Genomic DNA, 121896 nt, shown 5'->3' with positions numbered 1-121896 from the left:
TTCTTTTCTAAAAGGAGAGACTGAAATGGACACATGTGAACAGTTCATCTTTCATATTCTTTTTATATGTTGGTATGTGACACAGTTCATACTGAGGTAAATATGTAAAGTTTTGGCACTCAAGGATAGGTAATACACAATAGGAAGTACAATTTTCATATTTTATTGATGAATAAGAAGGAAGAAGAAATATCTCTTATTATCTCTCAAAATAAATAAAATAAAACTCAACAGAATAACAAGAAGAATAGTGGAGTTTAATAGACTCCTATAAGAAACTGATAATCAAGCAGACAAAAATTAGGAAGAATTTTAAAAACCTGAATAAGTAAATTAAAAAGCCGGATATAAGAGAATTCTGCACCGAATAATTGGGAATATTTAAGAAGACGTTTTCAAAGCACAAAACACATTTATTTCAATTTTTTTTTCAACGTTTATTTATTTTGGGGACAGAGAGAGACAGAGCATGAACGGGGGAGGGGCAGAGCGAGAGGGAGACACAGAATCTGAAACAGGCTCCAGGCTCTGAGCCATCAGCCCAGAGCCCGACGTGGGGCTCGAACTCCCGGACCGCGAGATCGTGACCTGGCTGAAGTCGGACATTTAACCGACTGCGCCACCCAGGCGCCCCAGCACAAAACACATTTATAAGAAACAAATGAATGCAACATATTTTAAAGGGAGTCTACAGACACTATACATTCTTTTCAAATTCACATGAAACATAAGCATTCTTAACAATTCTCAAATCTCATCACACAGATAAAATCCACTAAGAACAATGTAATTAAATGAGAAATCAACAGTAAAAGATGGCAAAAACCAACATATGTGAAAAAAAAAAAACACTCCCAAATAACCCATGAGCTAAGAAAGTAATAATAAGAGAAATTACAAAATCTTTTAGAACTGAATGACTATCAGAATACATAAATATCAAGAGGTTGGTAAACCAGTTCAAACAGCACTTTAGGGGTAAGTTTATAGTTTTAAATGCACTTATTTAAAAGACAAGAAGATATTGTGGCACTGCCAGACCCAGGCTTAAATTGTGCTTTCTTTAGATGTCCTAACAAAATGGATAAGAACATATACCAATTTACACAGAACCTATCCATGACAAGTTTCTGAACTATTAGCTATTTATTAAGATTATGTGATAGAATAACTACGTCAACAAAATTCATTTCTTAATTTTCAAAAACTTCCCTGCCTTTACTATTTTTTTAATTAAATTATAATAGTAAGGGTACAAACATCATAAATAAACACTGTAATTTTCCTTGACATAAGAGGGAGCTTAACACTTTCAAGCCTACAAGTGTGTTAATTTCTGAATTCTCTTCTATACGATTATGCATTTTCATTATTATAATTTCTGAAAGATGCCATGAGAAATCAGGCTTATTTGAGGTTCCAATGTATTACAGAATTTTTCTTGTTATGCTTATTATCTTCATATTTTCTGAAATAAAAACAAGAAATGTATAATATCTAGAAAATTAAATAGAAATTAATTAATTCACAAGGATATAATTATTTTTATGAAATATTTTGATAACATTCTTTATCCTTTTGACCACTCTTTTACCTTATAAGTAGAGAAGAATATTTAAATTGGCAAAGACATGATTCTTAAGATGTATTAGACAATATCAATTTTAATACCATCATGGTGTTAAAATTATTGAAAGTAGATTTCCATCACTGGGATACCTGGGATTATCACTAAAGCCAACCGTTATAGATAAGGTACAAATATTTTTAAATAAACTCTACACCTAACATGGGGCTCGAATTCACAACCCCGAGATTAAGAGTTGCATGCTCTACTGAGCCAGCCAGATGTCCCTAATATGACAATATCCAGATATCTTTAAACATTCACTTTATTTTTATAATTTAAAATATAAATAAATATAGGAAAGATTTAAGATTGAAACATAAACATAAAATTGAAACATAATAATCTTTTAACACTAATATATGAAAGAAAATCAGAGACTAAATATAAAATTAGAACTGGAGAAATTTTGCTGTGAATGCAAGAAAATATGAGTACTACATTTCATATTAAATTAGTTTTGAATTTCTTGTTAGTCAAAGGGAACAAAAATACCCACAATGGGCCAAAGAAATCATGACTACTCCTTGGGAAAGAATATCCTTTTTCTAATTAAGTTGTCACATGTATCTTTACATTAAAAAAAAAAAACTTTAAATAATAGTCTTGAAAAACATGCAAATATGCCATATATTGTTATTCAGTAAAAGTCAAAGGCATAAACTCAAATAATTCAATTAAAGCATTTTGATGGGAGATATCTATCTACTTCCTTTCCCTCCATCACCTCCAACGAGGCTTAGTAGATTTAGCAACAGCAATAAAACAAATGGGTCACGCATACAAAAAAAAAAGTGATTGTTGAACTAAATTCAAAGTTAATTAAGTATCCTGTATCTTATTTGGTAACCCTACTTCAACACATTGAAACACTTTGCCCTATGCCCAGTGAGCCGCAGTAAAACAAAAATAACTTTTCATGTAGGATGCAGCGCTGGCAAATTATAAAAACACACTATTCTCTTGCTTACCAACTAATAGAAAAACTAAGTATCTTATTTGAGTTTTCAGAAATTATTCATACAGAAATATTTTAGTTGTTTCTAAACCTCTTTTATGTTTATTATAGACGTAGAACATGAAATGATAAAGAACATTTAAATTGATGGCAGGCAAAATTTTTAAAAATTTAAAACTTAGAATATTCATCACCAAGATAAATTTTTTTATTAAATTATTGTTTTTGAACTACTAGCTAGATGAATAGAAATAAACCAAACTATTTTTCTCCTTAATGAACTCTGGAAAATTTATCTTACATTTTAAAAAGTTTTGTGAGAAGTGTAATATATAATTTAACTGGTTAAGGAACAAATTTTACATAAAAGTTTTTTTAAAAGACTTAAAGAAATGAATATTAAAGTGTTGCTATGTTAGACCTGGTTAAAGAAAAGAGGGTGACATTTATCTTGCTGGGGTCATGAATGTAAATTTTATTTTACTTAATAAAATTAAAAGTTGACAAAAGTTGAAATGTAGTATCTAAACTCTTGGTTCTAGGTAGTGGACAGCTAGACCCCACTGAAATGATAGTAAATGAATGAAAAACATAAAATTCCAAATGACATAAAGAATAGAGGAGGCTCACAGCTAAGGAGACATTTAATCAAATTAACGAGAGACATAAATCTGATGGAAGAGTGGGGCCTGACAATGGAGCCGAGGAGTCTGTGACTTCAGCATGTGGAACATAGGGCTAGAATGGAGATGGCAAATTTGATGAAAGATGGAAGCCAAAGCGGAGCTAACCCTGAAGAAGGAAGGGGGAGTGTTGTCAGGGGCATGGGAGAGCTGCAAGGCCTTTTCGCCCCAGGCAACTGATACACATAGTCTTCTCTAAGGAAAGCTGAATGAGCCACCCAGATGTAACTAGCAACTAGGGCAGGCACTGGGTGAACCTATGTCCCAGAACAAAGCTCTTTGGGACATAGGTTGCGATGTTGGTGCCCCTTCACTCAAACCACTGGGAAAACAAAAAATGGAAAAAAACCACTCCAACACAAAACAATCACAGCCTAGTCACCCACATACTCTACAACAGAGTTTGTAAGCCAACAAATTCTTTTTTTCTTTAAATGTTTATTCATTGTGCGAGAGTGCACGCACACACGTGTGAAAGGGGTGGGGGCTGGGGACAGAGGATCTGAAGTGGGCTCTGTGCTGACAGCAGAGGGGCTCGAATTCATGAACCATAAGGTCATGACCTCAGCCGGAGTCGGAGCTTAACCGACTTATGGTGGCCATAAGCCAACAAATTCTATCCATGTACCAAAAACTCTCAGGAAGCCTCATTCCTTTCAATTTTATAAAGGAATATGAAGATAAATGCAGTGTGGGGAAAGGAGTGGGGAGGGAGAGGAATTAAAATTACCCATATTTGCCACCAGACAACCAAGAATCACTAAATATTTGAGGAAAGTGTGTAACCTAACAGACAGATCAAAATAGACAAGCAGATAGATTTATCTGGTCACAGAAAAAACAGCGCATTCAGAATGCAGAAGAGAACTTTAAAAATGTTTCATGAGGGGCACTTGGATGGCTCAGTAGGTTAAGCATCTGACTTCGGGTCAGGGTATGATCTCATGGTTCGTGAGTTCAAGAACCACATCAGGCTCACTGCTGTCAGCACAGAGCCTGCTTTGGCTTCTCTGTCCCACTCTCTCTCTGCCTGTCTCCTTCCTGCACTCTCTCTGTCTCTCTCAAAATAAATAAATAAACTTAAAAAAAATAAAAATGTTTCATAAAGAGATCTAATAGTATTCTGAGATTTGAGAATAATTGTATCCACAACACAAGTAGATGCTAGGGAAAAAGGAATAAAATAAAAATAAAGTAAACATTCATTAGAAAAGCTAGTCAAGGAATCCACCTAGTGCATAGAAAAACCAATGATAGGACATAGTAAATAAAAGCTATGACACATAGAAGATCAATTCAGTAAACTTAATATTTGATTATTCTTTCAGAAAAGAAAACTCAGAAAAGGGGCAAAATAATCAATGTCATAATATCCCATCAACTGAATATTTGCATCTCCTTCCTCAAATTCGTATGTTGAAGCCTAAATCCTCAGTGTATTTGGAAATATAGCCTTTGGCCTTTGGGAGATAATTAGGTCATAAAGGTGGAATGTTCATGAATGACTTTAGTGCCTTTATAATGGGATAAAGAGACCAGACCTTTCTCTACTCTTGGCCATGTGAGGATATAGTCAGAAGACAGCTGTCTACAAACCAGGAAGTGGGCTCTCACCAAAAGCCCCCATGCTGGCATCCTAATCTTGGACTTCCCAGCTTCTACAGATGTGATAAATAAATTTCTGTTGTTTAAGCCACCCAGTTTGTGTTTTTTTTTTTGTGTGCGTGTGTTTTGTTTTTTGTTATGGCAGCCCAAACTGACTAAAACATAATAAAAATGAATAAGTATCTAAATTTTCATCTATAGTGCAGGAAAAATAATGTGGACACATAAAAATTAGCAGCATAAGTGTATTATTTAGCAATATAAAGAAAACTACCAAGCATTTAAGCCAGAATGATTAAATGTCCTTGCCTCTGGTGAGTCAGATAAGGATGGGGAAAATGCAGAGGATTGTTGCTCTTTTTGTTAATGTTCAGCCGGATATACATATATTGCTTAATAAATATAAACAAAGCTAAAAATCTGATACGATTGAATTTTATTCCATTTTGAAACGCACCCTTTGGAAAATGGAAGGGGTAACCCATTCAGCAGCTCTTTCATCAGTTTGGAAACACCTAATTTTAAATATCTAAAAATGTTAGCAAAAGGACAGTTCCCGATTTCCCTGAAATTGTTTTTGATAGGGAAATCTGGTTGCAGTGGGGGGTGCTGAAGGCATTTCAAATTCCTAATGTGGGAGGGAAAAAATGAGGTGGCGGTGGTCTCTTGCTGTTCTTGCAGGAAAGAAGGGAGACCTTCCGAAAGGAGCTTGTTAGAAAGACAGGTGACTGACAGGGTAACAGATAAAGAAGTTGCCTGGGAAATTCGTTACCTGCGCTACCTTCTTCAAATTTTGCTGACCTCAGTCCCACTAAAAAAATAAATAAAACAAACAAACAAACAAACAACATGATGCAGGTCTAATTGAACTCACAGAATGCAGGATTATCTTCATGGAAATGCACCCACATTTTCATGGTGAAGTGGTATGTATATAAATAATACATACTTTTGGTTATATACTATGTACCTTTTTAATTTATTTTTATTTTTTTAAGATTTTGATGATTTTTATTAGTAGTTTTATTTATTTTTTAATTTACATCCAAGTTAGTTAGCATATGGTGCAATAATGATTTCAGGAGTACATTCCTTAATGCCCCTTACCCACTCAGCCCATCCTCCCTCCCACAACCCCTCCAGCAACCCTCTGTTCTCTATATTTAAGAGTCTCTTATGTTTTGTCCCCCTCCTTGTTTTTATATTATTTTTGCTTCCCTTCCCTTATGTTCATCTGTTTTGTATCTTAAAGTCCTCATATGAATGAAGTCATATGATATTTGTCTTTCTCCAACTGACTAATTTCGCTTAGCCTAATACCCTCTAGTTCCATTCACATAGTTGCAGATTGTGCCCCTTTTACTGTTGAAGTATCAAATGTTAATTCTGCATGAACACCCTTCCATCCATAGAAATCATTCTGAGGGAGTGTCAGATGGAAAGCATATGAGACCAGATGAGAAGGGGAGGATTTCAAATTCCAAAACACACTGGCACCAGCTACTAAAAAGGTGAGAGTAGCTCTAAGGATGACCCAAACTCAAGAGACAGTGGATATAGGGGAACAGGCAAGGGCCCTGGGGTTAACTGCAGAGTCACAGTTGGAATATACATGCTTATGCAGAGCAGCAGACATCAGAAACGACCATTCCCCAGCAGAGGCACTTGGTGTGGGTGTTTCCAGTGGAGAAGCAAGAAGGGTCTTCCCTACTCAGAAAAAAAGCTTGTGTGCACAGGGAGCAGCAGTAGATTGCCCCATTCCTCCCACCAATAGTGGAGGAAGGCGACAGAAAACAGAGTCAGCATTCACAGACGAAACAAATAGAGAGTCTCAACAAGCAGGAAACAAAATCTCAATTCAGCGGAAAACTGAGATCAGTCAAGGAAACAGATGCCACTGGAGGTATTCTGAATAAAGAAGTAGACTTAATGTAGATGGAGCAAACTGGAAGTGAACCCAATTGTTGGAAGGATTGGGGGAGCAAAGGTCAAGAAGGCACGTTCAGGAAATCTGGAAGTACGAGGGTCATATGGAAACCACGGCAGATGATCTCAGCTGCCTGGCAGCAAGTGTGATCTCAATCTCCTGTCCACAGTAGGCAACTGTTACCTTCTCTGCTGTTTTCCACATCTACTGGGACTATCTCTCACTGACAGGATCTAACATGGCACTTTGTGGGGAAAGATATTCTGAACTGCATGAGTTTTCCCCTGAGAAACAGGGGAGATGGAGAGAAGGATGGCAATGATGCAGAACTAACAATAAGCATAGAAAGTGGTTAAAATAACGAATTACACATATACTAATGTGCTAATGTTTAAGTGTAACTAATTGTCTCTGAGAGATAGGAAGGGTATTGTGTACATAAAAAGAATCAGCTGAAAGTCCTGGAAATTAAAATTTTGTTTTTGGAAGTTAAAAAACAAATAGGCCAAAAGAGTCAAAGTTCAAGAATGAACTAGTAGGCTGCCTAATAAAGACGGTGAATCAGGCACAAGTATTTACTTCCACTCTTTCTAGAAGTCACACTTAACCTTCAGGGTCAGTTAAAAATACAGGATCTTACAAACAGAATGGGAGGGGAAACAATGGCAACAGAATGGAGGCCTGTGAAAGCTGTATGGAAACAGAAGTACCATCTGCAGCAGAGAAACCCCCCTACTGCTAAAAATGGAGGTGAAGCTGGGGCAAAACTGTGAGACTGGCTTGCAAGTCTGAGGTAGTTGAAGCTCTAAATACCCTCTTCGGCCCCATGGAGCGAAGTGATGATCTTCTCTTCACTCTTGAAGGGTAATTCTCTGAAAAGGCAAACATAGGGTATCTAGACTCAAAGCAGGGTAAGGATAACAATGATAAACAAGACAAGTAAGTGAATATTGACAAAGTGAACACCGAAATCCCTACTATCTTTGCCTACTGGGCTCCCAGATTCTCTAGCAATTTAATTAGCCCATGAGGCAAAACTTAGAGACACGAACAGATGATTCCTTAGGGAAAGAGCCTAGCCACTCCTCCCCAGACAGTGAAACTGACAGGTTCAGCCATGTGCTCAGGGCCTCCAACCACCTTTCTCCTTCTGAACATACAATCTATGATCACTACATACCTGAGGAAATCCTTCAACTTGAAGAACAGAGACCAAAAACAACAATAACAACAACAACAAACCAAGTTGGAGGAAATAGAAACTATGCAGGAATAAGAAGCTTAAGAAAATATTTTAAAAATATTAAAATCCTCAGAGGGTTAAGTAGAAGTATTTCAATCATAAAATAAGAACGAAGGGTTATAAAAGAGGACAATGACATTAGGAGAACAAAAGGAGTTCTTCAGACATTAAAGCTACAATAGCAAAAATAAACAAACAACCAAACCAACCAATCAATGAAAACTGCCCTCCTTCCCAAAAAACAAAACAAAACAAAAAAGCACTCATAAAAAGGATATAAGGCAAAATTCAGAAAAACTTTCAGAGAGTGAAGCAAATAGAAAGAAAATAGGAAGGAGAAAGTAAGAGACAGAGAGAACATCAATCTAAGGAATCTTACATTTGAAATCAGGTTCCTTAAAAAGAGCATAGAAAACAGAGGGAGAAATTTATTAACAAAATAATTTCTGAATATTTTCCAGAATTGAAACACCAGTTTTCATATTAAAAAGCCCTACCAGGGGCGCCTGGGTGGCGCAGTCGGTTAAGCCTCCGACTTCAGCCAGGTCACGATCTCAAGGTCCGTGAGTTCGAGCCCCGCGTCAGGCTCTGGGCTGATGGCTCAGAGCCTGGAGCCTGTTTCCGATTCTGTGTCTCCCTCTCTCTCTGCCCCTCCCCCATTCATGCTCTGTCTCTGTCCCAAAAATAAATAAATGTTGAAAAAAAAAAAAGCCCTACCAAATATTAAGCACAATAGATAAAAATAGACCTATCCTATCATCATGAAATTGTAGAATCTCAAATAGAAGAAAAGTTTTAAAGGTCTACAGACGGGAAGATTGGTCTGATACCAAGAAACAGGAATTAGAATGACTTTAACTACTTTTCATCAGTTACAGTCTTGAATACCTTAAAAAATCAGAATTCAGAATCCTTTGCCTACCCAACCTAACAATTAAGTTTGATAGACTGCAGTCATTTTAAGATGTTTTAGTTTTCCAAGAATTTACCTCCTATGCAATCTTTCTCAAGAAATTACCAGGGAGAGGGCAGTGTGCTTTACTAAAACAAATGAGTTGACCAAGAATGATACAGATTTGAGACATAGAAAACAGGAAAATCAACTGCCTGGTTCCTAAGATACATGCTAGAACTGGTCAGAAGGCTGCAGGAGAGAGATTTTTCAAGGTTAGGAAGTGGTAGAAATGCAGAAAAGCATTCAACAATATTCAACATTCAGCCATGATTTTTAAAATGTTTGAATACATCAGGAACAGATTTAGATAATTCGCAGGGAATCTGAGGATGAATTAGTGATAAGCACATTGAAATGAAGCAAATTTAAAACAAAAAAAAGCTGCATAATAAAGGAAAAATGGAGCATACTACGCAGTTTAAGTATAAACAGGTTTTATATTCTCGTTATGAAATCATTGAATACTGAACTAAGCAATGACATAACTATATGGACAGAGTGGAGGTTTGGGTGGAGTGACCTGTATCAAGGTGAAAGTCTTTCATTCATTGAAAGGCACTGTTAAGAAAATGAAAGAGCAAGTCATAAGCAGAGACCATGTATGTACAAACAAAAGTAAACAGGTGAACAACCCACTTTTTTAAATGGGCAAATACTCAGACATTTCAAAAACTATATACTACATTTCATTAAAATCCATATTTGGTAAAAATCTATATTTCATTATATATATGCACACACACACACACACACATATATACACACACATACATATATACATACATATAGCTAGTACATGAAAAAATGCTCAACATCATTTGCCATCAAAGAAATGCAAATTAAAATCATAATAAGATGTCAGGATCTGCCTTTTCTAGAATTCCACATTGAATCATAGAGTATATAGTCTTTTGCATCTGGCTTTTTTCATTTAACACAGTGTTTTAGAGATTCATCCATAGTGTTGCATCTATTGATAAGAATGAGGCTTCAAACTGAGATCTATTGTCTCCAAATTCATTGTATGTGTACAGTATATGATAAAAAGGAAAAGAAAATACTCATTATTCTCAAACAAAAATTAGAGAGTATATCAGAAAGTTATATGTATAAAGTTTTAAAAATACACAAAATATGATTATAAAATAAGGCTAATAAATATCTGATAATTTTCTATATATTTATATCAATTTTTATACTTACCACTATATTATCAAAGGCTTAATTTTTTATATGAGATAGTCTCTTAGCCACTATGAAGAAAGTTGAGAACTAAGACTAATCCTCATTATGTCATTTTTTCCAAAGAATGATGCTGATCATTTTTAAAGAAGGTACTCGAATTATGAAACTCCTAATAATAAATATCCTGTTAGAAAATTTTAAAATAATATGATTAAATAATTATAATAATTAAAGTAATATATATTTTAAAAATATACAATCCACATTAGACATGTCACTAAATTGTTATTTATTTCTATTTTACATGGTGTGAGGTATAAAAAGGTAAAAAGCTAGGTTATAACATTAAAATATGAGTGATTAGATAAATAATTCTACTTAATCGGTTGTAAATTTACAAAGGTAAGGTTAAAACAGCTCATCAAGCAAAAAAATACAATGGAAGAAAAGAGTTCCATTATGACAGCACCAACAAATAGAATGGTATAGACCAATTTCTTTCTGCATCACCTGCAGCTATGTTTTATGTATTTTTATGGTGTTATTTTTGCATGCAGATTCGTAAATTTTCAATATACCAGACACTTGTCTGTTTTGCTTAATGAATACTTTCAATCTAGAATTTCACCTTGCATAATAGCTAATGGCTAACATCTACTAAATTCACACTATGTTTCAGGCAGTGTTCCAAAGAACTCAGTACAATAAATATATAGAGATAAGGAGTAGAAAAGGTGGAAGGAGGGCTGATCATAAATAATGAATGAAATGATGAGGGTATGTGCACGTGCATTTCTCTCATTTCAACTGCCAAAGATTAAAGCAATCATTTGCTTTGTTGTGTGAAGAAATGAAGGGAGAGATGTCAATAGTATTTCATTTTTTTTTTTTTTTTTTAATTTTTTTTTTTTCAACGTTTATTTATTTTTGGGACAGAGAGAGACAGAGCATGAACGGGGGAGGGGCAGAGAGAGAGGGAGACACAGAATCGGAAACAGGCTCCAGGCTCTGAGCCATCAGCCCAGAGCCCGACGCGGGGCTCGAACTCACGGACCGCGAGATCGTGACCTGGCTGAAGTCGGACGCTTAACCGACTGCGCCACCCAGGCGCCCCGTCAATAGTATTTCAAAGGTGGGAAACATCTTAAGGATCATTTAATTTAAACTTCTCCCTCTTACAGACTGAAGAGAGCACAGAGGACATAGGTCACCGTAACTAAAAACTAGGTGTTTTGACTCCGAAGTCTTTGCTTCTTCTACCCTACCAAGATGCTAATTCAATTATAAATAACATTGTTTCCAAAAATGATGGAAAATTTAAGAATGATAAAAACCAAACAATACCAAAAAATCAAATTTTTGTTGATACAATAAATAGTGATCTGAAATAAGAATGTTGATACATCTAAATTAAATAATAGGGACATTTTATTTGGAAATATTCTTGTCTAATTTTAAATATTAGACTAAAATAGTGAGTATATTATGATTTTTAAAACATGTTTTTAGTCATTACTTGAATTGCACAGCTGTTACATAATAGTAAGGCAAAGAAGTTAACATAGGCTAGATTTGTCTAACCATGACAGACAACTTGGGTCTTGAAAAGATGATGGCTCTTCACAACATACAGCTATCGTAAGATGAACTATGTTTAAACAACCATATTTCACAGTCTCTCTCATGTTTCCATCTCTCCTTTCCTAAACAATATTTTATAAGTTCACAAGACATTATATATTACTCAAGTAACATTTCAAAATCTTACTTTGGAATATTGTTCTCTTCCAGAGAATGACGACTGTATACCCACATGCTGGAAAAGAGAAGGTTTATATCGAATACGAATTTGCTTATTTCGTTCTGCACATTTTTCCTGGGGAAAAAGAGAAACAATAATCTTCTGTAACAACCCAAATACTCCTTTTTATTGCTTTTATGGATGGAAGAATTCTGTATTATATTAGTTTTTGCCAGAGTTCTATTTTAATACTTAAACATTAAATAAAACTTTATTACTTAGATTTTTCTTCATAAGAATAATAAAAGTTGAGGTACAAAAAGGTGTTAGTTAAAGCATGCTTTTTCTTGAACTCTGTCATAGAAAATCAGGCTACTGCTGTACCAACTATAATTTTCCACTCCCTTCTTGTTATTTCAACAACATAAATGAAATTTTTTGTATTTTTCTATCCATTCTCTCAGACTATATTATTACTTGTCTTTTCATATTAATTAATTCCTACACTGTTACACCCCCCTCAATGTATTAAGTAGAAAAAAAAAAACATGATTAAAACAACCAATATTATGCTTTATAGAAAAAAGATTTGGTTAATCTCATTAAAAATAAAAATAAGAAAGATGACCTGTGAAACCACCCCTTAATATTACAAGCAAACATTTGAAATTATTATGATCACTGAGAATTACTTTACATACTGTATACTTAAAAATTCATAAAAATCCATCTCAAATTTATATACTCAATATATTCAAGTATAATTAACGTAGTGTTGTATCAATTTCAGGTACACAATATAATGATTCAACAATTCTATATATTTCTTAGTGCTCATCAAGATAAGTGTTCTCTTAATCCCCTTCACCTATTTCTCCTATCTCCCCACCCACCTTCCTGCTCTGGCAACCACCAGTTTGTTCTCTATATTTAAGGTTCTGTTTGTCAATCTCTTCGTTTGTTTGGTTTCTGAAATTCCCCATGAGTAAAATATTATGGTATTTGTATTTCTCTGATTTATTTTACTTAGTATTATACCCTCTAGGTCCACCCATGTTGTTGCAAATGGCAAGATTTCATTCTTTTTTATGGCTGAGTAATTTTCCATTGTATATATACCACACCTTTATCCACTCCTCTATTGATGGATACTTGGGTTGCTTCCATAGCTTGACTATTGTAAATAATGCTGCAATAAACACAGGGGTGCATATATCTTTTCCAATTAGTATTTTGTTTTCTCTGGGTAGATATCCAATGTTGGAATTACTAAGTCATATGGTAATTCTATTTTTAATTTTTTGAGGAGACTCCATACTGTTTTCCACAGTGGCTTCACCAATTTGCATTCCCACCAATAGTGCACAAGGGTTCCTTTTTCTCCACATCCTTGTCAACACATGTTATTTCTTGTGTTTTCTATTTTAGCCATTCGAACAGGTGTGAGGTGCTATTTCATTGTGGTTCTGATTTGCATTTCCCTAATAATGAGTGATGTTGAGCATCTTTTCATGTGTCTGTTGGTCATCTGTATGGCTTCTTTGGAAAGTATTCAGGTTATCTGCCCATTCTTTAATCGGATTAGTTGGGAGTTTTTTGGTGCTGAGTTGTATAAGTTATTTATATATTTTGGATATTAACCCTTTATCTGATATATTATTTGCAAATATCTTCTCCCACTTGGTAGATTGCATTTTTGCAATCTTTAAACAGCAGGCTCACTTAAATGTATTTCTATGCAGTACAAACATGTAGGAAAGTATTATATTAAAGGATTGTTTTTATAACTGTAAAGTATTTAAATAATCTAGAGTTAATTTAATTTGAAACTAAGGTCAGATAAAATTAGTTGAGGAGTTAAAAACCAGCAAATATGATAATATTTGCTAAGCTATTAATAGAAGTTCCAATGAGATGGCATTATCAAATGTTGGCTTCCCACAAAATGCCCCTTTAGCTCTGCTAAAGGAAAGCTGAGTTAATTGCTTATTGCAGTAAGGGAGAAACTACCTTAGCAGTGTCTACTCAAGTGTTGTGCTTATTTTTTAATTGGGTTATTTTCCTGTTATTGAGTTTTGGGAACTTTATATATATTGTGAATACTAGTCCTTGTTGTATATGGAATTTACAAATATTTCTTCATAGTCTGTGGTATGTTATCCTCTAACAGTAAAATTTACAGTACAAAAGATTTGAATTTGATGAAATCTAATTTAGTAATTTAAAAAAATGGATCATAGTTTTAGTATCATGTCTAAGAACTCTTCTCCTGGATCCTGAAGATATTTTTTTTACACTTCTAAAGGTTTTAAAGTTTGTTTTATATTTAGATAGGTGATCTACTTTGAAATAATGTTTTTATCAAGCAAGATGTTTAGGTTGATATGTAGGTAGGTATGTATATACATACCAACATCTACATATCAACCTAAACATCTTGCTTACATACATACCTATCTGCATATCACATTTACACACATCCAATCCATGATCATGGTATGTCTATTTCTTTCATCAGCATTTTTAGGTTTTCAGCATATAATCTACATATCTTGTTAGTACACACACACACTCATACATATGCATCATGATAGTCTCTATTATTGATAATTTGTTTTTGAGTCTTCTTTGTCAATCTTCTTGTTGGTTTTCTTGCTCTTTTCAAAGAACTACTTTTATGTTTTCAATTTTGTTGCTTTCTGACTTCATAGCTAATATTTTCTTACTTCTGCTTGATTTGGGTTGATTTTATTCTCTATTTCTAGTTTCTTAAAGTGGAAGCTGAGATTATTAATGCAAAATCTTTCTTCTCTTCCAAGGTAAAGATTTCTTCTAGGATAAATTTCTCCTTAAGCAGTGCTTTAGCTGAATCTCACAAATTTTGATAGGTTGTATGTCCATTTCATTCTATTCAAAGTATTTTCTAATTTCCTTTGAGACTTCCTCTTTCATTCATGGTTTATTCAGGAGTGTATTGTATAAATTCCAAGTGCTTGCAGATTTTCAGTTATCTTTCTGTTATTAATTTCTTCTTTTTAAATGTTTATTTATTTTGAGAGAGAGAGCGAGCAGGGGAGGGACAGAGAGAAAGGGAGACAGAGAATCCCAAGTAGGCTCTGCACTTCAGCACAGAGCCTGATGCAGGGCTCAAACTCACGAATCACAAGATCATGACCTGAGCTGAGGTCAGATGCTTAACCAATTGAGCCGCCCAGGAGTCCCCATGTGTATTTTATTTTTATTTAAAAAAATTTTTTTTTAACGTTTATTTATTTTTGAGACAGAGAGAGACAGAGCATGAGTGGGGGAGGGTCAGAGAGAGGGAGACACAGAATCTGAAACAGGTTCCAGGCTCTGAGCTGTCAGCACAGAGCCCGACGCGGGGCTCGAACTCCCGGACTGTGAGATCATGACCTGAGCTGAAGTCGGCCGCTTAACCGACTGAGCCACCCAGGCGCCCCCCCATGTGTATTTTAAAATAATGTGTTTTGTATTGCTGTTGGACGTAGTGCTTTTTAAATATCAATTAAATCCAGATGGTAGATGGTGTTGTTCAATTCTTTTATCTCATTGCTGATTTTCTATGCACCAGTTCTGTTCTTGAGAGAGGAGTGTTGAAGTCTCCAACTATACTTGTAGACTAATCTATTTCTCTCTTTAATTCTGTCATCTTTTGCTGCATGTATTTGAGTCTCTCTTATTAGATGCATACACTTTTAGGATTGTTATATCTTCTTGGTGATTTGACTCTTTTAGTATCTTTCTTGATCCCTGGTCAAATTTTTTGGGTTTTGGCACCAAAGTCTACTTTGATATTAATATAGCTAGTACAAATTTCTTTTTGTTATTGTCTGCAAGGTATTTATTTTTCCATCTTTTACTTTTAACCTATGTATTTCATTATATTTTAACTGAGTACAGACAGCAATAATTGCATAGTGTTTTTTAATCCATTCTGATGAACTATCTCTTAGCAGGTATATTTTGACATATTTAATTTGCATCTATCATTTTATTATTGTTTGTCACTTTTCTTCCACTTTTCACTAAATTTGTGGCCTCTCATTGTTTGATGTAGTAGGTATAAGTGTCAGTAAAAATTCTGGATACCAGAACTTAAAAACTAGTGCACTCATCAGGTTTAGTTCTGTAAACAAATTTCAGGGAATTACATTAGACAGATAGTATTTTCCTAAAATAGTTTGTATTTACAAAGTAAAGAAATACTCACAGGAGTCTCTCCTGGGTTACACATCTTTACCTGAAAAATGTCCCCCAAAAGCAAATCTATGGGTTTATCTTTGTAGAACATTAAAAAAAAACGCACAAAGTCAGTTAAGTCCTCAGATTTAAATAGCTTTCCTACGAAGAAAAAGTAAACAAATCCAAATAACTCTCGAGTGTTTATACCATATATTATAAAATAACCCTTATATATAGTTGTTCATTCTATTAACAAGAGAAAGGACCAAAAAATCATTAAAAATTAAATATATCCTTATATAAGTATATCCTTAAAGCATTCATGAAGTTAAGGATAATAAAATAATATATCTGCTTAAGTATTACAGATTACCACTTCTGGGAGAGAGAAGTGTGAAGCAGGTTTAGAATAGTGAATACCCTCAGGAAACCAATTTTGATAACCAATGAGGATCAATTTCTAAGTCTTGTGAAAGATACAAATACATAAAATGAAATGTACAGAAGCTATAATTTTTACTTAATTTTGTAGAAGCGGATCTATAACCTGACTTTTGTAGAACTTTATCTACCACAATTTTTATGTTTAGTATTTAATTTTGATTAAAATATAGCATTATTTCAATATTTGAGCATCATTTTATAAGAATTAAAACAAAATTTTTTTTAACATTCATTCATTTTTGAAAGGCAGAGAGAGACAGAGCGCGAATGAGGGAGGGGCAGGAGAGAGGGAGACACAGAAACAGAAACAGGCCCCAGGCTCTGAGCTGTCAGCACAGAGCCCAACGAGGGCTTGAACTCACGGACCGCGAGATCATGACCTGAGACAAAGTCGGCTGCTTAACCGACTGAGCCACCCAGGCACCCCTCATTTTATAAGAATTTTATTTCTATCTTATATTTGTGATACTTAAAGATTTGCTATACTTTAAAGTAGGATATTTCCTTAGGTCCAATTGCTTTGTTCTAATATACTGCATCTTTGATTTTAAAATGAAGTTGAAGGTATAAGATTCAGGTAAATGTTAAAGTAAATAGTGTAAAATACACCTATTTAATAAATATGATAGTAGGAAGTAATCATGCTTCCTTTTCTTTATTAGGAGTTGAATCTGTATGAGTTATTTAATCAAATGTATAGTTATATTTTAATTTTTTGGTTTTTATATAGTAACCAAAGTAAGTGATTTAATGATGGAAATAGTTGAATCAATATTTGTCTCTTCCTTATCTGCTGTCAGCATGCTGTAAAATTCTATTTAGCAAACTCATGTTTTTGGTAATATTGAGTAAGAAAATTGTTAGTTTTATAACAACACTAACAACAAAAAACAAAGCTGTTGTAAACTTAAGCTTAAATAAGACTTCAGGATTACATATACAATGCTCCTTGTTCAGTGTGCTCTTGGTCAGAATGTGAATACTCTCCAGCCTTCTCACACCGGGCTTTGGTGAGAAAGATACAAAAAATTTAAAATTTTCGCAGTAATATATCAACAAAATTACTTCCTCTTCAAGCTTATCAGGTATTGCTGTTACCTATAATTTTTCCTCATATTTAAATCAAAGCTGAGCATAAACCTTTGGGGTTTCAAAATTGGATTCTGCAATACTTGACAGAAAGTATGGAAAAGAGAGTTATCAAGTAAGTACATGAATAACAGATTTCACTAGCAATCAGAGAAATTCTTAACACTCCTCCCAATGGCAAAAATAAATAAAAAATGATGTAATAGAATCACATGTTGTCAAGCATATGGGGAGGTGGGAACTCATACGCACTGCTTAGGGGACTATAAACTGTACAGCCAATCTGCAAAGTAATCTGGCATGACTTAGAGACACAGTCATATTCACCCTCAGTGGTCCTGATCCAGGGGACAAAATATGTCACTTCATTTCTTTGTGGCAGCAGAGAGTTGGGAGCAAAGTTGACCACTTTGAGGATGGAGAAGTCAAATGGATTATTATGTGGGGCGTATGCAACAGCAGTAAGAAACAATAAACTAAATTGACACAAATCAACATGTTGACAGTTTCAAAATCTAGTTTTGAGGACAAAAATGTTAAGGGGCATGACGAGGGTTATCACATCACCATTTATGTAAATTTTAAACAGATAAAAACATGATAAACACCAATATAAGCATATTTATATGTATACTTTGTTTTAAACATTTTAACATGTCTATTATTTATTTTCGAGAGCGAGAGACAAAGCACAAGCAGGGGAGGGGAAAAGAGAGGGGAGTCACAGAATCTGAAGCAGGTTCCAGGCTCTGAGCTGTCAGCATAGAGCCCGATGCGGGGCTTGAACTCACAAACTGTGAGATCGTGACCTGAGCAGAGGTCTGACGGTTAACCGACTGAGCCACCTAGGTGCCCCTATATGTACTCTTTGAACATATTAGAATGGAAGCCTATTGCGGGGTGGGAGGAAGTGGGAGTAGGGACTAGGCATAAAATGAAAGAACAAAGTAAAAGAGGGCTCCTGTATGAAAGCAAGGATGATATGCACCATGAAATGAATGTGGTAATTCAACTTGCCACCTCAAGGTTCAAACAAAAGAAAAAGTATAGGAGGGAGGGTAGAAAGAGTGGAAGGAAGAAGAAAGACAGTCTATAAAAGAATTTTTTTTTAAATCCCACGATTGGCCCAATTTTAGGCATTCTTCCATGGTGGGTATGATTCACATATTTTTATACTTTTCTAAGTATGTCACATTTGGCATACTGGAAATTACCAGGAATTTAGAGTACGGTAGTCCTAAATCAGAATTCCTTTCTTACAACTTTAACTCTTTGAGTTTTCATGTAAAATAGAGCAGTGCCCCTTAGTCACTGAGTTAACATGTGGGCCAGACTTGCAGCAAGCATTTAGCAAGTAGTAGCTTTCTTACATTTTCATCACATGTATAGGCTGCTTATTTATATTGTCTATCTCGGAAAGATTGGTTTAAAAATACATTTACTGAAACTCAAGATACTTGAATTTGATCTTACTGTTAAATTAACAGTATCTTTACAGAAATCATGCCATTCCTTTCCATTAAGTAACAAACTAGTTTTTAAGAAAGTTTAGGATTATTGTGTGCTAGAAAATACAGGGCTTACCTATGAATCCAAGAATTGAAAATTCAATATAAAACCAATTATTTGAAGTGATATTATGCACAAAATCTGTGATTTTTGTGAAGTACCTCTTTTTAGCTATGATATCATCTTCTAGCTGGAAAAAAACAAAAGTCATTAGTTCCTTTGATGCTTCCATTGAATAAATTGCATTTGCTTGAGAACTGAAAATACTTTCTCAATAGAATACACTGAAAAACCAGTTTTTATGAGGTTATCTTATTTTTAGTTCAATTCACTGAGGGTATTTACTATTAGTTTTCACTTTGAGATTCTGAGACCAGAGATGAGGTTTCTTTCCTAAGTAGTAATATGCAACACTCAGTCTAAATCCTCATTGAAAAATATCTATTTATCCGAATCTATTTACATCCTTACAAATACTTCCGTTCCCAGTTTAAGCCTAACTAGCTTTATGTTTGAGATGATAGGCACCAGGTCCTGTCACCAGAGAACCAGGGACCGTGCTTGGCAATGAGATGACGAAAGGGAACTGGCACTCTCATCCACAACTAGCTGGGTAGATGAATGTTGGTACACATAAGCCTAAGAATAGCTCTCCATAAGAGAGGGGGAAAGAGAAACTAGAATTTTCTCCTAAAAAAATATTTATTTATTTATTTTGAGAGAGAGAGAGAGGGAGAGGAAGAGCACGAGCGGTGGGGGGGGGGGGGGGGGGCGCGAAAGAGAGAGGGAGACAAGACAATCCCAGGCAGGCTCTGTGCTGGCAGCACGGAGACCAACTTGAAACTCCATCTCATGAACTGTGACATCATGACCTAAGCCGAAATCAAGAGTCAGACGCTTAACATACTGAGGCACCCAGGCTCCCCTATAATTTTCTTTTTTTAATTTCATACATATTATGGGTAATCTATACAATAAGAGGGCCTCCTAAATGATTCAGAAAAATGTGGAAATCCATAAGCGAGTTACCAGAGCACAAACTAGAATCACATTGTTTCAAACTGGGAAGAATACATTGGGTGGATCTCATGTTTCTGTTAACCAGAAATCAAAAGGCTCTTTTTTTTTTCTTCCGGTAAAAGAGAAACACCTTGCTTCAGGCTTTTTTCTAACGTTTCTCTCATCTCCAGTGGTATCTTGCAAACTCTTCTTACAACTGCACATTGTCACATATAGTGAAGTATATACTCACGGCTGAAACATAAAACTCTTTATTTAACAATATGCCAGAATTCAGGGGATCCAAACTATATACAGTTTATTTATTTAAGAAATACAGTAAGGCACTGTAGAAGTGGGTAGAACATAAAATACAAGAGGAGACAATGTAGGGTACCAATGGCGTATATTAAGTGTTCAAAATGTTTGTTTAATGTAATAAATTTGCGGGGAGAGAAATGTAGGGAGCATAATTTCTATTTTTTTCTAATTTGAGAAGTTCTTTTCAGTTTGCTTCAGGTAACTATGATTTCCTCTGTTAATAGTAAACCCCGCTAGAAGACTTAGTTCAAATCAACTTTCAACTTCCTTTTGGCATTTTCTTTGGCATTTTCTTATTTTCTGAATACAAAGTAAGGTGGAGGAATACAAGCAGGAAGGAAGGAGAACATAATACTTCCACTTTAAATTATACATATATATATACCAAGGTCTTACCTGTAAATAATACATGGCCTTTGGTTGGGCATAAAGCATCAAAAAACAAAAATCCAGTACTTGTTTGATGCGCCAACTAAAGATAAATAATAAAATCTGTTAATATTTGTCATTATTACATAATTATTTATAAGCACACCAGTAATTAAACACAAACTTTGTTTAGCCCTTTGCTAACATGGAGTACTGTCTACAGCAAGTGAAATTGAGTGTTACACTGAAAAGTTACATCAAAAAGGTTCCCATCTTCATTTAGTGGCCGATACCTGCCATTGCTAAACTAGAATAAGCATAATCTATTAATTTTACGTTTTGGTCAGTTAATTTTTGATCTGTACAAGAAAGTTAATATACTTTCTCATCTTAGGTCTCGTTCAAATAAAAGTAAGAAGAAACCTGATTCTAATTTAACACTAAGCTAGATGCAAGGCCAGTTCCTTAAGATACAAAGAACAATACACAATGCACCTCTCGCCCTTCTGGGTTTCATAATCTTCTATGAAAATATGGAAAAATAATAAGATCAGAATGATTAGATAAGTGATATACAAAGACGTTGGCAATGATGATGTAACATAAGACAGGGCAGGTGGAGCAGGGAGCAGGGCATTCAGTGAGAGGACCAGTATCGCAAAGACATGAAGCATGTGAGAGAGCCTGCCACCTTAGATCTACAGCACTAAGAATGGATGGAAAAGAAGCTGACGATGGTAAGGTGGGAAGAGACCAGATCATGAAGGAAACTTTGCACCTGATCTCCTATGATTCTTCTGTCTACACTATGGAGAATAAATTGGAAGACAGGCTAAGTGAGGCTTAGGGAAAGCAAATAGATCATTAATTGCCTGAAGCAGAGGAATGGTCCAGAGCAGAGGAATGGGAAGGAGAGGGATGATGCAGAGAAAGATTTTTTTTTAAATAAATGTTTATTCATTTTTGAAAGACAGAGTGTGAGCAGGAGAGGGGCAGAGAGAGAGAGGGAAACAGAATATCTAAAGCAGGCTCCACGCTGACAACAGCGAGACAGATGCAGGGCTCGAACTCACCAACTGTGAGATCATGACCTTAGCTGAAGTCAGGACACTCAACTGACTGAGCCACCCAGGCGCTCCAAGAGAGATTTTTTTTTTAAAGAAGAAATGATAGAGACATAAAGGGCAGAAGGAAAAACAGGATCTAGAATGCCTCCCAGCTTTATGACTCTAAAAACTGACTACTTAATTAAAACAAAATCCTTAAGAGATTTCCAGATTCTGACATACCATTTATTATTGTAAAACAAAACAGAGCTAAATGAGTTTCCTGGGATAAGATGTTTTTTCTGAATTCTGGCATTTCTTTTACTCTATTAAGTTTTGAGGCACCGAATTACTACATTTCTTATAATACCTTCCACATTTATACTCAAACAGTAGTGTTCCTTTGTACACATACAAACCTTCAATTGTTCAAAATTCTTTCATAAATACTATCATATTTTATTCTCGCCATGATTTTTCCAAATATACAATGTAGATTTTATTATACACACCAGAAAGTGGAAGTAGCTAAGAAAACAAAGGCTAAATTGCCAGGATGACCAACAAACAGAAAAGGTGGAATTAGAAGGCACGTGTAATAATTTATAACCCCAGGCTTTTTTCCCCCATCATTATGCTCTTGCTAATTATCAGCTGAACATGTGAACACTGATAATCCAGTGCTGGTGGTAAATGTTTTCTGGGGAGTGGGGTGGGGAGGAACCACGATTTGTAGCTTCTGCCCATTTCCATAGTGTAGTTGCTCCTACCATCGCTGATTTCATGCTACCAACCTGACGTCGCTGGACGCAGACTGGGAAGGCACACACATAGTCATTCTTGCAAGAACTGACTGTGAAATGGGATCTATTAGATGCTGGTTCCAACAGTACATCTGATGAAGTTTGTTATTTGAGAATACTGTCTTCTAATACATCACACCTAATTTTTTTTAATGTTTACTTATTTTTGAGAGAAAGACCGAGTGTGAATGGAAGAGGGACAGAGAGAGAGAGGGAGACACAGAATCCGAAGCAGGCTCCAGGCTCTGAGCTGTCAGCACAGAGCCCAGGGCGGGGCTTGATCTCACAGACTGTTAGATCATGACCTGAGCTGAAGTCAGACACTTAACCGACTGAGCCACCCGTGTGCCCTGATACCTCTCTAATTTTCCTGAGTCCTCAGTTGACTGCTTGACATGTAACATGTTTGGATAAAAAAAGGCAGGTATTGAAATGACTTCCAAGGATCCAGACTTCAGCTGCCTTTTGAATCTGTAAACAGAAGTGGACGTTTGTAATTGAATATTTGATTTACCAAATGAACAAATACTTAAAAAGAATGTCTTCATGCACGTCCATGTAATATTTTTATTCAAATTATTTCACAGGTTGATACATGATATCCACATTAGGAAACTAATACTTTTTAGCTAAAGTATTTCTTTTATAAATTAGTGCACAATATAACAAAAAGTTAAAATATACAATATAAAATTAATTTATTTTCATAAAAATTATAGGCACTTTAAATTTTTGCAAGTTCACAACCATATATATACACTAAAAGATTCAAAATAATGAAACTAGTGAGTTAGCCTAGAACATTAGGTGATTTTTAAAAATGCATAGTTTTGGGGCACCTGGGTGGCTCATTCAGTAAAGCGTTTGACTCTTAGTTTGGGCTCAGGTCACGATCTCACAGTTTGTGAGTTTGAGCCCTGCGTCAGGTTCTGCGCTGACAGCACAAGGCCTGCTTAGGATTCTCTCTCTCCATCTTTCTCTGTCCCTTCCCCCATCTCTTCTCTCTCTCTCTTTCAGTAAATAAATAAACTTAAAAAATAAAAAAATGCATACTTTTGAGTTTAATAAGATTCCTACTGGATAACAGCACTGTGGCTCCTGAAACTATAGACTCATCACAGCAAGCAAAGATTAAGGGTGACTCTTGTCCACATTCATTGGATGACTATGTATGCTTTTTATAATCTTTATTTTGTTGAGTGGAGGGATGAGATAAATGGATGATGGGTTTTGGGGAAGGCCCTTGTTGGGATGAGCACTGAGTGTTAAAAGTTAAGCGCCGAATCATTAAATTCTACTCCTGAAACTATCATCACACCATATGTTAACTAACATACAATGTATGTTGGATTTAAATAAAATAAAAATATATATTAAAATTGAAGAAAATTGAAAATAAAAAAAAATTCTAAGTTAATATTTATAGACCATCATTAAAATGCACAACACACGGCTCACAAAAGCTGTTATACAAATCTTCCACCATCAGGGTAAAGGGTGGGACACCAGGTAGAGCATTTTGAATGATTTTCCTTTAGAGAGAATACGACTTTAAGTGGGATTTATGTTTAGGCATTACATTATTTATTAAAATGTTAAAGTCTCAAGAAAATGTTTGTTTTTCACTAATAGGTGAAAAAGCAGGGCAGAGTTTTACATGCACAATCTCAATTATGTGCAAAATAGGCAGTTCTCACTTTGCACAATTCCAATACGAATGAATCTCAGTTACCATGTATTAGATAACACGTCTCCCTCAACAACACTGTTGGAATTTGAGTCATCATGCTATATTCACCGCGAATAATTCTATAAAGTACAAACTTGCTTCGGGCTCTTCAGCCCACATGCCATTACACAAATAACAAATGCACATCATCATCTCACCCCTTCTTCCAAAGTCTGTTGGCGCCTGATCACAGTGCTTGTGTCGCCTTCTTGTGACATTAGAATGCAGACAATTTTATTCCTTTTGTTTGCTTTCAAAATGGTTTCCAAATTTTTGAAATTGGTATCATGAGCATGGGGTGGCAGCAGCAGCATGTGCTACCGAGAATGTGGGGTTTGAACCCAGAAAAGGGTCTCTGCTAATTTTGCTTCCATCACTTACAAACTTTAACCAGACATTTACTTGCTCTAACCTTCAGTTTCCTCATCTAGGAACCTAGATAAAACCTATCATAGCGATACACTCCCCTCCACGGAAAGAACTGTTCTACAGGTAACTCGATTCTAACGAGGCTCTATGCATCAGTGGAAGAGTTTCTGGTTATTTGTTTGTTGACTTATTATTTATTTAGGTGGGAGTGTAAATGGGGAAGTGCAGGAGATGAAAGTCTTCCTGAATCCTCTGATTTTATGGTGTATCAACTGGAAAGATTTTTAAACACTAATTTTAGTATGTTCCTTGGAGAGTAGAAAATGCTGGATCAAAGAAAAGAATGAGGAATTCTGCTTGCTTTGGGGTAAAAATTAGTAACACAATACCTACATTTTAAAAAATTAAAATTGCATAACTTTGTACAACAATTTAGAATAGCAGAGGTACGTGAAAATAACATTAAGTTGCAGCATATACAATCATCAAAAAATAGGATTACAGAGGCTTATTTTGTCCTCTAGAAAATTTCACGCAAAGTCTCAAAACAACAAAGGCCCAGTTACAAATAATTTCTATCTTGGCGGTATAATTTCCCATTACTGATAAAGAGAAAGATTCCAGGCTCATTTTTTTTTTCCAGTCTGTCTTAAGCAAGACCCTTGAATCTTGTGTGGTGACATCTTTCTAGGATTCTTTAAACCTTTTCTAGCTTATGAGGTTATGGATAGCATCAAAAGTCCTGGAGATAATGATACCAGAATTGCGAATTGCCAATGACTAGAGAAAATAATACAATTGTATGTTGTTGCCATTATAAATGAATAATTTTACCTTACAGTCATAAAAGTATGGAAACCATACAGCTTTACATTTTTATATAAAGCACATAGCTACATACAGTTTCATATAAAGTTATATATAACCTTAGTTGGGTCCTTTAACAATTACTATATAGTCTCAAATTTAGGGTCAATAACATATAGAGCAATCTCTCATTAACCCCAATGAGAAGACCTAGAAAAAGGGTTTTGAGCTAAATTAAATACAGAAAAATGTAGGCATATAAATGAGAAGTTATGAGTCTACATTAAAATTTTAAATTATAGTTTTATTCTAGTCTCACAAAAAATTAAATTGTATCCCAACCCTTTATGCTGTATTGTTAACATTAATATCCTTATCATCATGAGAATCTTTTTGAATCATCTAATACAGTTCTCTGATACACATGATCTTCAAGCCTAGCTAAAATACCAGTTAGTGACATTCTCTTTGTACATTTTATAGCAAAACGTAAGTATCCTTATACATCAAGTAATATTTTTGTGATCTCCACAAGTAACCATATACTAGAATTCTTTTTTAAAGTCATCTTCAAAAGTTTTGCAATTATGCAAAGACATTCCCAGGAATTGTTTATAAACCTCTACCTTCTTTGTAACGCATCCTATTAAGACTCCCTTATAAGGACACCAACCTAGTACAGACTGAAGTCATTTCAGGCTAATGTGTATTCTCCAAATAGTGGATTATTATGCAGAGTAAAGCAACCAAGAGAGCATATCCTGGATTAGGAGAACATTTCAAGTATGAGGCAACTTTTCTCCTGGGCAATCTTTTTTGGGAAAAAAACAGACATATATGGGTGTTTTCATTAATCTTGCCCAGCTCTATCTCCCTCCACACACAACATCTACTTCGAGGCTTCACTACCATTCTCCAGTTCAAGCTCAAGGATGGAATTCTTTAGTTTCACCCTCCTTTCTCAAACTAATTATTTTTTTCTGCTCCTTCACCTATTCTTATTGCTTTCCCCCTTATCGTAGCTTAGTCCTGCCTAAAACTCCTTCCACACGTGCCTGGTATCCACTGCCCCTAGACCTTGTCCATCAGCTTCCTCCCATGGATGAGATCACATATAAAACCACTCCCGGAGCCCCCATCTCCAGACCTCCCCTAACACAAGTTTTCCCTCAGGCTGCTGTGTTTAACTTTACTCCCCATCCATCGAGCTTGTTGAAAATAGGCTAATTCAATTCTTTAAACTTTTATTATGAAAATTACCACACACACACAAAAGTGGGAATACAACGAATCCCAAATCATCTGATTTCAACAACCATTATTTTTTTTTACCACACTTGCTTCATCTATACAGCCCACTTTTTGTTGTTGAAGTTTTTTTAAACAAATCCTGGATATCATTTCTTACCCTTAAATTCTTCAGTGTCAAAATCAAAAAAGGGCATTTATTCACATAACTGCATGCCATTATCACACCTTACAAGACTAAGAATAGTTATGTAATATCACATAATATTCAGCTGATAACTCACATGTCCCCAGGAGCCTGACAAGTATTCAGTGGGGGATGTGGAGTGTTCAAATAAGCAACCACATAAGATCCCCTCGTTGTAATCTGTTACCTCTTACTTCTTTTCTAAATTTACTACCCAGACCGATCATTTCAGTTTCTCTTTTCTTCTTGTTCTCAAACAAGTCTTGTTGAAAGAACAGGGTCACCTGTCTTACAGAATGTCCTCCGTCCTCATTCTGGTGGCTACTCCAGACTGCTTCCTTTGTTCACTGTGTAGACGCCAAACTTGGATTTAAAGTAGATGTTGTATTTTGTGTTTGTGTTGTGTTATACTTTGGAGAGTGGTGGGCAATAATTCCCTAGAGTTGTTTCATGGTGTATTTCATTTACATCACAACAGAAGGCACAAACTGTCTCGCTGTCTCACTTCCAGGGGTGCTGTGACTGATCACAGGTTCAGGTGGGGGCACTTGACCCCCTCCTGCGGATTGCCCATGTGCCCTCAGCCCCGATTCTCACACTTCTGTTCTCCCTGGTATTATAGGGGGAGGGTTCCTGCACGCCACAATCCCAGGCCTCCTTGCTAGACACCTTCCACATAGGTTCTGCCCATGGGAGGCAGTATCAAGAGACTGGAAGGCAGTCAACAAGGAGGATATTCTTCCTACTTTCAGGTTCTGGTGAAGGCCACAGCAGCAACAGGATAGAGTAGCAGGAAGCAACGGAGAACTGGAAGGCGGCACAGCTCAAAGCTGCGATCATGGCTCTTTCAACAACACAGCAGCAGATGCAGCCCAACATCAGATCCTGCGGTATATATACTCCTGTCTCCCTTCATGCTTCTCCCATTTCCTTTCTTCTCTCTTTGGTTCTCTCAGCCCCTGTAAACACTTTTTGACCAGTTCTTTGTATCAAATTCTATATGAATTACCAAAGGCTTTCCTGTTTGGATGCTGGCTAGTACACCTTCCTTGTAAAGCTCCCCATCACTTAATGACATGCCTGACTCAGTTGTTTTCAAAATGGTGATTTTCTAATTCTATTCATTCTACACTTATTAGCTGGAATTCTTTTGACTAAAATAACTTTGCCTCATCCCCTTGAGCTATTGGGTGAGGAAACAAACAAACAAAAAACCACAGAACACTTTGCTGTCTAAGCCAAACACGTCTAGTAGCCAGATTCAGCTGGAAGGCATTGTTTTGCAACTCTGGGCTGTGGAATCAAGTGCATATTCCTTAGCATGGTATCCAAGACTCCTCATGATCTTATTACAGCCAGCCTTAACTCCCACTGATACTTCTTCCTCAAGCCCAAATATCCACACCTCAGGATATACTTATATTTCCAAAACTCTAGCATACTCCTGTTTGGCCTTGCTGCCTTCTCAAGCAATTCTCTTTGCCAGGCATTCCCTTTCTCTTTGGATCTACCTGAAGAAGATCTACTCACACCTTTAGACTCAGCCTGTTACTTACTTCTCAGGAAGGACCTTCCTGATATCTTGCAGGCAGAATAAAATACTTCCTCCTCTACATGTTCTCATATTGCTCTCCCCATACCAATGCGAAACACCAGCTTCCTTGTTGTGATTTGTTTTCTACCAGTTGTATCACCCACGTGAACATAAACATCTAACAGGCTGGGACCAATTCCATAGGGTCTTGCTGGATGAATCACCTCATGTACATTCGTCAGCATGTGCTTGCTTCTCCTGGACTGCGTCCAGTAGGAGATCATAAGCAGAGGCGGAGAATGTAACTTCATACGGTAAGGAACACAAGATCGCTTAAAAAAATAATCTAGTAGGCTTCTCTCAGAAGAAGTGGATTTCAGGGAGAATAGATACAACAATCATAACATGAAAAAGATGGATTTTATGAGGCAGATAACCTACAAAATTGGGGAAAGTTGTAAGCTATACTTCATCACAGCTTAGAACTCCCCTTAGTTCTAAGTAGTTCCATCTACACAGCTACACTCATCAAGAAGAATATGATCACTAATAAAATAATTGGGCAGAAAAAATAAAAGAAAAAAATGAAAGAACAGCTATTTTTAAGCTTATCAGACAGTACTCACCTTTTTGTAATCATGTCAACAACAGATTTTAAATAATCTTCATTTCTCTGAAAATGAGAAAAATATTTTACTGAAATTAAGCATGCCTCACAGTTTTCCTGATACGTTTGCTACATGTAAATCTAGTTTATGTGTGGAATGTCATTGTGTCCTAAGAATTTTTTTATTTTTTCACTTTCTATAAAAGAATTTAAAATTTTTTTTTTCAACGTTTATTTATTTTTGGGACAGAGAGAGACAGAGCTTGAACGAGGGAGGGCCAGAGAGAGGGAGACACAGAATCGGAAACAGGCTCCAGGCTCCGAGCCATCAGCCCAGAGCCCGACGCGGGGCTCGAACTCACGGACCGCGAGATCGTGACCTGGCTGAAGTCGGACGCTTAACCGACTGCGCCACCCAGGCGCCCCTCACTTTCTATAAAAGAATTTAAAATATCCTTGTGTCTAAAAGACCTGACTGGAATACTTAAAATATTTCATTCTTCCTTTGTCACAATACAAAATATCACTATACATTATTTGCACTTAAAAATTTGTATGCAAAAACCTATGTATCTAAAACAGTTTTGTGCTAAAAATGGGATGGCTTATTTCTAAGAACTGCTCTTTTTAAAAAAAATTTTTTAGAGGCACATCGGGTGGCTCAGTTGGTTAAGCATCCAACTTCAGTTCAGGTCATGATCTTGTGGTTCGTGAGTTTGAGCCCCATGTCGGGTTCTGTGCTGACAGCTCAGAGCCTGGAGCCTGCTTCACATTCTGTGTCTCCTTCTCTCTCTGGGTCTCCCCCACCACCTGAAATTTAAACATTAAAAAGAAGTTTAAAAAAAATTTTTAAGTTTATTTATTTTGAGAGAGAGAGAGAGAGAGAGAGAGAACACACACGCATGTGTGAGCAACGGTAGAGAAAGGAGAGAGAGATTCCCAAGCAAACTCTGTGCTGTCAGAGGCCGATGTGGGGCTCATTCTAAAGAACCCATGAGATCATGACCTAAGCTGAGATCAAGAATTGGACGCTTAACCAAGTGAGCCACCCAGGTGCCCCTAAGAACTGCTCTTTTTGAAGATGTCTTCATTTTGTGAGTATTATATGGTACTAAATGTACCTCAATACTATACCAGTTTTCCAGATAGTATTACTCAGCCTAATTCCCAAATTTTTGCCCATTAACAAACCTTATTTGCCTACTCTTCATCAAATGCTGCGCTAGATTAGATGGCAGACTCATTTGCAAATATCTTTTGGTAGTTTATTCTCAGATGGCATTTTTTTTTTTTTTTTTTTACAAAAGTGATGGCATTTAAATGATATTGCTTCAGGGCCACAAGCACTCTCAATATAAAGTTCTGAAAAATGTCTGAATGATGACAATTGTATTGTCAAATCTGAGGACCCTGAAAGGTATATAGTCAGATTGTTTACTTAAAAATATCTGTCATAAGGAACACATGGGTGGCTCAGTCAGTTGAGCATGACTCTTGATTTCCATCCAGGTCATGAACTCGGGGTGCCTGAGATCAAGCCCTGCAGGGCGTGACGCCTGCTTCGGATTCTCTTTCTCCCTCTCTTTCTGCCCTTCCCAGCACGCACTCTTCCTCTCCCTCTCTCAAAATACATAAACATTAAAAAATATATATCTGTCATGGTACAGATAACTCTATGACAGTACTTAAGGTTCTTAAGATAACCATACACTGAATCACCAGCTATTTGTTACATACTGAAACATATTACTTATTTTTTTTAAGTAGGCTCCATGCCCAGCGTGGAGCCCAACAAGGGGCTTGAACCCATGACCCCGAGATCAAGACCTGAACTGAGATCAAAAGTTAGATGCTAAACTGACTGAGCCACCCAGGTTCCCTGAAACATATTACATTTTAAACATAGTACTAAAGTTATACTTCTTAAGCATTCTACATTCCATTTTAAAATCTGTCCCTAATATTTTATCATTGGTCTAAACATTTTAGCCATATGTGCATGTGTCAGCAGCAAAGAAATGAAGATTGTAATATGTAATATACAGAAATGTGGCAAAACATTTTGGAGATTATGTATATTCTTCCAATATTAAGAAACTAAACTTGGACAGAATGACTATTTAATCTTTTACTTATATTTTCCTATTAGTTCTTCTATTGCTTATTTTGAGTTTTTTTCTGCATTCAAAGACATGTTTATTATAGAAAATTCAAAAGAAAGGACAAAGGATCCCTACATCTCCTATTATCCAGAGATAACCATTATTTATATTTTGGAGACCATTATTCCAAGGTTTGCTCATTTTTTTTCTTTATACATTTCATCTATCTGTATATCTTTTTTTACTTCTTTCCTTCCTTCTATCTCATTTTACATAGATAACATTATGTTAAATGAGATGCTTAACAACTTTTTTCCCACTCAACAGTATGATAGGGACATAATTTCATGTCAGCGAATATAGATATTCATTCTCTTTTCAATGGTTACAATTGCACTGCAGATTATCACAATGTAGACAAGTATTTAGCCAGCCTCTTATTGATAGACATTTTAGTGGTTTCCAATATTATGCTTTTAAAAAGCAATTGTGCACTGAAAATCCTTGAAACAATTACTTATTGAACACTTACTATGTGTCATGTGTCATTCCAAATACTTTAAATACAGTAGCTAATTTAATTGACAAAACAACACTATGACATAGGTAATATTATGATGCCTGTTTTCAGAGAAAGAAAGTGAAGCATAGAGAAGTGAAGGAACTTATTCAAGTTCACAAGCCAGGAAGCAGAGAAATCTAGATCCAGAGTCTGTGTTCTCAACGACTATAGATACTGTCACATATTGTCATATTTTTATTATTTTGGAATTCTTGCCTGATTATCTCCTTAGGATAACTTCTCAGAATTGAGATTTCTGAGACAAAGGATATAGACATCTTAAATCTAACACAAACTCCCAAATTCCCCTCCAAAAGGTTTTATGGTATTAATATTTACGCAGTGCTTTATAGTTTTACATGGCATTAGAGGCAAGATAGAGAATCTATTAGACATAGACTTGAATCTGCTGTATTAATTACTGGGCAAGTTACTTACTTTCTATAAAGCTCCGGATTTTTCACCTGTAAAATCAGGAGAGCTATACCTATTTTACAAGGATGTAATGCAGGCTACAAATAAGGTATATAAAAATGGTCCACAATCCTTGAGATACAGAAAGGAGTGCTTCAATATTCATGGGAGTTATTGTTACTTAATTTAACAGAAATTACCTCTTGATTCATATGCCAACCTTTTATTGGGCTGGGCAGGGTTTTTGTTCTTGTTTTTGTTTTTTTACTGTAGCTTCAATTTTGATGTTCTGTTTATAAATATAATTTCTGTACCATATAGTACACAGGGTTCCTAGTAACATATTTAACAATGCAATCTTATTTCTCTGCATGTAACCATTATCTTTTCTTTTTAGGTTGACATATTTAATTCTTTCTCAGTGGTGTCAAACAAGTTTCAAATACATCGCCTGCTATCCAAAACTGGCATCTATGAATTGCTTTTTTAAATTTGAGAAAAACATCTGAAACTATACAGTGATTACCGTGGAGGAAGGGTATTTGGAGAGCTACTTATTTTTCATACGTACATCTGCGACCGAGACAATCACCACAGAGTCCTTCTCTTCTGAGAGAGTCATCCTGGAGACAACAGAATTCATGGTTTGCTTCAGGTAACTTTGATTTCCTCTGCTAACAGTGGAAATACCCACCGCAAAAGAGACTGCAGACACAGGTGCATGGAATCATCATTTTGAACCACAGAGAAAAAACATAATTTATCATTAATGTCTATGCTTATCACTATGCTTGGGTTAGTTGTATGGTCAAAAAAGAGTGTCTGAAACTGTATTACAAAAATAATCCAAACTACTATGAATTTTTATTACAAAGTTCATTTTGTGCTTAAGCAAATTCCAATTTGCAATGGATTCTTAGTAAATGCATTAAGTAGTCTCCAAGATTTTCTCATGTTGGAGGATTTCAGTGTAGTGAAAAATAAAAGTAACCACTCTCTGTTTATTATAGCTTTTATCTAACTGGATACAAAATGTGACACACTGGCCGATTGTCTACTCTTCCTAAGAACACACTGGAACCCAAAACAGGAAAAATACTATGAAATATTTTCATCTGTGGAAAAAAAAATGTACGAAGTAATTTCCAAGTGACTTGATGGAATGAATCCATGCCCCTGAGTTACTTTTATTGCCCAATATTGACTGGAACACTGGTGAAACAGACCTCATGCCATCCTAAATAGCTACCAAGATTGTTATCACTGAAGTCTGCGCAAACTCAACACCAGTGCCTGGCTGTATGAACTTGGGCAAGATACACAGCCTCTCCAGCCTCAGTTTCCCCTCCGTTAAGACAGGGATAAGGACTTCTAGAATGGCTAAGTGAGGAACTTAGCAATAATAGAACTTGGCAATAATAGAACCAGGGGGAAAACATGTTGAAACAATCAGGGCTCTGGTATACAACAAACTGAGAAGCATTTATGTAACAAAAAATTATTGAACTTTGGTGAGAACAGTAAGAATCAGTATTTCCCTGACTACTATTGAGTTGAACATATTTTCATATGTTTATAGGTCTTTGGATATTCTTTTGTAAAATCTCTGTTTAAGCTCTTACCTGTTTCCCTATTAGAATTGTCTGGATTTCTCTTATCTATTGATGCACTTTATAGATTCTGAATATAAATGCTCTGTCAGTTATGCGTATTACAAATATCAATTCCTATTCTGGGTTCCCTTTTCAACTTTTTACCTCTTGATGAACAGAAATTTTTAATTTTAATATAGTATAATTTATCCGCCTATTATTTCATAGTTAGTGTTTTGATTCCTGTTGAGAAATCTTCATTTATCTTCAAGTCATAACAGATATTCTCCTAAATAACTGTTTGCCTTTTATATATAGGCTTACAGCGCGTCTGGAATTGATTTTTATGGGTGGTGTGAGGCAGGAATCAAGTTTCAAATTTGGGATCCACTCTAAAATGCAATTGCTGAAAGGGCGCCTGGGTGGCTCAGTCTGTTGGACATCCGACTTTGGCTCAGGTCATGATGTTGTGGTTCGTGAGTCTGAGCCCCACATCGGGCCCTGTGCTGACAGCTCAGAGCCTGGAGCCTGCTTCGGATTCAGTGTCTCCCTCTCTCTCTGCCCCTTGCCCATCTCTCTCTTGCTCGCTCTCTCTCTCTCTCTCTCTCTCTCAAAAATAAATAAACATAACAAAAAAATTAAAAAATAAAATGCAATTGCTGGAATGACTTCCAGTGCCTTAGGATAAGGAATGTGTTTACAAACATTTACAAGGCCTTTAGTGACCTGGTCCCAACCTACGTCTTCTATTTCAACTGTCTACAAATCATCTTTCAGCTTCATAAATTGACCAAAGAGGACTCTCTCACCTCCAAATCGTTGCACATACACCATTCCTTCTCTGCCTAGAACATTCTTCTTCAGGCTCCTTGTGCCAATTCTACTCATTCTTTCTAAATGAGGCTGAGTGTCCCAGCTATATATTTGTCTTACATAGTACTTATCATCCTTTTTGTTATTAGAATACATCATAACAGCAATATATTTGGAGTGAATAAGTGAATGACCAATCCCCTTTATTATTTGGCCTCTGCTTCATGTCTCACTGCCCCAAACTTCCAGCTCCAATTGGGCACATATGTCACACTTTTTCTCTAGGCCCTCTTGCTGTTACTGTTAGACCTCTCCTTTCCTTTTCTTTTACCTGGATGAACATCCTCTACGTTTCCACTGTTCATCACATGCTTTTTCCCCATTCAGCCTATTCCAATTCTTTCCACCCTTCATGTCTCAGTTTAGATGCCACTTCGTCCAGAAAGTCTGCCCTAATTCCCCAAGTATGGATTACCTGCCCCACCTTGCATTTCCCTTGTCATAGCACTGGTCACTTTATACTGTAATTGTTTTCTCACACATCTCTAGGAGGATGAGGGTCACGTCTTGCCCACCACTATTTCCCAGGGCTTAGTAGAGACCTGGTAGAGGCTGGTCCCTTGAGGACGTGGAGGACTGCACAAAGAAGTTGCTAGCTAAGCTGAAAAGTCATATTGGATAAAGACTTCCATGACAAATGAGTTGTGGTTGACAGGACGTGGTATGTTCATTACAGGCAGTGATTAGCATGTGCTAATCACTTGGCCTATCTGTGGGGACTATAAGTGGTTTGGGGTTGCTGGAAAGGAAGGGAAGTGGCAAAATTTGAGATGTGAAAGATATGGTCTATTGTGGATATACCGTGTCAAGCAGCTAACATCCTAAATATACTGACGATCCAGCAAAGGACTTTAAGCAAGAGTTGAGCATGGTATACATTTTAGTACATAGCTCTGAGGAGGATATGAAGAATGGATTGACTTTAGTAACACTAAAACCATGAGAAAAATTACAAGTTTATTACACTGGGCAAGAAATGAAAGCTCAAGGAGAATAGTTATAGAGGGTAGAGAGCAGAAATTATTTGAGATACATTCACAATACAGAATAAATAAGCCTGATGACAGATTCCCCAGTAGACCTGGCTATAGTCTTCAGTGCTTTTACAAATGTCTTATGTGTTAAGGTCTGTTAGTTACTGGGCTTCTGCTTATCTTTGCTGATGTTTATTCAAGGGTGTGCTTATTCTTGGTATCCAATATTTTATATGTAATGGGTTTCTATGTAATGGATTTTTGTTCTATGACTTTCACCTCATCCTCCTGTTACCTATAGCTTTTGTGTAGCACACACTTTCTCATATGTACACACAGATACACATGCACGTATATGTACACATTTACATGCCACACTCAAAATACTCCTAAAAGGGAACCTGACACTCAAGTGTGACCTCAGGAAGTACCTTAATATCTCTAAACCTCAACTTTCTTAGGCGTAAAAGAGAGATAATCGTATTGGGTTGTGAGGATCAAATGAGATAATGAAAGAAAACATACTCAGTATATGGAACACTGTGAGAATTCAGATGTTAAACACCGCCGTCTGGCATCCCCATCCCAACACAACAGGCTTGGCAGAGGCATGTGATATCAAACAATCCTACATATTCCCAAGGAACTACCTAGATCAAACAGAGATCAATGAGCTTTTTCTGTAAAGGACCAGATAGTAAACATTTTTGTCTCTCAGGCCATACTGTCACTGTCGCAACTCTGCCACTGTGGTGGGAGAACAACCATAGACAAGTAACAATGAACACTGACCAGGTCCACCAAAACCTTATTTTAAAATAGCAGATTTGGCCCAAGGGCTGTAATTTCCTGCCGCTGGCCTAGAGTGACTCACTCATTAGAATGACTGAGGTTTGTGAGAATGGCTAGCACTCAGACTCGCCCTAATATCCCTGCTTCCAACTTAAATGTTTTTTCTCTTCTTTAATACCTGCTGAGGTTAAATTCATTATTTCAGGCTTAGCTCAAACATCACCTCTTCTGTAAAGACTTTGCTGACCTTGGTCCCCAGAAAGATGGGGAATAGGAAGACAACTGAATAAGAATGCACTTATCAAAACCAAGGGAGATAAGGGTTGCCAGATGCTTCATATAAGTCACATCTGCATGTGACTTATAATGACTTGTTTTTAAAACATCTGTATTAAAATTGAATTTGAGTTCAAGTCTCTAAATATCTACTGAACTAGTTTCTTCTTCCAGATAATGTACTGATTTCTGGCAGTCCAAATTAATGCCACATAGGCTGGTGGTCTATGTATCAGAGTATTGTATCAGTGGATTACATTTTAAAACATAAAAGCATGCATAATAATAGAGAAGTGTTCAAAAAAACTTAAAAGCTTGTCCCCCAAGATCAAAATATCTATATTTGATTTTCTAAATCTAAGTTTGCTTACCACCTGTTTTCTCTTTGCCAATGATTACATCAGGATAAATTCTGCCCACTTTCCTTAGATGAGGGAAAAAGAACTTTAGGACTTCAAATGTATTATTAGACACTGTTTCATCCTTACCCAATGTATTCATTTTCTTCTCAACTGAAAAAGAGAAAAAATAGGGTTTCTAAGTTCATGACTATAGAGATTTTTCTCTCTTTGGTACAATTTTCATAATGTAATTATCAGATTAATTCAGTATTCAGTATATAAGAGAAATACTATTAAATGTGAATTAATAAAATCATTTGGTTATAATTTATAGCTCAAACGTTATTGATTCCTATTTCTTTAAACTTATAAGAACAGATAATACATGTTATCTTAGCCAAAAGGCCTAGAAGTGATGATTCATATTTATTTAAAAAGTAATATTTAAGTCTAGCACTCCAAGCTACATAACCAGAGACTAACAGAACTGTCAGTTCCAAATGAAGTATAACGGAAACATGCTATAATTGATCTGATCTGCTATTCAGATTAATATCACATTAAAGTTTGTATTTGCAGCTTTGTTTTGCAAAACTTTGTTTTGCAGCTCAACATTTAATTACTCTATATGTACCATTCATTTGAATATACCTCTACAAATTTGAAATAGAAGAACAAAATTAAAAGACTCACATTATCTAATTTAATTCATAATACATAATACAGTAATCAAGACAGCATAATATTGGGGTGGCTGGGTGGCTCAGTCAGTTAAGCATCCGACTCTTGATTTAGGTTCAGGTCACGATCTCACGGTTTGTGGGATCGAGCCCCATATCAGGTTCTGCACTGACAATGTGGAGCCGGCTTAGGATTCTCTCTGCCTCTCTCTCTGCCCCTCCTCTGGTGTCTCTCTCTCTCTCTCTCTCTCAAAATAAATAAATAAGACAAAAAAAAAAAGACAGCATGGTATTACATTAAAAAGAGATACACAGACCAATGGAATACAATAGAGAATCCAGAAATATACCCATATAAATATTGTCAGTTGATTAAAAAAAAAGTACAAAGGTAATTCAATGCAGAAAGGACAATCTTTTTGACAAACGGTGCTAGAATACTTGGACACTCACATGAAAAAGACTGAATCCTGACCTATACTTCATACCATTTATAAAAACCAACTCAAAGACTTCATAGACCTAAATGTAAAGCCAAGACTATAAAATTAAAAACAAACATATAAAAGAAAATCTTCATGACCATGATGTAGGTAGAGTTCTTAAAGATAACACCAAAAACACAATAAAAAAGAAGAAAAATTGACAAATTAGACTTCATCACAATTAAAAATGTTTGCTTTCTGAAGGACATCACAAGGAGAAGGAAAAGACTAGCTACAGATTGGGAGAAAACATTTCCAAATCACATATCCATCCGATACGTATTCAGGAGATATATATATATATATATATATATATATATATATATATATATGCTAAAGAAAATTCTTGTCAAACAAAAAAACTTATATATGAATGTTTATATACTTGTAATCACCAAAAAATGAAAACCCAAATGTCCTTCAATTGGCAAAAGGATAAACAAACTGTATCCAATCTACAACCATATAATGAAATGCTACTCAGCAATATAAAGGCAACAATTGGTCACATAACAACTAAGTGATTACCTGCAAAGAAAGCATATGTGTACACGCTTATATATGTATCAATAGTATCATACAATTTTCTATAATACGTAACAAAAAAGTAAAATACATGCTTTGATGTAGCTATATATAACATTCAGTGTGTGCCTGTGTGTGCGTGCATGCACATGTGTGCGTGTATATGGTTTATATATAAATTGGTCACGTAACAACTAAGTGAAAGAAGTCAGTCTCCAGGGATTACACACTGTATGATTCCATTTGTATGGCATCCTGGAAAAGGGAAAACTATAAGAACAGAGAACTGATTAGTGGTTGCAAGGAATTAAGAGCAGGGAGTACCTGGCTACAAAAGGAGAAACAGAGGCAGGACTTTTTATCCTGGAGAAATGGGAGCCACTGCAGGATGATATACAGTACAGGGAGCATTCACTGTCTATGGTGGAAATAGACAGGTGGGAACAAGTCTGGAGAGGGAAAAATAGAAGTGTTAGCAGTCATTCAGATGAAATATGAAGATGCCCTCACTAGAGCAGCAGAGATGGTGATAGGAAAATGTGGACAGATTTGTGAAGTACATAGGATTGCCAACCTACAGGATTGCTTGCTGACTGAAATGGAAATAAGCAAGAGGGAGAGGGGAGGGGTCAGAGTGACCCTCAGGGCAGTGGCTGTGTCTTTTGGATGGAACACGAAGGCGGTGCATTTCACACAGAAAACACAGGAAGACCATTTCTGGGCTACAGAGAAGAGGTGCATCAGTGCTATCTCTTACCTGATTTTTGTATGTCTCACAATAAAAGAGCAAGTACTAATTTAGTTCTAGTGGTTGGGGAGAAATGTCCTAAAATCAGAAAGCAGAAAATCTAAATTTCCAAACACAAAACACAAAACACAAAACCAACAAACAAACCACGACACACAAAAACAAAAGTAACACAAACCTAAGTCTGTGGACGTATTTTCTCTCTGTGTCATTTCATACTTCATTTTACTCAAGGCATTGATCAGCTCTTGGCGATTTCTTTCAGTTTTATTTTTTAAATGTAGAATTTTCTCCTTAAATTCCAAAATATGGTTTCTACAATTAATTAATTGATTACCTGCAAAGAAAGCATATGTGTATATGATCATATATGTATCAGTACTATCATACAATTTTCTGTAATACATAACAAAAAAGTAAAATATATGCTTTGATGTAGCTATATATAAAACACTCTCTGTGTGCCTGTGTGTGTGTGTGTGTGTGCATGCACATATGTGCATGTATATAGTTTATATATAAATATGTACATATGATACACAAAAAAGGTTGGAGAAAGAGTAAAACGTTAAAATAGTACTATCTGGAAGGTGGAATTATTATAAATAGTTTCTGCTTTATAACTCTGTGCTATTTAATATTTTCCAAATTTTTCATTTTGTGCACATATTAGATTTGTAATTAAAGGAAAAAACCAATTGAGCCAAAATACTGGCTTTTAAGAATTTATCTGAAGAAAACGACCAGAAATATATACACAGATTTGGCTCAAAGGATGTTTAATATAGGCAGCATTACTTATTATTGTAAGAAAATAAGAAACAACCTTAATGCCCAACAATGGAAATATGTTAAATAAATTACAGAATATCCTTTTTTTTAAGTTTATTTATTTCGAGAAAGAGAGACAGAGAATGAGGCAGAGAGAAAGAGAGAGAACGAGTGAGGGAGGGGCAGAGAGAGAGAGTGGGAGAGAGAATGAATCCCAAGCAGGTTCCACACTGTTGGTGCAGAGCTTGACATGGGCTTAATGTCACAAATCATGAGATCATGACCCGAGCCGAAATCAAGAGTTCAATACTTAACCTACTGAGCCACCCCGGCACCCCCAGAATATCCTTTTAAAAGTTATATTGGCTCTGGTATTAAATCATATATAACTGAATCCTAGTTTTGCCACTTAACACCCAAGTGACCTTGGACAAGCTATTTAATGCTTGTTAGCCTATGTTCCTTCCTATGCAAATGGATAAAAATCCCTGCCCCACGCCTGGGTAGCAAAGTTGGTTAACCATCCAATTTCTTGATTTCAGCACAGGTCATGATCTCACAGTTTATGGGATCGAGCCCTGAGTTGGGCTCTGTGCTAATAGTGCAGGGCCTGCTTGGGATTCTCTCTCTCTCTCCCTCTGTCTCTCTCCTCCTCCCCCCTTCACACATACGTTCTCTCTCAAAATAAATAAATAAACTTAAAAAAAAAATTCTTGCCCCAGAGTTGGGAAGAAGAAATGCAATAATGCATGTAAACCATGTGGGAAAGCACATGAAAAAAATGCTTTGATAAATGTGTGAGAAATATTACTTATCAATGGGCTACTTTTTATTCATTTATCAATGCAATACTATGCAGCTATGAAAATCATCTTATATAAGAACATTATATTTAATGTTGCACAAACAACTGATTTTTGTTATTTTCTTTTCTTTAATGTTTATTTATTTATTTTGAAAGAGTGAGAGAGCATGAACAGAGGAGGGCAGAGAGAGGGAGACAGAGAATCCCAAGCAGGCTCCTTGCTGTCAGTGCAGAGCCTGATGTGGGACTTGAATTCACGAACCGTGAGATCATGACCTGAGCTGAAATCAAGAGTCAGACGCTTAACCGACAGAACCACCCAGGTGCCCCCAAACAACTGTTTTTTAAAAACAAAACTGTACATAAAATCATTTCTTTTCAAAAAAAATATACAGATAGTAAAAAAGAAAAAGTATACAAGTTTACATGCTGTTAATATATAATCTTTAGTTTGTTGAATCACTTTTTGTTTCCTATTTTTATAAAATTCTTTTGTTCTATCATGCTGCATTGCTTCTATAATCAGAAAAAAAGTTAACAAATAAAATAAACACCTTTTATGTGCCACCTACTGTGTGTCAAGGGACATACAGCAATAAAAAAAGATATGGTAGTTCTTGCCTTCAGGAAGTTTATAGGCTAATTGGTACAACTAAATTAATTGATAATTTAAATCATTGTGAGATTTCGGATGTTACAAATTTCCTTCTCCTTATTAGGGTTTTAACTTATTGGGTACACATAGATAACACCAGCCCCAAACACTGGCTGTCAGTTTTATTTGGGGCTGCCTGACAATGGGTACATTGCAGTGTGTGCTGGGATGTCCTATTTCCCTATCCAAGTTAACTTACCCCCACCCCATTATCAAAAGAGCTGCTGGACAACAGTGGGGCCACACCCACAAAGGGGGTGACTTGTCATATGTGCTCACTACTTCGGGGGAAAAAGCAGGGAGAACTGTCCCTTCTTTCATAGAGTACATAAGAGATGTTATAAGAGAAAGAGTCCGGAGATGGCCCGAGTTGCCTTTTTAAGGAAGCCATTCTGCCCCCCTGTCAGTGTGGTCTATAGAAGTCGAGTCTGACCAATTTCCCCATTCAGATGAATCTCTCTGTCTTCTGAGAGAGGTAATGAGCTTCCGAGAGAAGACCCAAGTGGTCACTTTAAAATGGTCTTTCTAGAACGAAATGAAAGATGTCCCCATGAAAGAAAATATGAGCACAGCTGAATAAGGTTTCAGCCCCTAACTTGTAGTGATAATAGTATGCATAGAGGACAGAGCCCAGAAAGCTGGGTGGGGGGGGGTGGCAGGGGGCAGGGGGAGAAGACAGAGAAGCATTCTGGAGGATGTGCTGCCTGAGGGGACTCTGGAAGGAGTGTGAGTTATGCAGTCAAGGGAAGCAAGGGGAAGTGTTCTATTTGGAACACTGTGTGCAAAATGCAAGGAGGCATTCAAAACATGGTCTCTATACCCCTAGAAGCTATTCAGTATCTCAAGGATAATAGTGGGAAAATTCAGAGGTGAAAACAGGAATCTGGTTCTGCTGATCGTTTTGATAAGCCATGATAAAGACCTTGAAGTTTTCCCTATACACCAGTGTTTCTCAAACATTTCTTCTAAAAACCCTCTAATGGCAGTAAATTTGAATAAAAGGGATGTGGGTGGAGGCGTAACCTGAAATAGCCCACCACAGTCATGAAATGTCTGTGAAGTTCTTTTAAAATGTGTGCAGTTTTGCAGCCCATTCTACGGTATGTATTTGTTTTGTTTTGTTTTTCGGTTAAGTAATTTTCAGGGGTGCCTGGGTAGCTCAAGCAGTTACACGTCAGACTCTCAATTCCGGGCCAGGTCATGATCTCGCAGTTCGTGAGTTCAAACCTCCTTGTCCAGTTCTGCAATGACATTATGGAGCCTGACTGGGATTCTCTCTCTCTTTTGCCCCTCCCCTGCTCTCACGCACGCATGCTCTCTCTCTCAAAATAAACTTTATACAAAAATTTTTAAAAATGGTTTAATATTTGCCTATATTGTGAAATGGTCACAATAAATCTAGTTAAAATGTATTTGTTTTAATATAAAGATAATGGATGGAGTCATGTTCTGCCCTCCTCCCAACCTTTTTTTCCGATGACTTTACATACCTTGGAACATCACTACAGGCTACCACTTCAGTTGAGAAACACGGCTGAAGACTATCATGTGCAACATGTGTTTTAGAAAGATCATTCTGGGGGTGCCTGGGTGGCTCAACTGGTTAAGTGTCTGACCCGCTCAGGTCGTGATCTCACAGTTCCTGGGTTCAAGCCCTGCATCAGGCTCTGTACTGATGGCTCGGAGCCTGGAGCCTGCTTTGGATTCTGTGTCTCCCTCTCTCTCTGCCCCTCCCCTGCTTGTGTTCTGTCTTGCTCTTTCTCAAAAGTAAATAAAAAAACATTAAAATTTTTTTTTCAGAAAGATCATTCTCGTAGCCATATATTGTTTCAGGAAGGCAAAACTGAGGCCAGAGAAACCACCATTTAGGAAACTATAGTGATAGCAGTTTCATGTGAGAGATGACCAAAGAATAAGCCATAGCAGAAAGGACTAGGAAGTAGGGGTTAAGATGAGAAATATCTGAGAACTTTCATTGGAAAGACTTTGCACTGACTGAAAGAGGGAGACTGGAATCCCTGCTAGGCTTCAGACATGACCACTAGATTTCTTCAGTCTGAATTGGGGAAACAGGAAAAGAGCAATTGTGATGCTTATGAGGTTTCCAAATATGTGGCACACATTTGAAGTTCAAGGGAGAGATTAGGGCTGGCATTATAGTGAGAGCAAAAGTAAGATTCACTTACAAAATGGAGTAAGAAAATGTAGTGATAAAAATACTGTCCCAGTCTTATCTCCTGCATGTTTCCTTTATCCCTGCCTTGGCGCACATCAGCCTTAGCCTAGGGCAGAGGGTTCAGTCTTTGAAATCCAGCAGGGTGCCTAAGTGTCTGGTTCCCAGAAGTCTTGGATCCCCGGCCATGGGCAAAAGTGGCCCCTCTTGACAGCACTGTATATCCATCTTGCTGGTTCCATTTACCTTTCAGACATGACAGCTTGGAACAAAACTTGTGTCTTGCCTGAATTCTACCTAACTGAAGATAGGAAGCAACTAGTAAACTGTGATATTCTAACACTTCCCTGCCAAGGCTCAATGGACCATCCACCCCAAGATACAACAGAGGGAAGTGAACCTGCTGCTTCGCTGCTCTCTAATAGGATGTTTTGTTTCTCCCTTTTGGGTTGGAGGGAGCCCCATCGCTCCTGTGCTCAATTGGCAGCCAGCTCCATCTCTAGGGTCTGTCACAACACCTCTCCGTCTCCAGTTACCTGTCACTGAATCTCTCAAATGCAACAGTTTCATGTTATATGGATTATCCTGCCAACAGGGACACCCATCAATAGAATAACACAAACAAGTTGATTTGGGTTTTATGGATGGTTGGGCTGGCTGAAACAGGGCTGTGGAGGTTTAGGGAAAGACCCAACTGGCTGGCTAATCATCGCAGAGAATTGTGTAATTATGAGGAGTTCTGGCAGTCCTCGGCAATGTGTTGTACCCCACCCATGCACAAGTCCCTGGCCTTTTATGGTACAACCAGCAGAACTCCAGGCTCTCTACACCTGCAATCTTCACTAGTGACTGGCTGGTGGCACAAGATATATGGTGCCTTCCCTCCATCCACCTTCAAGGGAAGGCCAGACAAAAGTGAAAGACAAATGACAAGGGTGAAAAGGCACTGTTAGATCCAAGCCACAGTTTCACCTGCACATATCAATCACTCAGTCACGATTAGATGGAGGACTTGCTGCTCTGAACTAATTTTTTCTCAGCAGCCTTGTGAAGGCCTCCTAATTTGGGCCCCCGAATCGATCCAGCTGACCCAGTGAATAGGCAGATGTCTGGGATCGGTCAGTTTACTGGTTGGCAATTTGTGTGGGTTGTCACTGCCCTCACAGTGCAATACTAGGAATTTTGCATATTCTCTACAGATGGAAAGATGGGGCTATAGCTGAGAGATCACAAACCATTTGGTTTCAGTAGACAGTGGGGTGTGAAGAATAGAAGCAACTTGCTGTTTCTTCCTGCAACACGGTGACGAAGTGTTCAGAATTCATTTACGATTCCAAGGAAAGCCTGAGTTTTTCTTTGGGCAGGACTGCTCTTGTCAGGGGCTTCTACAGCTCACTAGCCAGAACAGTCACCTGGCCACTCAATTCATTCACATGTTCAACAAATATTTATTAAACTAAATAATGTTACATGTCCTGTGGGTATGACAATGCACAGAACAGACAGAACTCCTGGTCCCCTTGGAACTTACATCCTACTGGAAGGAAAAAAAAGAATAAGTGAATTATACATTTTATTAGAAAGATGGTAAGTACAAGAAAAATATAAAGCAGGGAAAAAGGATACAGAGTGTTGATGACAGCTGGGTTGGGGAGGTTTTAACTGTCAGCAGGGTGATCAGAGAAGGCTTTTCTAAGGAGGTAACATGTGAGCACAGACAGGAACAAAGTAAAGGAAGGAATGCTGCAAGTAACTCTGGTGCAGCGAGAAGAGCATGTGCAAAAGCCCCGAGGCAGGAGTGCACCCATTATTTCCAGAAATAGCATGCAGCCCAGTGTGGTTGAAGCAAAATGAATGACAGGAAGAGTAGCAGGTGATAAAATCACAAAGCCACCGTTGTAAGGACTTTGGCTTTTACTTGAAGCAAAGTGGAGACCCAACAGAAGTCCATAAGCACAGACTCAAATAATCTGACTTATATCAGGACAGGTTCCTTCTATCTGCTGTGTGAAAAACAGAATTAGAGAAACTGAGACTGAAGAAGGGAGATCAGGGGAGAGATGTCTGTGGCTTAGAAAATATTGTTAGGATAAGTGGTGAGGAATGGTTTAATTTTGGACATATTTTGAAGGGAAAGAAAATAGAATTTGCTGACATTGAATGTAGGACATGAAAAAAGAGACAATGATATTCTGAGCAACTAGAAGAAGGGAACAGCCATTTACTATGACGGAGAAGGTGAAGGGAGCAAGCTTTGGTGCGAATTCTAGGAGTCTGGCTGGAGATGTATGAGATTTGAGGTGCTTCTCACATATCTCAGTAGGTAGCTCCACATGTGAGTCTGGCAGGAGGACTGGCCTGACCTGGACATATACATTTAGAGAGCCCTGTTTAGGTTCAGGAGATCACTAGGGGAATGAGGATGAGTAGAGAAGAGATGAGGTCCAAGGGCTACATCCTGGGGCACCCCAAGTTACAGGGTGAATAAATGAGAGAAGACAGTAACAAAGCTAAGATGGATTAGCTGGTGAGGCAAGAGGAAACTCGCGTGTGTGTGAAATCCTGGAAACCAAGTGAGGAAAGTGTTTCAAGGAGATGAAAGGCATCAACTGTCAACTGCTGCTGAACAGGACGAGGGGGATGAGGACGGGGTGGACGGTGACTCAGCAGTGTGCAGTCGCCAGTGGCTGTGCAGCAGTGAAGTGAAAGCCTAGAGCTGGATGGGTTCAGGAGAAAGCAGGAGGAGAGGGCTTAGAGACAGGGCATCTAGACAACTCTTTGGAGGAGTTTTGCCATGAGAGGGGGTAGGATGATGGGCAGTAACTAGGGTGGGAGTGGAAGCGAGAGAGAGAGAGAGAGAGAGAGAGTTCTTCATTTTCCTTCATAGGATGGGAAAGAAACACAATGTTTGCATACAGATGGATGTGATCTGGAAAAAGGGAGAAAACTGGAGATACGTGTGAAAGTAGACAAGAGGGAATGGCATCCGGTATGCGAGGGGAAGGTGGGCTTCAGCCAGAAGCACAGATAGTTGCAGCCATAATGGGACAGAACTCAGGGTGCCTGGCCCTTAGCTACCCCAACGATGGTGGGATTTCCATTGACTATGGAACTTCTGGAAGCTCTCTTCCCATTGCTTCTAGTTGTCAGTGAAACAGGAAGTACGGTCATCAGCTGAGAGTGAGGGGAGGAGAAGGTACTGGGGCCTGAAGAGAAAGAAGTATGGAATAGTTTCCTGGGAGAGCAGGAGGGCAGACAGGACAGGGAAATGTAGCATGGTTCTGATGCAGCCTCCGGGGCCTGCCGGAGTTCAGGGGGTCAGGAATTCGAAGTGAGACCGTCACTGTGGCTGTTTATTTCACTCCAGCCACATTCAGTCATCAGGAGGCAGATGCAGAGTAAAAGGAGGACAGGATTTCACCAGGGTGTGATGTAGCCAAGTGGATATAGCTGACAAAGAACCAAGGGACTTGAGGGTGTACACTAGGGAGCTGTTATAATGATTGTCCACGGAATCGAAACCTGATGAGGAAGAACACAGTGAGGGGGAGGCATGTGAAAAGGTAGATGAATCAACAGATTGTAGGTCTCGGTGTGTCAAAAGATTACAGTAGTTGGGGTACTAAAGACAACGGCCTGGAAATTTGGGAGGTGGTGGTCAGAGATTTGGTTGCATGAAATGGAGATTACGGAAACATGGCAATTATTGCTAATGAGGGAGAGTGACCCGAGAGTTTAAAGATGATTGCAGAAGGAGAGAAAGTGGGGTATCACTTGATATCGTCAGGGTAAATAATGAGGCATCTTGGGAAGAAAGGTGAGAGAAAGATTTGGAAGCAACAATGAGAGGGAAGGCGGGCATCTACCCTACCTTGAGTACAAATGGTGTGGGAGAGAAAACACCACTCTTTGAGAACAGTGTCCTCAGGCAAGTGTCCTCAGTGTCTCAGAAGCAGTGTCCTCAGGCAAGAGCTAATTTCAGTGAAAGAAAGAGGGCAAAAGAAACTTTAAGGGATGAAGACATAGACAATCCTCATAATGGCCGGAGCTCTAGTGAGCAGTCAAGGCTTTTGGGCACTGGGAAGGCTGGGGAGTAGAACCGGAAAGGCGGGGGGGCACAATGCGTAGAACCATGTGTGGATTAGAGTCCAGAAGAGGATTAACGTGGGAGTCAGGGGCTGGGATAAAGGGCTTAATGAGATCAACCTTGATGGTCTCAACGTAGAATGTGGGGACAACATTGTGAGCATTGGGAAGACAGACGGATGTGTATCTATCTTGTCAGGGGCTCCAGGAACACCGCTGTTCTTTCTTGAGCTTTATTGATGGAAGTGTGAGGGCGAGGGGTGGGTGTCTTACTCTGACCATTAGGGTCTCTGGGACTCTCTTTTGACCCTGATGACAGAGGCATTGAGACTGGGAGGAGAGGTCTTAACTCTGAGCACATGCAGCTCCCTATTGAATTAGCTGCAGTCTTGGAAGTCAAGTAATTTTAGGTGATGCATTGCAGGCCCAAACAATATCACAGCTCTGTAAGTGAAAAAGAGGCCGAGTTTGCACATGGATGAGCAATCCGTGGTGTTTGCCATAGTCAGGGAGATAAGAGATAGCCCAAAGAAGTTGGGAGCCTATAATGGGCGTGTGTGTGTGTGTGTGTGTGTGTGTGTGTGTGTGTGTGTGTGTGTGTCTGGCTGTCTGTCTCATCTCCTCTTCCCTCTTTCTCTCACTTTCCTTCATTCCTTCTCCATGAAGTTGCTACAGTAACACAGGACTCAGGAGCCAATTCTGCCTAATGAATAATGAAGAGCAATGAGTTGGAAGGAACCCAAAGCCTCGAATGAAGTTAGGGAGAAGAGTCTCCCTACCAGCCTATTATTTAAATGTTAAACCACTGCTGTTTTGGATACCTGTTAACACATTGGAACTTGCATTCTAATGGATACAAAGCAACTAGAATATGGCCCAGAGAAAATAAGGGAACAGGGGCCCCAACTGGCTCAGTCAGAAGAGTACCATCTTGGGGTCATGAGTTCCTGCTTCATGTGGAGAGTAGAGATTACTTAAATAAATAAAACTTTTGAAAAAAGACAAGAAGAAAAGAAGGGAACAGAGCAGCTTCCAATCTTGGCTGCTTTGTTAAAATATTTAAACACTTAATTAGATAAGCAATTCATAGGTTGAAACACACACACACACACACACACACACACACGATAATCACCTCTAATGTTTTGTTTTACATGGTTCTAGACTTTAACCTACTTTTTTTTCTGTCATATAAAAATCAGATAGAATAATGCAGGGGAAAGGGCATTAAGTTAAAGTGATTCCCTTTATGCTGAAAAAGGTATAATCTATGATGAAAACAACATAGTTATTTTTTAAGTAGTCAAATACCAAAATACATAAAGAAAAAACTATTAGAGACAAGAATATAGGATATTGTATTTCAATTAGGAAAAGCATAGGAAATGGCTAACAGTTTGGATAGAAAAAAGGTAAATCCACAGTTTGGAAAATAAATTTCAGATGTTTTTTTTTTTTTAATTAGGGTAAAATATGAAACTGTAAAAGTGATGGTGGTATTTTTGGGTAGAAACACGTAATACTTTTTTCATTCATCTGCCTCGTATGAACCAAGGGCACACACTGTCCAGCCAGTGTCAAAACTGGATAATGCCACTCGCCTGCTCAAAATCCTCCAGAGATTTCTCCTCACACTTAGTAAAATCAGCAAAGCCCTCACCATGACAGGATCAGTCCTCTGACCCTCCCTGGCTTCATCTCCTACCTGTTCTGCCCCACTCAGAGGGAGCTCAGCTCCAGCCACACTGGTGGCTGTTCCTCACAGGAATCACCCTCCTACCTTGGGGCTTTGACTTTTGCAATTTTCTGAGCAGGCAATGTTTGTCCCCCAGATATTGATATGGCTAGAGTTTTCCAATTTCATTCAGTTTTCTGTTAAAATGTTACCTCCTCTGAGAAGCCTACCCTGCCACCCTATATGAAACAGTACCCCTTTCTCACTCCTCTTACCCTTCCCCATCCCCAAATTTCTCATCACTACCAGACTTTCTATTATGTATATGCTGTTGGGGTTTTTTGTTTGTTTGTTTGTTTTGTTTTTTGTATTTACTGTTTTTATGTGTCTCTCCAGAGCTCTTTAGAATGCAAGCTTGAGAATAGCAAGAATTTGGGGGGTTTTGGTACTAAATTCCCAATGTCCGAAACAGTAATAGGCATATAGCCCCTCACAAATATATGCTGAAATGAATGAACAAATTAATGCATGGACTTGCCAACATAGTAACTGAGTGATTTTTTAAAAAATTTTTTTAACGTTTGTTTATTTTTGACAGAGAGAGAGAGACACAGAGAGAGAGAGAGACAGAGCATGAGTGGGGGAGGGGCAGAGAGAGAAAGGGAGACACAGAATCTGAAGCAGGCTCCAGGCTCTGAGCTGTCAGCACAGAGCCCGATGCGGGGCTCGAACTCACGGACCGTGAGATCATGACCTGAGCCGAAGTCGGACACTCAACTGACTGAGCCACCCAGGTGCCCCTTTTTAAATTTTTTAAATGTTTATTTATTTGAGTGATTTTTAAACTGAATTGTGCTTTAGTCAAAAGAACTGCAGCTATCCCAGATAAATCTTGAATATTCATAAGGTAGATACTGCTTGAAGATTTTTACAAACTTTAGAAGTACACATAGTTTAACCAGTATAACACTACTCCTGGGGCTCCTGGAGTGATATGCTCTTTGCAAATTGGATCATGTGTTTGAAATTGATACATCATGGGTGATGCAACATGTCTAAGCTTCCCCAATGTAAGTCAGTCCCTGAGGGATCAATTTGGTAAACATGAAAAGAAAGAGTTTTCTCTAGAGGAAACAGTATTTGCAGAAACATCCATGCAAAAAAGGTAAAAGAGATATTCCCTAGTCTTACATCTGCTTCTTATATATTTTTACTTGATAATTCAACAAGAAAAATATTTATATTATTTGTGTATTCATTCAGGTATTTTGTGAGGATGAAATGTTATAAAAATATGTTGCAAAGGTTTGAAATTAATAATAATACGATGTTTTGAGTCAATTGTGGTGAAATTATAAAAACAGACACCAGTCCATGTGTGCAATGGGCCAATGTGACTTCCACCCATCAGAAAGGAGCCAGGTGAGGTCCTAAGTACCACTGACTTTTGCAAGAGTCTGAGGCACAGCCCCCCAGTAGAAATAAAACGTAAGACTCTTTTGTAATTTTAAATTTTCTGTAGCCACATTTAAAAAAGTAAGAAGAGGGGCGCCTGGGTGGCGCAGTCGGTTAAGCGTCCGACTTCAGCCAGGTCACGATCTCGCGGTCCGGGAGTTCGAGCCCCGCGTCCGGCTCTGTGCTGACCGCTCAGAGCCTGGAGCCTGTTTCCGATTCTATGTCTCCCTCTCTCTCTGCCCCTCCCCCGTTCATGCTCTGTCTCTCTCTGTCCCAAAAATAAATAAACGTTGAAAAAAAAAATTTTTTTTTAAATTAAAAAAATAAAATAAAATAAAGAAGTAAGAAGAAGCAAGGTAATTGTAAAGAATATATTTAATGTAATCCAATATACCTGAAACATATAATCACCATAAAAAATAATTAATGGAATAGTTTACATTCTATTTGTACTAAGTAGACTAAATCCTGTGTATATTTTATACTTGTAGTACATCTTCATTTGCATGCTAAATTTTAATGGTAACTGACCTGCAGTCTTATCAAAACAATAAAACTTTGCTTAGTGGAGAAATATTTTGCACTGCTTCAATCCTTACATTTAAATTAGTTAAAATAAAACAAAATTTAAAATTCAGTGCCTTAGTTGCACTAACCATATTCCAAGTGCTCAACAGCCACCTAGTTAGGGGTCACCATACTGGACAGCAGGTCTATGGCACCAGCTGTGAGGTTATTACAAATGCAGTATCTCATGGGGCACCTGGGTGGCTCAGTCAGTTAAGCATCTGAATCTTGGTTTTGGCTCAGGTCACGATCTCACAGTTTTGTGAGTTCAAGCAGGCTGTTAGTGCAGAGCCTGCTTGGGATTCTCTCTCTCTCCTCTCTCTGCCCCTCCCCTGCTCGTGTTCTCTCTTTCTCTCTCCCTCTCTTTCTCAAAATAAATAAAAAATAAACTTGAAAAAAAAAAAGAGAAATGCAGTATTTCAAACTGCACCCCAGACTTACTGAGTCAGAGTCTGAACTTTAATAAGATTCACAGGTGACTGGTATGCACGTTCAAATTTGAGAAGCACTGTTATCAGTCTCTTTAATTGTTTTATCTTTCTCATCATTGGCTTTACCATAGTGTAGATCATTATTGCTTCTAGCTGCGCTATTATAACTGCCTCTTAATTAGTCTCTCACCGCCAATCCACACTTAATCTTCTGGAAATACTTCCTAAAGACTTTAAATGGTTCTCTGAATGTTTACTGAATAAAGTCCAAACTGCTTGCCTTAGTATACAAGGTCCTATCCATATGGCCATGACCTGACTTTTCCACTCTGTTTCATTCACTAAATACCTCCAGCAATGAGAAGCATCCCAGGGTCTGCATTCTTTCTGCCATGTAATACTTACCACGTGTCATTCACTGAGCTATGTGAAAGGTATACAAACATGGATAAGTCAGGTTCCTGCTCTAAATTACCTGACAAGACATGGGGGAAGGAGCATATATTTAAACAACCAGTCAATGTAATTGTGAAAACAGAGTTATGCTCAAATACAGAGGCACAGGGAGGCAGAAATGCTTAACTAGTAAGGAAGACTGAGGAGTGGGGGAGGGAGGGAAAAAGGTCTCAGAGCAGAGGAAATATTTGAGAATTTGAAGAATGCATAGAATTTTGCAACACAGCAAAGGGCAGGGAAGGCCATTTCAAACTAAGAAAATAACAACATAAATGCTTAAGTATGAAATGGCAGGACGTTCTGAGGGGAAAGCAAGTAATTCACTCGGGGTAGAAAGAAAGGAGAAAGAACGGCATGAAGTGAAAGTATTGGCAGACCACTTCAAATTTATTATTCATTTATTTGTACCGAACATGGTTCCAAAGAAAGACTATCTGAGGCAGCTGGTAGGAGATGAAGTTAAAAAGGTACAATACATTTTGGATTATTCCAGTCCACATAGACTGCAATAATCAAATTACACTACGAACCATGCGCTTTGAACTCTCTCTGAGTGGTCCCTCTGTGCATGAGATTTTTATGATGAACTATTTCAGACATTGCAAAGAGTATGTAAAACAGTCTGAGACAAGAATGAACATCCATGAAGTCACTACCTTAGACTTAAAAATATTCCATCTGTTTCCTTCCAAGATCATGTTCCCCTTCCTCCCCACTCCCAGATCAGCAGAATTTTGAATTTTGTATTAATCATCCATTGCTTTTAAGTTTTACCACTTTTGCAAGCTGATTCACATTTGTTTTTAGGCATTAGTCAAAAAATAATACTTATATGTATTCTTCTATACTTGTTCCTTTTGCTTAATTTATGTTTTTGAAATCAATCCAGGGGCGCCTGGGTGGCTCAGTCGGTTGAGCGTCCGACTTCGGCTCAGGTCATGATCTCACGGTCCGTGAGTTCGAGCCCCGCGTCAGGCTCTGTGCTGACAGCTCAGAGCCTGGAGCCTGTTTCAGATTCTGTGTCTCCCTCTCTCTCTGACCCTCCCCTGTTCATGCTCTGTCTCTCTCTGTCTCAAGAGTAAATAAACATTAAAAAAAAAAAATTAAAAAAAAAAGAAAAAAAAGAAATCAATCCATACTGGTAAGTCAAGCTCTAGTTCATTCATTTTTACTACGTTAAATGTTCCATTGTTTTGAACATACAACAACATATTTACCTCTTCTACCCTTGCTGAACACTTACAAAAAATGCAACCAAGAATACACCACATATGTATGTTCAAGAATTTCCCTTGGATATATCTGGTGGTAGGGATGTTATTTTAAACACTGAACAACCTGTATGGCCTGGGTACCGATCACCAAGAAGAGGACTTGGCCATAAACCACTGAGTAAAGCTGTGCACCAGTGCCAGCCCTGACTAGCAGAAAAATTGCTAGGACAGAGGAAAATGCACATCACAGAATGAAAGTGATTGAATGTATATGCCCCACTCCCAAGGGGAGTGTGTGTAAATTCCTGCACTTCCATATCCTCACCAAATGTCTGATTTCCTAAATTTAAAAATCTGAAAGGTATGAAAGGGTATCTTGTGTTTTTAATTTGCATTTCCTTAATTGCTAATGAAGTCCTCCATGTTTATTCAACATTTATGTTACACTTGCCCTTAGAGCCTACTTTGCTGATAACAATATAGCTATACCAACCTTCTTTTGGTTCAGGTTGCTGATATAAATTTTTCCACCCCTCTTCCAACATTTCCAGGTCTTTGAAGTTCAAATGTATCCCTTGTAAACAACATTAAGTTTGGTTTTGTTTTTATATCCAGTCAGAAAATACTGTAATTTCCTCTTTGGAGCATTTACTATAATGAGTGATATTGTTATGCATTATTTTGCTATTAGTTTAGTAGTCAGACTAGATTTCAACCTGAGTCCTTGACTTATTGCAGTCTCATACAAATTCTTATATTCTCACTTTTCAACAGTGCTGCTAGTCTGTACCATTTAACTCCACTGACCCCTCTCCTATCTTGTGATTGTTGTCATGCATTGTTGTTCTAGATATACTTTAAATTCCACAAGACATTCCAATTATTGTCTTTTTTTTTAATTTTTTTTAACGTTTATTCATTTTTGAGACAGAGAGAGACAGAGCATGAACAGGGGAGGGGCAGAGAGAGAGGGAAACACAGAATCTGAAACAGGCTTCAGGCTCTGAGCTGTCAGCACAGAGCCCGACGCGGGGCTCGAACTCACGGACCGTGAGATCATGACCTGAGCCGAAGTCAGATGCTTAACCGACCAAGCCACCCAGGCGCCCCTCCAATTATTGTCTTGAATGGACCCCATTTGCATCCTGGACTCTGCTGATGTAGAGCTACAGCTGGGACCACTCTCCTCACCACTTCTCCATGGCATTTTGTACGCATATCCTCACAAGGTCATACACTTTGGTATTTATGTACATACTACAACACATATAGTTACAACAGTATATACTATGTACTTATCCCGCTTGGATGGGATGGAGGCTGCTTTCCCTCTACCAACGGTAGAAAGTGAGACCCCAAGAAATTCATTTATAAAGTTTGGGTGCTCCAGAATGAGCCCTCTTTCCACCAAGTCAATGGCTGGAGAGCCTTTCTACCCTGAAAATTGCTGAACTGCCAAACTAACAAAATGTCTCATGCTGACAGATGAAAAGGGGCAGGAGAGTGGGAGAGAAATTGCTAAGCTAAGAGAAAACGTCTGTGAAGTACCCTGCATGCAGCTAGAAATGGCAAAGATGCATGAGTCAGCTATGGCTCAAGTGCATACTGCAGGTCCTGAAGAGGGCCACCTGCTAGGCAACAAAGTCCTAGCAACAAGGGGCTGTGGCAAGGGCAGCACGAGGAAGGGGGCCCTCAGGCAGATGGATACCCCACACCAGGGAATGGGAAGTGAGGAGGCCCCAGCAGATCTCAGAAGTAGTCACAAACTACTGCGTAAGAGTCAGCACTGGATTTCTGTCACACATAAGCACTCTCCAGAGAGACTGAAACCATCAGGCTGCCATCACGCAAGGAAACCTCTGTCCCTGCACCCCTTCCCACCCCAATACCACAGGGGTACAGAGCAAGGGTGGAGGAAGGGTGCAGCAGATTATATTTTCCAAAGATGGCTACAACAGTATCTCCCACAGCAAATGCTCTTCTGCAGTCACCCGTCAAGAGTTATTCAGTTTCTCTGTTCCCTCGATTCTGGGCGAACCCGTGATGGTTTTAAACAGACCAGCAGACTACGGCAGAAGTAAGGCAGTACTAATTTGGGGGGCAGTTTCCTAACTGGCTTGGAAACTAACACTTCCTGCCTTTTGAAGGGTAGTTGCCTTATAAAAAGTAAAACTCTGCTGAGACCACAATGCTATGAGGAGCCCAGGCCAAGGGGAGAGGCCATGGAGGATAAGCCACCATGTGGGGAGACAAGAGAAATGCCAGAGTGAGAAAGCCTCTTAGGAGATCCTCCAGCCCCAAGGACCCCAGCGATACCACTGCAGATCACAAATCACTCAGCAGAGCCCATCCTAAATTTCTGATTTAAATTTCTTTGTAAACCAAGAGTTAAACAAAATTATTGTTTTTAAGCCACTAAGATTTGGGGAAGTTTTACACCAATCCCAGGACAAGTGTCTCAGAACACATCACTTTCTTCTCTTGCCATGGAGTTTTCCTAGAACCACAAGACTGGTCTGTCCCATAGGAAAAGGAAAAGAAAGCCCTTAATTAACTATGAGGTTAAAGTTCTAAAAAGAATGGGATAGGGTCTCTAGTAACAGGAATGAGACTGTTTGAATAACCAAAAATAAACAAAAGAGATACAGAATATGTCTTAAATATCACTATGAATCTCTGTGCCAACAGAATAGGGTGTTTGATGGAACATGCATGGGCAATTATTGGAAAAACAAAAGTCACTCATATTTATAACCCTCACAAGTTGAACTGCTTTTAAAAATCAGTTACAAAGGGTATGGGGTGGCACCTGGATGATTCAGTTGGTTAAGGGTCTGACTCTTGATTTCAGCTCAGGTCATGACCTCATGGTTCGTGGGATCAAGTCCCACATCGGGCTCTGTGCTATTAGCTTGGGATCCTCTCTCCTCTCTATGACCCTCCCCTGCTTGTACTCTCTTTCTTTCTCTCTCTCGAAATAAATGAATATTTTTAAAAAGTCAATTACAGGGGTGCCTGGGTGGCTCAGTTGGTTGAGCATCCAGCTCTTGGTTTCAGCTCAGGTCATGGTCTCACAGTTTCGTGAGTTCAAGCTCTGCATCTGGCTCTGTGCTGGCAGCACGGAGCTGCTTGGGATTCTCTCTCCCTCCCTCTCTTTCTGCCCCTTCCCTGCTCACACGGTCTCTGTCTCTCTCAAAATAAGTAAACTTAAAGTAAATCAATTACATATGTCTGTAAGAGTACTGGCATTTATTTTAAAATGTCTTAAAAATGCATTCTGATTGTTTCTATATTCTCAAGTGAACTGAGTACCATATGCTTCCTATCATTTCAGTGTTCTTGCTTTCATATTTACACTGTACAAATTCTTTTGATTTTTAATAACTTTATATATACAAAAGAAAAATGTGGAATACATAGGTAAGCTCTGTAGCATAATGTGAAATGAACCCAGGTAACCTATCACCCAAGCTACTAACTAGAACACCGCCCAGTGCCTTTGCTTCCAAGAGTGGATCCCTGTCCCATCCCATGTCACTAATGTCACTACTCTCCTGAGCTATCTGTTTATTGTTCCTTTGCTTTTTAGAGTACAGTTTTTATCAACTTATATACGTCCCTTCACTATGTGCTATTTAGTTTGGCTTGTTCCTGGACTCTGTGTGCTGACATCCGGTCTTCATGTGCCCCTTCTAGATCCTCTTTTGGTTTGATTAAAACCAGAAGTCTGCTACTTGTCCCAAACTTCCTTACCAGCCATGCTCTCATCACATTTTGCCAAGGGGAGGCAGTTGTGCCAGACTGGAGGCTGCAAAAAGGTGGAGTCCTCCTGCTTCTGGTGGTTCCTCCACCGAACTGCTAGCTCCTGCTGGAGTGTCAGATGTTCAGGCAGCAGCAGGCCAACTGCAGCCCCACTATTGCCAAGGGGAGTGGCAGGCCAGTGCTGGCTTTTCCAGGGAGGTAGCTTTTCCATGGGCAGTGGCACTAAATGCTGCATTACCCAGAAACACACTCAGGAGAGGATCTGGAATTGGTTATCTGCCCTACATGGGCTTATGTGCCCTACTTGGGCTTAAATGCAGGGATAGCCTACCACCTACCAGAGAAGATGCGATACTGGAAGTCTGGGACAGGCACTGGCAAAACACTTACCTAACTGGTCTTCTGTGCTTGACTGGGAAGTGCCTTCTCAGACTGTAGCCTGCAGAGGAAGTGGCTGCGGCATTCACCAATAATATAGGAATGAGGACTTTAAGGATTACAAGTGGATGGGTGTTTCTTCCTGTACTAAAGAACTTCATCAGCATTTCTGACACTGTGAAACTCTCCTCCTTGAAATATTTTCTTGGCTCTCTCAGTTTCCTAGTTTTTCCTTGACTTTGAAATGTTAGTATTCCCCAGGGCTCAGTCTTTGGAATCTTTCCTTATCTATGTCAACTCCCTATATGATCTCATCCAATCTCGTAGCTTTAAATACTGTATGCTGACAGCTCTCCAATTTTTGTCCCCAGTCCTGACCCAGAATGACATAGCCAATCTCCTATTAATACTTTCATTGGGATGTCTAATAGGCGCCATGGAAATACTCATTTCACCCCGATCTGCCCTTGTCCCGGCCTTCACCATTCCAGTACATGGCACCTCCACTTCTCCAGTTGTCTGAAGTCCACAGTTTCATTTTAATAATATTAACTGTATTAAAATGCCCTCTGAGGTTACGAAAGTGAATTGCCTTCCAAGATTACTAGAAAAAGTAGTTTATGTTTTGCTTTCTCATTATGAGTTATGATTTATTTATTTTTGTTATAAAAAAAGTGCAAATTGTTTATTGTCCTAAAATACATAAAAACACATTTGGATAACGTTCTTTATAGAAAATGAAACAGCGAGAAAGTGTACAAAATGATCAAATATTAGTAGCATGAATCAGATCAATTAATACACATGTCTAATCTCTGAAACAAACGGAAGAGAACGTCGATATTGTGTGTACATGACAAAATTAAGTATTAATTAGAGGAATAAAGCCACTTCCACACTTGATCCTTGACACGACCACCAAGGTTACGTTGTGTGAACCTGAGTCATAAGTGTGTTTAGTAAGAATGAAAATTCGGTGTGCCTGGGTGGCTCAGTCCAGTAGGCCTCCCACTCTTGATTCTGGCTCAGGTCATGATCTCACAGTGTGTAAGTTTGAGCCCCAGGTCAGGCTCTGTGCTGACAGCATGGAGCCTGCTTGGGATTCTCTCTCTCCCTCTCTCTCTCCCTGCCCCTCCTCCTGCTTGTGTGCTCTCTAAACAAACAAACAAACAAACAAACAAACAAACATTAAAAAAATGAATGAAAATTTAACCTGAAACAACCTAAGAGCAATCTTGGAAGACTTAATATATTTACAGGATTCTTGAGCTTAAATTCAAAATCCAATTATATGGACGCTAAAATGTTACACTAGACATTGGATAAGAAGAGCTGGAAGATAAAATACAGGAAATCTAGTTAAAACTTATTTTTAAATTGTTTTTAAAACTTAATTTTTAAATTATAATAATTTTAATAATTAATTTAACTAATTAATTAATTTAATTAATTTAATTTAATAATTTTTAAAACTTATTTTTAAAAAGAGAGCGAGCGAGTGGGAGAGAGGGGCAGAGGGAGAGAGAATCCTAAGCAGGTTCCAAGCTCGGCGCCAAGCAGGTGGGGGTGGGAGGGCTTGATCCCAGAACCCTGGGATCACGACCTGAGCCAAAATCAAGGGTCAGACGGATGCTCAACTGACTGACTACGCCACCCAGGAGCCCTACCTCCCACCTCAACCCCCGTGCAATGTTCATTCTAAAAACTTACTCATTGTTTATCTAAAGTTCAAATTTCACTGGGCAAATTTCAAATTGAGAACCCCATAAACAAAATGAATTAAAATCTTGGTGTTTCGAAGTTGCAACGCAAGGCACATGGCCCACTTGAGAATGTTTCGGCTGCTATACCAGTGCTCTAAGTTGTCTCTCTCCATCATCTCACCCCTTTTCGGCTTCGCAAAAAAATACTCTCGGGAGCCTTCAAAGGTGGCTCCATAATTTAACGGTGTAACACGAAAGTGGAAAGGGTTCTTAAGTCGGACATTCACCCATTTCTGGAAACGGTGGGAAAGAGGAAGACGCTGGTGGCGGCAGGGAAGCAGGGAACACCCTGGGCCGTTGAACCTTGGGAGGGAAACCGAGTGCGCAGGCAGGAGGGCGTCGGGAGGTCCCCGCAGGCCAATCGGTTAGAGCGCGCGCGCCTGGCGGGGGTCGCGGCCGCCGGGGTAAACTAGGGGCGTCCGTTACAGCTTAACCGCCGGTGGGACAGGAGCCTGGGGGCGGGGGTAGGGCTACAATTGTAAAACACCTTATACGGGAGCAGGCGACAGTGTCAGTCTCTCACGTCGCCCCCCTTCTCTTCCACCCGGCCGCCCCGGCAATCCCGGAGCCCCGAAGTCGGAGGGGCGGCAAAGGGGGCGGAGAAGCCACCCTCAGCTTACTAGTTTGAGTCATCCTGGAGATGCAGAAGCAGGAGAAGCTGAAAAGCACGACGGCGGCCAGCGCGATCAGCACGTTCACGTGCTTCGTCCTCATGGAGCCGGCCTGACGCGGGCGACCGCGGCGCGGCGAGTGGAAGCAACAAGCAGCGCCCCCAGCAGCGGAGGATGAGCGCGCGCCGCCGCGCCTGCGCCTCCGGACGCGCGCTCCCGCGCCCCCTTGCCCTCCCTGTGTCGGTGAGGACCTCAGCACGCCTGTCCTTTGGCTCAGCACTTAGCATCCCGAACCCCTCGCTAGGACTAAAGGTAGTTAAATGCCATCAACTATGGGAAAGCTCTGCACTGCGTGGCACAGTGGTGGGTGCTCAGTAACTGTTAATTTATTTTCCTGTAGCAGTGACTTTTGTGCCAGACCCTAGGCTAAGCAGTTTGCATGTATTAGCTGGGTAAATCCTCACAACATCCCAATTTTTTTTAAGGTAATAAAGATAATAGTATCTAATATGCTATTGGTATCTTTTACCTTGAAAGAAAGGAGCCGTTGTGAATTTGAGCTACAGGATACACAGCTGGAAGTAGTTCTGCTACAAACCTTGTACATAGATAAGAAGTTTATAAATAAAAGTTCCTAAATAAAATATGTACCTTTAGCTTTAAATGAAAGCCATCAAATGCCCAAATAACTTAGGGGGCTTAGATTTTTGTGTGGGAAATGGCCAACGCCAGACTTTCAGCTTTATCCCTTTATCTTTTATATTTTGGTAACCGCCCCCCTCCCCCAAAAAAAGGATGAAGGAGTCAACTATTGTAAAAAAAAAAAAAAAGTTATATATACAATGAGCACTGCAAGGGAGGTTTGCTAACCTTTGCGAAGTTCAAGATATCAATTTCTCAGCCCTTTACAAACCAAGGCTGGGAGACACTAGGAGAAAATCAGTAGGGTGAGACTCTTTGGGCTCCATGAACTGTGGTTTGCTATTGGGTTCTCCACACTGAGCAATCTTCTTATTGTCAGTGTCTGGTTATAAGCGTTTTACTTCGAACCAGCACTATACCACTGGATGGGCTAGTTTCTGGCTCCTTGAAAGAAGAAACATTTGAACACATATCAGCGTAAGGATGCCATTGTAAGCTGTGTTTTCTCATGTGATGATGGCCAGGAGTTGTGACCTTCAGTTGAGCAGTGACCCAGCCAGATCCCAGGAATGGCAGCTGGGAGAGACACCTCAACTTCATTCTCCTTCATCCCTTTGGTCCCTTGCCAGTTCCTCCCATTAGCTAACCTCTACTGGAAGCCAGAAGGCAAGGAAGTTCTGTGCATTGTATTAGATCTAAAGAACTGCCTCCTGTAGAGTAGACTGACATGTGGGAAGAAGCTATCCAGCGCAAGATATCTCCAAATTCAATAGCTCATAGTCCTCTTACTTGGTCTCCAGTTTCACACCTTTCAGCTTTTTGTTGGAAAGCAAACGATGTCACAATCCACTAGCAGTATCCAGGGAAAGTTTTTAATCCTCTCTGAGCTAGTGTTCTCAACAGAAAGATGGGATGAATAATATCTGTCCAAGGTTGCTGAATTAAATAACATTCAAAACCAGTTAGCATATTTCTTGTCATTATGTAATGCTCAATACATTTTGGTTTTCTGTTGTTGCTCATCAGAGCAATATTCATTTTCTCACTAATTCTATTATTTTTTCTATGGCAGACTCCCTGCTCAAAAATCCTTCAGCAACTCTGTGTTAAAAGTGAAAAGTCCTGGAATCCAGGACCTTACACAATCTGGTTCCACCTACCTTTCCAGCTATTGTATCTATCCCAGCTATTGATATGCCTCCCATTTAGTACTCAAAAGTTCTGCTGCACTCAAACTCACCAAATACCATGTTCTCAAGATTCAAAAAAGCATTTTGCTCTCACATCTTAATGCTTTTGAAATCAGCATGTGTCTTCTGATTTTTATATTTTAGTTATTTCTTTTTGTCTTTTTTTCCAAAGAAAGGAAAATCCAAAACCCTGATAATCAGGCAATGGTTTGTCTATGAATCAGACCATGTGATAGTTATTGAACATCTACACTGTGCCAATCACTGAACTAGGTCCTGGAGCTACAAGTAGTCAATCGCTGGCTCTTGACTCCACCTTCTTCATGCACAAACACGGACTACACCACACACACACACACATACGCCTACCTTTCAAAAGTATTCAAGACTCAGCTGAAATGTCACTTCACGAAGCTTCATTGATCACCCACGTATAAAGAAGTTTCTATGCTCTTTGAAAGCTTGTAGCCCTTGGGCTCTCTCTCAGGACACTCAGTCTGCATCACTTACCTGTTACATACGTATTTTATTCCCTTTACCATGTTAGAAGTCCCTGAAAGAAAAAGATGATGCCTTACATATCTCCATATCATATTCCCCACTGTGTGCTCCAGGGTGTTTTACAGATGAAAGGTGTTGATTGAAACACAAGCCTATAGTACAACTGGGCTATGTTCACAACTAACCACTATAGTCACTACCTGCTACCATTCAAGCCAACAATAAGTATCACTCCAGGAAATCCAGTAAAGAATGCACTAGCATTTTCAAAGACCTTCACACCTCCCTTTTGTGATTTGTTTTCTAAGGGTATTGGCACAGGGGCGCCTGAATGGCTCAGCCGGTTAAGCATCCGACTTCAGCTCAGGTCATGATCTCACTCTCGTGGGTTCGAGCCCCGTGTCGGGCTCTGTGCTGACAGCTCAGAGCCTGGAGCTTGCTTCAGATTCTGCGTCTCCCTCTCTCTCTGACCCTCCCCTGCTCATGCTCTGTCTCTGTCTCAAAAATAAATAAAAAACATTTAAAAACTTTAAAAGTAGATAAATACAAGTAGTGGCACATTCAGAGCACAGGGAAGTAGAGAATTGCCAGGCTAAATAATTGCTAAATACTTATAGGAATAATAACAGGGATGAGAAGAGTATCCTATGGGGGTATTACCAGCATTATAGCCCTCAGGGCTTCTAGAGTTAACTTCAGTCTAAATGGTGGTCTCGCGACTGTTATTAGTACAGCAGAATAAACTTATTAGTGGAGACAGATTTTTCTAGTCTTGTATAAATATAGGATCCTGAAGGTGAAAACAGTCTGAAAGATAATAACTTGATAAAATGCCAGTTGTCTTGGTCCTATTTTCTGTTTCAAGTGATTTAGAAATAAGTCATCTGTGCCCAGGGCGAGTGCCATCTGTTCAGCACAATTCGGGTAAATGACAGTACTGAAAGGAACTTTTATGGATCATCTAGGACAGCCGTTCTTCTTAAACAAGAATCACCTAGACACCTTGTTAGGCAGATTTCTGGGCCCATACTCAGTTTCTGATTCAGCAGGGTAAGGTTGGGACTCCAAAATTTGCATTACTCACAAGTCCCAGATGATACTTATGCCTCTGGTCCAAGGGATCACACTTTGAGAACCACTTCATAATAATAACACTGCATGGAATCAAAGGTTGGACTTAGAAAAAGGTATAGATTGCCTAATTTATTCTCTTTGCTCAAACCATCCCAAAATACCCATTTATTTTTTTAAATTATTTTTTTAATGTTTATTTACTTTTGAGAGACAGACAGACAGACAGACAATGTGTGAGTGGGCGAGGGACAGACACAGAATCTGAAGCAGGCTTCAGGCTCCGAGCCATCAGCACAGAGCCCAAGATAGGGCTAGAACCCACGAACCACGAGATCATGACCTGAGCTGAAGTCAGATGCTTCACTGACTGAACCACCCAGGCACCCCAAAAATACCCATTTAAAAGACACCACATTCTCTGCCACCAGCGAGGGGGATTCCATTATGTGACCTGGTAATTATATTCTAGAAGTTAACAATATTTATACAAATTTATTTCCTACCCCTGAATGTACCAAGATGGGGCTGGTTAGGTAAACAAAAACAAAAACAAAACAAAAAAATAAAAATAAAATAAAACCAAAAAAAAAAAAAAAAGCTTTCAGTTTCTAGGATTGCCTCCTGAATTGAAAGGCTGTAATCCCACCAAAGGGGCCTTGCCTAGGTGAGGGCTGAAATCAGCCCTTGTACCACCTGCATTCTGCTGCCGGGTTGGTTCTGTTGAGAGCAAGGAGTGCATCTTGTACTAACGCACACAAAAGCATCAGGTAGGCGGCGGAAGCCTCACCATCCTTGGAAGGAGTGAACAAGGACAAGACATTGTCTTGTCACTAACACTAGGAAGCTGTGTAGGTACCACATCGGGTACTAGAAAAGCAGTAGAAAAACAAGCATGGCTCATAAATCACAACCCGAATGATAGTGCCACTCTGTTACTGTTGGGGCAGGGGTTCAGTGGTCCTGTGTCACAGTTTTTCTCCAGATTACCCTGGCAGAGTTTTCAAGCCAGACATCGAAATCGGCTTCAATCTAATTTTCAGGGGAGAACAGCTCTTAGGGCTTCTCCCGTCATCAGCCATGATGTAGCTTTACATCTGAGAGAAACCACTGTAGTAAGTATCATTCTCTTACTCTCAGACATTCTCGAGGACTAAGAATGACAGTCTCTTTTCCCAGCATCGCCAGTTACTTGTTATCCTTCTTGTAAAATGTCGTCTCTTTTCCATGTATCACCTGTCAGAATACAAACCTGGTCTCCCCTTTGGTTCAGCCATACTCTCAACCCACAAAAAGAGCAGCTGTCGGAAACTTGCTGGGGCCTCCCTTTTGTCCATTCCCGGGAGGAAGTGGGAGGCTTGCCTCAGTCGAGGAGGACGTAGCTATCTTCCCACCCTATGGGGTGACTGGGAGTGAGACCTATAGCCAATCCTTGTTTGGCCACAAGATGTGAAGTTGAGTAGGGAATGGGTTAACATTAGGCAGGGAGAGATAAGGGAGTGTCAGGGAGGCAGGCAGGAGCTGTAATCTAGAGGCTGAAGAAGTGGGGATTTTGGGTCGGGGGTGTGGGTGGATAAATGTATTCCAGATCTGCCTAGGCTAGATGTCATGAGTGGAGTCTTACCAACTTTCTGATAAAGTGCCAATAAAAATTCAGGGACAGAAATCCTCTGTGGCTACCCAGTCAGGACCCCTCTCACTCTTGAGAGAGCTTTATACTTTCCCCTCAATTAACTCCATTGCTTTGCTCACTCTCTGTGGTCCTCGAGATTCATTCTTCGAATCCTTGAGACAAGGACCAGTGTCTCTCCCACCCTCCTGTGACAAAGTCACTATCCAACACAGGGGATTCCTTAAAAAGATGCACAGGGGCGCCTGGGTGGCGCAGTCGGTTAAGCGTCCGACTTCAGCCAGGTCACGATCTCGCGGTCCGTGGGTTCGAGCCCCGCGTCAGGCTCTGGGCTGATGGCTCAGAGCCTGGAGCCTGTTTCCCATTCTGTGTCTCCCTGTCTCTCTGCCCCTCCCCCGTTCATGCTCCGTCTCTCTCTGTCCCAAAAATAAATAAACGTTGGAAAAAAAAAAAAAGATGCACATTTAGGGTGCCTGGGTGGCTCAGTCGGTGAAGTGTCCAATTTGAACTCTGGTCATGATTTTATGCTTCATGGGTTCAAACCCCACATCAGGCTCTCTGCTGTCAGCACTGAGCCTGCTTCAGGTCCTCTGTCTCCCTCTCTCTCTGGCCCTCCCCAGCTCACACTCTCTCTCTCCTCTCAAATAAATAAACATTAAAAAAAATGCACATTTATGTCAAAAGGAATGGAAATTGTGTCTTGGGCAGCAAGTCTTCCTTCCACTGGGTCTTCCAAGGGTAGTGCTGGTCCCTTACCCATGGGATCCACTAAAATAAATTTGTAAAGTGGGAGAGAGAGAGTCAGAGCACCATCCTCCATCTCTTCACTCCCATTGCAATATTGTGATTTATAATAAGAAATATATATTGTGTCTTTAGCTGGTCGTGGCACAGAGCTCCTAAAACCTGTGGAATTTCCTAAGATGAAGAGTGATAAGAGTGGTTTTTGTTATGTTAATGAAGTCACTTTCAGAAAGCACCTAAGTAAGGTGGGATGTGGGGGGTGTTAGAACATTCAGTTCCCATCTCCCTGACCTCTGAGGATGGGAAAGGGGCAGGAGATTGAGTAAAAATCACCAAGGGGGCCAAAGTAATAAAGGCTCCATAAAAAAAAAACAAAAACCAAAATATGGGGGGAGGGGAGCCTAGGTGGCTCAGTTGGTTAAGCTTCCAACTCGTGGTTTCGGCTCAGGTCAAGATCTCACAGTTTATGAGTTTGAGCCCGGAATGGGGCTCTGCACTGACAGCACAGAGCCTGCCTGGGATTCTCTTTGTCCCTCTCTCTCTGCCCGTCCCCTGCTTGCATACTCTGTCTCTAAAAATAAATAAACTTAAGAAATGAAACAAAACAAAAGGACGGGATTTGGAGAGCTTCTGGATTGGGGAACACACGGAGATTAGGGGGAAGTGGAGCTCTCAGAGGGCGTGGAAGCTTCATGCCTCTTTCTCCATATACTGCCCTATGTTCCATATGACTGTTCCTGAGTTATATTCCCTTATAATAAACCAGTAAGTAAAATGTTTCTCTGAGTGCTGTGAGCTGCTCAAGCAAATTAACCCAACCTATGGAGGGGGTCTTTGGAACCTCTGATCTATGAGAGTAAGTCAGAAGCACAGGTGACAAGTTTCAAGCGGTATCTGCAGTAGTGGATGGATGAGAAGTATTGTAGGACTGAGCCCTGTAGGATCTGACACTATCTCCAGGTAGATAGTGTCCGAATTGAACGGAAGGAACTGTGGGTTACCCAGCTGGTGCCCGAGCATTACTCGGAGGTGTGGGGGAAAAAAAAAAAAGAAAAACCTATACACTGGAACTGATGGCCAGAATTGTACCCATCTCCAGCACTCAAAAAAGCCATTCCTCCTTTACTACCCCTCTATTTGGACAAAACACATTTCACCTAACTGATCCAGCCAGCCCTCCATATCTTTACATCGTATTTTCAATAATGTTTCAATGACCAGTTCTAGCATCGATTTAACAATTACTTTACAGGTAGCAAAGAATTTGATGTGTCCGTATCATGTTGGGATTTGGGGGGGCCTACTTCTGCACACCGGAATGTAGAATGCATTCTTTGGTCCAGAGTTTAGAGCAAGGCAAAAGGGCCCACAGCAACCACACAGCTGGATGCAAATAGGCTCATTAAGCGACCCACCTCGAAATAGCCAAAGGCCCTAACTGTCCACTTACAACCAGGCACCCTTCTTATGATTAGCAAAAAAGGGACAATTCCATATGTCCCCATACTCTCTCACTCTGCCCTAGAACTGTGGGCCCTCACCACCACCTGGTCACAAACAGTCTCTCCTTTGCTGTCCTGCCCACTGCTCCCTGGCAGTGTATTCAATAAACTTTTATCTCTTTTATTCGGCCTTAGGTGAATTGTTTCACCACCCGTGCCACCAGCCTTCACCGGATCAGAGTGCCCCACATTTGGTGCTCCCTGCGTCATCCTATTGACACAGCCCACACAGAGAAAGGTATTATAGGGAACCAAATAGCACTTGACAGTGTTTGTTTGGGCTTTAGTCCAAGATAGAATAAATGTCAAACTCATTTGGATCCTGTAGGGACTGCAAATAGTAATCTTCTATAGTTCATTTGGTTTTATGCTTGGATTCTTTTGCCCAGGAGATTTTTCTGAATGCCATCTTTAAATGGCTAATTTGGTTGCTGTTATTAGCATTCAATAGTCTCTTACCACATTAGTGGCACAGGTAAAACACAAGTGGAATACATCATTATTCCACGCACTATTGCATGGCTTTGGTTCACTGTACCCACTTAAATTACGTGGCTACTTCTAGAAAATGGCAGGGCATCAGCTTGACATTTCATCCTCCTCCTGAACAACTCCATTCTCTCTCTTTTTTTTAATGTTTATTTATTTTTGAGTCAGAGAAAGCACGAGCAGGGGGACAGGTAGAGAGAGAGGGAGACAGAGGGTCCGAAGCCAGCTCTGTGCTGAGAGCAGCAAGCCCGATGTGGGGCTTGAACTCACAAACCAAGACCATAATCTGAGCCAAAGTTGGACGCTCAACTGAAGGAGCCACCCAGGCGCCCTTCACTAACTCCATTCTTATGATCCACTATAATTGAGGCCCCATAGGGTCTTCCACAATTGCATCACCTACAATAGGAGTATTCTTCATGTTCATGCACCAAGATTCTCATTTGGTTACTGGCTTATGACCATTTAAATGTGCACACATTGCCCTGAGGTTAAAAACCTAAGTTCTTCCTGCACTGCCATATATACTGCCCTCAACTTGGCCCCTTGCATGAACTTACCTTGGCATTATTTCACTGGGTTTTTACTCCATAGAGCAAATAGTAGCTGACTTTTATATGGCAGTTTCTATGCCACAGGACTTCTCATGGATAAACCAAGAAATTTATCTTTGTTTTTGTTTGTTTGTTCATTTTTAAGAAACTTGTTTTATTTTGTTGAAAGGGAAGTCATGAGATTCAGACGCTTCAGCAAGAGAAGTGAACTGTGAATTAGTCCTAATGCCAGATGCTACTGGGTCATGGGTGTGTTGTAACTTCTCAGACGTCCCTCTGAGGACACGAAGTCCATTTTATTTGAGAACTTTGTTGTGCAGCCTCGTATTTATCACAACCTCCTTTTTTTCCCTGTTATTACCCATGCAATATCATAGGTAGTTCAGATTTTCATTTGCTCAAGTTGGGGGGTTTGTTTTCATTAGATCCCAACATTATGCTGGCAAAATGGCTCTCTAGCGCCATCATTAGGAACTTTTTGAGTAAAAATATCCCAGTGGTCGCCACAAGGCGGCAGTATTATCTACATCTTATTCAAAGCTTCCAATTTGCTTGTTTTCTGGCATCAGAAACTTCTAAAATTACCCGTGAATGTATTATAATCGTAGGGTCTCAAAGCATACTTAGGCCACTGCCCATTATATATTTTTCATAGCTTGCCAAAAAGTTCATAAAGGTATTGTGCCTTTTTTAATTGGCAGAGTCCTGGAGGGAGAGTTATTTATTTACTGTTCATGGAATACCTCTGGTAACCAAAAGTTATGTTGATAAATTTAACTGATTGTGGTAAGTGCTGAATTTTACCTGAGCTAATGAACCATTTGGGTAGTCATATCTGCCTCTACTTATCTCAAATCTTCTGAGTTCCTTCCTCCAAGGGGGGGATGATCATAATATCATTTACTGCAATAAATTAACTTCATTTTGATGGTGATCGTGTCTCCATCCAATCTCATCAATTGTGGCAGTGAATTGGAGAGGTCAGATGTCTTGGGGAAGGACTCTCAACAGATGCTACATTCCTTTTCATGGACAAGCAAACTGTGCTTGATTTCTGAGAGTGGGATCAAGAAGACAGAACCAGCTGAAATGATCACAAAAACTCTCAGTCCCAGTTAGCCTGTTGAACCTCTTACAGTTTTTACAATGTCTGGCACAACAGACGTTTGTTTTTGTTATTTATTTATTTATTTATTTATTTATTTAGAGAGGGAGGGGCAGAAAGAGAAGAAGAGAGATTATACTCTGTGCAGTCAGCATCGAGCTCAACATGGGTCTCCATCCCACAATCATAAATAAGATCCTGACTGGAGCCAAAATCAAGAATCAGATGCTTAACCAACTGAGCCACTCAGGCACCCCCAGATGCTTGTTTAAATCATGGAGACTACCTTGTTGAAATCGTAATAGTTAACATGTTGTTTTCCAGAGCCTTCTTTTTTGGTCCTGGGTCGCAGAAGATTAATACAAAGCATTAGTGGAGATTAGCTCTTCTGCTCTCCTTTAGTTACTGAAAGGTGAGATTTTCTGTGTCGTTCAGAATCTGACACTGCCCAATATTTACTACAAAGGAAGGTTTCACAATTCTCAGGGCTTTCATTTTGCGTGTCCAATTAAAATTACATGGAGGCAGACTTCTCTGGCTCTTAAAACCTTTTGGCTTTAAGCTGGTAGTGACAAGGACCATCATCACGTCGATTCTAAGTATATATTCAGGTAAAGTCAAGAACTGGATAGTTCTTCCTTTCTTATTTCTTCATCTTTGGCTTCATGGTGATTCTGGTGTTACCTACCCCAACATTTTCATATGCTCCACTTGTCTTTCCAATGCCCTGTAGGCACTATGCTACATATCACACCATCATTCAATAATCCCCCAAAGGTATTCCAGTATCCTCTGCCACTCGACATTAACAATATCAAGCAATCTCAGACCTGCTACCAGGGCCCAAATGAAGATTTCTTGACCCTCAAGTTAATTGTCATTTTCTCCCACAACCTTAATAGATGAATTAAAATCACCATCCTGTGTTAAACACACCTCTCTTCCCTATTTCTCTTTAGCATCATTGGCTTTAAACTCTTCCAGGCTGGGATCATTGGAGCTGATCTGATAGGTTAACTTAGGTGAGGTGGATGCAGGGCTGGAGTAGATTTCCCTCATCTCAACTATTACTACCGAACGTGCTAACGAACCCCTTGTACATCGTTTCCTGCTTCTCTATTCCCTCTCACCCTCTCTTCTTTTTAAAAACAATCATACAAATCATTTGACCTGATTACATGTTTATTTCCTTTGTTCCGGTTACCATTTTCACTCCAGTGCATTAGCTTACTTGTGAATAGTTTAAACTTTCTTTTCATTGGTGAAGCTCATTACCGGTAGCTAGGGGAAACAATCTGCTTTGGCATTCTGTGTATTTCCTTGTTCTCCCACTAAAAGAATCCGATGGTAAACCATATACGTGTGAGGTGTTTCCCCTCATTACAGTGTCTAAAATAGCATTTAAAATAGTTTTAGAAAAAAATAGTTTTAGGGAAGTACAGCACAAATCATAAAACCTTAACATTTTTAACGCTTCCACGGAGATAATCCATCTCACTGTTAGTGAAAGGAATAATTTTCCTTCTCACTATAAATTTGCTGTATTACAGACCTCACATACTCCAAAAGGGGGTATTTAATTTGATATTAAATACCAAAAGGGGATATTTGAGTCCTTTATGAATCAAACACTGAACACTGCAACAAGTTGTTGATTAACAGTCATGCCAAACAACATGTCCATCAAACAATTTGTAAAATTTTTTTATGTTTATTTACTTTTGAGAAGAGAGAGAGAGACTGAGATGGAGCATGAGCTGGGGGGGGGGGGGGGTAAAGAGATGGAGAGACAGAATCCGAAGCAGGCTCCAGGCTCTGAGCTGCCAGCACAGAGCCCTACGCGGTGCTGGAACTCATGAGCCGTGAGTTCATGACCTGAGCTGAAGTCAGCCACTCAACTGACTGAGCCACCCAGGTGCCCCATGCAATTTCTAAAATTAATAGTGCTTGATTGTTTAGTCTGAGAATCCAAGAAAACAGGGATTCCTCAGTACTACTCAAAAATATAACCAAACATCATTACACTGAGGCCTTTGTTTTCTATGTAGGTGATTTGATAGGGCCAGCTAGAGCACACAGGTTAGTTCAGAGACCTAGGTAGGTTCCACCTTCTCCTTAAAGCCAGAATTCTAATCTCAGGACTTAAATACCATTTAGCCAGAAAACCAAAGAGAATAAGAGAGAGAGAAGGCCAATCTTCCCTGAGAGACAAGAAGGGCTTCATATATCTGCCAGTTATATGCAAATGAATTAGTGGAAAAGAGGAGAGGCAATCATATGCACATGACATTTTAACATAAAATGACCTTGCTTCCAATAAATGCAGTTCGATCAACTTTTCAGGTTCTAACCAAACAGGTTACCATTACTTTCTCTTAGAGAAAAACATGGACAGAAGTGGGCCATGGGCAGCGTGGAGACAAGGCGAGAGTTCCTCTGTACTCCCGACTCTCAGCATAGCAAATTTAAAAGGTAAAAAGAGTATAAATAATTGCACCACAGGATTATTTCACTTTAAATCATATAAAGGTCTTGTGTAATAATTGGAAGACCCTTGAAATAGAAATTTGTTTCTATTTCTTAACTTGCCAAATTGGCTGTGTACTTTGCCTTTCTGAATCTTTTTTACGTACAATAAGAAGTGTTCACTGAGATGATCTCTAAGTTCCCTTCAAGATCAAAGATTCTAGGGGCACCTGGGTGGCTCAGTTGGTTAAGCGACCGACTTTGGCTCAGGTCATGATCTCGTGGTTCGTGAGTTCAAGCCCCGCGTCAGGCTCTGTGCTGATAGCTCAGAGCCTGGAGCCTGTTTCAGATTCTGTGTCTTCCTCTCTCTCTGACCCTCCCCCGTTCATGCTCTGTCTCTCTCTGTCTCAAAAATAAATAAACGTTAAAAAAAAAAAACTCATTAAAAAAAAGATCAAAGATTCTATGATTTTATTATTATAGTAAGATGGTCAAATTTCATTACCAAATTGATTGTTGGTTGTTTTTACGGAGCAGGGATGATGGCTCAACCTTCACATGTCTAATTTTCTACAATTTAGTACTTTTTAAAAAATATGTTGATTTAAGTGTGGAAAAGTGTGTATTGCTGCTTCAATTTGTGTTAACAAGGGGCTGCAGGGACTATACAAATATCACTTGAGTGAAACATTCCTGGAGGTATAAACAAAAAAAAACTGGCTGCTTTTGAGAAAAGGGGTTGAGGGATTAGGAGTTGTGGGTAGGTCGGGGTAAGTCATTTCTTAATGCAAGTTGTCCTTTGAATTTATATTCTACTCTCCCCTTGTCCTTTCTCCTCCGGCCACACTGGCCTTCTTGCTATTCCTCAAATGTATGAAGTATGCTCCTGGCTCAGGGCCTTTGCACTTGCATTTCTAGTGCCTGGAATATTCCTCCTACAGAAACTCAGGTTTAGGACAAAGTTCAAACTCCTTTTCTCAACATACAGAGCTCTCCTTTTTTGCCATGCATTAGCCATGGGCAAGTCATTAAACGTAAATCCTGTTTCCTCTTCCATAAAGTAGGACTATTAATAATCACTTCGCAAGATTAAGATTACACGTAGGTGAAAGCGCTTTTGTAACCTTGGTGCTCTGAAAGTTACCAAAAGTACGCTGTTTCCTCCGTGCTTGGAGTCTAGGGGTAGTACAGTTTCAATCAGCGGAAATGACCTAGGTTTAAGGCGAGAAAAACCTCCAGAGCTGCACTTTGAGACCAACCTTTGGCGCCGGGTTAGCCTCCAGGTAGCCGTTGCCAGGGAAACCGTTGGGAGTCCGGAGAACAGGAGCACGCGCGCCGGCTATTCAGCGCTACCTCCTTTTAGCGTTAGCAATTGGTGGAGCTCGGGCCAATCGTAGTGGCCGGAGGGGCGGGGGCGGGCAGGGTCCCGGGAAAGGCGTTCTCGCGGCCTCGCTCCCCCACTTCCGGGTCGCGGTGCTTGCAGGGAGCGCTCCGCGGGTAGCGTCGTTTCCGTTGCCGGCTGTTTGCAGTTGGGGAAACCGAGGCAACTCCAGCTTTCCCCCTAGTTCTTCCGCTCCTGTGAGGTGGCTGCTGTTTCTTTTCCTCTCGCCCCGTGCTGCTTCGGTGCGGCTGCGCTGAGGGCGCGCGGGCTAGTTGAGACCCTCGGTGTCCTAATGAAAACCGTGGGGCGTCCAGGCCGGCGGGGCTTTGTGCGAGCCGTACCTTCCCACTCGCGGCCAGCGCGCGACCTGGGCTCGGCCAGGCTCCGGAAGGGGGGGCTCCGCGCAGCCACTCCCCGAGGTCTGGGGAGCTCAGGCGCCTAGAAGCTTGTGTTCCCTGCGCTTGGCAGTTTTTGTTTCTTTTGTCCTATTGAGCGCGGACTAGATAGAGTCATTTTAGAGTAACAGTTCAGCTGATCTCTGATGATGGGCGCTGCTTCTGCACTGGCCTGCGGGGATTTCAAATTTGACAGCCCCCTCAGACCGTAGTCTAGAGATGATGTATCTAGGGAATGCTGAAGACAGGAAGGAGATAAACGTTTTTATTTTAAAGTAACTCCTCACTTGTATTCCCCCCACCCCCGCTTCATTTAGAAGCTCAAGATTTTTCTAATGGCATAAAGATTCATTTGTGTTGAGGATGTAGTTTGTTACTTTTCTTAGTGTTTCTCCCCTTCTCCTGTTGAATGGAAAATCAACAATTATTAGCCAGGGTGCGATCTACTTTGTGTTCAACTTATATACTTCAATTTGTAAGCCATATGTAGTGGGTTTTTTTTTTTTTTTTTTTTTTTTTTTGCCGGAATCTCCTTGACTGTGGGACAGATGTAACTGGAATTATACATAGGGGTTAAAAGAACTCTTCCTTTTACAAACGATTCTGATATAAGGCATATTTGATATAATTGTTGCTAAATTGGGCCCCATTTTCAAAGATGAGAACATAGGGAACTGAGAACTTGAATCTAAGTAAGTAGTTTGATTTTTACAGTTAATTCCTAGAAAGTGATAAATTGGCCATTTGACCATCCGTCATTTAATTGATCTAAATGGTATTTATTACTTCTGTCTTTGTTTTCTTACATGCCTAAATAACTGCTACAAAGTAGACCCAGTGGAAAAGTGTGATAGGTATAACTTGGGATTTGATGAGTTGGATAAACTGTAATTTTTTTTTTCCTTTTTAAAATCTAATTCAAGGTCATTAAATCTGTCATATATTTCCTTCTCCAGGAAAAAAATGTTTATTTCTTTGTGGGAGTTCTTCTATGGGCACTTTTTTCGATTTTGGATGAAATGGCTCTTACGGCAGATGACCGGAAAGTGTGAATTGCAGCGAATTTTTGATACCTATGTAGGTGCACAAAGGACACACAGGATAGGTAATGTTATTTGAAAAAGGGTGATTAAGTAACTCTGAGTGAATATTTTGTCTCAGTGTTCATAGTGGCAGTTGTACTCATTGTGTATCCTGATCAAGAAACTTAGTTTTTAATCTTTGAAATCTAGCTTTGAATGATTTCTGCTCTAAAACTATATTATGATCTTATAGGAAAAGAAACATTATTATTTAATTCCACATCTGTGCAAAGAATGATCTTGGCTCGTGAAATTCATCAGTTATACCTTAGATTATATTTGCAACCTATTTTCCAGAGAAGAATTTCTGTATTTCTATGCCCTTTGAAATTTTTACTTAACTGGTGGGGAAGCCTGGGTGTCTGAATCTGGATCCACTTTTATATTCATCATCTTTCATCAGTCTTTTAGTGTCTTATGTAATTCATGAAGGAACAGTAACAGGTATCTAGTGATCCCTGGTAGAGATTATTGCACTCAAAGTCTGCACTGTCCAGTGTTGTAGCCAGCAGCCACATGTGGTTATTGAGCACTTAAAATGTGATTAGTCTGAATTAAGATGTGCAGAAATATACACTGGGTTTCAAAGACTTTACATGAAAAAGGAATGTAGAAAAACCTCATTAATATATGTTGAAATGATAATGTTTTGGATATATTGGGTTAAAACATATAAAATTGTGTGTGTTTTATTCTAATGTGGCTACTAGAAAATTTTTAAAGTACACATGTGGCTCACATTTTGCCTTGCATTATATTTCTGTTGAACAGTGGTGCTCTGTTACCTTCTAAAATTCACCAGCTTTCAGTGCTTAATTGAAATTATTGCTTTAAATTAGAACACAGAGGAGTGAGAAATTTGGTTGAGGTCATCACTCTTTGACCAGAGTAAGGGAGATCAGGAATTGGTTACAGTTCATGTTCACTGTGTTAAAGGGAAAATCATGACTTAACCAAATCCTCCTTTGTGTTGAACGGCGTGCTTCAAGGAAGAAATTCACCCCTGTGAGATCTGGGGGGTGGGTGTTGGTATCCAAGGCAACTTGGGAAGAATGAGAGATGTAAGGAGGGAGTGAGTAAGCCTCAGGGCAGCTGGATGATTGAAGTTTAATTACTTCCCTAGTTTTTTCACAATTTTGTGGCTGACTTCAATTACTGCCTGCTCTTTTGATTTGCCCTTTTGGCTGCTCTAAGAAGAACAAAGTACTTCTTGATGAGGAATCTTAACAGTAGTGGTTTATGTTCTGTAGTATGGGGGAAGAACATGTTAAGGCATTAATTTGTAGCAAAACTATTCGTCTTGAATTTTTCAAATTGCTGAGAATAAAGAGACTGTTAGTACATGTACCAGAAAAAAAATGTTAAATAGTCTAGTAAAAATGTTCTGGTCATTCTTAAAAGACAAGAATGGAAAAGCTATTTTTTTATTTGTCTGTTAGAAGATAGTTAGCCAAATAATCTCTTATTTTTGCCCCTTCGTTGTTGTATGATTCACTTGCTAGTTCCTCAAATCTAAATGCCTACTCCGTAAGGCTAACAAATGAAAAAAAAAAATGTAGTAGAGAGCACTTTCCTTATATAGTATTTAGATGAGTTCCTGGGACCCAAGCTATTGTGAGGCAGCCATGAATGAATTGCAGTGGTCAGTAGACACTTGGCAGTTTGCATAGAAACAGATGACCCTGGGGAAATTAGGACAGTCCTACCTCTTTGGCTCTTGTGTGTTGTGTTGGGTTGAGAGTCTTGGAATCATATCTAGTTATCTATAAGGATAATTTTTTAAAATTTTTCCTGTGTTATTCATGTGGAAATTACATCTTCTAAACTATTAACTTATTGATGGCTTGATATTTATACTATTTTTTATAAAGTAATTCACAAACAGCATTTAAGTGGTAACATTCTTTTTTTTTTTTTCTTTATTTCAGAAAATTCCTTGACCTACTCCAAGAATAAGGTAGGATTATCTCAAGCTGGTAATTTTAGAAAACTTTTTCTTTAAAATAATACCTCAGTTTTTGAATTAATTATTTTTTTATGTTCTACAAGTCTTTGCTGTAAAGAGTATTGCATGAAATTTCCCACTTTTTTAAAAGTAATGTCTCACAGTTGTGAGATCGAGCCCCCTGTGGGGCTCCTCGTTGACCTGGACCCTACTTAAGATTCTGTCTCTCCCTCTCCCTCTGCCCCTCCCTTGCTCTCATACTCTCTCTTTCTTTCAAAAAGAGAGGTAATATTTTATTTTTGAAACATTTTCTTTATGTTAGTGTGCTACTTGTGCACAAAGAAGGTATTTGAATAATTTGTCTTTATCTGAGGTTTTGCTTGTTTATTTTGCCTCAAAACTTGATAGCCTTTGAAAAAGCAAGTTCTCAAGAGAAAAACCTCATAAACTGTGTTTTTGGGATAGATTCTTACGTGAGAGATAAAACAAACGATTTTGGATAGTTATAAAAAACTGTATCATGTGTCTTTTGATCTAAAATAAGTCATACCTCATGCTATTCATTAGTTAGCTTCTGCTGTGTAACAAACTTATAAAATCTCAGGGGCATATATAATAATACATTATTTATTTCTTGCTCATGGTCTGTGGGCCAACTGGAGAGGCTCTTCAAGTTGGTCCCAAGTTCAGATCTGTTACAATTGTGTCATTATGAAACCCAGGTTGAAAATGCAGTAGATACCTGGAGAATGTTCTTCTTGCAGTAGGTCATTATTTGTCCAACCACACAGACATGTCTGTCATGTCTATTAACATCTCATTTGCTAAAGTAAGTTACAGAGCCAAACCCAAATCAAGGAGAAATACACTATGCTCGCTATAAAGCCATGGTAAACATGTGAGTATATAATTTAATTATAGGGGAGTGAAAAATTGGGACCATTAATTCAATCTACTGCATGCTGTTCTCTTCTATAATAGTTCACAGTTTTTTCTATATATATATATATACACACACACATATATATATATATATATATATATATATATACACATATACGTATATATGTATGTGTATGTATTACTCGGTGTGACAAAGGTAGAGTATGGGTCATTTAGATCATTGTTTGAAATCCCGTAGGAGATCACAGCCAGCATTAACAGCAAAAGGAATAGAATAGAATAGAATTAGAAAACATTGGTCATAATAAGGTTAAATACTGTTTTATGAAATTTTAATATTCATTATCTGTGTGTGTGCATCTGTTTATATTTTAGATATCCATGGGTATGTTTGTACTTGGTCATGATGTACAATGTGGATAAAAAAGAGTCAAAAACTGTCGACTTACTGTTGTCTAGTGATATTGATATGAGTTACTAATTCATGCCAGAGAGTAAATGGACATTGTTGAATATTGCAAGCATATCAGTTATGTTCGGGAAAGTGACCTATAAAATAAGTGTTTTACTGATTAGTTACCATCTTTTTCTATTAATGGTCAAGATAAGAAAAGCTCATGTACATGAATATATATTGGGGAACAAGAGTCTGGAGTCCTACTCTTTTATTCCAAATCCTAGAGAGATTAATATTCTTCGTCTTTTTTAATGAGAATGTAAGGATCTAAAAAGTTAATAAGTTGTTGGTTCTAAAAATTTATTTTTACCTTATACACCCATATGGTTCCTTCCATTAATTGAAACTTAGGATACAATTTCACAAAGTAACTATCAAAAATTGTGGAAGAACCTCAAGAGGAATTCTGAAACTAGCTGCTCAGTGTCACCGTGTGTAACTATTGTTACTATAACTGTAACAACAGTTTTGGTCACAGATTTTACTAATGGGATTTTATGTGTAGTAAAATTATGCCAAATTTATGTGGGACCATACATAAGATTTTACTTTTTAAGAACTCTAGTGCCTTGGCCGAATCTTTGACCAAAGATTTGAGCAGTGCCATATATTCACCATTCCACCAGGGTCTTTGCAATATACAAAAGAAATAAAAACCAGTGTTGAATATACTTCTGAATAGGCAGTTTGTGAAAGTATAGATAAATAGAGGCTGAAGTGTTTGGGAACTTTAAGGTAGGGGTAATGAGTTAAAGAGCAGTACAATGTTTATTATTTTTTTATCTGATATACTGACTCTGAAAAGTCCTTTTGAAAAATAAACATTTGTATTGTTACAGTTTTATTATTAAAAAGTATAGATTGCTAATAGTGTTATGTAGGGCATACTAAAAAAAAGGATGGGTGGTGAACAAATGTAGTTACTGAATTATATGTCACAGAAGCTTTGTTTTCTTGAAGTTTGAAATCTAAAATAAACTTGTCAATAAACAAATGGAGGAAGCCTCATCAATTTAAACATACCATTTCTGGTATGTATTGCATCTCACATATTTCCAATTACTTTGTAGAGTAAAATCAAATTCTGATTTTGTGATATTTCTACTAACCTGATCTACTTTTTTATGTACATGAGAAAAGTCTGGGTTCAAATCCTGATTTTATCACTTGCTAGTTGTTTGACTTTTCTTTTGTGTAAGTTACTTATTTTCTCATTGTAAAAGGAGGTGTGAATGCCCAAGTGATTGTTTTAGGTTAGGAGATATTAATATGAAAGCAGTCTAAGAGAATGCCTAGTACACGATAAGTATCCAACAAATAGTAATTATTGGTAATATTAATGGGATTAAACCAATATACACTACAAGATTTTGAGAACTTTAAAATATTCATGAAAGCTTCTTAGGTATTTAAATTCTCAACATTACTGATGATTGCTGTGGATAAAAGTGATTTTAATCTAAGGCCAGTTTCCTAAAGCAGTGATAGAATGGTCCTGTTGGGTTGTGAACTATTTCATAGTGGAAATTCTTTTCTTGACTGTTAAAAATTGAGTCTCATTTGCTGGTATTTTAGGCTAAGGACTACTTATTAATTATATATTAAGATTTATTAAACTTTGGGATTTATAAATGAAAATGGAAACTTTATTAGAATTTGAGGAATCTAATTCAGTATTCTGCTAAGAAGCATTGCTGCTGTGGAATGTATGGTAATGTTACAAAACTTCACTGTACTAATGCATATACAAGTATTTGAAATATTTGAAATTTAGGAAAAGAACACTTTGTCAATCTAATAGTGTTTTTAACTGGCTGCGTTTGTTTCAATTGCAGCTGCTGTCTTAGCTTTTAAATAATAATAACATTCTAGCTGTGGAATAATAAATTAGTTTTATGGCATCAGTTTAGTCGCCTGTGGGTCATTGTTATAGTGATGTGTATTTGCATATTTTTTGGTCTCTAATTTTGCAAAAGCTAGACATTAAGTACCCAACCTTTAAGTATATAACTACATAGGCATGGTGTTTCAAAAACGAAATGTTCACACACTGTGTATACAAACACAAATGTATGTATAATCTCCCCAAATTTGCTTGCATAGTGAAACTTACTGTTGATATTTGCTGCCTATGAATATGTGTTAATCATGTAATTTGTAATCTATCAAGGCAGGTATAATAAAAAAGACTATATTACTTTAATGTTCATTTAATGTTTTATAATAAAATCATATGTATAAGCATATATATCTTTTCTTACAAAATATATAAGTGATTCATATTTGTTGTTCTTATACTGTCACCCGCTTTTTCTTTAGTAAAAAGTAAATGATATTGGGAAAATAGTCTTTGGGTGCTTACATGGTTTGAGGTTAAAAAAGAAAATTTTAGAATTGCTGACCTCAGAAATTCTCTGAGTACTATATATTCCAGTATGGAATATACCTTCAAAATGGTGGGGTACATTAGAACTAGAAAACATTGTAATGTTTTATATTTATCCTCCATCCAGGCTGCTATTTTGTTTTTGATGGGGAAGCAGACCTACCAAAAAGGTAGAGAATAAGCCAGGGATTGACAGATGGATAAAAAAGTAAGACCCAATTAACTGAATATTGTTTCAAGAAATATACTCTAAACATAAAGACACAAATAGAAAACAAAAGGATACACCATGCAAACAATAAGCATAAAAAAGCTGTTGTGTCTTTGTTTCAGAAAATATAAACTTGGAATATTACCAGTGACTAAATACTTTTTTTGTATTGATAAAAGGGTTAATTTATCAAGAAATACAACATATTAAGTGTATGCACTTATTAATAAAGCTGCCAAATACTTGAAGAAAAATTGACTCAAAGGGAGAAGTAGATGAATCAACAATTGTAGCTGGAAATACCTCTCAATACTTGATGGTACAAAAAGACAAAAAAAAAAAAAAAATCAGAAGGGATATTTACCATTTGAACAATACTTTTAACCATCTTGATCTAAATGACATTTATAGTCAACAAATGCAAATGCAAAATGCACATTCTCAAGTACACATGGAATATTTATATAGACACATCAATATGTGAGTCTTTAAGTGTCAATAAGTTTCAAAGGTTTGAACTTATACAGAGTATGTTTTCTGTCTCCCATAGTACTAACTTAGAAGTAAGAAAAATATGACATCTAGAAAATTCCCAAGTATCTGGAAGATAACCCATGAATTAGAAAAGAACTCACAAGGGAAATTAAAAAAAAAGAAACAAAACTGAACTCAGTGATAATGAAAACACAACATATCAAAATGTAGAGTGTACCTAAACAGCTTTTAAAGGCCTTAAATCAATGATCTATGCTTATGCCTTAAACCAGAAGAGAGCAAATTAAACCCAAAGTAAGGAAAAGAAAGGATATAATTAAAAGATAAAAAATTAATAAAATGGTAAACAGACAAAAGTAGGAAATAACAAACTCAAAAACTGATTCTTTGAAAAGATTTGATTCTTAGTAATATTAATAATCCTCTAGGAATATTGATCAAGAAAGAGAGGAAACCCAAATTACCAATATCAGGAATGATAGAGGAGACATCAGACTACAGTCATTAAAAGTATAAGGGGATGCTATGAATTTATCCCAATAAATTCTGTAGTTTAGATGAAAGGGACAAAGTCCTTGAAAAACACAATTTATCAAAACTAACACAAAAAGAAATTTAAAAATATAAATAGCCATATACTTAACAAATGGAATTTATAATCTAAAAGTATTGCACTGAAAACTCTTCTTCACTAGTGAACTCTTATTAAACATTTAAGAAGAAATAATACCACTATTACATAAACTCCTAGAAAATCAAGTAGGAAGAAACACATTTTGTGAAGCCAGTATGACCCTGATAACTAAAACCAGACAAGGACAGTATACTAAATAAAAATTACAAATCAATATCCTTCATGAATACAGATGTAGAAATTCTTCATTAGCATATTCATCCTGGTAATGCATAAAAAGGATATTACATCATGATTGAGTTTTCAAAATCCATGAATATAATTCACCACATTAACAAAATAAATGAGAAAAATAAGATCATTTCAATAGATACTAAACTATTTTGACAGAACTCAATACCCATTTTTGATTAGAAAGCTAAACTAACTAGGAATAGGAGATTCTTCATCCTAATAAAGGCCATCTGTGAAAAACATGCAACTAACATGATACATAGTACTGGAATATTGAATGCTCCCACATCAAATGGGGAAGAAGCCCAGGATAGTTACTCTCTGATTTTATTCAGTATTGTGGAGGAGGTCCTAGGTAGTCCAGTAAGGAAAAGAAATCTAAAACATATGATTAAAGAGAAAGAAAGAACTGTCATTATTAACAGGTGGAAGAGTTTGTGAGTGCAAAGAACCCTAAGAAATCTACGAAAACTACTAGCATTATTAATAAATGAATTTAGCAATGTCTCGGGACACTGTGTTTCTATAAGTTAGCAACAAACTTTTGGAAAACAAAACAATACCACTTACAATAGCATTTAGAAACAAAGTACTCAATGATAAATTTAATGAAAACTACACAAGACTGCACTAAAACTCGTTTTCCTAAGAAACGTTAAAAGCACAAAGATTACTCTAATCATCAATTGGAAAACTCAATATTATTAAGATGTTAATTCCCAAATTGACCTGTGGATTCAGTGCAATTCCAGTCAAAATCCCAACAGGCTATTTTTGAAGAAAGTGACAATTCATTCTAAAATTTATACAGCAATGTAAAGTTCCTAGTACACCCCAAGTAATCTAAAAAAACAAAGTTAGAGGACTTAAGCTACCTGAATGGAAAACTTTCTAGGCAAATAGATCAATATAACAGATGAGAAACCAGAAATAGACCACATGTAATTTTTTCTTAGAGGGAAAGAGTATATGTATGTGCACATGCATAGGAGCAGGGTGAGGACAGAGGGAGAGAGAGGCAGAGAGAATCCCAAGCAGGCTCCATGCCCAGTGTGGAACCTGTCACCAGGCTCTGTCTCCCAATGGTGAGATCATGACCTCAGCCCAAATCAAGAGTTGGATGCTTAACCAGCAAACACCCAAGTGCCCCATAGACCACATGCCATTTTTAACAAGGATTCCAGAGCAATTCAGTGAGAACAGGAAAGTGCAACAAATAGTGCTAGAACAATTGGATATCCAAATTGAGGAAAGTCAGGACTCAACTCCTATTTCCCCTACATGTGAAAATTAATTTGATACGTGCTTTACACCTGTGTTTAAAATTTTAAAGCTTCTCAAAATATTGGAGAATATCTACCACCATGGGTTAAGCAAAGATTTCTGTTAGAGAAGATAGAGTGCTACCATTTAAGAAAAAGTTGAAAAATTAGGCTTTATCAAAATAAAAACTGCTTATCAAAGATGTCTTTTAAAAATGAATTGGCAAAAAAAAATGGATAGGCAAGCAGCATACTGAGAAGATATTTGGTTAGCACATATATTTGGTTAGAGACTTGTATCTAGTAAAGTACTTTGAGATCTCTAATAAAAAGACAACACAACTTTAAAAAGGGGAAAAGCCTTGAATAGTCACTTCACAAAGGAAAGAGATGCATATGCGTGTATACACACATATACATGTATATAAATAAATATATATATATATATATATATATACACATACGTACATATACATGACATGGAACATATATTCATATATATGTACGTATAAAAGTATATATAAATAAAAATGGCCAAAAAGCACTTCTAAAAGTTCTCTACATTATTAGCAGGGAAATGCAAATTAAAAGCACAATAAGGGGACACTACATGCACACTAGGATAGGATGATGAAATTTCCTAAATGAAATGGGCTGACAGCACCAAATGTTGGTGAGCACCTATGGGAGTATAAAATGCTACCATTACTATGGAAAATGGTTTTGGCAGTTTCTTCAAAGTTAAACATATCCTGTGTCTTAGCAATTCCACTCTTAGGTGTGTAAGAGAAATGAAAACCTGTATTTACAAAAAGATAATAAAGGATCTTTATGGCGACTTTATTGATAATCATCTAAAACTGGAAACCATGCAAATACCCATCACAAGAATGAATAAGCAAGTTAAGATCTATTCACAAAATAGAATACTACTTGACAGTTAAAAGAAACAAATTACTGTTAAAAGCAAGAATGTGAATGAATCCTAGGAACATTGAAAGAAGCCAGACACAAAAGAGTACCTACTTTCTGATTTGATTTATGTGTACACTACAAAGTTATGATGATAGAAATCAGGGTAGTGGTTGCTTCTTAAAAGAACAGTTGATTGAGAAAGGGGCACGAGGGAACTTTCTGGGGTTATGGAAATGTTCTACATCTTGATAGGGATGTGTAATACTTGGTTATGTGCATTTGTCAAAATCAAATTGAGTAACATCTGTTCCTTTCACTGGATCTGTAATATACCTCAATTTTTTTTTAAAAAGTCAGTCTACAGGAAAAAGTATTTGCTAAGAGACTAGACATTGTTTCTAATATGAACTCTAAGTTTATGTAGGGCTTTAGCAAGTTCAGTCACTCATTCATTCATAATGTAAGAGTAAATAAGAGAGACAAAGCCCGTTGGCAAATATATAAAATAAAAGTAAACAAATATGGTGTAGTCAGTGCTCTGTCACTGAGGTATGAGCATAAAGGAAGTAGCTAACTCCAGGGCCAAGGAAGGCTTCACAAAAGGAGGTGATATTTGATTAGGTTTGTCATGTTTTAGGAGGCAAAAGGCTTCTATCCATGGTAAAGGTAGCCCTTTCATTAGTCCTGAGTTTTAAGCTTAAGTTTTAAGTTTTAAGATATTTCCTGTAGGCATATTACCTCAGCATTTGACCAACTAGACCTTGTTGACCATATGTGTATCTTTACTGTCAGTCTTTGATCATTTTCCTTCTCATTTTTTAATTTACTTTGGGGAGTCTTCTTTTTCTTCCCTTTTCTTGCTTTCAAATAATAGTATCCATTGCTGTACTTATCTTTTACTGAAACAGTTGCCTTCCCACAGGTTTTTATCTGTTAAATATCTTCATTTAACAATTGTCACTTATCTTTTACATGCAGGATATGAAAAGATGAACTAGATACAATCTCTGTCCTCAAATAATTTTCTACTTAATATATAAAAATAACTATAATATAGGAAGTAGAATATATCATAGAAAGGTTATAGATAAATTATTATGGGGATTCAAAGAGAGGAGAGGTTAATTCCACTTGAATAGAATCAGTGAAGGCTTCTTTGACCTGGTATGTGAGCTAACTTAAAAATGGGAAGTATTGATATGTTATTGATTGGGAAAGAGCATTCCAGAAGAAAGGCCCAGGATATGCAGAGGTGTAACTCCAGGTATGATGAGAATATTTTGCCTGGAGTTATAAGGGATACCAGAGAGGATTTTGATGGTAGTTTACAGAGGGATAAGAGTTAAAGAAACTTTTTAAGGGTAAGAAAGACCGGAACTTGTTTGATTGTTGAAAGAAGGATCCAGTGGACATTTATAGGACATATTATGTAAGAAATCTGCTTTATATGCATAGAAAAAAGACTAAGGATATCTGTTACCATGGGCTATGTCTGGGGGGTCAGTAATTGCAAGAATATTTGAGTTCTTTCTGCTCTTCTGCATTCAAGTTTTTTAACTTTTTTTTTTTTAATATTTATTTATTTTTGAGAGAGAGACAGAGAACGAGTAGGGGAGGAGCAGAGAGAGGGAGACAGAATCCAAAGCAGGCTCCAGACTCTTAGCTGTCAGCACAGAGCCCACTGTGGGGCTCGAACTCACAAGCTGTGAGATCATGACCTGAGCCGAAGTCAGAAGCTTAACCGATTGATCCACCCAGATGCCCCAAGTTTTTTTTTAACTTCTGCATTAAAATTTTTGTACATAAAATTTGTTATGTAATTTAAAAAACTTATATATCTGCTTCATTCACCCACTGTGGTGGTAGCTCATTTGCTAAGAACTTACCAGTTGAGACCCTATTGATTCCAGTTGAAGAAGCCTTTATCTGATACATCATGTTGCTTCTCTTTTATATTTGTTTGTAGGTGTGTATGTATGATTTTAGCTGTAGTGAAGCAAATTTGGTTTATTTTGCATTTTAATATATGCATTGTAAAGACTAAATGCCCCCAAAACTTACTGTTGTGTTTCAACTATAAGGGATTTTCCTCATTCAGCTTTCTTTCACATAAACAGGTTTTGCAGAAAGCAACACTTGTTGTTCAGAGTGAAGTAGACAAATGTGTAGAAGATATTATGAAGGAAAAGAATATTAACCCTGAGAAGGATGCCAGGTATGCTGTCTTTACAGTATTCTCTTTTATTATACACTTGTATGGTGAGGTGTGGGGATCACATGCACAGTTATAAAATATTGGAGCTGAAGGATTTGTAGAGATCATCCATTTCAACCATTTCACTTCACTAGATGAGGAATTGAGGAGATGCTTTCTAAATAGACATACGAACCACAAGCTATGGAAGACATTATTGTAATAAGAAGATGTGATTTTTAAAAATAATAATTTTATCGTTTTCAGTTTTAAAATCTGCATGAAGGCATGCTTACTGCAGATATCCGGTTATAAACAGCTCTATTTGGATGTAGAGAGTGTGAGGAAAAGACCATATGATTCTGATAACCTCCAACATGAAAAGCTGCTTCTCAAGGTAAAATTTTGTTTTCAGTATTTGGAGTTATTGGACACTGGAAAAATAAATTGGGCTTGAGCTAGTAAGGTCTGTGTGCAAATTCTAGAGGCTTACACAGTCATCCAATTTCTTTGCCCCTTTTGTTGGCAAAAGATTTTGAGTTAACTATTTTTATAATATTCTGATAAGCCTCTTTAAAATACATTCACATAAATTTTAATGTTTTTAATTCTGAAATAAAAGATAAACTTATTAAGAGAGATATCTTTTTAACTGATAAGTATGAGTCCATAAGCTTCAGATGTTCCCTCTACTTTTTGTATAAATCGCTCATTTAAGTTAGGCATTTTTTTTTAGCTTACTTTCAAATTGTGAACATGGATGTCCCATTTCATATTATTATGTCAAATATTTTAGGATTTATGGAATGTGAATTGCCAAATAATGCCACCACAGATTTAAAAATTAATAAAGTAATAAAATTTACTTTGAATTTTCCTATTTCTTATTTCTAAAGTATAAATACGTGAGGCTGGTGAGAGGCCAAAATTAGAGGTTAGTATACCCGGAATAGGCTTTCCAGATCATCTGGTCTAGCATCTTCATTTCAGGTTTAGGGATGAGGATTCTAAGGCCCAAAGAAGATAAAGTAATTTGCTTTAGGGCCAATTTTATTTTTAATGGTTAAAGTCAAAGAAAATAGCACATTGTACTTGGAGTTAGGAGTTTGTTATACATAAAAATGCTGTAGAAAGAGGCATTAGTAGTATCTAAGTAACAGTAAGAGACAAGTTAAAAAAAAAACAACCCTGTTTTTCAAAAAGAGTATAAATACATACTTCACTTAATTTTAAAATTAAAAATAAAACTTGATTTTGTCAAATGAGAATGATGAAAATACGTATCTCAAAGGGCTGTTAGTGTAGACTGAATTTGTATATTTAAAGTTATAGAAAAAAAATCAAAAAAACACAAAGTTTTAGAATTGTGCTGGGCACTCACTGTGGCTTGCCCTCTGTTTATATCCTCATTGTTAATCATTATTCCCTTAACTTCTGACCCTTTTTACATAATACCTTCCCTTTAGACGGGGTAAGATGTAAATCCAAGCATTTTAGTCAAGGGAATTTTTATCTTAGTGATTCATCATGAAACCCAGTTTTAAAGGTAAAAAGCCAGTTGCTGGCAGTGAACCACCCAGCCATTGCACAGACTCAGCAGTCTCTGTGGGTAAAGTAGGTACGTGTTTCTGTAAGTGTAGTTTAAGGCCCACCTTCACTAAAGTTAACCAGTGTCTTAATATTTAGAATTGAAGGTTCTACTTTTGCCCTATGAAATCAGAATCACCAGAGATGGAACCCAGCAGTTTGATATTTGTGCATTTTATTTTACTTTATTTTATTTTTAATTTTTTTAAGTTTATTCATTTTAAGAGGGACAGAGAGAGTAAGTGGGGGAGGGGCAGAGAGAGAGGGAGAGAGAGAATCCTAAGCAGGCTCTGCACTGTCAGCACAGAGCCTGATGTGGGGCTCAAACTCACGAAATGGGAGACCATGACCTGAGCCGAAACCAAGAGTTGGACACTTAACCAACTGAGCCACCCATCATCAAACCCCTTGCCAAACTCATGGAGAGATGCCAATATGTTAGTAAAAAGAGAAGAGACCAGGTAAAATCTAATGTAATGCCTGGATTCACTTCGGGGCCAGAGTCTTGACCCTGTCCTAAAGTCACAAGTCTTCACATTTTATTTTAGGTGACAGGATACTCCTTTCATTAGGAGTCCTTTACTCAACAATGCCTGAAATGGTAGTGAAATGGAAAAAAATGCAGGTATTTCTGTTCTGCAAATATTCACAAACTTTTTAATAATTTTTATAAGTCTGTTTTCTTTGATGACTTTTGTGGTATTGAATTTAGAAAAGGATTAAATTTTTTCAACTTTATTTTGCTTTGGTTAGTTTGTTGCTAATATTTGATTTCTGTTCTTAAATTCTCAGTCTTAAGGAACATATTTACTTGAAACCAAGCCATATTTTTGTTTTAAAATTATGAAAATTTATAAAATAATGATCATATGGATTGAAATACTTACTTCTTCATGATTCCCTCCCTGTCTCCCTTATAATTAGGGACTAATCACTCACCATTAGAGTGGAGCCTACTTAAGTATTTAGTGTTTGAGGCAAGGACCAAGTACCTAACAGTGTTTTTCTTAAGGAGACAGTTTACCAATGCTGGCATATATGTATTACTTAGTAAATAAAGATACTTCACTGTTTTAGATATCTGTATACTTGACACTTTTTCAAAGTCTGTTCTTTATGTCAGTCTTTTAAGTTAGGGTAAGTACGCTGCATTTTTTAGGATAATTGTAATGTTCTCTTAAGTATAGTTTTTGTTGAACCTATAATTTGTCTACAAAAGCTATTTAACATTGAAAGCATTTGACTTAACTCATGTTAGCTATGAGAAGAAAAATGTCTTGGTAAATTAAGAACATCACTATTATTTGTAATATGGAAGCATGTTTGTACAGCTTTGGAATCTTCTAATGCCCACGAAAAAGTTGAAGGCTAGAATCTCCAAGCAGTGGGCTGACATTGGTTTCCAGGGTGATGATCCCAAAACAGACTTCAGAGGCATGGGCATACTTGGATTAATCAATCTCGTGTAAGTGAAAATAAACTTTTTTTTCTTCTCTAAGTGAAATTACATGGAACCTCCAATATTATTTAACTCTAATAATTGATCTAGTTGTTTCACACTTTCTCTGAATTTGAATAGCTACACTGCTAGAAGTATTTACTGATGTGCTGGCAACAATATGAAAACATGGGAAAGATTTTCTCTGTGTATGATTTCTTTGCTTACTAGTATCTTTCTTCTTCCCTTCTCTCCCTGGCCTCCTTTCTGATACCTCTTAAGTAATTATATACACTCTTTTCTTACTCTTTTTATCTTCTTGCCTCTTCTCTCTTGATTCTCTAATTCCATTTTGGGAAATACAACTCGATAAGATACAAATAAAGTGTCTTCACACTTATTCTTCACCATCTGTAACAAGTGATCCAAAGCCCTGACTTTTCAGAGCCTATATGAACTCTCTCTTTTTGTTTTTTTCTCCTTTAATACTTACACTTGGGCACATACATGCAATTCCAAAATACGTGATTAAAGTCAGAATTGATGGCAAAACTGTTCTAGAAAATAAACTGAAAGATTAATATGGATGTGGATATGCAAATTAAAAGATTCTAGTGTTTGGGTCTCTCCTCGAATTGTGTTTTATAGACTATAAAGTGCCTAGAATGGGAAATGTAACCAGTAGCAAAGTTTGGATGGTTGTCACTGTGAAAAAATTATTCCTAAAACTGTGCTCGATTGTTAATATTGAGAAAAAATGACTAGATTTGTATGGATAAAGCTATTTTGGGGGAAAACAGACACAGGAGGGTTTTGATATCTCCAGTTTTTTTTCCAGTTACAAAAGTATGTAATTTTCTGTAATATCTAAATTTTATAAGTATAAAGATTCCCTGTAAGTACAACTGCCAAAGATGTAACATAATATAAAAATAATAATTACAAAAAGTGAGATTGCCAGTTTTCTACTTCGATAAACAAACTTCCAGTTGGAATTGAAGTAGAATAAATGCAGTTTGTTTCCACTTGGAAGAATTATAAAATATTTTAAAATTCATTGTTTTTCAGAACACATGGATTCTTTGTTCTTAACCTTTAAAAACCATCTTTTTTCTTGGTACTTGTAAATTACACAGATACTTGAACCTCAGTTAGCTGAACACTATTCTGATGTTTCTTTTCTTTTTATGAGTAACATTGCTTCTTGCTCTTTTCCTAAGAAATCAAGATTTTTCAGCATTTGCCAGGGGGGCACTTAATTTAACTTAACATTGAAATAAGTTGGTAGGATTTGATTCAAGACTGTAGTAAGGGATTCCAATAGACCTTTAAATGATTTACAGACACTTTTATGTGGAGCTAATATTACTAATTTGAAAAATGACCAACACGCACATATGTTAATAGTTATTTGATTGCCAATGATGTACTAGAGATGGTTGAAAACAGAAAAAATCAGAGCTGATTCCTCTACAGTTATGTTTGTTGTTCTATGTATGGAGCTATGAGTCTTCGGGGTCAAAGTAGCAATACAGTCAACAAGCAGGCGAGCTGTTCAAATATCCACATGTAATTTATTTTTTATCTTTCTCTGCCTTCGTTATCTAATTTCTTGAGATATTTTGTTGCTTTGAAATATAGCTGGTAGTTTGATAATAATGACTTAGGTGAATGAATGTTGAGGCAGGTGTAGAAGAAGAAAGGATACTGTACAGAAAATGAATTCAAGAGAGACTGAAGAATTCAAGAAGACATCTGAATAGAGGAGCAAATAGAAACAGGTGACTAGAAGAACATACAAATTAAAGCGAAAACTGTATGTAGGAACGGAGAAAAGTTAGGAAGGAAGGAGAAGGATGGAAGGCGGGCAGGCAAGCAGGTGAGAGGGAAGGAGGATAGGAAGGAGGGAGGGAATTCAGTGCAGATTATTGTAAGGAATAATTTTCCTTATTGCACAGATGTTCCTTTTTCTTAGATGCTGTTAAGATAGAGGTTGACTATAAGTTCATCAAGGAAATTAAATACTGTTCGGTGTTACAGATTGAGTATTTTAAGAGTAACTTGATTATTGAAATAATAATGTAATACTGAATTATATTAGTATCATGTATGAAAATGAAATATAAATAGTTTAGTAAAGGCATCCTTAGAGCCAACCTAGGGATAAAGAAGAAAAATGAGAGTATGTAAGGAAAGCATTGCACTAAAACCGAACTTTTCCTTTTTGGGGAATTATAGATCCCTTTGAGAATCTGATGAAAGTTTTGTATATTCTCTCCCCAGAAAATGTATACTCAGAAAAATCATGCATAATTTAAGGTGGTTCATGGATACGCCTTCATTCATGAATGATCCTTCATTCACAGACTTCTGAGTTAACAACTCTTGTTTTTTAATGGGTTGAATGTTAGAGCCAGTAAAGAAAAATGGAAATCTATATTATTAATCTACAGAAGGAAAATCGGAAAATTTGGTTAGAAATTTCTGTACTTTATGAAAATCTCAATGATTATGCCCTCTAAAATTTAAATGACCCATGGAAATCCACTTTTTATTCTACTTCTTATCCTCATATAAGTATATATGTATATGTGTATGAGTACCAGTGCGTCATGAGGTGATCCAGAAGGTTGAACAGAAGACTAGTCCCTAGCTTTAAGAACTCAAAGAAGTTTCATTACTATAAGCCAACAGGATGTATGAGCCTACAAACAGATAGCTTTATATATTTCTCTGTGGTACCTGCTAATACATCTGTTTTATGGCCAGCATTTTAGTTATACCACTGACCAAGGAGGATATTTTTAGTGCAGAAGAAAGGCTATTGACCTTCTTCTGTTTGCACGGAAAACACCATTACACAATACTGACCTAAGCTGCAATAGAAGAAATAAGCCAAGGTGAAAGGATGATGTCCCAACAGGCACACATGGACTATTTTATAGAAAATTTAAAGTCACAACAAACAAACAAGAAGAACTCTAGATCTGTTTTAAAGATAGATAGAACGTCTCTTGTTAAATCATTTGTTTGCTTAAGTACTTTAAAGCCTTGCCAAGGGCCCATGCCCTGTACTAACAGGATAGGCCTGATAGCTCAGAATTAAATTTTGACTCAGAAGCATTTCCGAGTCCCTGAAATGATTTGAGATGGAGATTGGGATGATTGTGGCAGTATTATCGTCTTAACAGTAGTTTTTTAAATTTCTCTTGGATCTCTTCAATTTGAATGATGTATTTTATTATTTTTCCTAAACTTCTTAAAGGTATTTCAGTGAAAACTATACCAGTGAAGCTCACCAGATTCTTTCCCGTTCAAATCATCCAAAATTAGGGTAAGCTGGATAGATCAAGGCAACTATAAATTCTTGAATGTTAAAGTGTTGGTGAGATTATCTGGATTTGAAAGTATTTCATGGTATTTTAAAAAATGAGATTATTTTTAATAAGGACTTTATAAAGGATATTGCATGATACATTATTTTAAAAGTTAAGTGGATCATAAATCAGTTTTGTATTCAGTATATTTTTGTCACAAGATATAGTTTGTCTATAAAATGGAGGTAAGGAACTTTAAGAAAGTTTCTTGAGGAATAGATTTGAAAATAGGAATAGGAAATAGCTTTGAAATAGAAATAGGAAAATGAAAAATAGCTTTGAAAATTGTGAAGTGAAATGCAAATGAGGCCCTATTATTAGCTTTGTCATTATTATTTTATTCTTATATTCCAATGAGATCTATCTTTGAAAAAATGTTATTAAAATATTACATTATAAAAATAAATACTCTGATAATGGAGAAAATGTCAGGTTACCTAGTGTGTGTTAGAAGTCAATGAGAGTGTATGTAGTACTCTTTTTAATTTTTTTAAGGATTTTGGTTTTTGGTATTTGTGTGACCAAAGCTTCATATTTATTTATTTATTCATTTATAGCTTTACATATATGTGTGTGTATATACGTACACGCACACATATGCGTGTATATACACACGCACAAACATATATATTGGATTTTTTTTTCAGATTTTTATTTAAATTCTAGTTAGTTAACATAGTGTAATATTGGTTTCAGGAGTAGAATTTAGTAACTCATCACTTACATACAGCATCCTGTGCTCATCACAAGTGCCCTTCTTAATACCCATCACTCACCTAGCCCATTCCCTACTCACCTCCCTCCATCAGCCCTCAGTTCTCTATAGTTAAGACTCTCTTATGGTTTTCTTATCTCTCTTTTTCCTTACCCTATGTTCATCTGTTTCGTTTCTTAAATTCCACATGAGTGTAATCGTATGGTATTTTTCTTTTCCTGACTGACTTGTTTTATTTAGCATAATATACTCTAGCTCTGTCCACGTTGTTGCAAATGGCAAGATTTCACTCTTTTTGATGGCTAAGTAGTATTCCATAGTGTGTGTGTGTGTGTGTGTGTGTGTGTGTGCGTGCGCATGTGTGTGTACATACATACACACCACATCTTCTTTATCCATTCATCAGTCAGTGGACACTTGAGCTCTTTCCATAATTTAGCTTTTGTTGATAAAACTGCTATAAACGTCAGGGTGCATGTGCCCCTTTGAGTCAGTATTTTTGTATCCAAAGCTTCATTTTTACTTTCTTAGATTATATCCAGAAAGTCAACAGCCTCTAAAAGAACAGAAATCTTTTATCTATTCTGGTTTGTTTTTCTTAATAGGTAGAGATTATTATAGAATCAATACTGTATTATAAATGGATCAAAGTAACTTTTCACTGATTTCTTGCATAATTTTAAAGTTATTTTATGAGCTGTTTGGCTAGCTGGTATAACTGGTAATGTTTCTGACATAGGTATTCTTATGCAATAGTTGGAATCAACCTTACTGAGATGGCTTATAGCTTGCTAAAGAGTGAAGCTTTGAAGTTTCATCTCTACAACTTTGTTCCTGGTATACCGACAATGGAACACTTTCATCAGTTTTATTGTGAGTATTAAAATGACTTAAAACTAGATATTTCTAAGAGAATCTTTAAATCATTAGGAAGATATATAATTTAATATCTCTATTAAGTATATAACTTATGCTTTTATTTAGGGTCTTTGAAAAACAGGGAAATAATGGTAGATGGGTCCCCAAGAGTATTTTACCATCAGTTTCTATATTTGCTGAATAAAAAAATTCAGCAAGGCAGTTTTTTCACATATATGCAAATTTAGGATTTATGCAGTTTTTCTGTAGACATCCATTTTTGTAGTTAACTATAAAATGAATTTTCTCTCTTGAATACTGGTTAGTGAATGCTGCTGAGTCAAGGACAGGCCATTCACAGATTATTTTGTTAGTCTTGTAAGAAAATTTAAAGGAACGTTCCCCACCTCCTATCCCCACCCCACCCCCTTTTCAAGGCCAGGTTTTCTTGTATTAGGTTGGTGGTACTTAATAACTGTTCCTAATGCTGTCATTATTACCACTGTTCCATTAACTTTTATTGTGATGGTATTTGCACACTGAAGGTTTAATCAAATGAACTTATCTTGTGAAGCTGTTGCTCAGAGGCAAAGAATTTAAACCTAGCATAGTTTCCCATTCTACTTTTCTTGATCTTTTTGTGACACCTTTTGCATGCTGGCAGGATATAGGAAACTAGTTAGGTAATAAATTGCCGAATCATAACTTCTTCATCTCCATTGTTGGAGGTGTCATCCAAGTCTCTCCTTCACACAGCCTCCCCGGCCTTCACTTGATCTCTTACTCCCGGCGTGTCACTTCCTAAATTTCTCTTGCCTTTATCTACTTTTTCCCATCCCCCTTGTAACTGCATGACATCAGGCTTTTGTTACTAGATTACTGTTTTAGCTTTTTCACTAGTCTTTCTCTGATGACCTTCTTCCAGTTCTTCCACACACTGAAGATAGGACTATTTAAAATGAAAATCTAGGGGCGCCTGGGTGGCTCAGTCGGTTAAGCATCCGACTTCGGCTCAGGTCATGATCTCACGGTCCGTGAGTTTGAGCCCCGCGTCGGGCTCTATGCTGACAGCTTGGAGCCTGGAGCCTGCTTCCGATTCTGTGTCTGTCTCTCTCTCTGACCTTCCCCTGTTCATGCTCTGTCTCTCTCTGTCTCAAAAATAAACATTAAAAAAATAAAATAAAATGAAATAAAATAAAATAAAATGAAAATCTAATCGTGTTGCTCCACTACCTACAATTCTTTAAAAGGTTCCATTAGAAGGCCTTTCATAATCCATACCTTGGTAACTTCTCCAGGTTCATCTTCTGCCAAACACCAACTCCCCACAGTCTGAAATTTAGGCACCCTGGTCTTCTTTTAGTTGAGCAAATGTGTCGTGCTGTCTTTTGACTCTGGACCTTTCACTCTGCCTGGAGCACTGTTCTGGTCCCTCCTTTCTTTCTAGGTAATGCTACTCATCTTTCAAATCTCAGTTTAGACATGACGTTCTCAAGTCTTATCAGAGACTTTGTTCCTTCGGCTACCCATTTCTTTCTCTATTATTCTTCTCTTCTCCTCTTTTGAAATATTTTTATCAGAACTAGTGACCTGCTTTGGTATCTCCCATTCATTCATTCATTCATTCACTTGCTGTGTGTCAGATGCTGTTCTGGGCACTGGGGATATGGCAGAAATGAGGCAAAAGCTCTGCGTTTATGGAGCCTTCATTTTCCAAACCAAAACGAAACATTCCCTTATTGCGACATCTACCTCCAGTTACCACTCCCATTTATCTGCTCCCCTTCGTTGTTGAACTTTTAAAATAAATGCTTTTTTCACTTCCTAACTGCTCATCTTTTTTCTAACTCCAGTTTGGTTTCTCTCCCTACTACAGTGCTAAAACGGATTTTTTCAAATACATGAACCACTTTTTTGTTGCCAGATCCACTTGCCACCTGTTTTTTCTTTGTGTTATTTGATACTTTTAGCAGCACCAGGCTTAAACGCCCATGCCTTTCTTCTTGCAACCTTATCTAGGCTTTTCTGATGGCACATTCTTTTGTCTTTTCTCTGGCCCCAACTGACTCATCCATAGACTTTTTATGCTGAGCCTTCATCTACTCCCTTACTAAATGTAGGAGCACCTCAGAGCCCAGCCTTAGACTCCCTTCTGTCTTCAGCCCTTCATTCTATCTCCAAGTGGTTTTATCTAGTCCCCTGTTTGACATACCATATATGTACTAGTGATGCCAAAATGTACATCTTAAGGCCAACCTCTCTCTTTAGCCTCCAGCATTTGGATGTCCAGATTTTTTTTTTTTTTAATGGAAAAGGTTAAAGGATCTCATGGGGATGGGCACACAAAGTAGGAGTTGGTACAATGTGTTTTCAGATGGAGGGTCAGGTTTTTCAGGTCCCTAGGACCCCTGTCGATGATCTGCCTAGGGGCACTGGTTTCCTTTACCATAGCAGAGTTATCATTGTAGTTTTATTTATACACCCTCCTGGCCCTTCCTGACTGTACTGGAGATGTCTCTGTGCCTTGGCTGCTCCCAGATACAAATCGTGAAACCGGGTCAGTATAGCCCCAGCATACCTATCCATTAGTACAGACTCTAAGTCTGTGTGTTCATCCTATGAGCTGGGAAGAGACCCTTCCTTGCCTTGGGTCAAGCTCAGCCAGTCTCCTTTTTTAGGGGTTGGGCGTTTTGAACAGATTTTTATCCAAATCTGCATCATCTTTTCCCTGTTCTCCAGGTCTTATCTTTCATCTTGTTGCCAGGGAACTATTTATCCCCATTAGTCTTGTTTGATTTACTCCCTTAAACCTCTCATTGACTTTTAGCATAGTGTCTAGACTCCTGGGACTTCACTGATGGCCTCTGATAATTTGTTTTCTCTATGAAATATATGCTTGTTTAAAGATGCCAATTGAACATAAAACAAATATAAAAAGAAACAATCAAAAAATTCTCCCCTCCCCCAAATTAAACATTTTACCATATTCAAGTAAATGCAAAGTGTGGTAGGTAAGAACGCAGTGAAAAATGACTTCTGCCCAGTATTTTTGTCCCTATTTATGGGTAACACGAGCATCTTTGGATATTGTTGATCTCAGTGCCCTCAGCATCAACATCTTGTTTGGCTCCTGTCTAGGAAGAGCATCAAGGTAATATCTGAGATGCAAAAGTCATTATAGGACCTTCTCAGTTGCCTTGTTTTTATCAGTTCTAGATTCATAAGAGCTGTGCATCATCCTAGAAACAATTAAGCTTATGTTTCAAATTTCTTGGAACATTTAAAGCAAACACACACACACACACACACACACCTCTCTTAATCTTATACACTGGAGTTTCCTCCCCCAAATTGATTTTTATACCCTTTACTGTAAAGTTTTATGTCTTTTTTTAAAAAATCTTTATTTATTATTATCATTAATGTTTATTTATTTTTGAGAGAGAGCACACATTGAGCGGGGGAGAGAGAGGGGGACAGAAGATCCAAAGCGGGTTCTGTGCTGACCACAGAGAGCCTGACGCGGGGCTCAAACTCACGAACTGCAAGATCATGACCTGAGCCGAGGTTGGATGCTCAATCTATTGATCCACCCAGGTGCCCCAAATGCTTATTTTTTGAGAGAGAATGAGCAGGGGATTGGCAGAGACAGGGGGAACAGAAGACCCAAAGTGGCCTCTGTGCTGACAGCAGAGACCTGATGTGGGGCTCTTACTCAAGCTCTGTGAGATCATGACCTGAGCCGACAGTTTAACTGAGTCACCCAGGTGCCCCTGAAGTTTTTTGTCTTAATTAAGGTTTTATTCTTATATTCTTTATTTTTAGATATTCTTTTTAGATACTCTTTTAGATATTCTTTTTTAGGTATTTAAATATTCTTTATTTTTAAGAGCATATTCTAACTAGAAAATAATTTCAAACCTTATTTGTTGGGGGACTGGGCCCAGTTCATTTGCACAAATCAATTCCAAGGTCAAAGTTTTTGTGTAGAATAAAGAACTGTAAAGAGATTAGCTTTCACATATATTATTTCTCTGTGATATATCTCCATCTCCCATTCCCCTCGTTATCCCTACTGCTTTTTTGTTGGTGTTACTGTTCTCTATAGACAAGGCTGGAAACACGTGAGTGCCAATTCAGTTTCTTAGCTCCATTGTCACCCTTGTGTTGTATGTCAAAAATGCAAGCAGATATCCAGTGTCACCTGAGTGGTTTGGTGATTCAAAAAAAAATAACTCAAGTTTGTATAACAGAAAAGTTATGGCTCAATAACAACTTTATTGAGGTATAATTTATATACCACAACATTCACCCATTTCAAGTGAACAATTCAGTGAGTTTTGGTAAATTTGCTGAGTTACACAACTAACACCATAGTCCACTTTTAGAACATTTTTATCATCCCAATAAATCCCTCATGCCAGTTTACAGTTAATCCCTGTTCCTATGGTTACCTTCTTTTAACCCCTTTTGGAAAACCTTAAGTGCCCCTGTGGCTTTGGTCAGGGACAGTAAAAGCATACGGGGAATTTTGAGGTTAGAAATTTTGTATGGTGTTTCTGTTGAGTCTAGTGTTTGAAACCTCCTAGAGGCAAAACAGCAATAGATGTGCTTTGTGGACACAACTCTTTTCCATCCGTTTCTGCAAGGCTTTCAGAGTCTTACAAGGCCCTGTCAGCCCTCTGTAATTTTGTTCTCATCTCCTGCAGTTTCCTGGTGTCTCATTAAATCAGTTTAGCCATTATAGTCTCAGTCTGGTCTTTCTCTGAGACCAGTTTACATTATAAACCAACAACTCAGTTCTGAAGCAAGAAATTGCTAGTACCTTATACTTGAGCAGTTTGTTCGAAACCTAAATACTCATTTGCTTAGGCAGTAATGAAAAGCAATTTAGAGGACTTACAAGAATGGTAAATAGATGAGATATAATTGCCAAATATAATTAAAACAAAAATATCAAGTTTGCATAGATGTCTTAGTTTTCATACTACCCAACATATTAATCTCCAAATTTTTTATTGTATGTCCCTATCAATATATTGGGAGTAGGCATGGGGGGGAGCACAGGTTCAATTTATATATGAATGTATAATTTCTATAGATGTACTATTCTAATGTATGCACAAAGTAAATTTTGAATGAAATGAAAATTAAAAACAATGCCACTTAAAAATAAGTACAAGATTACCATTCTCAGTTTGGCTTTTGGGAATGAAAAGCCCTCTGCTCAAAGAGGCCTTATTCTTTGCTGTTCTCATATATCCTAGTTAACAAAAATCTGTTTTATCATATCAAGAGATTACTCTGAAATCTTTCTTAAATTGGCCTTCTTATGAAGTGATATTTCAATGTTGAAATGTCATGGGTCTTAACTGTTAGTATTTGCTTTATGACTAATTTCTAAAATGGAATTCACTTTTTTTCATACTAAGTGATTATGATAATCTAGCCACACTTTTATGTAGTCACTGTCTTTCCCTCCCCTCCTCCATTTATCTGAAATAAGTCACTTCTATCCCTTATTAAAAATCCTCTCAGAAGAGGAAATGAGATTCTGGTGGATACAAAGTCTAATTTATAACATAATAGAGACCACTTGCAAACTATATGATTTGGGCAAGTTACTTAAGCTCTCAGGGCACCTGGCTGGTTCAGTCACTAGAGCATGCGATTCTTGATCTCAGCATCATGAAGTTCTAGTCATCATGGGAGTTCTAGTCCCATGTTGGGCATAGAGATTACTAAAAAAAAAAAAAAAAAGTAAAAACTCTCTGTGCCCCCCATTTCTTCATCGGTAAAATGGGAATAACAATACCACATCATAGGCTTGCTGGGAGAGTAAATACACACATGAGCAAGTGGTGAGCATGACTATAGTAGCATTTGTTAAATACATATATTTGGTTGAATCCAAATATGGTTCAAGAGTGATTTTAAATTCACATTTTTTGCTTGTAAATGTATCTATTTAGGTTTTTATTTTTATTATGTACTGTTAATACTTTGAGGGTTAACTTGGCTACTGTCATGAAGATATTGAAAAACAAAAACATTAAGCCTACTATTTAGAGTTTGTGTATACTTTTTTTTTTTAGTGTATATGCTGCTGAAGCAAGCACTGTGTATTCTTTTTAAAAAGAGAAGATGTTGATAGTTCATTGAAGAAAGTAGAAATAATTATTAGATTTATAAATCAATAGAAAACGGCTTTTGTGTACTTTATCCTTGTCTAATGTCTTCTTGTTATTTCAGATTTTTTGTTTACTTGAGGGGGGGTGGGGAGAGAGAGAGAAAAAGAGAGAGAGAGAGGGGGGTGGGGAATCCCAAGCAGGCTCTGCACTGTCAGTGCAGAGCCCAACGAAGGGTTCAAACTCACGAACCGTGAGATCATGACCTGAGCTGAAATCAGGAGTTGGACGCTTAACCAACTGAGCCACCCAGGTGCCACATTTTCTCATTACTTTCATATTTGTGTCTCAGGGGTCTCTGGGAATAACTTTTTTTTCCTATTCCCAAGGCATCTTTTGACAGTACTGTATCTCTTACATTTGAGGGATTTTATTGATACTTGAGACAAACAGTAAATATGCTAAATATTTTATTGAAATTCCTGCTTATTTTGAACAAAAATATTTCTTACAAGGTTTTTCAGGTTTCTAGTAGTTTAATATGATTCCTGATTATTGTATTTTAATATATAACTTAAAGGATGGTCCTGTACTTTAAAATGAGGTGGTTTGGTTGTGATTTCCCTACTGAGACTATATTTATGTTTTGTTTTTCTTTAACCGCAGGTTACCTTGTCTATGAATTTGACAAGTTTTGGTTTGAAGAAAAGCCAGAAAGCATTATGTATTTCAACATGTATAGAGAGAAGTTTCATGAAAAGATTAAAGGACTCTTACTGGATTGTAATGTATCACTTACTTTAAAAATATGAATCATCCGTAGTATCTTCTATTTCTACCACATTTTGCACACACAACAGAATTTATATGTTGTAATAGAAAGTATCTGATCAATTACACTCCTTATATATAATTTCCTACAAAAAGATTTCAGAAATTCTATTTAAGAAAGCTAGTGGACAATCAGTGTATGTTTACAGTTGTTTATACACTGTTTTCCAAAGGTACCTTATCCTTCCAAAGATCCCTTCTGTAGAGTCCTGTGAACTACAGTTTGGAACTTGGGACTTAGCCCATGTAGTGTAAAAGTACAAATCAGGTATTTGTATTTAATTGGTTGATTAAAATGTGTAAGAATCAGTTTTGATTTTTATGTGTTGTACTATCAAGTCAGTATCGTAACCTTTCAAAGCTCTTTTAAGATTTTTTTGTGTTTTAGTTTGGAGATGATTGTTCTTTCTCTTTGTCATGTTTTCTTCCTAGGTTAATTAACAGGAAGAGTAGTTCTTCATGGTTTTCTTTGTTTGCATCTCAATCACATGCCCTAATGTTGCTTCATTAGTAGCAAAAAGCATTGATATGTCAGACAGGATAAAGAATCATGGCCTCTTTTTTTTTTTGGTTTCCCTGATTATTTAGCATAATGGATAATGAGAGAATGACAGTATTGGTGACTAGCTTTTTTGTTTCTAAATACTACACTTTAAAATATCACAGTGGTATTTTAAAGCTTAAAAGCATTTTCTCATCTTCAGTTATTTGCTTTTCAGTCAGTTGTAGAAAAGAAGAATAATGCTCGGTGTGAAGGCCTTTTATGAGGCTTCTCTGCCTGTGAGTGTTTATGAAAAGAGATGTATTGGCTAAGAAAATCTAGACTGTATTCAAAGGACAGTGGCTATTTCAATAAAACTGTCTTTGAACTTATACAAAAGGAAAATTTAAAGCTTTTCAAAAATACTGGTGAAACATCATTGGCTTATTTTATTTATGATTAACTGTTGCTTCTTTTTGCTTTGCCTCCATGGTGCTTCTGGATAATGGTATATGGACTTTATGGGTATTCTTTGAGTTAGTGGTCTGTGGGATTCAAAAGTAGCCTGAGGATGATGACTGTGCATTTCGTATAGCTTTATTCTCCTAAAATCTCAGGAGGGCATCGAGTGCTGTCAAAGATTATATAGTGATGAGCTTCTCATGGGAATGATTTCTTCCTTGTGTGTTTTAGGCATTTGTACTCCTAGCAAAACTAAAAGAGTTTAAAGATAGGTTTGTCTGATCACTAAGTTCTTAAATCCTACAGAAACCGGCCTATTAAAGACATATTTTAAATATGATGAGAGTTAGCCCATCTTTAAATGTGTATATCAGGTGCTTAAGGACTGACTCATGTGGTAGCAAGACCCAAGACTTTCAGTGTTCGTTCATGTCTCTTGACAGACCTCTTTCTGTAAACTTGTCAGAGAGGTAAAAAACATCTGAGTGGAAAGTAACAGATGCAGTGTTGTATAGCACACACATTGAAAGCGCAGCATCAAAACTATTACTTTCTCAACAGGATAAAACACGTAAAACTTGGGTTCGCTTTATTATTGACTGTGGTGGTTTAGTGTCTCCATATCACAGGCATTTAAAATTGGTTTCTTGTAGGAGACTTCTAAACCCTGGGATTATCTCAGTTTTTTCTTTATGCTTTCAGTGCATTAGTTTCTAGCTCTGCAGTTCTAGGAGATGTAGCAAAATCCTGGTAAGGATCAGGTGCTAACCATTAAAGCTCATTTTATAGTGTTTACTATTACATGGAAAGCAGTTCTGTTAGTCTTTTAATGTTTATGCTGAAAATTCTTACCTTTATATTTTAATCTTTCAACAGCTGAGGTCTTGAACTGATTTAAACCTTTGTCAGTATGCTTAATAAAGAATGACACAAGTATGTATGGAAGGGAAAACTTTTTAAAGTAATCAAGTTTTTCACTTTCTATGGAGGAAAAACACTTTGTAATAATGTTTTGAGAACGTCATTTGAAAGTTTGGTCAGTAATATGTTCTTTAAATCCATCACTGTTTGTACAATATAGATATTGTCCTGCTTTTGCTTTAGATACTCAATAACCATTTCAGAAGCTCTGTAGTGAATTGGTCTAAAAGATACCAATAAATTCTAAAGTTTGAAGTCTGGAAGCCAAGCTAAGCGTCCCCACTTGTAAATTAGAATGTAACATAGTGACATACATGAAAAAATATAATTGTGTCTCCTGTCCTATTTTTCCTTGCTTTCAGCATATGTGTGTTAGAATTTTATGTAGTCTTAAAATCCATGTTTAGAATCTTCCCTGTTTCTGTAATAATGAAGAAAATACCAAAGTAGTGATAGAATTGAAGTAGCAGGAAAATTATGTTTGTTTTAGCATCAGAAAAGTGAATCGATGTTAAAATCAATTTTTGTATATGCCAGATCAAAGAGAGCGTGCCAGTGACGAGAATGGTGTAAAAATAGAATTATACTGGTCGTAGTTCAAGTATGTTCTGAAAGACAATCTTTAGGGAAATGGGAGAATCAGGGGATATCAGTATGTCAGTGAACCTAGATCAGCCTCTCTTTGTATATAAATATGGTGATATAGTTAGATACAAAAATCAGTGTCTTACTGGCACCAGTTTAGAAAACAGGATCTTTTTCTTAAAAAATGCCCATCCTGATTTTTTTTCTACTTTAACAGCTACTTGGATTTGTATGTATTTTCCTATGTGAAAAATGTATGTACTCTTCATTTTTATTCCAGTATTAATAATTGTTTAAATACTGTTTCTCCCCTTTGCATTCAGCGAAATAGAACTTGGTCAAAGATTTGCTCAAAGGAGCAGCGTTACGTGAGTGGAAAGTGGAATTCTCGTTTCCAGAGCAGAAAAGATTACACACTATCATGGCACAGAAGAGAAGTTTGGCTTGGAGGGCAATAATGTTTAGAATTAATGATCAGGGGCCAGCAGCTATTTTCTCAGGATAAATGGTCCACCTAACTTCTCTCTGAACAAGTCTGGGGAGGCTTCCTTTCCATTTTCACATTTATGAACCTCTCCACACAAGCAGATTTTTAACAAAGACGAAGGGACTTATTAAACATCTGAGAGAAATCATGAGTGAGCTGGTTCTTTTTTTCTGGCCTCACCTTTTGACAAGAAAAAGTTTAAATGTAGTTCAGGTAAGACCTAACTATTATAGGGCAATCCTTTTTTTTTTCTTTCTTTCTTTTTTTAATTATAGGGCAATTCTATGGTTCTGTTAATGTATTAAAAAAATAAGCAGTGGCTTTCCCTGGGGGAAAAAGTGCTGGTTGTCAACTTAAAGAAATCGATTTTTGTCTACTTTGGATAAAACAATTAACTTCATATGTAAAAGCAATAGTTTAAATGTGATGTCATTTTGTTCAGAATGTTGTGAACAAATAAAAAAGTGTGTCAAAATTGTTACAAGCCGCTCTGCTAATCCTTCTGTCTCTTCCTATCCTCCCCATCCCTTACTTAAGCCATTTATGTTCATGAAACAGTGACTTCCTTATTTAACCCTTTAATCATGTTCCTATAGGGTAAATCAGAATACACAGAAAATTTTTATTTTTGTGACTAACTCATCCACTAATTACCTATTTAAGATGTTATTGGGTAACAACAATTGGTTATGAGACCAGAAAAGAGCTGGAAAAAAAAAGAAAAGAAGCTACCACTCCCACAAAGGATTCTTAAAAAGGATAGGAATAATTCATACTGCACTGCAGTGTGCTTTTCTTAACTTTACAGTGTATCTTAGATACATTTTTATATTAATACATAGCTTCCTTATTCTATTTATTTACAGCTGCAGAGCATTCCTCTGTGTGTGTATCATTTTGAACTAAACAAAAGTACTACATATGGAACTGGTTGGATTCAGCAAATGAACTTTATTAAAGCTAATACTAATTATAGCTTTAAAATGTATGTATTAGAAAAAAGTGGCTGAAAATTAAAGACAAAGCAGTCATCTCAAGGAGTTTGGCAAAGATCAAAATAAATGTAAAGAAAATAAAGAAGGAGATATTAAAGGTCAGAGCTTAGATGCATGGAATAGAAATGCATACAATAGAATCAACAAAAGTAAAAATCTGTTGCCTGGAAAGACTAATAATACTGATTAACCTTGGTGAGATAAATAAAGAATAAGGGGGACGCCAGGCTGGCTCAGGTCAGTTAAGCATCCAACTCATAAATTCAGCTCAGGTTGTGATCCCAGGGTCGTGGGATGGAGCCCGATGTCGGGCTCTGTGCTGAGTACGTAGCCTGCTTGGGATTCTCTCTCTTTCTCTCTCTCCCTGCCACCTGTTCATACTTCCTCTCTCTCTGAAGTAAAAATTTTTAAAAATTTTAAAGAATAAGGAAGAAAATAATGATACCAAGAATTGAGTGTGAAACATCACTACAGATCCTGCAAATACTGGAAAGAAAATGTATTGAGGATAACCTCAAAAATTTGAAAATTGAGATGGGATATAAACATTTCTAGAAAAATATAACTTACCAAAACAAAACTGTACTGTACAAAAAGAAATAGGGAATCAAAAAGTCCTAGCACTATTAAATGGATTCAGTAATTAAAAACCTTTCCATTAAAAAACCTACAGTTCCGTGTAGCTTGCACTGGTGAGTTAACACATTTAACAATAAAATGGTAACAATTTTCATAATCTTTTCTAAATAATGAAGGGTGGACACCCTATAATTCATGAGACTATCATAATCTTGATGACTCAACCCAACCAGGACAGAACAAAAAAGAATAATTATATGCTAATGTCACTTTGGATGCAGTAATCCTAAATAAAATAGAAGTACACTGAAATCCAGAAATATATTGAATTTCATATATTACATAATAAATAATGAACTGCATATAGATCTGCTGTTTTAATGTGTGATCAATTGTAGCTCAGTTGGGTTAATTCCCAGAATAAAATTAATGAAATTTGCCACGTTAATATTTGAAAATCACATGATGATCTTAAAAGTCGCAGGAAAAGCATTTGATAAAAACTCGACATCCATTCATGTTAAAAACATAGCAAATGAGAAATAGGGGTTACCTTAATTTTACAAAATGTGTCTTTATAAAATAAACCCTAGCAAATATATTTAACGGTAAAATGTCTGGATCAGAAATAAGAAAGGGTGTCACCACTTGTATCAGTCAGCTTTTGCCACAGGAACAATGCATAACAACCAATCATACAAAAATCTTAGGGGCATACAAAAAAGCATTTCCTCCTCACACGTGGGTAGGCCAACCAGGCAGCTTTGCTAATCCCAGCTGGATTCAGCTGGCCTTAAATATAGGTCGTGGGTTTGCTTCTTGTCAGCTCCATGTGACTTGTGCGTCTGGGACCAGTGGGCTACCTGAGGCATGCTCTTTATACGGTGCAGCAGAAGCACAGAAACAACAAGCCCAGTGGCTCAAAGGTATTTCAGGCCTTTGCTAACATCATGTCCACCAATGTTCGCTTGGTCATCTAGCAGGTCACATGGACAAGTCCAACATCAATGAAACAGCGAAATATACTCTATTAGGAAGGGGTAAGGAGTGAACATTTGACGAGTAATCCAAATCGTCACAGCACATCTGTTCAAAGTTGTGCTAGAAGTCCCACCTGGTGCTGTAAGACAAGTGGATGGAAAGAAAGAAAAGTGACTATTCATAAGTGATACATGTACATAGAAAATCCAAGAGAATTGATCAGGTATCAATGGTAGAGGAGGAATCAAGGGTGATCATTTATCAAGGGTGAGGGATTCTGGCTAAACCTATTCAGCCTGATTTTTTGCTAAAACTGAGCTCTTGAAGACATGCCTAACAATGGCACTTCTTGGGAAAACACGGCTCAGAGGAGCCTGATTACAGTTTGGTCAAAGGGGAGCATCTTGTTACTACTGCCTATTGCCTGAGCAAGATTTCAGCAAAGAAATGAAGTTTTATGTTTTCTTCCTAATCCTTGACAGAAATATGCAGCTGTAAGGTGGTGATCTTTCATCATTTGGATTCCCCCAGAATCAGACCAAAGAAGTGTCATTCATGTAGGAGGTGATCCCAGGAAGTGCTGGTAAGGGAGTGGGGAACCGAGGGAGGGAACTGAAGTCCTCCCATTAAGGGTATTTTGTATTAAGTAAAATAACACTGTGTGTAACTGGATTCTGAGCCCTTGGATGCGGGTGAGGGGTGACTCCATCTGAGGATAAGGGGACTGAAGTATTTATACACCAACTCCCATCAGTTATTGGGCAAGGGCCCTCCCAGGGGTGTGTTATTTTCCCTGCACTTCTAGCATGCCGTGCACAGGTGTGCAAAGATGGCTCTGATGGCCAGAAGACCCTGTAGAGGTGCTGACATGACAATAGGTAGTCAGGCCCATGTGTGCTAAAGTGGTGAGAGCAGGGTGACGGGTGAGGGATATTAAAGACATTTGCTACAAGACACTTTTGCAGGTAACAACAGGGGAAATAAGCACCAGGGAAAAACCTCATCAAGTCAAGGGGAAAAAGACAACAGTAGATAGAACATGGAGCCGATAAAAACAAATAGAATGCTGCCTGACAGCCTGTGGGCTTCCTGGACCTTGTGTCATTCCTTGTTTGGGGTTGAAAACAAGCTTGGACCATGCCTTATACTTTGTAAATCTCTTGTTTATTCTCTCCCTGTCTCTTCGGCACTCCCTGTCTCTTCGGCACTTTCATGTAGGCATGAAAAAAAGGTTACTGCAGGTGTTAATAATGAATTTAGCTTTGCTGGAAAGATGCCATGAAGATTCATTTTTATCCCAGTAGAAATCTAAGACTGTTCCTGTATCTAACCAAAGGTACCTTCTGGCTCAAAAATGCTGTAACTCTGGGATAGATACCACGATTCTAAAATTTTTTTTAATGTTTATTTATTTTTGAGAGAGAGAGAGAGAGAGAGAGAGAGAAGGGGAGGGTGGATCAGAAAGAAAGGGAGACACAGAATCTGAAGCAGGCTCCAGGCTCTGAGCTGTCAGCACAGAGCCTGACATGGGGCTTGAACTCACAAACCATGAGGTCATGACTTGAGCCAAAGTCAGACGCTCAACTGACTGAGCCACCCAGGTGCCCCGACACCACCATTCTAATAACAATAGGCCCAAATGATTATAGTGACTTAGATTAGAAGTTGTTAAAAGTGCCGTAAAATATAGACTCTAAAAATTAAAAAAAAACTAATAATTACATTTAAAGTAAGTTTCTGCCTATTGGTTCTAAAGACCTTCACTTGTTATTGGACCACTTTGTAGTCTAGGTGAACTGCAAGTCTTAGATTCAGATATAGGTCCAAAACGGCAAACCTTTAAAGGTATTAACAGTTCTTTATTGAATATATTAACTTACAATTGGGTTAATAAGTTAAAAGGAAACATTAAATATTTATAAACCTAAAATGCACCGCTCCATTTGCCTCTTCTAGCAACCTGAATTATAATTAAAACATATTAAAGTTCTTCGTATCCAATCGTAAGACCCCAGCCCTCCCCAAACAGGCAGATTCAGTCATTTATCCGGACACTGCATTTGCCAGGGTGCATACTGAGTGTTTTGTTTTCTCCCTCTTAAAACACTGAGAATAAAAGTCACAAGAAATAAATACAATTTTTTCTTTAAAAAGTCCAAAACTCAATTAGTATTCCTCTATCTTTTTAGGGTGAAATAAAATGAGTAGGTTCTGTTTGTTTTGGATTTTAATTATCTGGTCAGTCAGCACAGATTCCCACCATTGTGTTACATCCTTTTCCTGAAGACGATTATGTGGCACAGTCCATGGTCTGCCTTGACTTCATCAGTTCCCGCTTCAGCTGTTCAAAGCACACAAACATAATGACGTTCCAGGATCCAAGTCGCAAGAAGGAAGGTACAAATCTAGGAAAGTGCACATCACCATTCTCTGAGTTTGTTAGAATTCTTAAAGTTACTGCGGCACAGACAGCTTATGCTTCTCACTGTGCCACTCTTCTCAAATAAAGGCCCTTAAAGGTAGCTATTTTTCACCCTTCCCTACTGTGCACCTAAAATAATATTGTCTAAAACTTCTTCAAAACAACAAAACCGAGGTGCTCACATCTAGACACATACATACACAGCCTTCACTCCCTCCAAAGCATGTCTCATTCCTGAAGGGGCATTTTCCAATAACTCCCCTTTTTTGAGGGGTGGGGAAAGTTCTGCTTTGTTTTGCTCTGCTTTCTGGATGGGAGATAGAAACTGTTGAAAGAGGAAAAGGAGAAAGCAAAGAAAAAGTGATGAGTAAGTGGACCGACCATTTTCCAGAGTGAAGAAATTCGTGCTGTCCAGATCTTGGCAATTCTTGTCCTTAAACTGTCAAGAGACTAAGTGCATTTTTTGGTTTTGCTTTTTGTGGGGTGTGTGTGTGTGTGTGTGTGTGTGTGTGTTATGTTTAAGAATTATGTCAAACTGTGCAGACCAAATGATTGACTTCAAATGCCTGTTTGCAGCAATGAGATATTCCAGAAAAAGATGTCATTAGTTAAATCTGCCTTGGATAGATTTTTTAAAGAGATCTGGCCTATAAAAATCAGACCCCCAAGGTTTTTGTGTGTGGTTTTGTTTTTTGTTTTGTTGTGTTTTGTTTCGGTCTCAATACATTTCTTCTGACTCCTGGATGGATGTGTGTGTGTGTGTGTGTGTGTGTGTGCATATTTTAATTACATATTTTAAATGTTCATAAGTCTACCATTTTACCATTTTAAGTGTGTAGTTCAGTAGCATTAAGTACATTGTGAGCAACCACTGCCCATCTCCAGAACCTTTTGGTCATCCCTAACTGAAACTATACATATTAAACAAGAATTCCCTGTGCTCCTACCTCCCCCAGCCTCTGCTGACCACATTCACTTCTGTCTCTATGAATCTGACTACTCTAGATGCCTCATATATGTGAAATTACGCAACATTTGTCCTTCTGGGGCTGGCTCAATTTATTTAGCATAATGTTTTCAGGCTTCATCCTTGTTGTCACATGTATCCCCAAAAGGTTTTAAATTTGAAAAACAAAATATTGTTAAATGGTTAATGGTTGATAACTGATATATCCATTCTAAATTTTGTAATGTATTTCATTTGTATTAACATATAAGTGCTGATTATGGTGAATTGTGGTAACCTTGTGGATAATGTGATTGGTGCATCTATGCTTTTGATAAGGTTTGAGGCATTGCCTTACAATTTTAAAGGGTTATAGAATGTTGTTATATTATCACTAGTTTAGTCCTTATGAAGTATATCCATAAATTAGTTCACACTGTATTTTCTTAGGAAGGTAGTTTCCAATATAATATTGCTCAATGGGAAATGGGATCTACACGATACTAGTTTCTAGGTGAGTATAATAATTATCTAAGCCACACCATTTTCTGCATCACTTTTCCAGGTCAGTGGCAATGATTTTTCTCTACTTTTACTTTAATACAGTCTAAAACTCTGAGTCCATCAAGTCACAATAGTGAAAATTCCAGCTATCGCACTACTGGATATTTACCCAAATATAAGAAAGCTAATTCAAAGGGATACATGCATCCTTGTGTTTATAGCGGCATTATTTACAATTGCCAAGATATGGAAGCAGCCAAAGTGTTCATGGATAGATGAATGGATAAATATGTGGTACACACACACACACACACACACACACACACACACACACACACTGGAATATTACTCAGCCATGAAAAGAATGAAATCTTGCCATTTGCAATGACATGGATGGAGCTAGAGAGTATAATGCTAAGGGAAACAAGTCAGTCAGAGAAAGATAAATACCATATGGTTTCACTCATAAGTGGAATTTAAGAAACAAAAAAGCAAAGGGAAAAAAATAAGACAAAGACAAACCAAGAAACAGACCCTTAACTATAGAGAACAAACTGATGGTTACCAGAAGGCGGGTGGAGGATGGGTTAAAAATGTGATAGGGGAGAAGGAGGGCACTTGTGATGAGCGCCGGGTGATGTATGGAAGTGTTGAATCACTATATTGTACACCTGAAACTAATAGAACACTGTACATTAACTGGAATTAAAATAAAAACTTGAAATTAAAAATATTTTTAAAAAATTTAAATAGTAAAAATCACATCCTGTTTTCTCTTATTCCTCTATTACACTTTCTCTCCACTTTATAGTTCTCTAGCCCTGATCAGGCAAAATCCCATCTACGTTTCCAATAGACTGGGACCAAGTGAGAGGTCACTGATTTTAAGTGAGCTTCTGATCAAGGCTGAGAAACTTTTAATATCACAGTTTTTAATGTTCTGGCCCAGTGTTGGAGGATTGGAGATACTTATGGCAAGGAAAAATAGATACTAAGTATACTGCATAGACAAAGGCTGGTCAGCTATATGTCAACTATTTGGACGAGACAGCACCCCAAAACACATAGATACTGTGAACACAGCATTACAGATAGAGAAGACCATATCCTACCCTTTGAAAAAAGCCAGTGGTCCTTCTTTAGTGAGCATTGTAATTGCACAGTTGGGCACACTTGTGTACTGTCCTGGTGGAGAATTAACAAATCTGGTTTTTACCACATCCACTGGAGAGGACAGAACAGTTGTGCAAAATCCAGCGATGAGAGCTGACACAAAGTGGCAGGGTAGGTCATCTAAAACGGACCAATGAGACAAGTCAGCATCAGACTTTTGGAAGAAGCTTCTAGTTTTCAGTTCTCTATCAGATCCTTATAAACTTAGTGATATCAGGAGACCAATGTGGATGTCTGATAAATAAAATATACTAAGGAAGGTTATACTTAGCCTTACCAAAAAGACAGCAAATAGTACCTGGCACAGTGGATTGTAAATGCTTTAGGAAAATAACCTGTCAGTTTTCTCTGTGCCCTTAGGATATGAGACAAAGCCTGATACATAAGCATCTAATAATTTTTTAGTGTGAGGCGAACGTGATAACCACTACACTATGGAAATGGCCTAATAATTTTTTTAGTGAATTAAAGTCATTGTTCAGGGAGAATTTCAATGTCTCTAGAACCTGTTAGAATATTTTAGGAACCTATCCAATGGTACTACATTTTGGATAAAAACACTGATGAGCTCCTTATTTAACCAGCTCATTTGGATACAGTGTGGGATGGACTCACCTTCTGAATTATGCTATATAAAGAATAAGATGCCAACAAAGTCCCATATATTAGTATTAAATGAGAATAATGCTGATTAAGAATATAGTTGCATTTTCTTTTTGTTGTAGCAAAACATCTAATATTTAGAGTTTGGGTTTTTTAGATTTTTTTATTTTATTTTATATTTGAGGGAGAGAGAGAGACAGAGCATGAGCAGGGGAGGTACAGAGAGAGAGGGAGACACAGAATCTGAAGCAGGCTCCAGGGTCCAAGCTATCAGCACAGATCCGGACACGGGGCTCAAACTCACGAGCAGTGAGATCATGACCTGAGCCGAAGTCGGACATTCAACCGACTGAGCCACCCAGGTGCTCCCCCCACCCCTTTTTTTTCTTAAAAACTCTATCTAATAGGGGCACCTGGGTGGCTCAGTCGGTTAAGCATCTGACTTCAGCTCAGGTCATGATCTCACGGTTCCTGAGTTCAAGCCCTGCATTGGGCCCTCTGCTGACAGCTCGGAGCCTGGAGCCTGCTTCAGATTCTATGTCTCCCTCTCTCTCTGCCCCTCCCCTGCTCTTACTCTGTCTTTCTCTCTGTCTCTCTCAAAAATAAATAATCATTTAAAAAAAGTTATATCTAATGTTCAAAATTACTTAATTTTTTAAAAGAGAGAACTGTTACAATTAGGGGGTCCAGTACAATGTGGCTGGAGAAGCTCCAGGATGAAATTGTAAATGCACAGACCTGGTTGTTATCTACAATAGGAAGTTACCTGCTAGTAGTTTGTTTTTCACGAGGGCCTCCTTCATTAGATCATATGTAACTATCTCTGTACAATTGATGATGACATTTCTCGTCAGATTGGGAGTAGTCCCTGAAAAGAAGAAAATGTTTAATAGCTCCAGTATACAATAAAGTGGTAATTGAATACATGTGTTTTAATAATTATAAAATTCACCTTAAAGTCAGTTACCTTTCCAAAGGCCTGTCAGGCCTTCTGTTGTTGCTATAATTCTGTAAGCATTGTAAGTCCCGGTGTATCGGGGTTTGAGACCATGCAGATGGCTCTGCGCTTGAAGTCTGACCTTCACGACCTCTGTGGGTTGCCCTATGAATACTGCTACTCCTCCAGTCGTTAGACCAGCTGAGATCTTGCTTCCTAAACCAGCTGTTGCTATTCAGAGAGAAAAAATATTTATCAAGCAAAAATTAAAAAAAAAAAAACAAAAAAACAAAACAAAAAACCAAGACCCAGAATGCAACTCTGTCTTTTTAATTTTAGTAGTTAGTATTATTGTATCTTTATATCTTTTCTATTTCCCCAATGCTTGTGATGATCATGCACTAAGTATGTGCTAAATCACTATAGGCTAGAAACCTCAAAGTTGACTAGAATTTTTTAAAAAATAAAGACTTTGAAGCACCAAGAAACACAATACTTAGTTCTTTCCTATATTTGGCTCTCTTTTTCTGTATATCCCAACTGGGAGGAGACACCAGTCACCAGGGAGGCTTAACCTTCCTCTCATCAATGATGATGTTAATTATTGGACTTTGAGGTCTTAGGAAAATCCCAAGTGGGCAAACGGCCCCCGTATGGGATGTCAAGTGGTATCAGGCTATGAAGGGTTACAAAGGGAACAACAACAACAAAAAGAAGTGAAAAAAAGTGATTTTTGATATAAAATTTTGAAATCTTTTAGCCTAAGTTACTCAAGACAGATATTATTTAATCAACTATAAATAGTCTTGGAGCCCTCCTCTCCCACCCCCACCCCCACCCCCATGCTCATTCCCATAATTAAAGTATAGATCAAAAACATTTACTCATCAAGGGCTTTCTCAGTCATTCTGTTTCCTAATCTGTAAAATAGAGACAATAACATCTACCTCATAGAGTCACTGTGTCAGTTAAAATAATATCAATTCAGCACTTAACACACTAACCTGCATATAGGAAGAACAGCAATTCTTTTCCTAACTGTATGATTGTACTCTTTTCTCATCGTGCTTGTCTAGGAGCTGAACATACAATAGATAACCATCTTTTAAATTGGCAAGCTTAAGTCCGCTGTAGTCCTTCCTCACCACTGCACCTGACTCGGTTCTCTGGTCTTCTCTAACACTGGAGACCTGACAAGGAAACTCTTAAAGGAAACGAGTTTTTTCCTGTCCTCTCAACTCTCCTCATGAGGTCTGATCTTCTTCCCTTCAGACCAAAGGGTTTCGAGTTTGTTGCATGCCAAAATTTCCAAGAAACTTGTGAGAACATAGATTCCCTGGTCCCAACCTGAGCAATTCAGATTCGGAGGACAAGGCAGTCCTCAGCACTTGGGAGTTTTAACATGCTCCACTGGTGTTCCTGAGAGACTTCACTGTTTGGAGAACTTTGACTTAAATGTTATTTTGCAGCCCATCCATCTTCTCCAGATGGATATCCAAATGAGGCCCCAAATATCTAGGATCCACCGAGTGATTTTTACAAGTATAAATCTGCATCTGAAAACTGGATTTTGCACACTTTTCTTTCCATGAACGGTGAGTACCAAGCTAATATTGGATGCTTCCTTGACAATTTGTTATGAGGACCACTACCCTGCATGTAACATTGCTTGACCAGAGCTGGGCTCAGGGCATGTCTTTCTATCTGTCCTTCCCAGGAATGTTCCCTGCTTACTTTCTTTCCCTGCGCTGAAGAACTCCTGGACGGTGTCATAGAGGCCGATCCTAAGAGAGGCAAAGCTTATTTGTCTCTGGAGGCCAGCAGGCAGCCCACTATAGAGTTTCATCGGTCCTTCTGTTTTTGCCAGAGTGGTGATTGTTCCCAGGACACCTCTGTACTTAATGGTGCTGGAGGTCTGGCATTCGCCTTGGATCTGGAAATGAGAAAGGACAGGTCAGAGCGAAGTTAAAATTGAGTAAGGGGATCCTAACTGGTGAGGAAAGAACGAAGACTGGCCATAGGTGGTCCTCGGTGGAGGAGAAACTTTAAGCCAAGATTTTTCCGGCTGTGTTCCTATTTTCAGTTCCTTTTCCCTTTTCAGCAACGTCTCCCTATATATCTCTGTATCTCTCTAGCTATGTATATATGCAGAGAGATCAGCTATAATGTACATTTTGAACATTCCCACCCTCCCTGTATAAATTCTCCAGGACCCCTAAGTGGCAGATGCGAATGCGACCCCTCCAAATTAAGGAAGGCAAAGAGCCTGGCTTGTAAACTGGGAGAGGCTGGTAGTGTTAGCCGTTAGAACACTTAATACACCCTAACTTTGGGGGCTTTGGCAGCAGACATGGTCAACCTGTCTTCCGTGGCTTCTTGTGGTTCTTCCGTTACTCTCAAAGCATTCCAGTTTCCCACCCTAATTGCATCCAGTGCTGTGACAATGCCGCACCATTTGTTAAGGGGCCGACGGCCGTGCCTTGAGAAGGGGTGGTTAAACCAAAGCGCTTGTCAAAGGGACGCACAGAATAGATGTCCTCCCTCTCCTTGCGACACGTCCCCATCTCGCTCGCTACCTGTAGCCGGACTTTGGCCGTGTCCAGCGGGAAGGTGATCACATCCGCCACACAGGCCGCCACGCCAGCAGAGAAGATCTTGACCGCCATGGTCGGGGGCACGTCCGAGGCTGTCAGGCCCACCATCTTCGCTCAAATTGCGGAGCGACGAGCGGGCGCAAGGACGAAGGACTCGGGCCCCCGCAAGGTGGAATTTCTCCCTGCCTCTCCTCCCCTGTCCCGCTGGGACAGCAAACCGGCTTCCTGACTTCAGAGAGGCGGAGGAGGCTCGCAGCTTGGGCGGCGCGCGGGCAGTGGCTGCAGGTGGAACCGGGCGCACCTCTCGTCTTCCCTCCCTCGCGCCGGGGAGGACCAAGGCTCGCTGTCTGGAAGCTCCCGTGCGCCCTGCCAGCGCCGGGTGACTTATATAGGCAGCCGCTCGGGGGCTGCGGCTCGCCAGGTCTCCGCAGACCAGGGGTGGACCTGGCTGGGGCGTGCCCTGGGGCGCCAAGTCCCTCCCACCCGCATCCTCGCCGCGCGCCTGGAGAGCCGGCTTCCACCCCGAAAGCAGTCGCCGCGCACCTAGCATTCTGCGCCCTGCGCCCTGCGTCCGGCACTTCCGAGGGAGGGCGCACCGCAGCAGGCACCAGCCCCGGTCCCAGCTGGGGCCGGGAGCAGGTGCGGGCTTCCTAAACAAGCGCGATCTCGGGGACTCTGGTAAAAGGTCCTGCCGAGCTGGGAATTCACCCAAGCAAGAGTGGAGCGCCCCTTGTACCTTCGGGCGCCCTGGGAACCTTGCAGGCATCCTCTCGGCGTCCTTTCCTCTCTTTTTAACTTTTCATCCTCCTTTCTTCTTTCCAACCACCAAATCCAGACCCGGGAAAATCCAAGGCAGGAACCAAGAACACCTTGAATTTTAAGAAGAAATAAAGTGTTTCGTTTGAACGCTTTTTGCAGAGGATGTCAAATGAGATCACTGACATTCTAGAAAGCAAATAGTAAATTGCTAATGCACTCTATGAAGCGAGATATAACTTGCTCCTTTTACTTTCCTTTCTTAGGACAGGGCGGTGGAAATGACACCGGCAGATCCCTTGGCTCCAAGGGGCAGTTCTTCTGATCTGGCTTGGTCATCTGGACTCCCACTTTTGCTTCCTTCTAGTAAAATATGGTTCCAGAGACATCCCAGGTGGGAAATCTGTTGCTAGCTTACCTACAGTGATAAATTAAATGTTGCAATGTGTCTTTGTTCCTGCTCCTACCCTGTGCAAAGCTGTATTGTGAGCATTCATTTATTCTTTTGGTTCAGGAGTAGGGAAAATAGGGTACAGAGCCCCTAGAGAATGATTTCCAAATACTCTGTATGAACAGGTTGTGTGCCCTGTGCTAAAAGCCTTTCTAGAGGACTTCCAAGAGAGGACATGGCTGAGAGATATTGAGGAAGTCAATGGTAAAGGTAGGGTGGGCTCTGAATAAACAGAAGAAGACAGTGGTTTTCCTCCTCTGCAAACACCTGCTGAAATAGAGAGCAGTTGAGGCAAGTAGGTGGCATATACAAAGGCAAAGACTTGGGGAAAGCAGGGTGAATGTATGGGGATGTGTTCTGTTGACCTGCCTGAGAAAAATGGGTGATGGGGAGAAGGAGAGAGGCAGGGTATGACGTTGGTAAAAGATGAAAATGTGGAAGCCAGACATGGCCAGCTGAGGGCTGATCCTGAGAGTCTATTCCAAATGTGTGTTCATGTTATCACTTCATGCCTGTGTAGTTCTTTACAGATTGTACATGTTGTATTTGATATGGTAGACAATACAGCTTTGTGACTGGTTTGATATAGAGTCAAAGATTTTTCAGAGATGACTCTAAGTTTAAGAACATGGATAGTAGTGGGGCGCCTGGGTAGCTCAGTCGGTTAAGCATCCGACTTCAAGTCAGGTCATGATTTCACCCCCGACTTCAAGTCAGGTCATGATTTCACCCCCGCAGACCAGGGGGGGTGGACCTGGCCGGGGCGTCCCCCCGGGCCGTGCTTGTGGGTTCGAGCCCCACTTCAGGCTCTATGCTGACAACTCAGAACCTGTAGCCTGCTTCAGATTCTGTGTCTCTGTCTCCCTCTGCCTCTCCCCTGTTTGCACTCTGTCTCTTTCTCTCTCAAAAATAATATGATAAACATTAAAAAAATAAAAGAGCACGGGTAGTAGGCTCAGTGATGGTGCCAGCTGATTGTCATGAGACAGTTGGTAAGGAGAGGTGATTTTAGGGGCAAGAAGATGAGATTAACTTTTAAAGTCTTGGAATTATTTGAAGAGAAGAGTGTTTATCATAGGTAAAAAGCTACCATAGGAAGCTACATATAACCTACTAAAAGAGCAAGAAATCAGAGCTGGGAGGTATTTCGGAGACAGCAATATGGATGCAATGAGAAAGGGTACGCTTTAAATGGGAGTGAGTACAACAGGATTGGGCCAAGTGGTAGGGGTACCCAGAGTTATGGTCTGGGAAGAATGGTCTTGTCAAAGGTAAAATTCGTAGTGTGTCCAGTCATGGAGCCATGATATTAGAGACTATAATTTAAGGAAGGGTGGGGTCTCGACTAGCGTGAAATTTAGAAGATGTGTCAAAAGAGGACAAAAGTGAAGAAAAGCCTATTGAATCTGGCTCTAACACTATCGGTCATCTTAGGGAGTGTGCTGTGGTGGAGTCATTAGGTTGAGGCTGATGGCTAAGCAGAGATCGAGAATGTTCAGTATAGTGTGACTAAGTGTCTAAGAGGGGGACACTTTTCCTTGGTGACTCTAGTGAACATCTGCTATCAACTGGTTAGTCCCCAGCTCACAACTCACCCCTTCTGAGAGGCCCTTGGAAGGAAGTAGGAGAAAGTTTGCCTCAGGTCGGAGAGAACAGTAGGGTAGAGGGTGGCGTCCCCAAGGTCAGACTTCTCTCCTGGCACAAAGACGAAGAGGTGAAGAATAGGTCAGTGTGACCAAGGGTAACAGCCCTTTTATGACGTGGATAAGGAATGGCAGCGAGTTCTTAATGTACTAAATTCCTATTTCCTTTTTGAAAATTTAGAGCAACATTTACAACTGTACTTGCTCAAGCTGTGGCCAATCAGGAATCACCGAACAAATGTCTCTATATTACGTAAAAAAAGATAACGCTGTGCATTTGAATACTGTTCTACACTTTCCCATAATTCTGTCACTAACCACCAATAGGAAACACTGTGTTGTAGTTCTATAGATAACTGTGCAAATGACAGAAGAGACGATTCATAAAAAAAGAAATACAAATTTTAAAAATAGAGGTGATATATTTAATGTCATTGATAAAGAAATGTACCTTTTTCACCTAATAAATTAATACCCTATCTCTACCAAAATTATAATTATTACCACATTGACATGTATATTTTCATAGTATAAATTTAATCTTATAAATATACATAAATAATGAGTTAATTACAAACTGTGAATGGTAAAAGCATGGTAATTATAATATCAGTACTATATTAATGACAGCATTGTAAATTTGCACAGTTCTTTTAGAAGACAGTTTGGCAGTATGCAATGAGCAAAGACAACATCCATGTCCTTTGATCTAATGATTCTTCTTCTGGATACCTTCCCTAAAATAATTAGCCAAAATGTGAAAAAGCCATATATAGGATGATGCTTAGTGCAGTCTAGTATGTGTAAGAGCAAAGTAGTGGGGGTACCTACATCAGTTTGTCTCACCTGGGTTTGTCAGAAGAATCATGCATATTAGTGACCCATAGGTGTCCACCTGTGTGCAGCGATACGTAAATGGAAGGAGAGACTGCCCTTGGGAATTGGGAAAGTAGGGAGAGGGCAGGAAGGGGTTCTCTTAGTCCAGCCCAGCCCAAAGAGAGAGACTATCAAACTGTGTGTTAAAGGAGAAAATATTCTGTTTTCATAGCACAGTCATTTAAGAGAAACAAGCCCATGTGCAAATTCTAGCTAAGATACTTCCTGGCTGAGTGAGTGTGGACAAATGCCTTCTCTGAACTCATATTCTTCACTTTTACAATGACTATTCTTGTGTCATGAGTTTATTCTCTTTTTTTTTTAATGTTTATTTTTGAGATAGACAGAGTGTGAGCGGGGAAGGGGCAGAGAGAGAGGGAGACACAGAATCCAAAACAGGCTCCAGGCTCTGAGCTGGCAGCAAAGAGCCCGATGTGGGGCTTGAACTTCCAAACCGTGAAATCATGACCTGAGCCCAATTCGGACACTTAACTGACTGAGCCACCCAGGTGCCCACATTAGGTTATTCTTATTAATGGATCACTCTTTGTGCTTAGCACCGGCTGCACATAACTTTCGTAAGCCTATGAAAGATTTATCCACTTCATGCACATAACAAATATTTACATAGCCTATAACAAGTACTGGACACTGTTCTAAACACTTTTTGAAGTTTAACACACTTACTCCTCATCTCAGCCCTTTGAAAAATGTACTACTGTTGTTCCACGTCATGGATGAGGAAACTCAGAGGCTTAGAGTGGTTTAGAACGTTCTCCTAGGTCATGTAACCACTGAATGATACACTTAGGGTCTGTCTGAGCCCCAAACCCTCTGTCACTATATGATACCCAAACTGCCTTCCCAATATATTTATGACATGATATTTTCCTATGCTTTGAAAATGTAGAATGGCTAGGTATACTTATGTATTTTCTTAATAAATTATATAAAAAGTTTCAAAGAAGTCATGTGAAATATATATCCTTTACTTGGATTGTATACATGATGAAGGGATTTACAAAGAATAAACATTGCAACACTTCTACTTTTAAAAACACTTTAATTCAAGGGCGCCTGGATGGCTCAGTTGGTTGAGCACCTGACTTTGGCTCAGGTCATGATCTTGCCACTCCCAAGTTCGAGCCTCACGTAAGGTCTGTGCTGACATCTCAGAGCCTGGACTCTGTGTCTCCCTCTCTCTCCGCCCCTCCCCTGCTAGCACTCTGTCTCGCTCTCTTCTCTCTCAAAAATAAATAAACATGAAAAAAATAAATAAAATAAAATCACTTTATTTCATTTCATCTTCAGGAAGAGCTGGTGGAAGAGGTGGAGAAGGTGATATATGAGATTTAGAAAAATTTGATTTACAGGGATTGAGGCCCAGTGGAGGGACCAGAGAATGAAGAGGAAGAGGTGACTTGGAGAATAGGACATTCCTGTCCTCAGATACTTGGAGGCATATGCGGTGGACAGGTGAGATTTGTTCTGTACACAGTTAGGGAAGAGCATTAGTGCCGAGGTAGGGAGAGTACTGGTAAACAGATTTTAGGTAAGTGTGAAAAATATTCTACTAGTCAATGTGATAAGAGATAGAATGTGTTGCTATTTTGGGTAAGGAGTTTGCGTCACTACAGATATTTGGTTCTAGGTAGTTTTCCTATGCTTTAAAGATGTAGAATGCCTAGGTATACTCATATATTTTCTTAATAAATCATATAAAAAGTTTCAAGAAAGTCATATGGAATATATATCCTTTACTTGGTTTGTATACATGATGAGGGGATTTATAAAGAAAAGAATAAACATTGCAACACTTCTACT

The 121896-nt window shown here is 38.2% G+C and overlaps 3 protein-coding genes across 22 annotated transcripts; 1 reads left to right on the top strand and 2 right to left on the bottom strand.

Moving 5' to 3' along the window:
* Window positions 1-542: 542 nt before the first annotated feature.
* Window positions 543-73661, bottom strand: MGAT4D (MGAT4 family member D). Of its 10 annotated transcripts, XM_045055837.1 has the most exons (13): window positions 73508-73661; window positions 61225-62739; window positions 60884-60952; window positions 39731-39889; window positions 37145-37285; window positions 32838-32971; window positions 29208-29254; window positions 23065-23178; window positions 20886-20961; window positions 19245-19359; window positions 16156-16286; window positions 11952-12059; window positions 8737-9556 (listed from the first exon to the last, which is right to left on the bottom strand). In XM_045055837.1, exons 4-13 carry the CDS (start codon window positions 39774-39776, stop codon window positions 9524-9526), a joined length of 945 nt encoding a protein of 314 aa, XP_044911772.1. In that variant the 5' UTR covers window positions 39777-39889; window positions 60884-60952; window positions 61225-62739; window positions 73508-73661; the 3' UTR covers window positions 8737-9523. The 10 variants fall into 10 exon arrangements, with proteins under 10 accessions (XP_044911767.1, XP_044911765.1, XP_044911770.1 ...); XM_045055832.1 differs by lacking the exons at window positions 8737-9556; window positions 60884-60952; window positions 61225-62739; window positions 73508-73661 and adding exons at window positions 543-1468; window positions 60364-60488; XM_045055830.1 differs by lacking the exons at window positions 8737-9556; window positions 60884-60952; window positions 61225-62739; window positions 73508-73661 and adding exons at window positions 6098-7672; window positions 60364-60488.
* ELMOD2 (ELMO domain containing 2) lies at window positions 60559-105096 on the top strand. Of its 9 annotated transcripts, XM_019828940.3 has the most exons (10): window positions 74525-74716; window positions 74854-74878; window positions 74981-75129; window positions 77035-77063; window positions 86666-86763; window positions 87010-87139; window positions 89661-89794; window positions 93033-93101; window positions 94599-94732; window positions 101512-105096. In XM_019828940.3, exons 3-10 carry the CDS (start codon window positions 74988-74990, stop codon window positions 101655-101657), a joined length of 882 nt encoding a protein of 293 aa, XP_019684499.1. In that variant the 5' UTR covers window positions 74525-74716; window positions 74854-74878; window positions 74981-74987; the 3' UTR covers window positions 101658-105096. The 9 variants fall into 9 exon arrangements, with proteins under 9 accessions (XP_044911777.1, XP_003985035.1, XP_019684498.1 ...); XM_045055842.1 differs by lacking the exons at window positions 74525-74716; window positions 74854-74878 and adding an exon at window positions 60559-60666; XM_003984986.6 differs by lacking the exons at window positions 74525-74716; window positions 74854-74878 and adding an exon at window positions 73683-73831.
* A 3583-nt stretch (window positions 105097-108679) lies between these two features.
* On the bottom strand, window positions 108680-119606 carry UCP1 (uncoupling protein 1). 3 transcript variants are annotated; one of them, XM_003984985.5, is made up of 6 exons: window positions 116329-116597; window positions 115487-115685; window positions 113783-113983; window positions 113582-113683; window positions 112152-112332; window positions 108680-109572 (listed from the first exon to the last, which is right to left on the bottom strand). In XM_003984985.5, the coding sequence occupies exons 1-6, from the start codon at window positions 116452-116454 to the stop codon at window positions 109458-109460; spliced, it is 924 nt and encodes a 307-aa protein (XP_003985034.1). In that variant the 5' UTR covers window positions 116455-116597; the 3' UTR covers window positions 108680-109457. The 3 variants fall into 3 exon arrangements, with proteins under 3 accessions (XP_003985034.1, XP_044911775.1, XP_044911774.1); XM_045055840.1 differs by lacking the exons at window positions 108680-109572; window positions 112152-112332; window positions 113582-113683; window positions 113783-113983 and adding an exon at window positions 119149-119606 and having other exon boundaries at window positions 115483-115685; window positions 116329-117215; XM_045055839.1 differs by lacking the exons at window positions 108680-109572; window positions 112152-112332; window positions 113582-113683; window positions 113783-113983; window positions 115487-115685 and adding an exon at window positions 119149-119606 and having other exon boundaries at window positions 116219-117215.
* Between the last annotated feature and the right edge of the window lie 2290 nt (window positions 119607-121896).

This window comes from Felis catus, chromosome B1, assembly GCF_018350175.1.
Source record: "Felis catus isolate Fca126 chromosome B1, F.catus_Fca126_mat1.0, whole genome shotgun sequence".
NCBI lineage: Eukaryota > Metazoa > Chordata > Mammalia > Carnivora > Felidae > Felis > Felis catus.
Note: the sequence above shows the minus strand (reverse complement) of the source record. Positions and strands in the feature narration are given on the sequence as shown.

Excerpts from the sequence above, each read along its gene's own strand:
- MGAT4D (XM_045055829.1), bottom strand. The coding sequence starts at position 60,457 with ATGAGGACGAAGCACGTGAACGTGCTGATCGCGCTGGCCGCCGTCGTG. Across the intron at positions 37,286-39,730 it reads AAATACGTCCACAGACTTAG|TTGAGAAGAAAATGAATACA; the intron begins GTTTGTGTTACT and ends TCTCTTTTTCAG. Across the intron at positions 20,962-23,064 it reads GACTCAGGAAAATTAGAGAG|TTGGCGCATCAAACAAGTAC; the intron begins GTATCAGGGCAC and ends ATTTATCTTTAG.
- ELMOD2 (XM_045055842.1), top strand. The coding sequence starts at position 74,988 with ATGTTTATTTCTTTGTGGGAGTTCTTCTATGGGCACTTTTTTCGATTT. Across the intron at positions 75,130-77,034 it reads ACAAAGGACACACAGGATAG|AAAATTCCTTGACCTACTCC; the intron begins GTAATGTTATTT and ends TCTTTATTTCAG. Across the intron at positions 89,795-93,032 it reads CTTGGATTAATCAATCTCGT|GTATTTCAGTGAAAACTATA; the intron begins GTAAGTGAAAAT and ends AACTTCTTAAAG.
- UCP1 (XM_003984985.5), bottom strand. The coding sequence starts at position 116,454 with ATGGTGGGCCTGACAGCCTCGGACGTGCCCCCGACCATGGCGGTCAAG. Across the intron at positions 113,984-115,486 it reads CTTCAGCGCAGGGAAAGAAA|CAACAGCTGGTTTAGGAAGC; the intron begins GTAAGCAGGGAA and ends CTCTCTGAATAG. Across the intron at positions 113,684-113,782 it reads CCTGACAGGCCTTTGGAAAG|GGACTACTCCCAATCTGACG; the intron begins GTAACTGACTTT and ends TCTTCTTTTCAG.